The 125,529-nt window shown below is 41.7% G+C and overlaps 1 protein-coding gene across 2 annotated transcripts; it reads right to left on the reverse strand.

Annotated features, from left to right (window-relative positions):
• Positions 1 to 4,513: 4,513 nt before the first annotated feature.
• lingo1a (leucine rich repeat and Ig domain containing 1a) lies at positions 4,514 to 97,222 on the reverse strand. 2 transcript variants are annotated; one of them, XM_040163078.2, is made up of 3 exons: positions 96,848 to 97,222; positions 62,516 to 62,660; positions 4,514 to 8,403 (listed from the first exon to the last, which is right to left on the reverse strand). In XM_040163078.2, the coding sequence occupies exon 3, from the start codon at positions 8,389 to 8,391 to the stop codon at positions 6,544 to 6,546; it is 1,848 nt and encodes a 615-aa protein (XP_040019012.1). In that variant the 5' UTR covers positions 8,392 to 8,403; positions 62,516 to 62,660; positions 96,848 to 97,222; the 3' UTR covers positions 4,514 to 6,543. The 2 variants fall into 2 exon arrangements, with proteins under 2 accessions (XP_040019012.1, XP_040019011.1); XM_040163077.2 differs by lacking the exons at positions 62,516 to 62,660; positions 96,848 to 97,222 and adding an exon at positions 34,385 to 35,667.
• Positions 97,223 to 125,529: the final 28,307 nt, after the last annotated feature.

Here is a 125,529-nt window from a genome sequence, read left to right on the forward strand (position 1 = left end):
AAACCTGGTGGTCAGAGGCTTGCAATTTGTTTGTGCAACATGCAGAACCAACCTGCCAAATCTGCTTGTGTATTTCTTTTGAGAACTCAGCTAAGGTTCTACCGTGTGGTCAGAAAATGTACCTCTTGCTTTGCCATTTTTCTTGTAGATTCAGGTTAGATTATTTCTACATAACATTTTTCACACCTTTTTGGTTGCTCGGCAACAATCAAAATGTTTACGAAGAAATCTTGTCATTTTACTCTACCGTCATCTTTAGTGACATGTTGTTTTTTAACTAGAAAATTACCTGGCAGGGCTGAAAAGGGACCCTGGCACAAAAGAGGGGTTGTCAAGTTTATTGGCTGGAAACAAAGCAAACAGAGTTGACACTTCCTTCTCAAAAACAGTAACATGACGCAATTAAAGTTCATTTAGAGAAGACCTCACAAGTGACACACAAAATGCCAAAGCAGCATATGACCAAAAGTCACCAATATTAGTGGTCCTGCTAATGTGAAGAAATAAACGCACTTGAGGCACTCGTCATCAAAATAAAATTAAAATCTGGCTTCTTAAAGAAGTATCTTTAATTCACACTAAAGGTACACTGTCTGTTAAGTGGAGGAAATCCTGCCAAATAGCTTTACCGTGTACTTGGAAAAAAAGGCTATTGCAGTAAGTCAAATGTGCTTGTTTATTGTGGCATTGGCTTCCAAGGGTGTTTTTTAATGTCTTATTAGTTTTTTACTTTTTTTTACAAACCATTTGAAAAAAATCAGCAGTACATATTCCGTCCTATTAATGGTCACTTTATAGAAGGTATTTGTCCGGTATTGCAGACATCCTGACACTTTTGTAAAGAGTCCAAGTTGCTAATTCGTGAGAGTTATTTCTAACGTAAACTATCAGGTTATGCTGAAACAATCTTGGACGAATACAAATTCTAGATGGATATTTATTCAGCTGCTAAACATGTCAAAGCACTCTAAGCGAGTTATTTAACCGCCTGGAGATTTTAGTTGGGCCACCTTTTATCCCTCCTGCCCTGATATTGTTATACATTTTATAGCTTAGAATACCAAAAGAATTTGTATCTGTGGGTAAGAAATGGGTTTCTTGACTGTATGGTGGCCAACTCATAGTAATGACTACTGCATAGCAGGTCTCCCCTTTTCTTACCGCTTGCTGAGGTAAGAACTTAAAATCATCAGATGGTTCGTTTGTAAAAAGGTTGCTGACGAATAAAAGTTACACGAGCGTTGGTATTGATGTGCTCTTGATAAATTAACAAAGACTCCCAACAGTCTAGATGAGTACACGCCGTGTTTTGGTCATTGTGTTTCGGTTGAAAGTCAGTGGGAACAAAGGTAAAAAAGTATTCCAGAGCACTGTGAATTCTTTTTTCAGACCGCTGATCTCAAGGGCTCTCCTTCTGCCGTGTTATGTGGGAAACAGCATTTTCTTACATTCATCTTTCTCCTTATTACTATAATCAAAATGACTTCTAATTGAAGGCCAATTCTGTCCCATTGAATGACATACAATTATTCTCTGGTCTCTTGTAATACCTCCCAATGGGTTCTCCGTTGGAGTGTTGCTCATCCTCAGTACTTTGCAAAGAGACATTAGTCATTCCTAAGGCACTCAACTGGTTTCTGACATCTGCACTATTCTACTCCAAGAGATTGAGGTTGTCAACTGCAAACCACTTTTGATGTGCTGAAGTTACCCCACGGTGCAGTTATTACCTCTGCAGAGGATTAGCAACTGCCTCAGGAAATTGCTGGATGCCATAAAGCACACTCAACATAACGGCATGTGATAATAATGGTGTTGGCAAATTAACGTGACTTTGAATATGTCTGTACTTTTCGAGAGCGGACTGTAATTAACAATGGCTAAAGAGTAATTCGCAAGAAAAATGTTCGGTTACCGTAAAGACACTGTGAAATACATGTTTTGGTGTGAAAGTCTCACCAGTGTATTGTGTACTTTTATTTAATGTAACTTGACAAAAAAAATGAATTTTTTTCTTATTAGTAGGAAAGCTCCCTCGGCCCGTTTTGATCCAATTGTCCTAGCAAGCAATTGATCTTTAATAACTTAATCAAACAAAACTCAATCAAATTAGTGATTGATTATTGCTCGTCTTGCCCTCCCTGCGAGACAATCTGGAAGGTTACTAAGGGAACATCCAGGTCTGTCACCACCTTAAATTAATCATTGAACTTCTAAAGATACAGAACTATAAGTGTTAACTTTGGTTGCACTATTTTTATTGCATACAATGTACCTTCAACATCACTGAGATAACATGATGGCAGAGATAACATGATGGCAGGCCCTCAAGAAAACTACCCAGACAGACTAAACATAACATTGGAAGGCCGATGGAGAGAAAAATGAAAAGTGAAACAAAAACTCGCAAGCAGATATCAAAGAAACAATGCTGACAAATAGGAGCGGAAGTCTGGCAGATCCCTTCGTTTATCTGACCAGCCTCAGCTGCCCCGTTGAATTTCAGCCGGCAGAAGCCAAATCATTTGCAAAATGGTCACCTACTTCAAGGTGAAACCACAACTGAGCTCTCAATTATTCCACACTGGCATAATACACAGGGGTACTGGAAGTAGAACAGAATTATGGGACGGATGGCCTCCTCACCTCCTGACCCCATCACCTTGATTAAAAACTTCCCAGATCACCTTGCTGAAACATCTGACAACCTGTTGCCCCCTGAAGAGAGCCCAAATTACAGGTTCAGTATTGACTTTTGCCCCCAGTGAGCTGGTCTTAGCGAGCTGCCAAAAAGACGGTTTTAATAACAGACAGTTGCAGTCATTTGGCTGTCACATTTTTTTCGAATTGGAAACTCATGAGTCTTTCATGGGGTTGTTGAATAAATGAGGAGAGTAGATTGAGTTGCCTACCGGGCAGGAATGGGCGGTGAAAGAAAAAGCTAAGCAGTCAAAAGCAAGCAACAAAGGGGAATCAGGTGGCTTTTCTTTTGTAGCAGCAGGACTCTAATAAATACTGTCTACTGTCTAATAAATACTGTATAGTATTTATTCTTTGCTGAAGCGCCTGCTTAACATCAAAGCAAACGCTGAAACCGCTCATGGGAACCACAGCAGACATAAGACCCAGCAGACCCCACCACTAGGAAACCAACCTTAGGAGAAAAGATTCTGCGAGTTGGAAATATTAATTAATATTGTTAATAATTAATATTGTTAATATTATTATTTTCAAGTCAGATTTTGGATAATCTGAAAGGGACCCAAGTATATTTGCCTGTATTTAATAAAAATAATCTATGCTATGATCTTGTAAAGCGTGCAAATTCTTGTCAAAATAAAGCGGCATGTATGATGTGGAATTATCGACCTTGATATAATACACATTAGAAACTGCCTCCCTGTCATGGGTTTATATTCCATATCAAAACACAAATCTCAAACGGCCTTTATTTTATCATCTCATTTTAGGCATTTGATGATTCCACTGTGTGAAAGTCACCACCAAGAGGAAATTGTGCCTGCGTACACCCGGCATTTCCGAAATGTCATTAAGCACAGGGATTTGGATGAGTGCAAGGAAGAACCAGTGGTGTGACTTTGTTTTCACGCTCAGTTTAAGAGACATGATTCGTCTCACAGTGTCACAATCCATCAGCCTGTTTCTGACCTGGAAATTTAAGCACATATCTAATACCTGAGGATTGAGCACAATGGATGTCTCCATTACTCCGAAGGCACTGAAACCTCAAGAATAGCTTTTCTCCTCGTCTTTTCTTCCTGTCTGTTCTTGAGTCAGAAGAAAAATGAGCATGCATTGATACAGCTTGGGGGGAAAAGGGAACATCAAAAGTCCCCATGGTGCCCTAAGCAAGGAAGCAGGGATGGGGAATGAAAAGGAATGGGAGAGAGATCCAAACTTAATGCAGAGCAGCACCACGTTTTATAAAAATGAGGCTGTCCTGCTAGTCTCCCTGGTCATTTCCCATAACCTTCAAAGGGTAACCTAATTTGCTCATGTTTTGCAGAGACACCCCAAAATAAAGTTATGTTGCATGTTACACCATTTTGAGGTTCACTAACTTCTCCTGTATTTTATGACTAATAATATGCAGCATAAATTATTCATATTTGTTATAAATATCTGAATATATGTGATCATTTACAAATGGTTGGTAAATGCTTATAAGCAAAACAAGTGAAAGAGTATACTGTAAATACATAGCAAACAAGTAATTAACACAGATATACATTATATTAAAGTACTTTACGCCCTGCATCATCATAAAAAATGTAAGCTTAACTTCCTGTGATGTTAGAAATATAAGTATTCTATATTTTTCACATACATCACTCTATAGATAATGCACTCATAATTCTACAATACTATGAATGAGTTTTCACAGCCATTTATCCCAGCAACAGAGTAGCAGTTCATGTGACATTGGTACAAACCAATGCTACCCAACACATGCATCTGTACTGCTAATTTAAAAATCAAGAAAAGACCATCATTTGTTTAAAAAGTCCATAGATTGTTTAATACAACATACCATATTTTCAACAATTCAACATCAACAAAATTTTGTTAATTAAAAAAAAAAAATCTGCATATTACGGTTATTGCACAGAACAATTTGAATGTATTTTCCATAGATTTATTTTTTTGTATCTTTTTTATTTTTTATTTTTTTTGTAAAAAGTTGGCTTGGACTAGATTTTTAATTTTAGCCTGGGGTCAAAATAAAAAAAGGAATAATAGGAACCAAAAGAAAACTGAATCCTGTGGTCACTCAGGATCAAAAAAGGCTAGGTACAGTAGCCACACTTTGAACAAAGAGAGCATTCATTATCAGCAGGAGGGAGAACCATGAGCCATGTACAAGGATTTTTTTTTTTCTTCTTCCTTGATGCAAAACGGATTACACCAAAGCTGCTTCGAATTGCTCCACGGGTGAAACCATCTGTGTCACTCCAACCATCTGCATATTCTGTCCAGACTTCCATCCCGTTGCTGCGCCGTCTGTAATGTCATCCATCATAAATAACTTTTCCTCACACGCTTTCTCAAAGCCAAGCTGTCCACAGTGTGAACTTGAAAAGGAAAGGCTGTGACCTCAGGTTCTATATGCAGGAATAACTAGGAGCGTACTATGCACAGTTCTTTTTCCCCTGACAAACATTGCACATATACTGGGAATAGCCAACCTGGAAATGATCCTGTAAAGTAGTATTTCCATGGCTTTAACGAGGGGAGCATCGCCATAAATAAATCTTTGATCTCGAAAAAACAGTCAAGAAACAATAACCAACAAAGAAATTATTCTACAGCTTGAGGAGCACATTATATCCCAAAAGTGTGGGCACCACAACTTTTATTCCTCACAATCATGTTGAGCAAAAAAATAACTCCTTTCATATTATTTTTTGAAAGGTTTTGTTGTACCAATGTATCAATGTCAATCATTTTTTTGGAAGGGTAAAGCCGCAGGATAGATGCTGTATTTATTCTTTTAACAGCAGCATCTCACATTGCCTTCTGCATCATGCCCCCCATCCATGTGAGGGCCCTGTATGGGTTACATATGAAAATTATGGATGAGCGACACTGATACTGTTGTCCTATACTGGGCGCAAAATATACTGGACGCAAAATGTTTCATTAAATAATTTCCCAATTGCTCAAATCGTGTTTGTCTATTCAAACAGTTGTATGAATTTGATTAATAGTAAAAGAGATGTATTTGTATATCACTCCGTGTATGCATTTACAGAGCACTTGCATTTGTTTATTCCACATTTCACGTTACATAATGACCGATGTAAACATTATTCATCATTGTACTTTCTTGTTTTGGATGTATTTGTGATGAATGATTCAAATCCAGTTTTATATAGTACACAGTATTCCTCGAAACATATTTGTGCCACACTATGTTAAGTATTTCTGCAAACTGCTGGGAGATGCCTCTTTTTATAAAATCAGGTATTGTGACACAGACATACTTTACATTTGATGGATTACAGCAACATTATTCATCACTTTAGGAAAGAAAACAGACCATTTGGAGCACATATAATAATGGTGAAGTTGTTTGAATGCATCAACTTTGTATAAATGTGCTCATCAACCCATATAAATCTCACTCTTAACTTGACATCTAACCTTGGCAGTAAAAAATAGAACAAACACTAAATTAAAGATACAGACACAAAACAGCTATGGCCAATCTATGGTCTGCCCCTCGTGTTTTTCTTTTCTGATATATGTTTCCCAGTATAAATCCACAGGAGAATGAACCGTTTATGAGAAATTTGACTTCCAATTAATGCCCTAAAGGCCTTGTAGGAGCCAACGATAGCTCATAGCGGTGGATGTGCTTTTGTTCCCTCTCATTTGTTTAAGTCAAGAACTGCCTTCCTTCCTAGTGCTTCATTCAAAAAAAAATTGTTAACAGACCAGGATCCACTGTTTTGTAATTGGGTAAAGAAAATGTCCTCTTTTCCATTTGTCTTGTTTTTGTTGTGTCCAAAACCAGCTCCGTTAAATCATTTTCATGTTAAACTTGCGAGGCGCATCCACCGTGCTGCTGCTCATGCCAGCGTCTGATTTACGTGGCACATACTCGATCTCAATGTTGTGCTTGGTGTTGCCTTTACCTCTGCTCCAAAGGAAGAGCAGCACCAGGCAAAACAAGACGACACCGAGAAAAGAGATGAAGCCCATTGTGGTGGCAATGATCAACGTCTTTATATCGAAGGGGAAAGGGGCGTTGGCTCTTGTACCGTTAGCACCGGTTTCTGCGGGCTGGTTGGAGATGAAGGCAAAGGTCTTGTTGGGCTGGTGTGGCCAGTCAGGCGAGTAGCTGTGAATGTGCAGGTGAGCAAGAGAGGTGTCGTTTCCTCCAGCGTTGCTAGCTATACACACATATGTACCATTGTCTTGAATCTGGGCATATCTGACCTCTAGGGTGCCATCCGGCAAGACAGAGAGCCTCCCGATGGTCTTGGTGGTGATGAACTTTTTCTGCGGGGACAGCCACATTATCAGTGGGGCGGGATCTCCATCTGCCTGGCAAGCAAAATGAACGATGGCTCCCTCGTCGACAAATTTCTGCTGGGATTTGCGATCTTTAATCCTGGACTTGCGACATGTGAAGTAGTTTGGCTGCAGGACATCCGGAAAGTCTTTGAATTCTTTGCCTTGGACAAACTCAGGGGAGGCGCAGGTAGGCTGCTGCCTGTTGAAGTTCAGTCTCCAGCGTCGCCGAAAAACCCATAACAGTCGGCAGTCGCAGGCCAGAGGGTTGTCATACAGGGCAAGGGTTTCGAGGTTTCCGACTGAATGGAAAGCAGACTCCTCCAAAGTAGTAAGAGAGTTTCCAGATACATTAAGAATCTTCAGGTAGTTCAGACCACGGAAAGAGTAGGGCTCAATCATTGCAAGTCTACCCCCGACCAGGTGAAATTCTTGCAGACGCAAGAGATCATGTAGCTTGTTCCCCTCAATGGTATGGATGGGGTTATATGAAAGATTTAGAAAGCGCAAATAAACCAAGTGCCGCAAGGCCACATAGGGAATTGTGGTCAGGTTGGCATTTGCAATGGTCAGGGAGGTCAGATTTAATCCATACAAGCAATTTGGAGTCATTGTATCTAGGTATGGCCAATTGGCTATTTCCAAGACTTTTAGCCGATAGAGCCTTTTGAAGGAATAATCCCGTATGACATTGATGTTGAGAAGGCGCAGCCTGAGCGTGATCAAACTGTGGAGGTGGGTAAAAGCATCTGTTGGCACAGAGGACAGGTTGCACTTCTCAAGACTCAGGTGCTCGAGGCTACTTAAGCCATGAAAAGCCCGGTGAGAGATGAAAACCAAGTCGTTATCACCCACCTCTAAAGATCGCAGGTTGTACAAATCCTGGAACATGTAGTCCAACAGGATGACGATCTTGTTCTCACTGATGTCCAGCTCTGTGAGATTGCTCAGGCCAGTGAAGACACCAAGTTGGATCAGCTTAAGCTTGTTGCTACGCAGACCCAATGTCCGCAAGCCGTAAAGGTTGTTGAAGGCTCCAGGTTCAATAGTGGAGATTGTATTTTCACTGAGCTCCAGGTGTTCCAGGTTAGGGAAGATGGCAAACTCGTCAGGGTTGATGGTTCTGATGCGGTTCTTGCTGAGGTCCAGCAGTTTTGTTTCTGCAGGAACGCCCTCTGGAACTGTCATGAGCTTCTTGCGGTGGCACATCACAGAGCGCTCTTGAACGTTGCACTCGCAGCGGGATGGACAGCCGGTGGTGGAGCCAGAGAGCACAGTACCCAGCATCAGGATCAGAATGGGCTGCCAACAAGCCACCAGGTAGCTGTGCCCAGTCGCTTCCCTGGCCGCCATCTTATCGGTTACCTACGCAAACACAGAAAAGAGGAAAAATATTTAGTTGTGAAATTACTACATCCACTTTTGCCATTTTTTTTTTAGACAAAAGGAATTTCCTCATACAAATAATGCTCTCATGAATCTAGCAATTTCATGCGTGGTGGAAGTGGAGCCAAGCAGTGTAAACGTACATTAAAACTATTGCCTTTGGCCATTTGGTTCATTTGGTTGGTTCAACAAAAATAAGTGTCAAAAAAGAGCCCCTGCTGGCGTGACACAATTCCGAACAGAACAGTGAATATGAATCCCGCTGTGATATTCATGCTTCACACACGAGATGAATAGAGGTGGCATGTGCTTCCATAAATGAGAGTGCTGACAGGTTTGAATTTTGCATCTAGCACTTTTCTGCACACAAGCTTCAATGGGTATTTCAAATGCAATTAACTGCTGTGAATGCACTGCGTTTTAGCAAACCTATATATGTGATATGAGAGAGGAAGAAATTATCTAAATGATTAGGGATTGGTATCGTTTGGTTTTTTTCCGATACCAGTGCCTAAACCGATACTTTTCTTTAAAAGAACGCAAAAAACACTGATTGAAACAAAAAAGAAAGGTTTTTTTAATGCCAAATTGAACAATATATTATTTACTAACAAAACTGTAAATAGAAATAAATAAACACTTGGCTTCAAACTATGGCTTTTTAACTTCAAACTATCAACAACATATCAATTATTTACAGTATACTTAGATTTCCCCCTCTGCAAGAGATTGTGTACCTATTGTTCACTGGAATTTGGGAAATATTAATAATTCAATTTTAGATGTATGCTCATTGTGCAGGAACTAAAATTGGATTGACGCCCCTTGTTTGTCTCGATTTGTTGACGTCATGATTGCAGCAGGTGCAACACAGACAAGCTGCATGAGGCACGAGAGTATATCGTTTTTCTACCGTCTGTGTAAATAAAGTTTTACATCGGCTCAGGCACCAAAAGCAAGCACCGAAATCTGCGTTACGTTTCAGTACAGTAGGTAGACCTACCAGTCGTATAGGAACCGGTACCCAACCCTATAAATGATACAAAAAAAAATAATCGAATCCCAACTAATGACACTGATGTGCATACATCTTGCACTATACACTCATTGTGCATGCTGTTGAGTGCTCAGCGACCCTCCCCCCGCCCCGGGATGGTGGCAAGCATGATGTATGAGCTGTTGCAAACTCTCGACTCGAGCAATCCTTTACGATAAAATATAGACCATACACCAACAGGGAATTGGATACAGAAAACTAAATACAGGGTTTTAGAGCAGAAAACAAACCTTTAAATTCGAATGCCATCTGTTAGCATGCCTCCACCCCTTCCACTAGCAATGTAATTAATAAATGATTGTGTCTTTTTAAAATGCGTCGTTGTTTTTAAACATCCATTATGGTACAATTTTTATTTTAAATAGAATAGAACGTGGGAGCATAATTGATGCTTTGATTTGATGATAATTATAAAATATTAGGCTTGAGTATAAAGTAGATTAAATTAAGATATATATTTTCATTTTTTATTGAAATCATTTTTATTTACGTAAACCAAACAATTTTTTCTAGTTTCTCTAGCTTACCATCCCTAGTGTTAAAGGAAATGATTTTCAACATTAAAGCATGTACAGTTGGATTCAAATTCTTAATGCATTAAAAGACTTAATGCAAATGTGCAAGAAAAGAAAAGTAGAAACCATGTCATTCACATCCATTTCACACTCACAAAGACATGCCTCTGGGGACACTTGTCTATGAATCAGGAGTCAGGAAACATTTATTGCCATAATATGTCAGACATACAAGGAATTTGACTTGGCGGTTGGTGCGTAACAGCAGACAGTACGACAATGGACGACAAGACAACAGTGCAGGAGGAATCAAATAAAATATAAGGCTATGGGTTAGTTTAAAAATAAAGGAATAAAAGTTTTAAAAGTTTAAACTATTTAAAAATGTAAAATGTTGACAAAATATGTACGGCTTTAAATTTGCTTTTAATATTAGATAGCAATGTGTAGCATTTGTTAAGAAGGATAGTGCACACGTTGGCCCTTCACTTGATTTCATGGACCATATCACACAGGACAGACAGGGACTGTAGAGTAAAGTGGAAAATATCTCTGACATTATGGTTGTATGATTGTTGACAGTTAATTACGGGGGGACATGTTACTCCAATTGTGGTCACAACCAATAACATTTTCCCACTAAACCCGCGGACGAACAGCATCACACTCATCAAAAGATGATTCATGGATTAGAATTACTTGACTCAATTTCTTATTTCCTCTGAGGTCGAAGTTCAGATTGGAGATTTGATGATACGATCTATAATCAAGTGAAACCAAGAGATGATGCAGCTTTCTGCCTTCAGCCATTGTTAACCATTATTCCTTAACCCACATTGATCAGTGCTGAGGGCACTGAGATGGAGTGGTGTGGGGTCTGTGGATAGCATGATAAGACGCACAAGAAGGACCGGCCTTATCGCAAGTTCAATTCCATCCGTCACCATGTATCATGTGCCTATTGCATATTGGATATGTCATTGATATGCTATTATGTCCATCCCTATTACCACTGACACGGAAACCCAATTAAGAAAATGATAAAATCATAATCCCCCGTTGCTCAAAGTCTGCAAACTGCAACTTCAGCCGGTTGTGGACCCCAGTCTGGCCTCTCAATGAGTGCTCAAACAACCCTTCAAAACAAGGTAGCTCTGATGCTTATGGCTTCAGCAGCAAATAAGGGAAACAAGTGAAGACAGCAACACATTAAGATGAAGAATGACATCGAGTGAACATTTGCGGCACTGTTTTGTTAATGATCTGGTGTTATCCTTCCTTACCAGGCATGTAGTCTGAATACAGTTCTTCATACCAATCAGCGTGCGAGTGAGCGCCCGGAGAATTACATTAATCGAGGTGAAGTGAGAGGGGGCGTGCTTCAAGAAAAGGATGCGGTGGAGGAGACGAATGACGTTGGCGCTGAATAAATTAGGACCCACTAGTAGAAAAATGTAACGTTTTGAGTCCAAATCTAATTGCTATTGCCTGTTACAGTTGCAGTTTTACATTAGATCAAGCCACCGTTTATTATTTAGTTATCTACAAGAAGCACAATCAAAACGATGTCAGAACAGGTATTGTAACTACACACGCATCCCCCAAAGCTTTCGTCTGCCTGTCGCAAGACATCACTCCTGAGCCTTGTCAAACACCTTGATTAAATACCTGTAAGCTTCTGGGAAATCCCTAAGATAATGCTGAAGTTAACTCTAGCACAAAGTGTTAAAAGCCTTTAAAGCCCATTCCTGCTTGGTCAGCTGGAGGGCAAATCCCTAATGGACCCAGCTGCGAGAATTGATGCACTTGTTACTGTTTACATGGCCTAGGACAGTTGTGTTGTAAGCATTTGGCACAATTATCAATATCCCCCGTAGTGGGGCAGTGTGCCTATTTTTTGTGTTAATTTCTAATACACTAACATTATTTTCAGTTATTGCTATATACTATATAAGATTCTTAATGGTTGATTCTGTTTAAAAAATAGCGGGTTGACATAGATTGACAACCACACTTTGGCTAAACCCAACCGAACCAGGCGAGTGTGAACTTTCAAAGTGCTGTAATGTCGCCGGGATGAATTTGGAGGGAAAGGTTACCCTCGTGTCATTGAGAATCTGAGCTGCCTGGTGAGATTGGACGCTGTGGTTGTGCCTGTGAAATGGCGGGGCTTAAATGTAAGCCGACGCCCGACAGATGGACGGCAAAGCCCTAATCCGGGCGAAGAAGCCGGCCGCTGCAACAAGGTACAGAATTCCAATCGAGGGGCCAGCTGTTGTGCTGAACTCTGCCATGACACCTGTTGACATGTTCCTCCTGAACTTCAACTCCAAAAGGGGTCAAATGATGTTTGTGTGAAGGTTCTCTGCTCACTGATGTCTAATCCCACCACACAGCCACCAAGTAATTGAATTAGGGAGGTTTATATCTAACAAGGCACTCGTCGATAGTCTTTTATGTGCAGCTCTCGATAATGCAGATATCTGCACAGACTATATAACATCCAACATAATATTCAAAATATTCAGCAACACTTCAATCCTTTTGTATCTCTTGTTGCAAACGCAACAATGAAACTCAACTTCATCAAGATTACTTGCAAATTTTCTTCAAAGGTACCCACATACTTGACATTTAAGGATTTGTTAAAAAAGGTCTGCTTATGTCTGAAACAGAGCATCTAACTTTAGACTTTTAAGGGTTCATAAGCCTAAAACCATGTGGACTGCTGACCACATGGTTTTAGGCTTGTGACCATTTGCTGTGACTATTGAGAGTTCTAGGTTGTGCTCATTTAGAGTTATAACCATAGGTTAACTGGTTTTGGTTGAATTTAGACTATATTTATGTTTGCAAATGACATATATTGGACTTATCTTAAGTGGGATTTCACTTCATCTATATAGGCTTACTGTCAAATTTTCACGTGTTGATGATAGTGGCATTCATTTCGATCTGTAGTCTAATCCAGTGGTCCCCAACCTTTTTTACCTAACGGACCGTTTTTATGTCAGACAATATTTCGCGGACCGGGCAAGAAGGTCTGGCGAAATAACGGGGCGGTAGTAGATGTTGCGGGTGGACCGACAGATGGGGGGTGGGGGGGGGTAGGGGTGTAGTAGTCGCGCACTCATGTTCGCTGGTGGGCGAAACTGCCGTGCACGGTAGGAGAACAATTGTAAACGTGAAGAAAAGCGCTTGGTGATGCTTGGGAAATATGCCAAGAGAGACGACCGCACATAATTAGGAGAGAATCCGGTCAATTTTCAAAATAGAAAAAAAACCAAAATCTTTCTGTGGTGCGGTCTGGACCGGCCGGCCCACCGGGGATCACTGTTCTAATCATTTTGGTAACTCTGAATACATTACAAATGTGTCCTATGCTGCTGATTTGGCTGAGCTCTTTACCGACGTGGCTGTGTTATATTTGAAAGAGGTCCTGTGTTTCCTTATACTTAAATTGAAATAAGATTTTAATTTATAATTTTATTTGCTGTTTTTAATTGTCTTTTAATTCCTGCATTTTACTTCACTTTATTGTATGAAATGTTATAATGTGAAGCACTTTGAGTCTGCCTTGTGTATGAAAAGTGCTATACAAATAAAATTGCCTTGCCTTGCCTTATACGGGGTTCCATCTTCATACAACTCATTGGCCTCGTCTCCCCGGCTCTGTTCAGAGAATCATGTTCATATTTGGTTCTCAAGGAGACATGTTTTTTCACAGAGAAAAAGCCTCCAGAATATCAGACTTTTATAAAGCGGATGCAAGATTTTGGAAGGACTCAGTAATCAGGACAACTTATGAGAACCCACTCTAAGAAAAAGAACTGGAAAAGGGATCATATTACTCCTGTAATAACTTCTCTGCACCGGCTCCCTGTTAAATCAAGAATAGATTTTAAGGTACTTCTCCTCACCTACAAGGCACTTGCTGGTGAGGCAGCGTCTTATCTTAAAGAGCTTGTAACACCTTATTGCCCTACAAGGCAGCTGCGCTCCATAGATGCTGGTTACTTGCTATTTTAAAAAGTAGGATGGGAGCCAGAGCCTTCAGTTATCAAGCTCCTATTTTGTGGAACCAGCTTCGACTTTCAGTTCGGGGGGCAGATTCGGCTCATTTAAGATAAAGGTTAAAACTCCTCTTTGATACTGCTTATAGTTAGGGCTGGCTCAGGTTAGCCCGGACCAGCCCTTAGTTAAGCTGCTACAGGCTTAGACTACCGGGGGACTTCTTAGGACACACCGAGCTCCTCTCTCACGCTCTCGTTCTACAATAATCCATGTTTTATTAATGCACATGACTAATTCAGCGTCTTTCCCGGAGTTGTTTGTGCTTTCTCCTCTAGCAGGTCTTCTTATATCGTAGTCCCTTCTGGACCGTGGTCCTGACACCTGCTGTGGTACACAGTGTGTGTACAGACTGAAAAAGCCCTCTGAGGCAAATTTGCGATTTTGGGCTGTACAAAATAAAATTAATTGATTTGAATTGTCCTTTCACAAGCCCCATCCCCCCAAAACCCAAACTCTTTGTCTGTTTGGGGTATAACACAACAACCTTTTACAATATCTACTGTATAATGTGTGTCAGTTGAATAATGTGGGTTTTAGAATAGCTTGTCTGCTTTACACACCTGATCGAGCTCATCATTTTAGCAGTTAATTATAATGCACCCTGCATGTCCACGGTAGCACAACATTATATCTTGCAAAAAAATAATAAATTAATTTCTCTAGCAATAATCTCTTTTTACCTTTTTTTATTTTAAGAAATTTGTCACATCTGCTGATATGATCCCGATTCAATGATGACAATTTGCTGATTCTAAAGCAAGACAACGATGAAACAAGTTCATTTCTACACTATCCATTCCTTCTGCTGAAACACATGCTGTGGCCGTACCTGACAAGGCTAAACACAGACATTTAGCCGGTTCAACTTGTGTACCTTGTTAACCGCATTGGTTAGGTGTGTAACAACTGCTGGCTGGCTCTATACCCAAAGTACAGCCGAGGTGATGGGAATGTCATTAGTGATGTTTACTGAGGTAATAAATCAAGTCAGAATTACTGTCATTTTCTCACAGACCATTTCACAAATAGACTTTTTGCAACCAGTTGCTGGGTGTTAGAATGCCGGCTTAAAACACTTAAACATTTCTCCACTGATATTGGGTAATAAATGAAAGTGGTGGATGACGATGGAGTCGGATGACAAGAGAGAGAATAACCAAAGTTTCCTATATATGCTTTTACATTGTGTGTGTGTGTGTGTGTGTTGTGGTGGCCCAGTCGGTGAGCAGTGCCCCACATGGCTAGAGACAGCCAGGTGAGGGCCACCAAGAGGCGTGGTAGTGGAGGGGCGGTACTACCCCAGGTGTCGCTGAGTTTCCCTCCCAGGTGTTGGTGATCACACAGGCAATCAGGAGCCTGTTTTAAGCCTCCGCCAAGAAGACACAGGGGGAGGGGGTGTGCGTGCGTGCAATATTAAAAAATGCCTGTACCAAATCCATAAACAAACTACATATAGTTACTTTAATATGTAGCAGGCGTGGTTCCTTTAATACTGTCGTATTAACTATGCAATACTGAGTAGATAACACTCGGCCGTATTTGTACAGAAGCTAAAGTACATTTTGAGTGAAAGCAACTCTGCTAGATCGTGAACAATGATTTCCTATTTCCCCCCCTAGGGCTAAAAGAAAATGCTTCACAGGCAGGAGGGCTGCTTCTTACACACACAGACACACACAGATGCTGTGGAAATATTCTGCCTGTCTGTGTGTTGCTTTGTCCCATATTGCGCCCCCCCCCCACCGACAGGCACTGAGGCCTGATCTTTTGGGTTTGGGACAACTTGCTGACACAGCCTTCAAGGCATTGCGGTGATTATGTCACGACGGTACGCGGTTACACGTGAACTGTTTTCCCGAACGCAGCCGGAGACAAAGGCCTTTGGTGCTCTTGAGGATCACTCGCTGCTACACTGGAAACGCTGACAACACGACAGACCCGGCTTTCGGTGAAGGGGGAGCGATAACCTATGGAGGTCACATAGGGGTGTATATTTCAGAATGGATGTGAACCTGTGAGGACTCCTGTCCAACCCTGGTGTTTCCCCCTCTGTGTCCCCAGTAGTGTCCTCAGAGTCCCGCCCAGTGCCGCGCCTTCCTCCATTGACACAGCTGTGTTATCCCAGCTTTCCTCGGCCCAGCTGTCAGTCAGTCCGTTAAACCACCCCGGTATCTCGGCTCTGTGAGTTCTATTGTTTCAGTCCTGTGTGATTCTGCTTGTTTTTCACTCTTGCCGTCCAGCGTAGAACCTCAGGTATTCACCTGGCTGAAGAGGTCGCCAGCTCGTTCCACGGAGATCAGCTGAGCACCTGCCTGCTCCTGTGTGGAGCCTCGGGTGTCACAGCCGAGCTCCCCTGCCTGCCTGCCTGTCACGCAGCGGCAGAATTACCCTTCGGAGTGATTACGGATCGGAGCACACGGTCGCGGCCCCGTCATCACGTGGCCGTGGCCACTGGTTTCCTTTTTTCAGCCACTCACAATTTACTTGTCTCCTGTTGCGTTTTTTGTCCTGCCGGAGAAAATAAATTCACCTGTTGGATTAAGAGAAACCTTGGTGGTCCTGCGTGTTTCATTTGGGTCCGTTTGCACATCGTAACAGAATCTAGCTGGTTCATTTCGAGATTGAGAGACCCAGTGAGATGCTTAATTAAGATTAAGAACCAATTTGCCAGAAACCTTTTCCAAGTTATTCTAGTTTCTAAATCCGAATCAAATTTGACTGATGACATGATGAAAAAGGCTCTCACATCTGCTGTAATGAGTTTTTCATAAGTTGCCTCATCGAACACAGACAACAGGTTTGATAAATGATCAATTATGTGATTCATTAATAAAAAGTTAGAATCAACATTGAGAAAATAATTTATCATTCAAATTAAATATTTGGTGGGGGTTTTGACTGGTTTTGACTGATTCAATGAAAGCAATCACTATTTGCACAACAAGATTCAGTTATCAACTGGTGAATCTGAACCAAAAGAATTACTTCGTAATTATTGAAATTCTCTTGAATTTGGACAGGTATCAAAGTTCAAATGTATCTCTTGGTATTAACAGACTTTAATATTGCTCAATGTTCCTACATCGGTTAATTTTTAATGAAAATGGCCCCAAACATTTTTCACTCTTCAAAGTTTGGCTTATGCAAAAATAAAAACTGTCCGTTTAACAACTAAAAGTCCAACATAATTCATATTTGTCTTTTATGACAAATGTTATTAAATATCATTGGATCCAAAATGAAAGTCTCAATACTTCTCTTGCCTATTGTACCCACAAGCTTCTCATAAGAGAATAAACACTGAAGACTCGTCATTATTGTAATGAATTCACAGGCTGTTGTTCAGAAAGTGAAGGACCCCCTTGTTTCCCCCCACGCAGCCACAAAAAACATTCCTCATGAGATCATCCATCTCTGTCAAACTAGTAATTGTCATGATTATTGAGTTAAACCGGTTATTTTCATTACCTTCTGTATGGATAGCTATGACAATATATTTTGTCATAGCAGTCGAAGTTCACATCCCCCAAAAGGAAGAACGTGGGGAATTCAGCCTCTGTCAACTCTCTCACGCATCCCTCCAGTATCTAAACTTCTTTAAATAATCCCCATTTTGGCTCCGAATTAATCATTCATGAGTGATGAGTTAATATTATGCAGCTAAATCAAACCTACCTCTTCCCTTGCACATAGACATTCGCTGAGAAATGCTGTCTGATTTCATTTAAGAATGACGCCACTTATGGAAATCAGAGCTGTTGAATTGAGAAATGATCTGTTTTTGAAAGGTGAAAATGTTAAAATTGCATATATAAGCTATTCTGAATATCTCTACTAAATTAATTCAATGGTGCCCGGGAGGTTAAAAGACCATTTTGCAAGAGGGATACTAAACATGTCGCTGTTCTCACTCAATTTGTGAGTGAATATGTTCTTCCTTTAGAGGAAGTGAGTGAATTTGACAGTGAGCTGTGCGCTGGTGGGCAGCGAGCTCTTACAGCGGCTTATGGAACCGCCACTATCTCAACTCGTCCATATATGTGCATAGCGTGAGGCGTGCAATTGTTCCTGAATCCACATGGAAACATGACTTGACTTTTCCTGATGACTCGGTTAAGCAGTATCTTATTGGGTGCGATGGGCACAGCGTGCATATTGTCTTTAATTGTGACTGGCATCCTCCCAGAGCTGCGAAGAAAATGTCCCCTTTGCTCAGCTGGCCCTGTAGCTCCCAGTGTGGCCTTTAAAAGGGAAATGAGCTGTAATTAGTAGATGGAGAGGTGACCCCCGACACAGAAAATGCCACACATGTGCTTTGGGTTCAGACGGGGGAACGATGCTGTCATCTGCTGCTGAGGAGGAAACAGAATAGATCCAAAACAACAGGGATGCTTTTGTGACGTCATCTTATCCCCACTACTCATATTTTGATGGAGCGACCCATATCTCTGTAAAAATGACCCTCTGTGAAATAAGACACGACAACAACGCAACCAAACACGTTTGTGTCAAGGCATCAAAAGCAATTGTACATAACTGAACTAAAAGATTATAGAAATGGTTCATGTCAAGTTGAGTACAATTGAAAGGAAAGTTTTTTTAATGTTTCGTGAACATAATGACTATCGGCTAATGCATATCATTGAGTTTCTAAGTCCTCTCTACATTTATTTTAGTCTAGGAGTCTTTATAACAACATTTTGTTCACGATTAAGTGAGTAAACTTTCATGTGCCTCGCAAGGCCGTCGGATCCTGAATGGCGACAACCTTCCTTTCAAGTGGGCACAATGGCGTTAAACGAACAAAAGCAACAATCAAGCCGCGGTCTCAAAGACCTTCCTCCAGCGCACGATGTACCACTTCGCATGTCTCCACTGCCACGTTTTCACAGACCAAAGAAAAAATAGAAGCCATTTAATCCCGATTGCAACATTGGGCCATTGTCTCATTCTAACCCTAACCCATTGCTAAAGTAGCCACTGAAGGAAGAGCAAATCAAAAAACAGTTTTAGCATTAGGAGAAAATGAATAAACATAAGATAAAAATATAACCGTACGCCTCTTGTAAGAAACTGCGTGAGCTGTGTCCCTCACGGATCACTGACACACGTTAGTGCTTTGTCCAAAATCAGTTGCATTAAACAAACAAAGCTCCGATGCAGATTCTGTTTCAGCACCACAACAAAACAAATGTTTTTTTGGTTTTCCTTTCTAATTTGATGTGAAACTGTCAAGAGGTCTGGTAGATTTGACCTTCCAAACCATTAACGATAGGTCGGCGGTACATCGCGGAGGCCTTTCCGTTCACCTGCTATTTAAATGGCGAGAGTACACGGGCACGTTTTTTAATGTGTTGACCCAGACTTTCATCTGCTGACTTTCGACACTAACTAACCCTATATTGACAATGGACCCAGAACAACGACGCATTTTAAATGCATGCAGTGTTTGTTCTCGCATTGCCAAACAGTGACTCAGGATCCCTACTTCAACAAAAATGAATCACCTTATTGTATATGCAAACAAAATGGCTTCTGTTGAGCCATGCAAACTGATGTAAATGAACCGTCCGAAGGCTACAGTCTGCTGAGTTATCGATTCAATTGCCTTCGTGCCGGTGAAATAGGCCGGGCCATTGACACTCACCAGCATTGAAAATAAATGAAGAAATAATGGGATTTGTTGCACTTTGCATCTGATATATAAGCTTAAGACAGATGTCTTTCCCAATTGAATATACTCACTTTTTTTTTCTTCTCCAAACTACGACAACTAATCAATAAATCCAGTAATTTCCACTTTTATCGTCAGTCATTTCATGACTACTATTACATAAATAAATAAAAAGCTCATGTTGACGCATTTTCTTTCCCTCCACAATTCATGGAGAGCGCAGCGACCCGGCACGAGAGTGCAGAGATAGGGGAGTTTAATCCATGTCCTGAGTGATTGCCCTGAAAGATGAAGTCTTAATTAGCCGGATAAAAGCCCACATCATGGCCCTATTGATACAGGCTGGGAAATGAGGACTAAGCAGAACAAAAAAACAGACTACAGTGTATAAGATGGCTGAGACGGCTTGGGAGACAGTCGCAAAGTAACTGCACTGGATGGGGGGGGGGGGTGGGCAGTTCACTCTGGTTCTTTAGAAAGGGGGGGGCAGGGGCATTGTCTCCTCTCTGAGCAATCCACCTGCTCCAAATTCTCTTATAAGAAGCTTATAGAAGAATGCTGACCTTCATATATAATCAAAGATTATGCAGAAGGAAAACAACAAGAGTTTTTCGGAGTACTTAAGCAATAGCACTCATGGGACATTCGAGCAATTAAAGGCAAAATGACTTGACTAAGCTGTCCTTGCATCCTCCCGTTCTCTATCTTGGGTTCCCTGTAGAATGAGAGGAGGTCATAAAGATAGTGAAAGGAATAGAATCACATCTCACTCGCTCTGCTTATCCAAGGGGTACTAGAGGAAGCGGAACCTCAGCTCTAGAAAGACAATCTAGGTATTCCGCATGCGACGCATGGATCAATGACAAGGTGACCCTGAGTAAAATGATGGCTTTAGGGTTGGCAAAGACACTGCAAATCCCTTGTCAACACTTGTGCACCCCTTGAAGAAGTTAGACAAATAATGCATCTGAATGTTGTCCCTAACTTCCTAACCCTAACCCTTTCAGCCTCGACCCTCAAAGCAATTGTGCAGCTTTAAAATATAACATTGTGGTACAGCTCGTACCAAAGGCCATCCAACCTCCCTCTGCAGAGCCAGGGCGGGAGATCCGTTCTGCCGCTTGTGCCTTAATTAATGAGGATGACCGACTTTTCCCTTTTTGTCCCGGTGGCGCGGTGATTTGGTTGTGGACACACATTCCATCTTTGACGTCTCATCACGTTAAGCTCATTGTGATGTTACTTGACATTTACAGAGGAGAAGTAACAGTGCCAAAACCCCGCTACCTGCGCAGAAAAACCTTTCCAGATTCCTTTATTTGTGCAGCGTGGATGATTCAACACAATGATATTTATGGACTTGACATGGGGCTGAAAGACCGGAAACTGTGGATCATCTTAACAAATTCATACCCGAGATCTAAAAAATAATTAAAGAGAATGGACAAACAATTTCACTGCAGTTTCAAATTCAGATGACATTTAAATGCTGGATTGTAACTGTCCCAATTAATGTTGTATATTAAGTGTTATTTCATTTTCATTTCAAAATAGCAAACATTCTTGCATCCTTCCGCTACTTTCCTTTGACATTCTGACCATAATTAAAAAAATGTTAGATTGTTCATTACTTTTTTTTCGTTACAAAAATGATGGTGGAATGCACATGATAAAAATTGCAAAAGAGCTGAATTATTGGCATTTGCATATATACCTCAGGACCAGGTTCATTGGGTTATGGAGGCAAGATTATTTTTAGGGCATGCCAATTAACTGAATCCATTACGTCCCATCAAAATCTATACCATAGTTCACTGCAAGGAACGCAAAACCATCATTTGCCTCCGTCACGGCAATAACATGCGGATTCACCTTGGAAAAGAGCCCCGTTATTGCAGAGATGCCAGGGTTAAATTGCCAGGACCATCCTCTCGGCCTCACATCAGCGCTCTACGGACCTGATCCCTCGCTCTCTCCTCCCGATTCCCAAAGGTTCTCCAACTACTTTGCACTTCTGTGGCCGCACGTCACTCGCCAGCGTCCAACAAGGTCAAATGCCATTTCGTTTTCTCGCCTTTGATCGCTGCCTGGTCTCTTACATCAGTCCCCACCTGTCACCACCGCCCCCCCCAGACCCACCCAAACACTCTCGCGCACACACACACACATAGACAATGTGACTGGCAGCAGCCAAAGTTAGAAGCTGTCTCTCAAGAGGCAATACACAAGTAGTCAATGAACTTGAACTCTCCCAACGTCAGAGATTTGCTTTTAGAGCAGGAAAAGAAAGTATCCAAGTAGACCAACAAAATGATTCTCATTCATTTACTAATTAAAATAGGATACACCTTGTCTAATATAGTTATGTATTTCATCAACAAATAACTCTTTAAAGAAAATATGTACTATAATACTTATTGATGTTAAAGAAGTAAAGACGTTCTATATATATATATATATATATATATATATATATATATATATATATATACTAGATATGGATATGGACTCTCAGGAGTTGCCAAATTGTCTTGCTGTATTTTGATGACATTTTAAATGAAACACGATTTTTGGATGCTCCTCACACTAAATATGCAAATTTGATACATTAGTTTGACAATGTAAACTAATGAAAGCGATTCGCCAATATATTTGGAAAATGCATTCGCATGAATGAGGATGTTTGGATAATATTCTAATTAATTATTTGTTGTGGCCTTGTTTGATTCAGGATTTCAATGCCTGCTGTTTTTTATGCTTCATGAACATGTTTCAGATTTAACAAGAACGCAGGTGGCCAAGTTGCAAGAACTCGTGCATTTTTCGCAGAATTAATGAAAGAGGACATTGCGTTTTTATGTCATATAATCTGCAAATCCAAACTTACATACTAGAGTGTTTATTTTCCAAGAAATAGGCGTATCCCACAATGCAAACTGAATTTGGCAATGACAATCAGTGACAGAGAACAAGCTCCCGTATTTCTCCAAGAACTCTGATGGCCATGTCTCTCTGCAGGTGAGATTTTTGCTGCTGCTTCGTGTCTAGCTAATAACGTCTCCTCATGCCACCCAGTCGGGTCGATAACCTGAAATCTGACCCCTTGTTTCCTCCGTGCACTTTAGCTCTTCTCCATCGACAGTATTAGCAGTTCTTTGTTACAATGTGCTGTCAATCCCCTCTCTCCCTCTCTTTGCGTTGTGACAGTGAGTGGGTGAAATAAAGCCAGAATGAGGGAGGCAAAAAGACAGACAGACGGACGGACAAGGCTTCTTGGGGAGTTAAACCGGAGAGAGTGAGAACGAGGGAGAGAGAGCAACAAAGAGGTGGAGAGAGTGAGCTTTTTGGGAATTGAAAGCCTTTTATATCTCAAAGCCAAGGCCCCTTGCATCACATGATGAATGGGTGCAGACGCCCAATGGATGAAAAGCACCTACACATATCTGACGAAAGGAGAGCATAATGGGCTTAAAGCACATTCAAATGTTTGAATGATCGGAGAACCCTTTAGTTCATGTATCACAGAGGGTAGCCTCTTTATACCGAGGCCGCATTCGAACGGGGGATCCATGGTCATAATGAATGCTAATGGAATTAGTGACTGTTAATGGCACTTTCTGAGTGCCAAACAAGTTCTTCTGATATTGCAGGAAACCTTCAGCAGATCCGACGTGAATGACAACTTTCCCTTCTAAGTAGATCCTTGGTCAGCCTACTACGCAGAGGGATTGAGAGCTGAGAGTGCTTGTGTGGTACGTAAACACTAGACTCTGTGAACTCTGGATCTCGACGAGGTATTCTAACAGCCATTAAATCAGGCAGGTGGGGCGGCAACACTTGTGGAGAATACCGTTGGCTCCATTGAAGTGTGGCTGTGTAAGTGGATCTTCTGTTGTTCCCCCAAATGGGTTTCCAGTTGCATCTAAGAATATTAATTGGGACAATTTACAATGTAAAAATAGTTGATTTGGACTATCGATTTTAAAAGAAAACTCATATTTGATGCCTCAGCAGTTTCTTCTCTCAAGCTGCCATTCTAAAGGCAGCAAATGCTGTCTTGTATGCCCAATGTACGTGCAAATTGTACAATCATCTGAAAGCTGGGTGTCTTAATTTAAGTCTGCCTGGCAACAAGGGCGGCAGCATAGACACCGGCTCGTCCCTATGCAGTGAATACTAATGTTCTTCTCCAGAGGGTTGGGGGGAGAACTTAGGTAAGCATACCAACACCTCCCCAACCCTTGACCCAAACTGTGTGCATCACCGATGCCTTTTTTTTTTAAACGATGGGTCCTTCAAGGGACTGAAGGTGGTTTATGTCAGGATGTTATTCCAACCGTGGCATTGATACAGAGCCTGCATATTTTGAATGTGCGTGTTTTAGAAGATCATTTTATTGAAAGCTGGAGATAAATTCAAGGATCTTCGAAATGCTGGCCATGATGAAGCAATGTTAGAATGAAATCCATATATATATACTGCATTTAGGTACAGACTGAGGAGGGTCGAGAGGCTCACAGCACAGTACTCTGGGCAAACTTTAGCCAAGAATTCACTTCTGCTCGCTGTTGCCATTTGAAAACATGTGGTAATCCAGCTTTTCTTTGTAGCCACTTTGATTTTTTACACAAGCATAAAAGGTGAAATTGCTCTCTCGAGGCACCCTTTGCAGAAACTCTCCAAAGACATTTTCACAACACTGTCAAGCAGATCAGGATTAGGTGCACATGTATGAGGTTGCATGGATCCTTTAAAAGTGAATGGTACAGGTTAATAGGAATGCATGGCATTCATTTAATAGACCTTTATCAAGGATCTCCTGCGATCTTGATTTGTCCCTTGAGGTGGTTTCAATAAACAGATTACTTTCATCAAACAGCCACTAATAATAAATAATAAAGTCACAGTAAATTGTGGATGTTATCATATAGCATCGACCATTAAGGAGCATTAGGGTTGTCACGATACCAAAATTATGACTTCGATACTATACCTGCCAAAATATTACGGTACCCGATACTTACGATACGATACCACAAATAGGATAATGGAATATATTTATCTATGATAATAAATAAAGTAATAAATAAAACATCTGTAAGGTTCCTTTTTTTTTACCTGGTATCTGTTTGACTGTCTGTGGGATAAAGAATGCTTTATTTACTTGCATAGTTTGATATTCTCACATTCATATTTCCTTAACTAAAAATAAAAAGGATTAGGTGAAGATCCACCCTCACTGGACTGTGTTAGGAAAGTTGTTGTCAAGCTAGCCAACAAAGCTACAGGCTGCCAACTCTCACGGTTTCCCCGTGTGACACGCGTGTTTCCATGTTTTCACACGCACTCACGCCACACATCCAATTTATTACGTTAAAAAAAAAAATCTGCGCTGGTTCATCTAAACGGCGCATTTATTTTTTTTTTTGAACTTTTTATTTATATTTTTTCACATGACAAAAACAAAAACATGGAACATTATCTGAGACTAGGGCTTGGAAAAAAAAAAAAAAAAAAAAAAAAAAAAAAAACATAATTATTATAAAGATATATACTGTGTACATACATGTATATCTTGCTGCATCTAATATGAATCCCTATATCTCAACAGACACAATACCACAATGTACAGCCATATCATTTATAAATTTAAATATTCTTTAACCATGTGCCATCTCCGGATAAAGAGGTCAGTTTTCAGTTGTAATGATGCAGTCATTTTTTCCATCAAATAAATCTGCTTCAGTCTCTGTTTCCATTCAGTAACGGTTGGTGATTTCACAGACCTCCAATTAACAGTAACGTTTTTTTGCGCAATTAACCGTAGTACACGTAAAATGTATCTTTGGTCAGCATTGAAAACATCCACTGATATAACACCCAATAAGAAGAACTGTACATTCGATGGTACTTCTCTTTTTACAATTTTCTCCATCTCCTCTTTGATATTTTTCCAGTACGTAAGGGTTATTGGACAGTCCCAAAATATGTGTGTATGGTCCCCTATTTTACCACATTGTCTCCAACATAAAGCTAGAGATGGGTCTTTTACAAAATTTGAAATAGCCAAAGGAGTATGAAAATAGCGTATTTTAACTTTCCAGTCAAATTCCTTCCATTGTTGGCTATTAATTCCCTTATGACATCTGTAGCAGAGTTTATCCCATAACTCTTCCTCTATTACTGTATTAGCTTCTATTTCCCATTTTTCCTTAATGTTGTACGTGTTTCCAGCTGTTTCTAATATCAGTCTTTTATAAAGATGAGAAACCCGTTTGCCAACAGGGAGGCGTCTTTCAGAAACCGAGATAAAGTATTGTTCAATGCTGTTTGGGATTTTGCAGATTCTTTCCCTCTCCTTATGGTTTGTAATGTAATGTCTAATTTGCAAATATCTATAAAAATCACTTGAGGGAAGATCGAATTGTTCCTGGAGTTGTATGAAAGACTTTAAGTGAGTTTCTTCAAAGAGCTGGTTAAAAACAAAGAGGCCCTTAGCCGCCCATCCCCTAAAACCATGGTCCCACATTGAAGGTGGAAAATCTACATTACCCACTATGGGCATAGCTCGAGAAATTGTTCCAACATCTTTAAGCATTTTCTTTACTTCCACCCATACTTTGATTGTATGTTTTATCCATTCATTTTCAATCTTCATTTTATTGACGTGTTTTAGATCCATAAAGGGTAGGACAGACAGTTGTGCACCCCTAACTTCCCCTTGCTCTATTTGGGTCCACTTTGCTTCTTCATCTCCACTGATCCAAGTCCCAATTGCTGATAATTGAGCTGCCCAATAATACAATTTTATATTTGGCAAGGCCAAGCCTCCTTTATCTTTAGCCAGATGAAGTGTTTTAAGTTTAATTCTCGGTCTTTTGTGTTGCCATATAAATTTAGAAATTAATTTGTTTAACATATTAAACGTGGAAGCTGGAACTCTTATGGGCAACGATTGAAACAGAAATAAAAGACGTGGGGTCAGGTTCATCCTTACAGTCTCAACTCTGCCGAGCAGAGATAGAGGAAGAACCTCCCAACGAACTAGGTCACTCCTTATTTGATTAATTAGCTTATTGTAGTTTGCTTCAAAAAGTCTTGCAGTTTCAGGTGTGATAATAATCCCCAAGTATCTAAATCCATGTTTAGACCAATGAAATGACACCCTCTCGTTTAGTTGTTTAGGCCATATTCCTGATATCATCATTGCCTCTGATTTATTTTGATTAATTTTGTATCCAGAAATGTCTCCATAGTCTTTTAGGCATTGCATTAGTCGAGGTATTGAAGTAAGGGGATGTTTTATAAAGAGAAGGATGTCGTCAGCAAAAAGGGAGACTTTGTGAACTCTCCCCCCACCATCCTCCACCCCCTCAATCTGGACGTCCCGACGAATTGCCTCCGCCAGAGGCTCGATACTGAGAGCAAAAAGAATGGGAGAGAGAGAATCACCCTGTCTTACGCCCCTCCCTATATCAAAGAAGTCAGAGCATTGTCCGTTAACTCTAATTCTTGATTTGGGATTCTTGTACAACAGCCGGAACCAAAAGGTAAATTTTTCACTGAAGCCCATCTCAATTAATGTTTGTTCTAAAAACCGCCAATCTACCCGATCAAATGCTTTCTCGGCATCTAAGCCGAGAAGCATTGACGTTTGATTACCCTTTGCCATGAGCGACTGCACGTTTAAAGCTCTCCTTATATTGTTTGTCCCTTGGCGACCTGAAATGAACCCTGTCTGATCTGATTTTACTATTTTCCTAATGTATTTTTGTACTCTAGTTGCTAAAATAGATGTTAATATTTTATAATCCACACACAGGAGGCTAATAGGTCGATAACTAGAACACTGCAATGGGTCTTTTCCTTCCTTATGCAGGACTGTGATGATAGCCTCAGACCATGACTCTGGAGGGTCTCCTGAATTTAACACATAATTATACAACTTGCATAGTGCTGGAGTGAGGTCATCAGCAAACACTTTATAATATTCTCCTGCGAACCCGTCTATTCCTGGCGTTTTGTTATTTTTTAATTTAATAATCGTTTCTTTCACCTCCTTTTCTCTAATTGGCTCTACTAACGCAGAGGCTTCATCCTCCGTCAGTTTGTCTAATTTCAGGTTTTTAAAGAAATCGTGCATTTTTTCTTCTTTTAATTCTTGATGTTGACCCTTATATAACTGTTCGTAATATTTGGCAAAGGCATTTGCTACTGCTTTTGGGCTAGTTTCGACATCGTTAGAATATGGTTGTTTTATTTTAGGAATTGTTCGACTAGCTTGTGCCTTTCGTAGTTGGAATGATAATAACCTGCTAGCCTTGTTTCCCAATTCATAGTATTTTCTGTCAACAAACCTAAGGGCACCCTCTGCCTTGTATGTCAGAATCTCATCTAACTTGGCTCTATTCTCTTTAAGTTTATTAAATACTTCTTGTTTTCCACTTTGTTTATGTTCGTTTTCTAATTTCTTGATCTCAGTTTCTAAATCTACTTGTTTTTTAAGTCTGTCCTTCTTTAACCTTGATCCTATAGATATTATTTTCCCCCTTATTGTGGCTTTTCCTGCTTCCCATAAAACCGTAGGTGTGACCATTCCATTGTCGTTTAAAGCAAAATATTCCACTATTGCCGACCTTATTTCCTCTCTTGTATTAACATCTGTCAGTAATGAAACGTTTATTCTCCAATACTTCATATTTGGCTCCAACCCCAAATCAAGTGTAATCTGTACAGGGCTATGGTCTGAGATGGTTATCGGCTCAATAACACAGCTTTTAACTCTGTATGTGTCCTTTTTGGACACCAAAAAATGATCCAACCGTGAATAGCTTCCATGCACTTGTGACATAAAGGTGAAGTCTCTCTCTTTTGGATGAAGATGTCGCCAAGCATCTATCAACCCCAATTCCTTTATCATATTCATTAGACTTTTTGACATTCTGCTTTGAGGTTTTGAGGATGATGGTAATTTATCTATTCTATTATTCAGTACGCAATTTAAGTCCCCACCCATTAACAGAAGACCCTCCCCATGATCTGCTACCAAATGTGCAAGCTTTTTGAAAAAATGTGGACAATCTTCATTTGGTGCATAGGCATTCAAAAGAGTTAATTTAAAACCAGCCATCCTCCCTATGACCATAACGTAGCGACCCTCCTTATCCTGGAAAACATTTTCACAATGAAAGTACACAGACTTACCGAATAGTATAGCTACACCTCTCTTTTTACGTTTCCCATAAGAGCTACTGTACACCTGATCCACCCATTCCCTTTTTAATTTTTGATGTTCTGTTTCTGTGAGGTGAGTTTCTTGAAGTAAGGCTATAGAGCACTGCATTTTCTTCAGCTGTCCTAGTATCTTTTTTCTTTTAATTGGGTTGTTTATTCCTTTTATATTGTAGGTAATTAAATTAAGTAATGCCATCCTTGTATTTGTACTGAATCATGTAACACAGCCCAAACCTCTCATGAAGATCTGTTAAATAAAAGCAAATAAAATAATTTAACTGCAAATGTACAAAGTTAAACAAAAAACAAATTGCACCTTGCCTCAGATAGAACACAACACTAACAGCATGAACACAGAACAGAACTTCCAATTTTCCAGTCAGACATAGCGAATAAACTACAACCATGCCTGACCCCCGGTGATAATGGGACAGAGAGTGGTGACCTAATCCCTCTGTGGAGAAATGCACCCAGTGTGCAATAGTGACCCAAATCACACTAACATGTAAGAAAGGTCTTAGTGAGTGTGGACCACTCATGTATACCTCAAGAGTCCGTCAGATCTCTTTCTTATTTTTAAACCTTTGTGACAACTTTGCGTTTTTATTTTGTATTGTGCTATTATTGCTTTCAGTCTATATATTGTTCATACACACTTGACCTTGTGTACCTGAAACTGGTTGTAAGTGTTATATACCACAGACTACTCATCTTTATCTTCTTCCTGAACCATAGCCCTCAGGTCAGCTAACGCCAGCACGTTGGTTCTCCTCCTCTTCGCGCTGATGTTCCATCCTCCAGTTAGTTTCTCCTCGATGCGCTCTCTCTCTCCGCACTGCACCTCTACACCCATCTCTCTCAAAGTATCCGCGGCGTCTGTCAGCGAGGAAAAAGTCTTCTCTCCAGAGTCCATCTTGACCTTCAGTCGAGCTGGATACAGGCACTTTGCCTGAATGCCCCTCTGTTTTAGCTGCTTGACGACTGCGTGAATCTTCGCTCGTTTCTTTTGCAGCTCAGGGGAATAGTCTTGATCGAAGAAAATCCTTCTGTCTTGAAACACCGCATTTCCTTGGCTCCATGCTTGCTGCAGAACAATATCTTTCACCCCCGCGTCGAGGAATCTCACAATGATTGATCTGGGGGGGGCCGCTGGATCTGTCGGTTTGGACTGAAGTGAGCGGTGCGCTCTTTCAATTTGAATGTTCAGGTTAGGTGGTAACGTCAATACTTTGGGAAGCAAGGCTTTCACAAACGCGACCACGTCTCCATGTTCACTCTCCTCTGGTATTTGAAATATTCGAAGGTTATTTCTTCTCAGCCTGTTCTGCATATCGTCACAAACAGCTGAGAGCTGTTTTTCGCGTTGTAGCAGGTACCTTATCACACGGTGCTGCCCTGCCCCCGCATCTTCCACAGCGCTCACCCTCCCCTCCAGCTCACCGATCCTCTGCTGGTGGTCACCGAGTTGCTCCTTAATATCTGTCATAGTTTTTTCCAAACGTTCAAGGGTCTTTGTTGTTTGTTTATGTCCCTGGCTGTTTTCGTCGCGGAATCTTCTCATTTCTTGTATTAAGGACATTTCGCCCTCACGTGTTACCTGCTCTTCGCGGCTACCGCTAGTAGCATCTAAGCTGGCGCTGTTTGTGCTCGGTTGTTTATTGTCAGTTTCTTTCAAATATCCTGACTTTCCTTGTCCTCTCGTTTTGGATGTGGTAGTCATCTTGTTCATGAGTTATTTTCCACCCTGAAGGCTTTATATATCTGCAGTTGTCACTGTTTTCTAACTTTTTCCTGACGGAGCCTCGTCTCTAACCTGCTCTTTCCATCATGACGTCACCGGAAGCCAAACGGCGCATTTATAACCCGATTCGCTGCACGTAGCGTAACTTACACCCCCGTCAGCCGTAGCTTCACCCCCAACGTCTCACTCCAAGGTTTGGTGAAAAGTCCCTATAACATTACAAAGAAGCCGACTCGAGAGCACTTAATACTAGCATCAATATGCTAGCGTTTTATAACAAGCTTGCTAACATTGCTAACGAGATGTCTGCTAGCGGTTAAACTTACTTTGTTTATGACAAACTAGCAAGTCAACAATTTTCCAAACACAGTCAAACATCAAGCAAGTGCAACACAAGACAAAGCGGACGTCCTCTTATACCCGGACATTTCCTCTTTTCCAGACCTAAAAAATGCGTCCGGGTAAAAGAGGACGTGTGGTCACCCGAGCTAGGCTAGGCTAAGGCTAATTGTGTATATGGGTGAGCAGTCTGCTACATGTGTGCAGGCTCCAATTGCACGCTTTCTTTTAAAGTACCGGTACTAAAAATATTCAAAGCCGTATTGTTTTCAACGTATATGGGTACCGCGATACCTTTCTAGTACCGGTACACCGTGCAACACTAAGGAGCATACTATTCTTATCTTTGGAGCATTGCGACCAGTATCATTAATACGATGAATACAGAATCCCTATTTTGTGGAAATTCTTGATTGCAATTCACAATAATTATGTCAATGTGTCCACCACCATGAGATTGAGAGGGCAATGCCACCACAGTTGAACAAATTAGATTCAAGAAATCACGCAATGAAAGCCACTATCACTCCGATGGAGGTAAAATGGAGGGCAAAGCATTGGCTGCATGCCCAAATGTGTGTGTTTAGAACGTGCAGTACTCACTGTAGGAACCAAGCCTATATTAATAGATATTCAACACAGCTTTGTTGAAGCAGCATGATTTGTTTTGAGCCGACAGCGGGAGCCTTCAGATGTTTGGTCACGAGCAACCGTTATAAGGAGAGGAAACACTTCAGAGACACCAAAAAAAGGACAAAGAACAGTCCACATTTTGTTGGAATAAGTGAATTACATATTTTTGATTTGCGCAATATACTTGTACAGCAGAGACTTTCACAGCAGGCACCAAGTGATCACACTTTCTCAGTCCTGATACCTGAGCTTGGGTGTTGGCCGATCACATACCAGTGTTTGATTGACAAGCTTTAGTCCCCGCTGTGTGGAGGTGAGTGCAACCATTATGCTGTGTGTGTGATGTGTAAAACCATATCAGGCTTAATTCAAGCTGCCTCATAGATTTGTAAAACAAATTCAATGAAATTCAATGAATGTGAATATGCTAAATGGTCGATACCGGATCAGCCCATTGTCACTGATACCCGATCGAGTCAGTAATCCGTGTCGGTGTGAGTAGCTTCTCTGTCTCCTCACATATGTCGAAATCCATCCACCAAGACCAACAGCGGCTTGCAAACAAGAACCTCCCCCCCATCAAACAGCTACTATGATCCCACCACAGGCTTTTTGTCAACACACCATCTAGCCATGGCCGTTGTTGTATCAAGGCTGTTGCATCAAGTGGAATGGCAGCCGGATTGCATGAAGACAACAAAATTGCCTCTAAGGGTGAAAGCTCCCAGCGCCGTCAATGTGGAATCATGTGGGCATCATGGCCTCACCACTGGGAGCTAATAAACACCTTGTCGATGCAGTAGGTGTCGGGTTCACACCCAGGGTGAGTGTCTCTAAGAGACGCACGTCACGAGGCGGCATTATCCCCGCCCGCGGACGCCATTGGTCATTTGGTGTGTTGTGAGAAGGCAGGAACGTGATCGGTCATCGTGCTCTAACACGATGGTCCGCGCCCGCCGCCCACGCTGTCTCGAATGCTCCTCTGGCCCCACAAATCCGTAGAAAAGGCATTTCTCTCACGGGTTACTAAAAAGCTTTAATATTGGTTTGCTTCCATTCTTTCTGCATGTGATTGAATTACAAACATGCCCAGATGTAACCATGTTTCCTCAAAATATAATGATCTTATGAGGGGCGTGATTTCACTGTGATATCCGATACCGTGCATCATTTTGGCCACTGTGTCGAGGCGTAGTTTACTGCAAACATCGATGAACGAGTCATTACTCAATACAGAATTTCAACAGCAGCATAATGTGGGAGGAAGTCTGGGAGGGGTCTTTCCTACCGTGTCGTGTAGCCTACTGCGGGCCAGAGGTGAATCCGACTGACTGCACTCGTAGCCAAGGTTAACGGCTGCACATTTGTTTAATGAAGGCAGCCGGTGCGTCTGGACAAAGCCGATCAAACAACTCAGCTGCCAGCGAGTTTTTTGCAAGGCAGCCATGATTGAGTCAGCAGCATCCCGATCATAAGATAGGTAAAGCCTGACAGCAATATGTGGAGTTAAAATAACAACAACGGGAATTTCTCATAGAAGTCACTACGGAGTGCCAGAGAATCACAGCAAGGGGGAAAAATGAATAGAGTGAATACCTCTCTGGGAGGGAAAAGGGGGCTCTGGATGGGCTACAATGCACGTGTGAAGCCTCCTGTGCCACACCCTTTGCCTCTGCATCCGTCCGATACCTCAAAGTGCATCAGCTATCTATCATCTTGGATGTGGAGGCTGATAGAACAGGGAGAGGCTGCAGCTACGGGAGGCTGCTCCTGTTCTATCTGGCTGTTCGCTCCCTCCGGCTATTTATAACAGCGCTTTATGAATGTCCGCGGGCGCAGCATCACACACTCTCCTCATACTCCGCCGCAACTCTTTTGGTGTGTCATAATAATAAGAGGCAGTGGTTGGCAAATAAAAGGGGTAGGGTGGGGGGGGTGTACATTTCAGGGGCAAATCATATTATTCTCTACAAATGCTGCCTTGAATAACAAACAGCAGACGGCGTGTGGCCCCACAAACGCATACACACGGTTTCACCCCATGTCCTGTGCAGTCGCTGCTATATATAGATCCCATCACTTGCTGAACCCCCCCAAAGCAAAATTTCCAAAGTCGTTCTGTGAGGATGAATGAAATGCAGTAGAAGCCCGGCCGTCTCACAGATCTCTCATCACATTGTCTGGGGCATTTTTCGCAGATGAATAAAATGGCACATGGGGGGGATCACGACCCTTCCAACACACACACAAACTCCCCATCTTCTCTTTCACACACACTCACATTTTCTGTACAATTACATTTGATTAATGGCTTAAGCCGTCTTCCTACCAGACACGCGCACACCGAGAAAGGAGCAGACACAGCAGATTAGATTGTGAAAATTGTGCACGGAAAACATCTGAGTCCATCTTGAATGTGCGGGTATTAGATGATGTTTTTGAACCTGCAGAGGACGCGCACTCAAGTCCCCTGGTTGTGCTCCTGTCCTGTCAACCCATTTGTCCCCCTTCAAAGCGGACTTGCAGGGACATTTCAGCTGATTTGACATCGGAACGAGATCCGAGGAGTTTTAAAGCTTCTCGTCCGTGTGAAGGACGTTTTCCTCTCAAGTATCCCAGAGGGACCGCTGCCTCCTGCATTATAAACCCGGAGACACGGGACAATCCCCACTGAGGACATTTCGGATGCTCACCTGCTGTTTCCTTCACTGCTTCCAAGCATCCTCTCGCATTTCTCCCGACGGCGACTCCCACAATCAGACCGAGCGGCGCAGCGCCTTCACGGCGCGTTAAAGGGGGACGGAGGGGGGAGAGAAACCCGGAGCTCCTCCACTACGGCACTGCGGCGGTTCTCGGCAGACAGCTGGAGTTGAGGGGAAAAACCCGCGCAGCCCACACGCACGCACAAGCGCGTTCACTGGGTCCGCACGAGTGTGCAGAAAAAGGGAGCGATGAAAATGGCAGGTGAAGAGACGGAGACAGACAGAGACAGAGAGAGAGAGGGAACAACTCCCACGCACACGGTTCCCGATGCAGGCGCGCAGTCTCGCTCCACGCTGTGCGACTGGCTGTCGTCAGCGGCGCAGGCGATCTGCCCGCTGCGGGGGGGGAGGAGGGGGGAGGGGGGGAGGATCGGCGGACCGCACTCTACCCGGTGTCCTGCTCAAGATGACCGTGCGCGCGCGGTCTATTCCTTTGCTCTGTGTGGACTTTTCCTTAAAGACGCGCGCGCGCGCACAGACGCACACAGGGCTCAATTCAAACGTGAGCAATTACAAAGAAAATAGTGCTCATAGTGCATGTGCATCATGCACGTGTTTCCACGACAAGCTGCAGGCATGTAGATCGGAGTGGGGGGGTTCGAATGCAGAGGTCGTTCTGTGAGAAAGTAGCAGTTCTTCTTCTGAGAGCCTGATGGCACTGTGGGCTTCACATTCAAACACACACGCACACGCACACACACAGGCCTTGGATATCTAATATCTGATATCTTGTCTGTCTCCTGTGATTTTAAATGGGGTGTCATGCACAATCCGTCAGAGATTGTTGGGGGCATTAAAGGCATAAAGAGTAAATATTTCATTTGAGCAAACTATAATCTTGTCCAATCCAACGTTCTCATTTCGCTGTCTTTGATGTGATGCCAAAGTATGAGAGGATCAGATTGATGTCCTTAAAACAAGTGGAATTCAGCATCACTGGAGCCCCTTAAGTAACCGTGTGAAAATGCATCTTAGCGGCTCAGTGTCAGGACTCATTTCTAATCACGGCCAATGGTGTTTGATTAGCTGAATAGTGTGAGAGCACAGAAAATGGGACACAGTTTGTCGGCTACACGTTAGCAGGGTGTGATAATTATTTCTCGTTCTTATAATTTGAGGGTGAGACAGAATCGAATAGGAGACTGGAAATAAAATCCATATATATAATCCACTTTAAAAGTAAACAAATTCCTCTCAGGTATTTGGTGTAATTCCACACAAAAAGAAGAAAACAAGACTCTGCAAAGTAGAACCATGTGAATAAATGTTTTTTTGGCCTGTTCACATAGAGTAACCCTTTTGGGTTCTTGGTTGAATTAATGCAAACGATTGAATAGTTTGAATCCAATTCGATTTTTCTCCACACGACCAAGTAGTGAGGCTTCAAGACGCAAATGATTCAGAGCACAACCTTGTATGAAGGACCCTATTGTACCTTTTCTCTCCACATACAGAGACAGTCTCCACGTACGAAGAGCTCTATGAATAGAGCTGAAATTTATTCACAAAATTCTCAAATATCTGGAGTTAGATATGGTGCACTATATGGTAACTAAGGATTACTTTCAGTCACAGACTAAACAGTGCCTTGTTGGATGAACGCAGCTCTCTTATTTAATGTTTTGTCTTCAGTCACACCGTGCTATTTATGGCTTGTTCAGTTATTCTTGCGTTCATTAAAACCAAGTTTGCATTTTATTTCTCTGATGTCATTTTGGATGGTAAACATGTTATATATCCGAGGTCACTAACTTGCGGACCGCGGTCCGGATCCGGACCCAGAAGCCGTCCCATCCGGAAATTTGAGAAAAAGACGAGACGGAGAAAAGCGAGAGAAAAGGACGGGTGAGAAAAATGAGGAACAAATGGTGCTCTCCAAAAGAGACAAGTGGACAAAGAAAGTAGAGCATTTAATCCATAATGGACGGACTCGTTTCTGTCCATGCTTCCCAATGCAGCACTAAACCAGTGTCTCATGTGCTTAGAACCCATTGAAATGCCATCATGAGGCTCAATGAGCTCGTCCGATATTTATTTTGAAGTCCATATTCATTTAATCAAGAGAATCTGAGTGTTGGCATTTTCATGGCACCTTGTGATTAGCTACCTCTACTTATCCTATGTAATGTAATATATCAGTAACTAAAGCATATCCTTGTTGTTTGCCATGAAAGAAAAGATAAAGTTGTGAAGTGTTTGGCCTTTTAACATTAAGAGTTAAAGAGTAACTCACGCATTGAAATCAAAATGACATAACCAACATCATCAAACGTACTCTTCACTTCAATCACAAGCCACAACAAAGAAAATTCCAAGCAATGTGTGTGTGGTTAAAATGAGTCTCCTGCATCCTCAAGCTTTTCTGCACGCACCCTCAGAGCTTAAACCACTGAGGCGTCACAGCTACATGTGAATGTCATCAGCATCAGTTCACGCATGGCCAAGGCCCCCCTGCTATGAATACAGGCTATTCTCTCTGTGTCCAAGAGATGTTTCCCAGTGAACGGCCGTGAGACCATTCCTTAAGAGGGGGAGGGCTTGGGCTTCTTCTTTTCCAGATCACAACACTATATCCAACTAGATAAGAGATGGCTGCTTCATTCTAAAATCTGCTTGACATTATATCTCCTTAAGGATATGACATTAAAGTTGCTCAAATTCAATTGACAGCATGCACATGGCTTCCTCACATGAATAAAGAAAACTGACACAGCGTGAGAGCAAATGTGTTCTTTGCTTAAGTAAACATTACTCCAACTCTCCATATAAAGTAGTACTTTGCTGCTGTATTTCATACCTCGCACCTTTATGAATACACTTTAAAAAAAATGCTTAGACGGATGATGTTATTCATCTGAGTACATGTGAAAAGAGGTTGAAAAATGTGGACTTGAAGGTGGAGAGAGACTGAGTTTGTGGTCTTTATCTCCGCCTCCATCGTCTTCTTCCTCTACGCCCTGATAAGAGGTGCAAACACGAAAAGATACCTTGTGACGTCACAGGCGTTGAAAGCATCCCATCAATAATAAATTTTTTCTGCTGTGTTCCCCATAATGGCACACATGCTTGTCCTTAATCTTTTGCCATACTAGGTGTGTCTGTCACTCTTGACTCTATGAAAAGTTAATGGTTCTGCGATGAGAAGATGAAATAACCATTTGCTTGTCATGATAGAATCATTTCCTCTGTTGTTCACCAGGTAAGTGGACACACTGGATATATTTTTTAGCACAATAGTTCATGATCTATATCACAAAAAGGCTGAGAAAGGCAAATACACCCTCTAGGTGAGCTGGTATATTTCAACACTAAAGATGGATGTGATGTGTCAACGGAGGCTCAAACGTTTTTTTTTTTTTTTGTGTTTTTTAAAAGTTTTTTCTTTTAGTTGTTTGCAGGCTCCAAAAGTGTCTTTTCGGCAAGGTTTTTGACTCAATTTTTGACTCAATTCAAATGAGATGAATTGCTTTTATTCTCCCCGGAATCAGAAATAAGTATCATCTCTCTTTTCTCTTAATTCTCTCTTAAATTCAAGATATGTTAAGTCACATTTCTACAGCCCAGTATCACACATTTCCTCAAGGGAGGTGAAACATGAGCATGCATACATTCTATATTTTTCAGCTGCGTCATATGATTCCAGGACCATGGAGAGGTTCAGCCACTGGCCTACTTCTTATTCTGTTCAGCACCATGGACAGAACCTCGTATTCTCCTCTCACAGCAGTTAGAAAGGAAGCTCAGGCACACTTTATTCTTTCCCCGTCAACAACAGGGAATGAATCTCATTTCCTGCAAGAAGAAGAGGACGCACACGTTCTGCTACTGGGTGTGAGAGGGTTAATGTCCGTATTGATGTGACGCCTTTCAGAAGTTGCTAATAAAACAAGTCCACGTATCCAAATGTGGGAACAGTATTCAGATTCTTTAGTTAAGTAGTAGAGGCGGAAGGGAACTAGTCAAGTATTAAACTCATGTACATTTTTCTGCTACTCTACACTTTGACTTTGACTACGTTGTGTTGGGGGAGAATTAATGCATAGTGTGAGTCTCAGGAATGGGACCTTTTAAGTGAGCCTGTGACCTAAGGCAGTCCAAGGTGAGATAAGTGTTCAACAGATGGAAACCATACGTGCCCTGACTGATCTGAATGTTATTGATAGACTGTGTCCCATTAAGGGAGGGTCACGGTGTCTCCCCTACGTCGTCTGGTACTTTTCCATACATTCCTCTCACACCCACCCTGAAGTGTAAAAAAAGCTCCCGGTCAGATCTTCCTGCTCCTTTTGGGGGAAGGAACAATCTGCCCCTTTTCAGCTGAATTGTAGTCATTTAAATTCTGTCTGTACTTGATGATTTCTGTATTCGTCTGTATTCTTTTCTATATTCTAGTTAGTAATAAATACTTAATCACAAAGCAAGTTCAAGATACTTTGGATTTCTCACAAGGGCTTAATCCAAAAACTTTCCACCACACTTTGTACTGTTTACACTACTTTATTTGATTTGTAGTCCCTTTACACATTCTGTTAGTGACACAAAATTTAATCAAGAATCAAATCAATATATAATGTTATAGATTAAAGCAACCCAGCAGAATACAAAGTACACATTTATCAATTACAACTCAATTATTCGTTTAATTATTTTGAAATAGGTTGTTCTCACGTATCTTTTGAGTGGAGGATTTGTACTTAAACAATGTGATTCCACACTTTAAAGTTTAAGATCAGTGGTAAGAAGATAAGATAAGAACAAAGTAATTAGTATTAGAGTAGGTACCTAAAACATATGGTGACGTAGGAATTACAGTTTTTCCCCATAAAATATGACTGAGTCAGAGTACAAATGAACTAGAATCATATTCAGACACAAAAATGTTTCCACTGAAACTCTTAAGGTGTACTTTACTTTTTTTTCCAGGGACAATGCACACTAATCAACAGGTGTACTGTAAGTGAGCCAGAGTTAGCCAGAGAGGCTAGATATTTTTAAGGCACCCTAAAATAAAAAAAACCCTTAAAAATCTTGATTAAAAAACTTGACTAAACTTGTTACTTTCCTTCATATCATAACGTCTTCAAGCTCTGATCCCTTTTTCAATCTGTTGTTGGGTTGGATTAACAACTAAATGAATAACGTTCACCAGCAGTTTGTAAAAGCATCCCGAGCGTTGCCACAGCACCACCAATCCTTCCTCCTGTGCTCCACCTGTCATGGCTTTTGTATCAGCGGCTCGGCTAAAAACCTCTGATTTACTGCCATCTCGCAGCACGCGCATCCTTCTGACCTTTAAACCGAATATGCTTTAGTGGCACTGGAACTTATTACAATCCTGAACTACTTTTGCACTTCTTTGCGGTTTCTTGGGAAAACAACAGCCGAACTCTCTGTTTTTTCTACTCTCACTGTGTGAAGATGGGCATGAATCGTGGTTTGCAAAGAGAGTTTTTTTTACCAATATTGCTTTATAAATGCACTATTTTAAACAAGCAATTACATCATCGAGATGTCAGTGCTAATAATCACATTTTTTGTATTTCAATTTGAACATGCATCAAACAGTGATACGAATTGGTAAAAAAATCCCCTACAATGACTATAAGGTATTGTGTTTGTGTTTCTACGTATCAGACCCCTTTACATTTTTCACTTTTTGCTTCATTTCAGCCATTTGCTAAAATCAAAAAAGTTAGTTTTTTTCTGTCAAGATGGGGTGCTGGGTGTACATTAATGAGAAATAAAACTAACTTTTTGGATTTTAGCAAATGGCTGAAATGAAGCAAAAAGTGAAAAATGTAAAGAGGTCTGAATACTTATGTAGCCACTGTATATGTATGCCTTTTATCCTTACACGCTTACTCTGACTTGTATTATTGTGCTACTACTGTATGTGAAGCGCCTGCTGCAGTAAAAATGGAAAGCAGTGTAGCTGGCAAGGTTTGATGGGAAAACTACCCTCAATGGGCTTTGAATTGCCAAGATCCTGAATAAGCATTGTAATATGGGCTTGCAGGCAGCAACCAAATGTGCATCAAAATTGATTTGGCATTACTGACATCCAGTTTTACCTTTGCAAATGCATCGCTCACAATAGATATTCAAAATGCAACATTAACAATATCCTGTCATAGTATATAGGTTATTTTTGAGGCACTGCATGGGTTTTACGGCCGGTCATTGTGGCCATGCACTGTGACATCCTTGTGTGAAAGCTATTTTACTGACAGCAGTTGGAAGCCATAATGTTGGAAAGTTGTCGAAGCAACATGATAGTGAGTCAGTGGCAGTGGACCAGAGGACAGCCTTTGTCATGATTTCAAAGATGGAGGAATGAGCACAGTCAACAGTGTGAACCGCCAATCTTATCAAGTTAAATTGCTCATTTGTTCCGTGGTTCACACACATGAGTGGAAACACATGACGGAGGTAAAACAGCTGCTTTGTAACTCATCACTTATCAACTCATTTGCTGTTATCAGGTCGTTTACTGCACGTTAATTCTACAAGACCTTCTATCAGCGTGACATTAGGAAAAATATCTCCTTCATTTCAGAGAGCCTTCATCACAGGTCAGTGGTAATTTGAACAACACTTAATATTCAGTGGGTTACATTTCCCACAAAACCATTGTGTCTCTCACTGCTGCTCAGACTCTGCAAGAAGCAGCGCAAAGAATAATGAATCACTCCCATTTAACTAATAACAGTTAGCCTCTTATCACACAATGCCTTGGCAAAGTCACTTCCACCCCTTCAACATAACGCAATGTCTTTGAAGGCTGGGGCTTAATCTATCGCTGAGGCCCAAATTACACTGCATAATCCTGTGCAATTTCCTCTTATACTTTACATTATCACATATTTTTACTTATTTTTTTTGTACACAAATTTCTGTTTGGAGGACAATAAGGCCACCCCTCCCCTTGAAGAGCAGGCAGAATGTAATTATTAGTGTACTCAAACAACAAAGCAGTGTATTAAGAATATCATACAGGATTAGTCTTCTTACAGCAACACTCATTCTGTAAAACTCAGTCTGCGCATCAGGTACGAAGGTTGAAGGGGACTACTCTTCATCATTAATATGAATATGTCATGGTGCACACTTCGTCTTACATGAACATGAGAGGCTACATGGTTTTTCTAGAAGTAACATACAGGTCTGTCTAGTTATCAGTGCAAGGTGAGCTTGTTCTGTACAGCAGGGCCGTTCGCTCAACCACGATGTTTTTACACTCTGAAAGAGCCCAAGTATGTACATGTTTCATACCGCTGATATGTACGGAAAATGATCTTCAAAGGATGGTGTTTTTTTCCATACCCATCAGATGTAAATCCTGGGAGAATAAAGTGTGTATATTATATTCCCACAGTCATAGTTGAATATTGTCTCTGATTTCAGAGACAACTGCTTGCGATTGGATTACTTTGAGCCCATGAAAGACTGGTTTTATCTGAGAACTACATACTGCGATAACCTTGATGATTGTTTATCACCGGAATTGGATGAAGACTGTTTTAAAAGGAATCCTTCCACTCTAAAAACTAAGTTACAAAAATATCAAACAGTCCAATTCCTGCAAAAGGCGTCAGCCTGGACGGTACGATTTGGAAGGAATAAGTCTAACTTCATGATCGGTGGCTGAGAGGTCCTTTGATGCCATCTAAATCAGTGTATTGTGCTGTTGGCGTTGAACGCTGAGGGTGTTTAAGATCTTATGGAGAAAAAAAGCATCAGAACTATTAGTCTGGATGACAGGCACTGCTGGAGGCTTGAAGGGTTTGAGGAATAGCATTGTTTTTGTGCAATCACCTTAAGAGTCATTGGAGTATAATTTGTAAGACAGATCTGTGAAAGCATTCTTCACCTGTCAACATATAATGAATAACTCAGCATATTTCCTTTTGACAGCGGCAGAAGGTGAAACTCAAGCTTTAAATAGAATCATAACAGCCAGACTTCATATCATAAAAGGAGGTTTCTGTGTTTAATATTGGCAGATAGTCTTTAAAAAAAGAATTTAAGATTGAGGAAAAGCGATTGTCTTTGAGCATCCCATTCACTCACTGTACGATTCTCAAACCAAACTTAGGCACACTTGATGTTAGTCAACTGCATGTGACTATACAGCTAATGGTCAATATCCTGTGTGGTCTTTTTCATTCATTCTGGTCTTCAGACAAGTGTAACAAATGTGTGCCACTGTACACAAGGTATTATGAGCCTTGCTTTAGCCTCAGACCCCAGTAGATATTCTGCTCATGGCCTCTGAAACAATGGCATTTCTATTTATTTTTTTTTCATCTGCAGGGCAACATCCATTGTGAGGGCTCCTCATCCGTCAACTCGGCGCACAGACAATAGCTTCCCGACACCAGAGCCTCTTGTAAAAGGAGTTGCAACACGTGAAAGCGTGTGCACAGAAACAGACACACATTTGCCACAGGAACACACAAGTACTCACGCACACCCCCACACACAAATTTAATCTGGCCCTGAATCAAATCTCATCCTTTTTGTTTTTCAGACAGTAAAGGAGGGAGAGGGAATTGTATTGGGAGTACTGCTCACTGGTAAAGTAATCACTATTTCAAGCGTTTTGGGGTCAACCCCCCCCCCCCTACGCTTCTCACCAACATCGCACCATTCAGAGAGGAAGAGAGATTTCAATCACTTTATAGCTGCCACCGTGGCTTCACTAAGTTGTTGACAGCCAAATCCATGTCGATCCGTTGAGTGATTACATGCTGCGAAAGGTCTAATCTCATTTCCTCTTCAGCTTCTCACTCCTTGTAGACGAGCACACGTAAAGTTTCGCTATATATATATTTTCCTCGATGCAACACGCGGCTTAAACATGAGTTTAAGTCAACGAGTAGTGTGGAACGTCTCCAATCAACATTAAAGCCTCCAAGGGAGTTTCCTAAACCTGTTTTTATTTTATTTTATGAAGCCTCAAAGTGACCTAAATAAAACTTAAGTAGTTGCCATTTTTATACAACTTTGTTTTAATTCATATTTTGAGCGTTCAAGCTCATAACTGCCACAAACTAAGTAGCGCAGCGTGGGAATAGTTTAGAAGTTGGGGAATGAGCCTCTGATTGGTTGAATTAACCCAGGAAAAAAAAAGAGGCAACCAGAATCTATTCCAGTAACTGTGTTGAAATACATTTACAACTATTCCAAGGGGGTCAAGTCAGTGTCTACTTTGTTATTCATCTCAGTCGATTCATTGTATTTCCATGTATAGTGTACTTGGAACACACATATGCTGATGTGTGAATATGATCATTTTACACATTATAACTGGAATGGAAAAGTCCTGTTAAATTGTCTATTGGTCAAATCCAAGCCCGCTTTGCAACACAATAAACTGGTAAGGAATAAACTTTCCTTACCTCACTTGTGCCTTCCTTACCTCATTTTTATTTTTATTTCATTTACATTTATGTATATATTGTAATTTTATTTTAATTTTAAAATTGGTCGGCTTTCCAGAAAAGGCAAGCAAAAGAATTTCAATACACAGGGCGTGTGTAATTGACAATAAAAAAATCTTTGAATCTTTGATACGTTGGAATTGTCTGTCATCTGCTCTCCATTAGAGCTCCACGTAGGACTCAAAAATCCACTCCTCTTTTAACATTGTTTTCTTAGCGAAACATTTCCATTCTAAGAAAATGGCTAACTTGTATCTGTATGTATCTCGCAGTGAAAATCTGAGTTTGCAGAAAGCTAATGGCTTGCGTCTGACGCCTCATTGGAACACGCCGCCCTGTTGGACTAAAAATATTCCCTCTCCATCATTGTGTCTCTTACGGCTAGCGCCATCAACCCTAATGCACTGATGTAATGTCTATGTTACAGGCTTTCCCCCTTAAAACCCCTTGAAACACGGTGGGCTTGTCATCACAAAGACGTCCATATTTTACATTACATTTTAGCTGGCGCTTTTATCCAAAGCGACTTACAATAAGTGCATTTCAACCATAAGGACACAAACTCAGAAGAACAAGAAACAAGAAAGTGCAATTTGATCAAATAAGCCAGTTTACAACTTGCTGTAGATAAGAACCATTATAAGTCCAATGTAAGTGCTACAGTTAGTGTGTTAGTGGAGGTAGAGTCTGAAGAGGTGTGTCTTTAGTCTGAAGATGTGAAGGCTCTCTGTGGTCCTGATGTCTTCAGAGACCTCCTTCCACCATTTAGGAGCAGGACAGCAAAGAGTGGAGATCTAGTCGAGTGTTTTGCTCTCAGTGAGGAGGAACAAGCCGTTTATCACATGCAGAGCGGAGAGTGCGGGTCGGGATGTCGGGTTGGACCAGGTCCTGGATGGAAGCTGGACCCCATCCATTCACAGCATGGTACGTGAGCACCATGTTTAGAACTGGATGAGCCACCGGTACCAGTGAAGAGAGCGGAGGAGTGGAGGAGTGAGGGAGAAGTTAGGAAGGTTAAAGACCAGTGGAGCTGCTGCATTCTGGATGAGCTGCAGAGGTGGAATGGTGGTAGCAGGAGACCTGCAGGAGAGAGTTACAGTAGTCCAGGAGGGAGACGACAAGAGCCTGAATCAGTACCTGCGCTGCCTTCTTCGCCTACTGCTGCATGTTTGCTGGGGCCGGCACTATATCACCGCAGTGCTGGCGAGGCATGGAGATGAACAGCGGCTCCTTTACTATGGGGGCGTTTTTCCGCAGCCCCTTCACAATGGTGGCTTCGACCACATGTGCACATTCATTGGTTATAAAGAAAAAATTGATCTTTTACTTTGTGCAACAGCACCAGCCGCAGGTAAAAGTTGATGTCATTTTAGAAAATTGCTAAAAAACCCTTATGTTATTTTCTAAAAGAGCAAACATTTTAATAATGTAAGTAAATTCTTGCAACAACAGTAATATAGCATTGATTTCGTCCAGTGTTTTGATCGATACAAATTAATGATTGTAACCCTTACCAGAAAAGGTTTACACAATACAACTATCTACATCTGCAGTAGTACTCAAAACCATTCTCTCTTCCTATACTGTCATCTGAAAGTAATTAAAATGTCTGAATTCACTTCCAGCATTGCCCCATTTCCCATGATTCACATGGGACTCCATTTATGGTACTGTGCTATTCAGGACAGCCTAAATTCTTCTCAGGGTGCTTTTGTAGCCATTCAACTGAAGTGATTTCGGCACTATGCCCATCTTGGATTGTCAACCAAATTAAGAGTTACACATCTGTGTATCTTTATTCTGCTCCCCGAGAAATTTTTTGATCTTGCTAATATCCAGGTAGCCAGCGGACTCGGCCGTATTGCGCCTGAGTGTCGGCTAGGTTGGCTGTGTTCCGGCTTGATGCGTCCCAGATGTGCGCCAGCTTTGGCCCATTTCATTTTTGCCATATCTGGCCCAGATGTAGCTGCTACAGACATGGCTGCTGGGTTTATCGGCAACTGGCATTGAAACGGGTTCTGGCCTGTTGATGGTTGCCGAACATGGGCCAAATCTGGCATTATAGAATTGGGCCTATTCAGAGTGAGACATGTTGAGAGAAAGAAAATTGGTTGTCTGTCGGGTATTGTAAACTGACATCATATCATGTTTTAAAAAGAAGAACCACATGGGTCTTCTATAAATAGGGTCTTGTATAAATAAGAACGGACCTCGTACTTTCTTTTCTTTCTCCACCAACGTCCACCCTTTTTGGTAAGTATTTTGTATTTATTTGTAAATTCTGTCTAAATGAAAACATTCAATCTATGTGATTAGTGTGTGAGATTAATGCAATAAAATATTTTAATCCCTGTTACAAGGGTCATCTTTGTTTACTTATGGCAAACCGGAGGTAAACGATGATGACCCCGGAAATGAAACCGCCGCTAGCTGCAGTCAGTTACCTTTGATCCGAGGCCGAGCTTTTTGCATTGGAAGGAAAACAAACACAGGCGCGACATACAGCGGAGAACTGTGCAGAGGAATTCCTCCATGTGTCAAACGAACCATGTTACGTACTGATAGAGTAAGCTAGCTGCTAGGCTAAACTAGCTGCTAGGCTACCTCTATGTGAACATCTACCCTGCGCTGCACACGGTCTGAAGAGTACCACCATTGTTGCCCTTCAGTGGTTGGCATAAGGAGCGAGAATGGTATGTAATACTATTGATAGATTTACCATTTGTTTTGTAAATTGTGAGATCTCACAACTCTTTTTCTACCAGGCTGCAACCTCTGGATTTTGGCCAAAGTGAAAGGTTGTTTGAGTTTGAATTATTTTAATTAAATGTAATCTGACCCTTTTAACAGTGTGCTTTTTACTGTGGAATGCTCTCCCTGACCACCTGAGGACACCACAGACAGTGGATGCTTTTAAACGTGGCCTAAAAACCCACCTTTTTAGGAGAGCTTTTGAGTGACCTTGTGCCCTTTTTCTTTTCTTTTTTCAAACGCTCCATGTGTTTTTATTGTTAGCACTTACCTGTTTTATCATGTAGCACTTTGGGATTTGCTTAATTATAAGTATTATTAGTAATATTAAATACTATTATATCATACATTCTAACATGTATGATATAATATGATGAGCCTTAAGAGCCAGTCCAGGCTCTTGATTTGTTACAGAACATCCTGTTATGTTACCACAACATCTCATAACGGATGAGACGTGTTTGTATGTGCATGTTAAAGATTTCCAATGGCAGCATTGTAGACATATTGAGCTGGTATCGGTCATGTAACATGTTGAGCTATCAGTCAATGCATCTAAAACACACATCTGACTTTGCCAAAGCTAAAATAATTAGCATAAGAGGGTCTAGACAATGAAGATCCTACACAATCACAGTTTATCAATGCTAGAGTGCTGAGTTAGAAGCAGTAAGATGGAATCTTTCCAGCTTCTTTTAGGCTAAGGACAACTGTGACTCTCAAAGAGATGGGAGTTTCCTCAGCACAAACGGGCAAAAGCAAATTAAGCCATTTAACTTCTTTTCCCTATCTACACCGAGGAGGAAAATGAATAAATGGGCATTTAAACGCAAGTGCTCGCACACATACACCTACACACAGCCAAGCAAGCAAAATGTGGAAGGGTTTGATAGAACATATATTGCATTCACTCTGGTCTCTGCATTGTTTCAGCAGAATCTAATTAACATGCACTTTTTGAGGCAATCATTGGAGGGGATGGGGAGGGGGGGGGCGTTCTTTTTGGGTTGGCTCTATTAGTTCCAGGGTTATGACCGTTTCTCATTGTGTGGCTAAGGGCAAAATGCTGTGTGTTGGGTGTTTTTTGTTTGAGTGTGAGAAACCATTTCAATTATCAAAAGACAAAGCTGAAATGGCTGCTGGGAGTTACTTCGGTGTTTTTTAACCCGGTCCCTATTGCGCCACGTTTTTGTGTCCAAGTATCTGACGGGGACAAGAGTTTTTGGAACGGTTCAGTGTTGAGCAGGAAGGCTGCAGACTGTAGCAGCTAAATGGGTCAAATGGAATCGCTCGGGGCAGCACTGTCAATGTACGTCCAGTTAAAGTACTTTTCTTTTTCTTTCACTGCCAGAGAAGGTAAAGGAAAACGTTTCGGAACGTTTCGGAACATCAGAAATGTTGTTGAAAGATGTTGGATGATCCTCCAACACTGGGAAAAAGCAACAACAACCCGAAACTCTGCTGCTAAACTAAGACTAAGACTCAAAACAGCCTACGTGGCTGTTATGTGTTGTGCGTTCTACCAGTACTCGCTTATTTCAGACGAGACCCTATCTTCTATCACAGGGAGGAAAGAAATATTTACAAATCTCAAAGCCCAAAATGATTCAGACGTACCATAACTTAACCTCATTTGGACTAATTTGTGTAAATACCTAATCAACTATTTTGATGAGTCATCATAACAGGGCAGTTTCCTTGACATGAGAACCACCCCCCCGACACACACACTGATCCTAGCAGAGACAAGACCAATCAAACCCTGAATCACAATGTGAACATGTATCATTCTTCTATGTTTCGTTGAAATCTGACGCGACCAATCAAACAGTGCAGGCCAATCGGTCCGATTCTATATCCTGGGACGAATCCATCATAGCTCTCTGCTCCAATTCTCACTCAGCATTTTAAAGTCAGAGAGGGACCCGACGCAGCCTTGGCAGCAACGGCAGAATTAAAGGTGAGACAGGCCAGCACAAGTATACTGATCCCGAAGCCAATAAACACTCCCAGCTCCCAGCTGGACACCAGCCAGTACCAGAGGGAAGCAGCAGGATTAAAAGGTCTCCTGAACGATTGAGAGGGCAAGGTGGGCTCAGCAAAGTGTGCACAATGACACATGCTGCGCCGCCCCGTTTTAACACTAGTGGGAAATGTTTTGCACCTGAAAGCACTTATTATTGCTGCATGATTGAAATGCTGTTATTCTTCTTAACAATAGATTCTCCAAAAATTGTATTAAATTTCTTTATTCCCAGGTTTCTTGCTTTTTTTGTATTTAATGTCTAGGGGAAAATGTCATTCCACACAGCCAGTTAAGGGGACCCTCCCTTCGATGTATGGATTGTCAGCCTTTTAAATAATAATGCATTGTTAATGAATAGCATTACTTAAAAAAAAAAAAAAAAAGATTGTTGCTTAGTTTTTAAAAAAACAGCCATGTGTATGTTTTTCCTTTGCTGTCAGTATCACAAACCTCCAACATTTTGTTTTCATATGATAAACAGTACTTATTTATTTGAAATGACTAAGGCAGCCGACAAAAGAAGACCTTGTATCTGAATTTGTAAGCATGTGAAGCGCTAATCAGTAATTCCTGGCAGCAGTTATCTTTACATTCCTAAACAACATTGAAATAGAGTGAATTAGAGTGCATGCTATTTAACTGTTAAGTCCAAGGCTCGATTCCGGCCTTTGGACCTTTTTTGCAAATAAACCCACCTCTTTTTTCCATTTTAAACGGATGAAAATACAAATAAAAGGTCAATTTGAAAGAACTGCTCGGGTCCAGCTTACATCCAGGACCTGGTCAAACCCTACATCTGCAAAACTACTCGTTCCTCCCTCACTGAGAGCAAAACACTCGACTAGGTCTGGACGCTTTGCTGTCCTTGCGCCGAAATGGTGGAACGAGCTCTCTGAAGACACCAGGACCACAGAGAGCCTTCACATCTTCCGCCGCAAACTAAAGACAGACTCTACCTCGACTAAAGACTAACAAACTGTAGCACTTAAATTGTACTTGTAACGTCACTCATCTATAGCAAATTGTAAATTGGCTTATTTGAGGAAATTGCACTTTCTTGTTTCTTGTTCTCCTGAGTTTGTACCCTATGGTTGAATGCACTTATTGTACGTCGCTTTGGATAAAAGCGTCCGCTAAATGACATGTAATGTAATGTAATGTAACTTTTCCTTAGATCAGTAAACGAGGTTGAAATTGGTGGGTTTTAAAAAAATAATGCAAATCTCTGGAATTCTCCTCTTCTCAGAAAGAGCCGAACACAATAAATGATTCTCTCACCTTTGTAAAGCGGCCTTTCCTCTCCACCAAGGTCTGAACGTGACTTTGCATGGCCATATTACACAGCCCCTTGAGTCCTAATTAGCCCGTTACTTTTACAGCTATTGACACATGGTTGTGGAATTAAAGGACAAACACACTGCAATTACTTTTACGAGGAGCACTTTTTTGAAGTCTCATGGGTTATAATGCAATTCCCATGATATTCCTATTGTGCAACATTGCTTTCACCTTACAACTTTGACAAGCTGCGAGCTGCAAGTAATCATCAGCTAGAAGCCGCTGCTGTGAGGGTTCACCTTGATGCATCTCTTTTGCAAAATGATTCATTGGCCTACGCTCTTTTTTTTCTTCTATGTTCCTTTACCGGATCATTAAAGCACCTTTTGGCTTGAACCGTGGTGTGGTACACATCATCCACAGCACCCCCCCGCCCACTGACCTGCACCTCCAACTATCGAGAAGCTGTTCCTCACGCGGCGTGAAAAACAACAGCCAACAAATGGCTTTACCATAGGGAGTAAACGACTCTTTCACAATCAATGCTATTACCCTCCGATGCAACACATTAGTTACTGCCACTTGGCACCGAGGCAGGTTGTTTGTCAACCAACTGCGTTTCCAGATTGGGTTTCCTGTGAAAAGCTGCGAAGAGGACGAAGGCTCATTCCGACATTAAATAAGCTGCAAATTACTGACTGGGTCGACCACGTTATTTCTTTGATGCGTGTCTTATATCATCACTTGGGAAACAAAGTGCTCTTCCTCTCGGTTGTCCTCAGCCGACTCGCTAACACACAGCACTGGGACATCTAGTCTTATTAAGCCAATGCTCGCTGTAACTCGCCACGCTAAGTTGGCCGCGGACAAAATAATTGGCCGTATCAATTAGGGTCTGCGCACTGTCTCCCCATCACACTGGCGCACGTCACCCCTCTCCAGGGGGGAAAAGAACAAAGGATGTCCAGCTCTACATTTCTCTAGCATTTTAGTTTGGGTAATTTTGAATTAACACAAAAACATTCTGCTGAGTTATCAGCAACCTCCAAAAAAACAATGATCCAAAGATCTGCTCGAAGGGCTGCCAATCTTTTCTCTCATTCTCTTTTTTTTTAAGGACGCAACAGGAGAGTAACCTTCTATATGAGATTTTTGTTTGCCACTGAGAATGAAACAAATTGAAGGAATTTGTTGACTCCTCTGTTTTTGTCTTACTCTCTTGACCCTGAAGAGGAATACCTCTCTGATCATTGTGTTTTTCATTCCAACCTGCCAGCCCCGGCTTAAGAATTTGGGCCGCTGCTAACCATCTATTTGCTGTTATTTCTTTGACTTTCCGTATCAGTGACTGATACGATACTATAGTCATAAAACTGAAACATTAAACCCCTCTCGAATATGTCTGCATCTCTGCTACGGGGCCTTCAGACATCCAGACGACCTGAAATCCCACTATAGCAAATTGTAAATTGGCTTATTTGATGAAATTGCACTTTCTTGTCTCTTGCTCTTCTGAGTTTGTATCCTTATGGTTGAATGCACCTATTGTAAGTCGCTTTGGATAAAACGCCAGCTAAATGACATGTAATGTAATGTAATTGAAGTTAAGCCACTGTCATCATTGCACTGCACATTCTGTACAAGCATATTTTCTTTAAACCAAGCTAGTCTGCTAAATTTGTTGTTGATTCTGCTGTTTTAAGTTAATTTGATTGCTAGTTTGCTTTAGCTCTTTTTTAGTGACTGGACTGCCAGTTCTCGCTGTAGACTCTGCTATATTAGATTAAATTGACTGCTAGCGTGCCCACCTATCTTTGCTAGGTCTGACCTGATCTAACTCTCTTTTGCTTTCTCTTCTGAAGCAAAGCCGACTTGAATCATTGAAACTCTCAGTTTGTCAAAACAGCAGACTGTGAATGTTCACTGATTAGGGTGGCAAAGTGGTTGTTGTAGAGCGTTTCCGAAGACTCGTTGCACGAAGACAAGAAGGACAAAGACAAGGGAGTGGGAGGGTTCAGGGCCACTGAGTGCGGCACCTCTGACTGCAAATTCTTAATAATGTGTTTGACCCCTGTACCTGTAACTGTTCAAATCTCTTCCTGCAGATACTACAGGCTAGGTCTGCTCTTTATCGTAACCTCTCCTCTCTCACCGATCCCACCTGCTCCACACATGTCCAGCACCTTGTCACAGGAGGCCTTCGGAACTGCCAGTCAGCTACTCGAAAGGCAGACTTCATCTCCGGCTTTTGCGGCAATCGCTTGACTTCCTCGCTCTCACTGAAACCTGGATCACACCTGAGAACACATCCACCCCAGCTGCTCTCTCCTCCGCCTTCTCCTTCAGCCACACACCCAGACCCACTTGTAGGGGTGGTGGCACAGGTTTACTCATTTCACCCAAATGGAGCTTTTCTCTTTACCCTCTTTTACCTTCCACCCCACTGTCCATGCTGCTGTGACAGTTACTCACCTGGTACAATTAAATATTGTTGATGTCTACCGTCCGCCAGGCTCTTTGGGTCATTTCTTGGAAGAATTGGATATCCTCTTGTCCAACTTCCCTGAAAATGGACCTCCGCTCATCCTCCTGGGTGACTTCAACATCCAGACAGAGAAGTCATCTGACCTCTTACACCTACTTTCTTCCTTCGCTGTCACTCAGTCCCTCTTCTCCTACTCACAAAGCCGGCAATCACCTCGACTACATCTTCACCAGGAACTGCTTTACCTCTAACCTCTCTGTAACTCTACTTCACGTCTCTGTCTACTTCTTCATCTGCTACTCTCTTCAGCTCTCTCTAACGACCCCACCAACTGACTCTGTACCTGTTCGTTGCGATATTCGCTTGCTCTCTCCCTCCTCTCTGGCCTCCTCTGTTCTATCATCTCTCCCTTCAACTGACTCTTTCTCACTCTTACATCGCTGCCGCAGAGACTCTCCTCTCCACTTTGTCCTTCTCTCTCGACTCCGTCTGTCCTCTTACGACACGACAGGCCGGCAGATCCCCTTTGGCTTCGTAGCTGTGAACCGGTGTGTGCCGAGAGAGCCACCATGCGAGCGTCAGAAAGGAAATGGCGTAAAAATAAACAACCGATGACCTGCTTGCGTTTCAATCTCTTCTCTCCTCTTTCTCTGCCTCTATCTCTGCTGCCAAAAGCTCTTTCTACCAATTCAGAATTCAGTCTTCATTTTCTAACTTGCCCTCTTGACCCCATTCCATGACATGGTCTACAATCTATCGCTCCTGGCTGTTTCCCCAATTCTCTAAAGGACGCAAGAGTTAACCCTCTCCTGAAGAAACCCACTCTCCTTCTGAAGAAAACAACTACAGACCGGTCTCTCTTCTTCCCTTTTTGTCCAAAACTCTTGAACGTGCGATCTTTATCCAACTCTCCTCCTATCTCCACCATAACAACGTCCTTGACCCCCACCAGTCAGGCTTCAAGGCCGTTCCACAGAGACTGCTCTCCTTGCTGTCTCAGAGCAACTCCACACTGCTAGAGCCGCCTCTCTCTCTCCTCTGTCCTCATCCTTCTGGACCTCTCCGCTGCATTTGACACAGTAAACCACCAGATCCTTATTTCCACCTTCAGGAACTTGGTGTCTCAGGCTCTGCTCTCTCCCTTCTCTCATCCTACCTTGAGGGCCGCACCTACCGGGTGACCTGGAGAGGATCTGTGTCGGAACCTTGTCCTCTTACTACTGGAGATTTTCAGATGGTGAGCAGACATCCACTGAGAGATGTCAGTCAGACAGGCAGAGATCCGTGCCGCCACCTGAGTGTCTGAGTGAGGGAAGGAGAGAATTAGTTGGGTGTCATCGGCATAGCTGTGGTAGGAGAAGCCATGCAAGCGAATGACAACGCCGAGAGACTTGGTGTAGAGCGAGAAGAGGAGGGGACCGAGGATGGAACCTTCCAGTTGTAAGAGGACAAGGTTTCGCCACAGATCCTCTCCAGGTTACCCGGTAGGAGCGGCCATCAAGGTAGGATGAGAGAAGGAAGAGAGCAGCGCCTGAGACACCAAGTTCCCGAAGGGCGGAAATAAGGATCTGATGTTTTACTGTGTCAAATGCAGCAAAAAGGTCCAGAAGGATGAGGACAGAGGCGGCTCTAGCAGTGTGGAGTTGCTCTTAGACAGCAAGGAGAGCAGTCTCTGTGGAATGGCCTTGAAGCCTGACTGGTGGGGGTCAAGGAGGTTGTTATGGTGGAGATAGGAGGAGAGTTGGCTAAAGATCGCACGGGAATAAGAGAGACCGGTCTGTAGTTGTTTTCTTCAGAAGGGTTGAGGGTGGGTTTCTGCTTGACTCTTGCCTCCTGAGGCAGAGAGTTGGGAAAACAGCCCGATAACAGAAGTGTTAATGAGACAGGTGAGGAAAGGAAGATGGTCAGGAGCGTTAGATTGTAGAACATGTGATGGAATGGGGTCAAGAGGGCAGGTGGTCGGATGGGCAGAGCTTAATAGGGTAAGAATTTGGTTAGGAGACAGGGGGGTGAAGGAGGGAAGCGAGGGCGATAGAGGTGAAGTCAGTGGGACACAACTAGTTGGAGGTGGGTTTGAGAAATAGGTGCGTATATCAGGATTTTTTTTGGGTAAAATAGTTGACAAACTCTCCCGAAGGGTTGATTGGGGGAGGAGGACTGGGGGGTTCAAGGAGGTTGGAGATGATAGAAAAGAGTTTTTTGGGGGTTAGAATATGAGGACTCAATTCTGGATTGGTAGAATCATCTCATTCTCTTCACCTTGTCCATATGCCCTTCCCACCTGCAGCCCATTCCCTCATTAGTCCCTCAGTATTTAGGTCCCCACACTTCCCAGATTTTCTTGTGTGTATTACAAGTTTTCCAGCGTCTCTCGATCAGCCTGATATCCTGTTCTGACTTAGCCTGCCTTTTTCACCACAAACTCCCTGCCTGCACCTTTTCCGATTTGTTCACCTGCCTGATTCCATCTTGCTACTGAACCCTGCCTATTCTCGTTTACGGATTCCCTGCCTGCCCCTCTGGATTTGTTTGCCTGTTGGACTGATAACTCGGTTTTGACCCTGACTGAATTAGTAAAGAACTTTGATTGGATTTCTGTCTCCGAGTTGTGCTTTTGGGTTCTAATGCCTGTAACTCTTACAGTAATACTCGCTGCCATCCTTGGTGTGTTTCAGGTTCACAGCAGTGAACCGCAGTCAGAGGAGGGCTGGTCTCTTGGAGTGTCGATTTGAAAGAATGGGAGGCATCTCCCGATACCCACCTGTGTCCAGCTCTGAAGAGAACTGGATGCAAAAGTACCGGCGAGAGTGGGAGGAATCACCAGGGGTTCGCAGAGTCGCCCCCCCCACCCTTCCCGTAACGTCGTTCCCCCAGTCGGTTGCGCCGTCCGCCTTCATTGGATTGAGGCCGTGGCACACAAAGAACGTACTCAACAGATGTGTATGTGTACAGTTGTCACAACTGAATTTTTGGAGTTATTTAGCCTTGCCTATATTCTTTTTCTTGGAGTTTTTGATATTCAACACACTATTATAACTGCATTTCATAAATGTGCATAAGATTCTCCACCCGACTCTCTCCGACTCCGTTTCTTGCTAAACTGCATCCGCTCTAATCCGTTTTTTGTCGGTTAAAGGCATCAATATTTCATGTAAAACCGCCTCTAAACCATTAAAGCCAACCTTGGATGAAGCTCAGCCATGTAATCTTTGGCAGTGTGGTGCACCCCCCAATGTGAGCGGCGATGACCTTTTGTGCACTGATGCTTTGCAATCATTCTAAAAGCAGAATCTTAGCACAACCACATACATAAGACTAAATCTTTTGAAAGAGGAAGTTGCCGCTCACTCTTAAGCATGTGTTCTGTTGGCAAATGGAACTATCCGACAGCTCTGCTCAATTCAACCCAGCCACCGTTTTTGTATTTTGTGACATAACAAGAAGAGAAAAAAAAGCAATCCCATTGCGTGCTGCGACTTTTCATTAATTCAGCAAACACATTGACGTCCTACAGTCAGTTCTTCTGAGCAAGATCCTTGTGGAAATGATTACCAAAGCTATTATATATTTGAGATAAATGACTATTGAATATTCATTTAGAGGACCATTGAAACATACATCAAAGACAAAGTAGATTAATTCACAGCGACACTTTAATGTCAATATACACTTACAAATTGTTGAAAAATGTATTTGCATTTTCGGTCCCGCTGAGGGTCAAATAGTGTGCTGACATTCACACTAATAGACACAAGCTTTGTGTCTATTTTCATTTTCCAATCACAAACATGATAACACGGTGAGTTGCCGCGGTAACAGCCGGCATACTGCTGCCATACAAGAGCATGCATACATTCAAAAGTATTCCCTACCTTTACAGCCTTTGCTTCGCGTGTTATGTTAACATTCTGTCAGTGTTTACTAAAACGCATGGTGGGTGTGCACTCTGGAGGAAAATGGTAGCAGAGCACAAAGCTGCTCCCCGTAAATCCTTTTATATGATAGCAGCGTGCCCCGGGATCCTGAAGGAAGCTGACCTTGAATTCTTGTTTTGTGCTTAGCAAAGATTAGAGGAAATCTTCAACAAACACGTTTCAGAGAGATCGTTTCCCTCCGCTTTATTTTGAAAAACACAAAACATGGCTAGTTTCGAGCTCCAATGTGTGTCTGTGGACAGGAGGGAAAAACACCATTTTTTTTAATCTTATCATTTTCTTTTTGTTCTTTTTTCAGATCAGTCGCAAGCCGATCTCAGTGGGGTATTTAGCGACATGGACCCTCCTCTTCTTCCTCATGCAGATTCCATGTAACGTTAAACGAGTATCTTCATGACCGTGGGTTTGCCGTAAATGTTTTTTTCTATCTATTGAGAATCTGGCACAACACAGCGACTTGCAAGTAGCGCAGCGTCTTAAATAAAAGGATTTGTGTCTTAGTGCGGCTTTAGAAATGAACACAAAGGGATTCTGGATTTGCTCATCAAGCCTGAAAAAACGGGTTGTTTGGCCAATGTTTTGATAACCGACCACTGCCCGTTCAGTGTTTCCCATCATTATATCAGGGGTGCCCCCCTGCCCCGGAAAAAGTCTGAATCCCCCCCCCCCATGAAGTTGTGAACCTAGGGGAGACAGTGCAGTCTACCTAATCAATGGGAACAACGCGTATACGTTCTCCGACTCTTGTCATTTAGCCGTTTTATCTGTTTAAGTTGTGTAGCATGCGGTTCGATACATTTGTCCCTCTGTTGCTCATCTCCATGTTTCCATCATCCGAACAGCAGGTCACATGATCTGAAAGCACCTTACGATCTTATTGTAACGGACTGACATGTTCTGTGAGTGAGGTTACACAAGAGTTGGTCCTTAATGGACATTTTTTTTTCCTTACATTATTTTAACTTTTATACTTTTAAGTAGTTTTGAAACCAGTACTTTTATACTTGTATATAAACCCTAGTATGTATACTTCTACTTGAGTAATGAATGTGAAGACTTTTGACACCTCTGGTCATGGCTGCCTTTTACTGAACTCCACGTGCTGGTACATATCTGGATTGCACAAAGTAAACATCTCTGATTAATTCATCATTCATTTATCATTCAACTTCACGACAACAACTAAAGGTTGGGATTCTTTTGTATGTGGGATATGTACTTGGAGTAAATGGTAGATGGAGATGAAGACATACTGTCACGGTGCGGTGCACTTCCTGTCTTATTTTGTAGTTTTCTGCCACTCGTGTCCCCGGGTAACTTTACTTCCTGCCTGGTCCCGTCATCCCCTGTGATCGTCTAATAGTTTCCACCTGTGTCCAATCACCTGCACCTCCCTTGTGTATTTAAGCCGTGTGTATTGTTAGTCACTGGTGGCGTCATTGTCTGTAGTCACGGATGTCCCTGTCTACCGTCTAGATGTGCGTGCGTGCGTGCGTGCGTGCGTGCGTGCGTGCGTGCGTGCGTGCGTGCGTGCGTGCGTGCGTGCGTGCCTGCCTTTTTGTCTATTAAAGCCTCTTTCGTTAAAGTCTGCGTTTTGAGTCCTGCCTTCCTACCCAACCCTGACACATACGTTCACATCCATCCTCAGTCCAAACGTAGCCTTTCAGTCGAGTGATTCTGGTCACTAATGCACTGCATGGACATGCTGGGAACATCTTCTAATTACTGAAGCCCACTTTACCCCGAGCTTGATATATGGAGCTGCTTTGATTACCTCTACAGTTACTTTAATATAGCACACTTAAAGCTATTTAACATTCTACATGTTGTATTTTCTTGTTTCTGAATTTTAACAACACGATTTATTTTAATGCATTAGAAAAAGCTTGCATGGTGCCAAAGCTCTGCGGCTAGAATGCTGGACCAAAGTAAACACTGGTAGTTGCCCTGGAATATATTATGCCTCAGCCAAGGTCATGAATGAAAGATATGCATTTGTTATTGAGGTGGAAGTCGTCTATGTTTTCTGTTGTGTAAAGCAGAGCAGATACATGCTTGCATTGGTAACATAAGTTGCGTTGACAACCTTTGATATCACCTAAACTCTGGAGAGCAATAATTTTATGACACACTAACATTCCTCCTCCATCTATCAAGTCCAGTGGGCACGGAGCACAATGAGCGAGTGGGAGGTGGGGAGATATATGTGGAAAAAAACACAAAACATGTAGAAGATCTTTCTTGAGACTGGTTACATAACAGAGAAAACATTTGCTGCGTCTAGCCTGCTGGTTTCTTACATGACTGTGAAACTGACCACCACAGGGATTTAGGTTATTACAACGTATGTGTTCCAACACATTGTTTTATGTAAATGTGTTTGTAAATGTGATCCGAGGGATTTACATGTCCACTTGCTCTGAATTAGTAGCCCTAGTGTAAGTTTTCACATTAAAGGGCTTAAGTCAAGGGATGGTGAAAGCTGTCTACTCGCCATCTTAGCAAAGGATGAGATGAATCTCATTTAACCAAAGTCACCGAGAACCACCAGCCTGCAGACAAATGAAGCCATATTCACCTCCCCTGTTATTTGAGTCTAGCAGAACATTCATAATGCTCACACATCGTATTCAACACACCTATAGCTGGTCCGTGTGAGTTCAGTATGTCTGTCTGAGAGCAGATGTTGGCACCTTGATGTTCCAGATCTCAGTGTGAAGGGTTGGAGAAGGGGCTTTACATCCCTGGCCCAAATTGCTTATATAATCCCATCGCATGATGAGCTCTTTGAAATAATGCAAATTGATTGAACATGTCAAGAATACTAGTCCAAAAAAACACCACCAAACCACAAAATAGGCCAATAAGATGGAAGGTAGATTATCCAAAGTGGTTTTGAATGGCGATGAAGGTTTTTCCTTTTAATCTTTAATTATAACCAATGGACATTTCTGTACAAACAATGATGGATAGAAAAGGTCCAACACTTTTATTTCTGCCTTTGTTTCCTAATTGTGAAAATCCTGGTATTGCTGTCAGTTATTTGTCCAAACTGATTTGATTGTTATCCAAGCAGAAGTATTTTGCAAAGTATTTTGTTCTGCTCAGACGCAGCTTGAAAGGATTCTACAATTATACCCAACGGAGATTCTGCTGTAGCTTATTCGATTTTGAACCGTCTGTGTGAAGAGATCCTTTGGTGAAATCAGAACACAATTATCTACTTTTGACAACTTGTATTGGAAGCTGAAGGGTTAGAACCAGAGGGATATGGTTTCTAATTGGACAAAGAATGATTCACTGTCCTAAAGCACAAGAAACCAATTATGTTGGTAGGTGCTGGGTGTAAACAGACGTCTTCAGTCAACCGTTCTCTGAGGAGACGTTTCTGAATTCCTGATCAATCAAATACAGTCAGGGGGTGTAATGATGTGTACAGATAAATATTGTGTTTGCAAACCAACAGGGCAGCGTGTTTGAAATGCAGCCGCTGTGACGGAAACAAGAAGAATCCCAAGCTGACTTTACCAGTGGCGCCAGAGCGTAGATGTTGGTTCTCCTTCAAGAATCTGATTAACAGGTTTCATAAAGTCAAATCAAGTAACTCAAAGCCATGTACTGAATATTCTCCCGAGATGATTTACTTACGAGTCCTCCCTCTGTTTGGTGGAAATGGATGGAGTTACACGCAGTGGAGGATGTTCATGAATCAAAGGTCAAGTCGTAGGGGTTTTGTATGCAAGGTCGAGTGCAAGTCACAGAACAAGAGCACTTCTCATTAGCGCTTTCCTGAAAGGTGTCCCTACATTGTTGTTATGCAAATTACGAATCATTTTCAGATGCTCTACATGGCAGATATCCTGCGCACCAGAATATGTCAGCTCCATTCTTTGGGTACAGTGCATGCTATGTTATATACTAATGGAGAAGCAAAAAAAACTACTGCTTAGTGTTGGACTCTATAAAGTGATGTTGAATATAAGAAGATTGATGTGTGAAGTTTTTAATAATCTTCTGAACATTCATACCGGATACTAGATATTTAAATTGACCGTTTTGTGCACACATTTAGTGTAAATAAATGAAAAACTATTTCAGAGTGATATATAAAGACACAGATGTGTGGATGTGGATCAGTGCATTTTTAATACAATGCACCAATATCACACTACTTCCAGCTTGGTAATAAGGAGTCATATTGTGTAATTAAGTAAGTGATATCCAGGTAATAGAACAGGGTTTAAAATATTATAAGAACAATCATATGGGGGCAACAAGGATCTTTCTTCTAAAGATTAGAAGAAACAAGTATATTATAGTACAGTAATGTGGCAGTATTATGGTCATATGTTAAAAATAAAATCAGTGTTAAATCATGCAATATTTGGGGGAAAAAAATAGTGCTGTGGTTGCATTAACGAGGTAATAACCACGCAGCTTTACCCAGATACATTTTAAATTCACAGGTGTTAAACTGCTACATCAAAAACAGGAGAAAAAGAATACAAGTAAATACACATCATTGAGGCTGCTGTTAAAATAAGCGCAGTTGTTTTCGCTGTACAGTGACTGGAAATTGAATTTGGTTTTAATTTGAGGAAGCCTAACAAAGACACACAAGAGATGTCAGGTAACTTTTAGGTCCAAAATGCTCTATTGAGTCAGAGGCGCATGGGAAGCTTCCCCATTCTCCCTGTCGGCACCTTACGGCAGCACTGAAAATAAAATAAAGAAAAGCCCCATTCGCCTGCCCGTATGTCTCGTACATCTTCATTCATGCGGAAGGCCGTCCGTCAATTTTACTGCACATCGGCTTCCTCTCCGCGCAGCATCGATGATAGATGGACCTAAGTGCAGCTAGATAACTACGGCAGGGGATGATAAAAATGTGAAAACACACACCCTAGACAGGAAATTGGCCATTTTAGAGCAATTGACACAGAGGAGCTTGGAGTGATGGCACTTCCTGTAATGCTCATCCTCTGTAAAGCCTGGATGTCGGGTGGACTGCTGGGAGATGGCTACAGTCCACTGGACAGATTGCCGACCTGCCAACCTAATAGATCTCATTTATTCATTTTTTTTTCTCCATAGCTATTTCTTCCTTTCAAAAGGGTCAAGCCTAAGATGAAAAAGTTTTATCTGATATCCTCGTAATTGTAACAAGTTAGGATATGGTGAGCTAACAATAAGTCATCGAATGAGGTGGAATTAAACAAAGTAGGACAACAATTATTTGTCAGCCAAACAGGTGTGTTGATGGATCCTGGCCGAAACACATATTTATTGACATGACCTGTGTTCACATGGCAAGATGTCATTCTCCCTGTTTTAGAGCAAGCAGTTCGTACACGTGGGTGTGAGTATCACTTCAGTGCTGATTAATAATTAATCTGTGTGTTGTCGGAAAGTGCAACTGGTCCAATACTTCTCAAATTGCATTACCTCTGAGACCAGACGATTGCATTGCAGGAGATGATTCGCTTATGGACCGGCTAAAAACAACATTTTCTGCCTTTTGATTAGGCAAAGCATCTCGAAAGGCAAACGAAGGAGAATTTGTGGTACTACAGGGATCACAGGAAAAACCAGTACATTCAACTCATGTTAAGCACATAATTGAATAAATCCAATGCAGCTAAATAAAAGTGTGCTTCAACACTTCTGAGTTACAACCCAGAACCTCAACTGGATTATTACAGTCACCCATAAACTACATTCATATACAACTGAGTTAAACAAGAACCTTTTTGAACCCTGAAATTGACAATAATTACTGTTGTGACATGCCTCCTGCAACCTGCGTGTGAAGCACCCGAAATTCATGCATTCGGATTATGTTTCGGCGTTCATGTATGGACCAGTGATGTTGATTGGCACTAATTAGGACATGAGAGGACATCATAAAATTCAACATTTTAAGTTAGATGGCTGTGAGATGAGTCGCCTGTTGATCACACCCATACACATTAGCGCCTGAGATGGTGTCGTGTTGTTCTCTCCATGCTTTTCCTAACAGTGTTAAATGTCGGTTGGTTTATAATATGTCAGGCACGGCCTGCGAAACACGTGCATTTCAGTACAGCCTGAATTTAGAGATGATGTCAGATTTGCCATAATTTTTGGTTGTGCAATGATACTCACGGGCAGTAATTGCTGTCCTGCTGATTCCAACGAGCTGCTGGAGCTGCTACTGTGCAGAAAGTTGGAAGCTGGAGGTGTGAGCTGGATAACTTCTCTCCTTAATCCACATACCCTCGCAGCACTCCTTCTTCACTTGATCAGCCACCTGCAGGGACCAAGCAACAGTGGAAACCTTACTCCCAAGCTGGTAACACACATGCGTATATTACTGCGCCCCTGTTGCCAGGGAAACATTTTGACATCGTAAAATGACCCTAAACCACCAATACATTGAATGTGGATGTTTCTGCATTAGGTCAAAGTAAGTGATACAGCACAGGTAGTCACTCAAAGAACAAGTAGCTTAGTTGTTATGTTGTACGAAAGTTATATGTCATGATAACAAGTAAAAAACAGAGTCTTGCATTTCAAAAAGCTGTCTGCGTGTAAAGAGCCTGCAGTTGACACCCATTGGAAATGGAGACAATATGAGGAATGACAAATTATTTTATTTTCTTCATCCATTAACCAAGTAGTTTGCTTCTTTAGTTTAACAATGTTGACAACCAATTATTGTGTGTTTCTGCAAGAACGATGCACGACTTATTCCTAAGACATGGTTTCGGTTCAGATAAGTCAACATTTATTATGTCATGCGAAAAGGACAATAGCAACATTTTCCTTTGCAGACTGGATTTATGAAGCAAGACTAATTTACTCTTTTTATTTATACTCTTAATTATACTCCACAAGGTCAAAAGCAATTTTCTAAGAAGACATGTTTCAGTGCATTTTTTCATCCTGATCTTAAGAGAGCTTCCACTGAAAGGCCTCAAACATCGTAGGTATGTGGTATAAAAACTGGTATGAACAATCAATACGAATAGAAATTCCCCGCTTTAACTGAAAAAGGCATGCTTACACCGCAAGCTGAATTCACAGAAAATGAACACGGCATATTAACATTGGAGTCAACATGAATGTCATGTAAAGTTAAAAAGATGAATACACTGAGCATAATCAGCCTAATATAGTTCTGATGTGATTAGACAACATAAATCCATTATGTGCAGCAATATAATATCCCGAAGAGGCCATTTGCAAGTCAACACAACAGTATGTCTGCTCTTCGATACTTGCTGTCAGTAATAACCATCTGCTCCATTTCCCTTTCTGTGGTTGATCAGACTTTGTATGAGACAACACACAACAACAAAATTATATTTTTGAATAATTGATTTTGTTTAACCGTGTTTTATATGCTACCAGGGTGCCATATTTTGTCCGTGGTACTGACACACTCAACGATGTACTCACACACGTCTAACAGTAGCTGATGCATAGATCAGCAGGGATGAGCTTCCCTTTGATTTCCTAGCTGGTGGAAGTGAGACCATGGATCGAGAGCAACCTGCAGGAGCGTCTGTGCTGCTGTAATTTGTCTGCAGAGTTTTTTGGCAGTAACAAAGACATCTCGTTCTATCTCTGCAAGATGTTCTACATCCGCCTTGTTACTGGCATAACAATTCCATTTCAATGTTTTTTCCAGATTATTTAATAGCATCTGTTTCTAGGTTTACAAATCACATTGTTAGTGACGTGGTTTTTTGTCACAGCTGCAAACTTGCACATTGCCCTTTTTGCATGATATTAGTTTGCTTTGACTGCACTGTTACTGACGTTGTATAAAATGTGAGAGCACATCTGGATGTATAATATTATTCTGTGTGTATACACTGGGTGGCACTGTGCTAATGTCCTCACGGGTTTATTCAAGCGATAATGGCATTACTTGCTGAAACAGCTTGGAGGAAACCTGGACATCAGCTTCCCATCAAAACTGCTTCGGGTGAAGCCAGGCCCAAAAAGAGAATTTGCTCATTGTATCCACACCTGAAAACTGTCATATTGGGCCTGCCAAAGTTATTCCTGCCACTCTGTCATTGTGAAGGTACCTCCAAGAATATCACCCTCACCACCCCCGCTGCCACCAACGGGCCACTCAGAGTGGCAGGCAGCCACGGCATATTTACCTTTGGACCTTTGCTGAAATATAAAGGCATATTGACATATTGTGAGGACAAAGTCAGGGGATACCTGCAGGTTTCATAAAAAATAAACCCATATAGAAAACAAGATACTGGGGAGAGACAATATAAAAAACTGCTGCAGAACTTTTCAAATGAAACAAGGAAACATTGAAAATAAAAGAATGATAGATGATTGTGTGAAATTCCTTTTTTGTTCGCAATGAGAAATGACATGCATGTACAGTATATGTTAATGACTTACAGCAGTAAAGACTTTGGGAAGAAGAAAATTATTTACATTACAGATCATTTAGCTGATGCTTTTATCCAAAGCGACTTTCTGCCAGGGGAGCAGTTAAGGGTTAGGTGTCTTGCTCAGCAAAACTTTGACATGGAGCAGGCGGGGCTCAAACCTCCAACCTTTCGGTTCCTGATGCACCCTCTCTACACCATGCGCCACCGTCGACCCCGTCTATCAAGTGCAAGCGTAATTTTGCAAATCATATCCGTAAACACAAGTCTTTGCTACTGATATTGTGGCTTGGAACCCCCCCACCCCTCCCTGGCTCCGTGACGAGATTAGACTATCTCTAGTTGTGCACATGGATGACTGACTCCTTGGGGCCGGTCGCGTCTCTCACACGCCCTCACTAAATCCCAAGGTGGAAAACAAACTCATTTTCAAAAGGATTAGCTCTGAACACAAGCCACCTGACAGGCAAAAGCATCACCCGCATACACCCCCCCAGGCCATCCAGCAGGACATATCCTGGCCTCAGTGACTAACAGGGATCCCACTGTGCGTTACCTTACAGCAGCACGCACAGTGGGTGATGCCGTTCCAGCTCCTTTGAGACATCTATCGACCGCCCCGTCTCAAACATCAACCATGCTAGGATTTTTAAACGTGCCGTCTAAGCCATAAATGAATACGTGGCTGGAAAACCCAACGTCCCTCAGCACGTACTTATACGTATTTGAATGTTATTAATAGGGTGGGTTGTTTTGATGACAGCCAAAGCATCAGCAAGAAACACGGTCATTGTGTTGTTCACGGCCCCTTGTTTTATAATGGTTTACCTTTTTTTATTTTCCCTCCTGGAAGGGTTTTTTTCATTTTTGGGGGAGTTTTTCCTGTGCCGGTGGTGGGTTTAGGGACAGAGGATGTTGTATGTGTACAAACTGTAAAGCCCTCTGAGGCAAATTTGTAATTTGCGATTATGGGCTCTACAAAATAAAATGAATTGAATTGAATTTATTGATCCCCTTGGGTAAATTATGCTCTCCATTTAACCCATCCCACACAGTGGGAGAACTGTGCTGCCAGTAAAGGCACGGGAGGTTAGGTGACTTGATCAGGGGCACTTTGACTTGAGACATATAGCAGCCAGATTTCAAACCACCAACCCTGCGGTTCCCAGCATACCCTCTCTACTCCATGCGCCACCGTCGCCCTAAAGGTGTGGTGTTCTGCTGCATCGATCGGTTGCTTTGTTTGTATTGTTGCGTTTAATGCCGGCCCTCCGGTCTGCATCAAGTGGAAGTGTGCTGACTGTGTGTTTGTGTGACTGTATGTGTTAAGGATATTCATGTACAACGGCATCATGCAGAAAATTATGCCAGATAACGGGGGGGAGGTTTAGATATGTACTATCATGCAAACCAACTTTAACAGTAAATTATATTTGTTTATTAAATATTATATAATTTAGCGAAAACCTCTTAAACCATAATTTGTTTTTGGTAACCAAGCACAGCGGTATTAAAAAAAGGTAAATGTGGCCAACCACACACTGTAACCTTAACTGTATGTGGACCAAATAGATAAAACATTGTTTTCTATGCTCTACATTGCTGATTTCCTAAGATTAATCGCCATATAGGAAAATAATTACCACTGTAATTAAACTGCATACAATTTGCCCTCCTTCCCACAGGAGTCACCTCCCACACCATAAATAGAGGCCTGGCTGGGGCCAACTTCCTTTTGTATCCTGACAGGAGTGTTTCCATGTGTCTGTTTGACTTATTCCAATGTTAAGTAGAGCTTTATTTTGCTTATTCATATTACAATGTAGTTTAGTTTGTATATGACTTGATTTGTTTGTTAGGACCTAGAGACTGACGACCTAATTATGACACATGTTGTAATCTTCTTTATTTCCTTTTTTTATAGACTGTGGACATATGATGCAAGCAACAGAATAAAATGGCATTGCTGAATAAACCGCAAAGTTGATGAAACCTTGTTTCCTGTTGGTTTGTTGCTCCAGTCGAACATTAAATCCACGTCAACCACAGATCAAATCATATCAAAATTGAATTGGTTATTGGGACGTGATATCAACATTTCATGATGGAGTGAGACTTTTTTCATTGAATATAATGCATACGCTGAACACCATACACTTCACATTCTTTGCTTTGCAAAGGGATCTCCATCTGGGAACTCTTTAACAGGAGACAAATCTGTTTTCATTGGTGTGTATTTCTGTGATATTTGTATGTTATTATACAAACTGGGACCAGATGTCACGTTTGTTATTTTCAGCGTGTCGACTCACGGAAACAGTAGTCAAGCTAAAAAACACCATCCAACCTCCCATGAGGTACAAAGAAAACACTTGCAATGCAAAAGCAATCATCAATCATTTATTGCCAAAATATGTTAGACATACGAGGAATGACATTGCGGTAGGTGATAAGTGCAAGAAAATGGCATGTTCAATTTACAAATTTACCATTTAACCCTTTGGAATAAAATATAAGGCTAAATTAAAAGTAAAAAATAAACTGCACAAGTGATAACCATTCTCTACACAACTCTTAATGTGAGTGTATGTGAAAGTGACAAGTGTATGTGCATGTGGAGTGAAGGGAGTGACCGGTGGGATGTCAGAGTCAGTCTGTGGGGGACTGGGCTCTGTTGATGAGCCCGACTGCCGACGGGTTGGACCTCAGCCTCCTGCCAGCGCTCCCCAAGCCGTTGTTTTCACTGTTCATGATTATTGCACCCCCCCTCTCACTTACACACTTGCTCTCTGCCTTCAAAAAATATTTTACTGTAAAATTCGAACTTTACCTATACCTTCACGTATAGACCCGTTTACAACGTGATTCATAATACCGGTGGTAAACTTAGAAATGTGGACGTAGTTTCTTTTTAAACCTCAAAAATAATGATATAGCACACAAGAGAGGACGAAATATTAACGTATAAAAAATCACGTTGAAACATGGTCTAAACATAGACGTCTTTTCAACGTCTACAAATAGACGTTGAAACAACTTTCACTTTTAAACCATTTTTCAACATCGGGCATAGACGTCTTTTAAACGTCTTTTCAACCAAAAAATGCTCACTGGGTCACTAGTTGTTTTTAACAACTATTCGAATATAGAATATTCGATGACAGCCCTACAGGTGATGTTGGGAAACTAATAATAAATAAGCGTGAACACAATTTGTCCTCACACTGAGTGATGTGCACATTTGAGACACATGAACAATTAACACGTGTCTGCAATTACACAAGTGGATATAAAAGCATGCATAAATCGGTGCAAAGCATACTATTAAAACAATGACTGCTTTAGCACTACTAGAAGACATTGCAAATGGTGCAATAATGAGAGAGCGCATATTTAGAGACTTGCACATGAGGACAACTGGCTCATCAGCTGCTTTAGGTTCCAGAGGACAATCCTCCTCGAACTATGTGCAGAGCTGCGGGATATTTTTTCATTTAAAAATATTTTTAACTTTAACATTCATTCTTCAATTTTTTTTAAACATTTATTGCCATAATATATCAGACATACAAGGAATTTGACTTGGCGGTTGGTGCGTAACAGGACAGTACGACAAGACAACAGTGTACAAGGAATAAAATATAATGCTATGAGTTAGTAGTATAAGACTATAGGTTAATTTAAAAATGAAGGAATAAGTTAAAGTTGAAAAATTAAACATGTTTAAAAATTAAAGAGAAAAAGAATACAATCAAGGCAATTACGGGAAGCTAGCAAAGTTTCAGGTTTAAGTTGTTGTCACCGGGGGGAAGACGCCGCCGTGACATCACGGTTCCAGCTCTCAGAGTGCTGCGGTTTAACCGGGGCAGATGAGAGTGGGGGTGTCAAGGGGGCTCCGCGGGTCCACTCTAATTAATGGATAGGCAATTAATCAATCACTTATTCGAGAGGAGCAATTAAAAAACAATGCCAACATGAGATCTGACTTGCAGCGTTCTGAGTCGTGCTGCAGGTTTCACCCTATTTGTTTTCTGCCTTTTTTAAGTGCACAATGAGAAAACTGAGCGCTGTCATTTTCTCCATTCCTTCCCAATTTCCAAGTAATCCGTCAAACAATTGGCCCCACGCAAGGAAATTAATCTTCGACGTATAATTATAATATCATTAGGAGGCTGTGTATCCCTGAAAATGATGCCTAAATTATTTCATAAATCATTCCGTCCACAGTGTTGAAAATGCTGAAATGCAGATTCCACAGCGTCTCTCACCAAAGAAAGTTCACACACATTTGAACACATTTTTGGGAGTCATGAGCTACAATGCAAAGCTATGATAAGACATTCTTTTGCATATGATACAGCGGAATATACATGTGATCATAATGAACACAATGTGTCTATATTCCTCAGAAAAATGTGGTTTGAAAAAATGAACACAAATTGAGACCTTTATTTAATAAGGGTTTGTATACAAACCCTTTCAAGTACCATATGAATCATGTAATATTTCCTATTTCTTAAATTTTAACAATTTACTACAAAATTATTATTAATGTTTAATTAAGAAACAAAAAATATTTGACCATGGTTGGCCTTCATTCAAAGCCTGAAATAAATGGTCAAGGTCGATGAAACAGCCACATGTACCTTTAGCTGGAATTAATTCGTATTGAATGTACAGTGCAATGATGACAGTGGCTTAACTTCAATTACATTACATGTCATTTAGCTGACGCTTTTATCCAAAGTGACTTACAATAAATGCATTCAACCATAAGGATACAAACTCAGAGGAGCAAGAAACAAGAATGTGCGATTTTCTATTTTCGATTTGTAGCAAATTGCATTGTACTTATAACGCCACTTAAGTGCTACAATTTGTCTTTTTAGTGGAGGTAGAGTGTGAAGAGGTGTGTCTTTAGTCTGAAGATGTGAAGGCTCTCTGTGGTCCTGATGTCTTCAGAGACCTCCTTCCACCATTTAGGAGCAGGACAGCAAAGAGTGGAGATCTAGTCGAGTGTTTTGCTCTCAGTGAGGAGGAACAAGCCGTTTATCACATGCAGAGCAGAGAGGTCAGAGGTCGGGATGTCGGGTTGGACCAGGTCCTGGATGGAAGCTGGACCCCATCCATTCACAGCACGGTACGTGAGCACCATGTTTAGAACTGGATGAGCCACCGGTACCAGTGAAGAGAGCGGAGGAGTGGAGGAGTGAGGGAGAACTTAGGAAGGTTAAAGACCAGTGGAGCTGCTGCATTCTGGATGAGCTGCAGAGGTGGAATGGTGGTAGCAGGAGACCTGCAGGAGAGTTACAGTAGTCCAGGAGGGAGACGACAAGAGCCTGAATCAGTACCTCCTTCTGAGTGAGAAGAGGACGTGTTCTCCTGATGTTGTAGAGCGAGTATCTACAGGATCGTGTTGTCGCAGTGAAGTTGGGAGTCAGGGAGAGTAGGCTGTCGAGTGTCACATCTATTCTAACTTTCGTTAACGAGACTAGACGAACATGTTGGTGGTTGACGAAGTCACGATACTTTTTCCCCCTAAATTTGCACGCAACTGACAGACAACAGACAAAGTACGCCGGATATTAACGCGTCATGATGACGTCATCCACCAACCCAGCGGTGGTTCTTGTGCACCGACTACGGACAGCGACGACTATTTTACGCTGCGGCAACTTTGAACGTGGCTTCGTTAGTTTAGCTCAGCTGTCTCGGTTTAGCTGACTGTTAGCAGGCTGAAGACCCGTTTAAAGACTGTCGGACATTTCTGCTCGGTTCTCTGGCGACGGCAGGCAGCGTTTCCTCGCTGGATGAGACGCTCCGTTACAAACGCGTCTAACGTAATAAACTCATTGCAGGTTCTGAAGCCTCACGCATTTCTAACTGTAGTTCACGCGCCACATCGTGAGAAGACGTTAAACCGTCTCGGCCACCGTACGCTCGTTACTAAGCAACATAGAGGCGCGCACCCGTGACAGGTGGATCCTTTTGATAGAAGTGCGCAGTGCAGGTGAAGGACGTGGCGGCACAGAGCAGGTGGAGGAAAACCCGCAGGACACAAGAGAGGAGAACTGGTCATGAAACCAACAACTAAACAAAGAGAAAGAAAAGACTTGAATGAAAAGTGGGGGTCCAGTTTAGAATGGCTGGTTTATGATGCAGCCAAGAAAATAATGTATTGCAAGGATTGTAGGACGTTAAGGTCTCTTTAGTTGGGACAGTGGAAACAATAAAGGAGCATGAAGTGTCAAAAGCATTGCGAGTAAACAGACAAAAACAACAAAGAGTTGCATTTAGATCCCTGGTCCTCATGAAGTTGTTACACCTTTGCCAATTTGTTGAATTGCCTTGAAAATAAATGCTTTGCTATTTGTTAAAATCCAAATCCTTTCATGTAATGATGTTTCACATGTCATTTATATCAGCTCACACAAACACTTCAACCGCTTGTTCTTGGCCTCCGTCACATTTTACAACCCACTGAGACCCGCGAGTCAAAACGTTTGCCGACCCTATAGACCTGTCCTATAGGAGGGACATCTATAGGCCTGTCCTATAGGAGGGACATCTATAGGCCTGTCCTATAGGAGGGACATCTATAGGCCTGTCTTATGAGGGACATCTATAGGCCTGTCTTATGAGGGACATCTATAGGCCTGTCCTAGGAGGGACATCTAATGGACAACCAAGTACTGCAAGCTAGACTATTATGCATCTGTAGACACAACACAGGGGGTCCCTGGGCCTGAGAAGGGAAGAAAAGGAGTTTAATATGGCTATTAAATGTGATTAAAACTAAATGTGACTAAAACTAATATCCATTTTCGTCTAAAGACTAAGACTATAGCTGCCAAAATTAACACTGAAATGAACACATCAACAAGACATCCAGAATAGCCGCCCACTTCCTAGCTCCTTTCCCAATGAAGATGCACAGCCCACCTCCACAAGTGTGAAGTTTTGATGAACTTTACCCCTACCACAGGGAGATAAAAAAAACAAACGCTGGCAGTTATTATCTATTCTACAGGAGTAAGATGGTGTAATGGCTGATCTTCTTAACAAAAGTATTGCAGAATCTCGGTGTAAGCAAAGGAATGAGTTACATGCATTTTCTAGGCCTGAAAACTGCCTTTGCAGAGGTGCACCATACTTCTCTTATTTTTGGGAGAGTGGCTAAAGAGATCAGTGCTAAAACGGAAACACGAGTAGGTACATTCACACAGTGTGAGGGAAAAATGGTTTTAGTTTTTTTTACGTTGAATCATGTGAACATGCTCTCAATCATTTTTCCTCTTTAAAACTCAAAGCTGATAAAGGTACTGGACACAGCTAAGCGCTAAGGGGACAACCAGCCTTGGTAAACTACAAATAAGATTAACATGACTGCACGTTTAAGGTGCGTGATTGATCCACTGATTAATGGATCTCCACCAGATGCATATTTATGCTCAGAATGTTTTGGTGTGATGACTGTCCGCCTATGCACCTGCAGCCCAGGCATGGATATTACATAAATACCACATCTAGCAAACAGTCTCAATTCACAGCTCTGATCTAAAGATTTACACATTCACACATGGCAGCATTTCACCAGTTTTATGTAGAAGCAGAAAAACGATTAAAATTGCAAACAAAACTGCAATCTACCAACATATGCGCTTCATTGTGAGCATCTTTGGGTCGACTGTTCGATGATTCATTTTGCAGCTTCGTAACAGCTGCTTCTATCTGCATAACATGCTCTGTCCCCCCCATAAATGATGCTACACTGTATCTGATGGCCAGATGCTACTCTGACGTTACACGGTCCCAGAATACACACAGATCTTCACTTTGGACCGTCCGCCAGCAACAAGGTCAACAATACCTCCTGCTTTGGGCGGACCATCACCAATGGAAATGGCCTCTCGTTGAATAAGACAATCCTGCTCTTTGTCTTCGGCACAGTGTTAATTTTGGCAGCTATTTTTGATTTAGTCTTAGTCTTTAGACAAAAAAATGCTTATTAGTTTTAGTCACATTTAGTCATTTTAATCCTTCTTTGTTTTAGTTTAACTCAGAACATTTTAGTGTAGTTTTCAGCGATGAAAACTAGACTAAAATGTAATTAGTTTTGTCTAGTTTTAGTCACATTTAATAGCCATATTAAACTCCTTTTCTTCCCTTCTCAGGCCCAGGGACCCCCTGTGTTGTGTCTACAGATGCATAATAGTCTAGCTTGCAGTACTTGGTTGTCCATTAGATGTCCCCCCTAGGACAGGTCTATAGATGTCCCTCCTAGGACAGGCCTATAGATGTCCCTCCTATAGGACAGGTCTATAGGTGTCGGCAAACGGTTTGACTCGCGGCCACAATGGGTTGTAAAATGTGACGGAGGAGCCGGGCCAACAATAAATGGTTGAAGTGTTTGTGTGAGCTGATATAAATGACATGTGAAACATCATTACATGAAAGGATTTGGATTTGAACAAATAGCAAAGCATTTATTTGCAAGGCAATTTAACAAATTGGCAAAGGTGTAACAACTTCATGAGGACCAGGGATCTAAATGCAACTCTTTGTTGTCTTTGTCTGTTTACTCGCAATGCTTTTGACACTTCATGCTCCTTTATTGTTTCCACTGTCCCAACTAAAGAGACCTTAACGTCCTACAATCCTTGCAATACATTATTTTCTTGGCTTCAGAACCTGCAATAACTTTATTATGTTAGACGTGTTTGGAGAAGCCTGTGACGGAGCGTCTCATCATCCAGCCGAGGAAACGCTGCCTGCCGTCGCCAGAGAACAGAGCAGAAAGCTCCGCTAAACAGGCAGCTAAACCGAGACAGCTGAGCTAAACTAACGAAGCCACATTCAAAGCCCCCGAAGCGTAAAATAGTCGTCTCGGTCCGTAGTCGGTGCACAAGAACCACTGCTGGACCGATGTGATGCGAGCGTTCTGGGTTGGTGGATGACGTCATCATGGCGCGTTAATATCCGCCGTACTTTGTCTGTCTGTCTGTCAGCTGCGTGCAAATTTAGGGGGAAAAAGTATCGTGACTTCGTCAACCACCAACATGTTCGTCTCGTCTCGTTAACGAAAGTTAGAATAGATTTAGTCATAGTTTTTATTTTAAGATCGTTTTCGTCACGTCTTAGTCTCGTCTTAGTCATGGAAAAAAGGTTTGTTAACGAAAAATTTTCATCATAGTTTTCGTCGACGAAATTAACACTGCTTCGGCATAAACAATCACTAATGCTGCGGCACATAAAGCACCGCCTTCCTCTTTAATAATGACTTGGTGGCACGGAGTCCCTGGACGTTTACATTTAGTATTCCCCCACCGATGCTTAAGGAAAGATTTGTAGCCCTGCGACCTGATACTATATTCACCACGTGGCATCAGAGGCAAAGCAGTCTAATTTATACCCGGAGACGTTTAATCCACAAATGGATTGAGGGGTGGTCCAATGAAAAGAACAGAGGGAAGAGGCAAACTCTAGAGCAGCAGATGGTGTGAAATGACTTGGGATGTTGGTGTGAAGTAACTTGAGATTTAGTGCAACAATTAAAATAAATGCTGGCAAAAGCAGTCAAGCTTAAGCATGAATGGGATAAAGTGCAATAGAATGGCATTTTTGGGTCTTGAGATTAATGGAAAATATGAATTTATGATTCTGTAAAACGTCCTGACTGGCTGAGGCTCAGAAGTACAAACTGAAGAATGATGATAGTAACTTAATAACATGCTGACGCTTCTTTCAGTTGGCCTCTATCAGTGGTTGGAAATTACGTTTTCAATTTCATATAAGTGAGGGGAAAAAATAACGACAATTTAAGGGGGTTTAAATGCTAATGAATAGAGTGTGTAGCTCTGGCTGTATATCTCAAAATGTGTAGCTGTTACAATATGCAACAGACTAAGTCAAAATGTTTGGGAACATTTGGTTGTAACTGTGAAATAAAATGATTGGGAGGAAAAGTACTGACATGAAGTTGAGCATGAATTTCAAGGTCTTAAGATTGGAGCACTGCTGACTGCATAGTAAGTTGAGCCCCCACCCCCCCTCCATCTCAATAGCCTTATCTGTGATGTGAACTGATGAACTCCTGAAAAACTCCCTCTGTTGTACCCGTATGGATCGCCTGGCAAGGGGAGGGGCTCTGCCAGTTTCTCTCCTTGTGGGAGATAAGCCTCATCTGTCAGCTTGAGTACCGCATTAAAGAGGTGCAGCCTCAGCCATTGTGGGGCGACTAGCCTACGAGACGGGCTTTCTCAGTCATTCTGACCAGTTTTATAATATACACAAGCCACCCAGACATACATACTGTTTTCAGCCACGAAGAGGTATTATGATGCAGCTGGATGTTCGCTACAAAACCAGCCCGGAATTGAATAGCAGGATTCGGCAGAAGCAGAAGGGGGGTGGGGAGGCTACTGGATTCAAGATCTGGGATAAACACCTGGAATTAAAGATTGGAGTACAGATACACAGTGTATGTGTGTGTTTTGTTTCACCCTCAAAGTGGCATCGAGGAACGCAAAGACTGCAGCCCACCCGGCCGAGCAAATGAGCTGAATTTGAAGCTTTTGAGACGCTTCATCAATCTGGGGCATCGTGTGGGAGAAAATGTTGATCTGCAGAGGCTTATTGACTTCAAAGTGTCAGTGCTGAAAAGACTGTAAATACTGACCGAGAGGCCAACTCACAGGGAGCTCTCCCGTCATACGGGGGGGCAGGCGGTTAGCCAAAACCCCCGTATCCTCATTTACCCACTGCTCAATTGAAGCTTCAATTATTCAGCGAGATGCAAGCAGAGAACTCCAAAGAGGAACCTGTTTTAGCACCAACAGGGGTCTGATGTGCATTTCTCATGGTATTCCACGGACCAAAAAGCATGCATTAAGCATGTTCATATCACACGGCTGCCGAGGACATTTTGCCTGACGGAAGTGTTTCAAACTTGCTTGGACTTCCTGGTCTGCTCCTGTTTGATATAACATTGCATTCCACCAGAACAGACACAACAGAAAGGGAGCGAGGAAAACCAGCCACACATATTGCAACCGTGGGCTCACGCGGGGTGGGGGGGTTATACATCAAAGCCCGGAGGGCAGGCAAAAAATCCCGAGAGACATTTTTGCATTCTCTTCTCCGTCCTTGAAAAAAAAGCTGCACGGCTAACGTCCGACTGGAGAGCCTGAGAAGAGTAATTGGAAATTCACCCCCCCACTCATCAGTGAGTCATAGAGTATTTTTGTTATATTTTTTTTACAAAGTGGTTACAGATGAGTCTTGTGATACAGCCAGGCAAGAAAAAGCGCCAACATGGCACTGGCAATACCAGGACCTGTGGCTAAAACAGCCAGAAGAAATCGCTCATGTCTTTAGCTTGCTAGCTAGCCGTTGTGGCTAGCCTTCACTTGCCTGCGTGGCCGACTCATGCGCAGACATCTGTATAGGTCACAGCCTTATTTCTGCGGAATTTTCTAGTTGGTCAAAGTGTCACTTCCTTCCATATTTAAACTAAAACTCAACAATCAGGAATGTGTCTTTAAAGAGCGGATGTATGTTAACGACAGAGTGTTTGCTTATGGAGGTGCCTGTAGTCCTGTATTAACTAACCCAGAGATGGAGTGACAGTCTGCAAAGGGTTCCACCCTGCGTTCCTCCAAAGCTCACTCATTTTCTGGACAGTATATTATGCATTGTGACGGTTTACTTTTTTGGGCCCATTCAGGCTCCAGTCAAAACGCACGTTATTTATTTCATGCTTGTTTGCTAATGTGACATTTTGAGGTTGCCCTTCTTCTTTAATTAAACCAGATAGTGCACACAGGCAATCTATCAGGGTTAATTGGCTGATTGATTAATTGACAAATAGCTCCAGTTTGAATTGCGGTACCGTGCTTGACGCTTGACGGAGTGAGATAATCCAAGAGAATAAAACCCCAAGTGGAGATGTTTTTTTTTCATCTCTACATGAATGTTACCTTTTACTTTCTTTCAATGATTAATCCTTTTTATATTATTAGTGTCTAAGCCATGTAGCTGGGACAGCGAATATTAGTTTCTTTTATATGCAAAAAGCTGACCCTGATATGACCATTACATGTAATTTAGCTGACGCTTTTAGCCAAAGCGACTTACAATAAGTGCAGTCATAGCGGTACAAACTCAACAAGAACAAGAAAGTTAAATTTCCTCAAATAAGCCAATTTACAATTTGCTATAGATGAGTGACGTTACAAGTCCAATGTAAGTGCTACAGTTAGTGTGTTAGTGGAGGTAGAGTGTGAAGAGGTGTGTCTTTAGTCTGAAGATGTGAAGGCTCTCTGTGGTCCTGATGTCTTCAGAGACCTCCTTCCACCATTTAGGAGCAGGACAGCAAAGAGTGGAGATCTAGTCGAGTGTTTTGCTCTCAGTGAGGAGGAACAAGCAGTTTATCACATGCAGAGCAGAGAGGTCAGAGGTCGGGATGTCGGGTTGGACCAGGTCCTGGATGGAAGCTGGACCCCATCCATTCACAGCATGGTACGTGAGCACCAGTGTTTAGAACTGGATGAGCCACCGGTACCAGTGAAGAGAGCGGAGGAGTGGAGGAGTGAGGGAGAACTTAGGAAGGTTAAAGACCAGTGGAGCTGCTGCATTCTGGATGAGCTGCAGAGGTGGAATGGTGGTAGCAGGAGACCTGCAGGAGAGAGTTACAGTAGTCCAGGAGGAGACGACAAGAGCCTGAATCAGTACCTCCTTCTGAGTGAGAAGAGGACGTGTTCTCCTGATGTTGTAGAGCGAGTATCTACAGGATCGTGTTGTCGCAGTGATGTTGGGAGTCCGGGAATGTGGTGTTTTGACAAACTGAGACGATTCAAGTCTCTTCTGCTTTAGAAGACTAGACCGATCAGGTCAAACCTAGCAAAGTTAGGAGGTCACGCGAGCAGTTAACTTAATAGTAGAGTCTATCACAACAACTGGCAATAAAAAACGGCAAGAGCTAAAGCAAACCAGCAATCAAATTAACTTAAAACACTAGAATCAATAACAAATTTAGCAGACTAGCTTGGTTTAAAGAAAAAATACTCAGTCCGAGATACTTTGTCCGATTTCAGGTCACCTGGATGTCTGATGGCCTTGTAGTAGAGATGCAACAAATCCAACAAGATATGATCTGCAATAATTGTTTGCTAAAGTAATAGCTATTCTATTGCTCTACATTGCAAGACGTACCCTCTTAATGATGCCTGTCATTAATGTACTCAATTAGTGCTTTTTATATTTGACGGTGAAGTAGCCTCTAGGCCTCCAGTAAGTGTGAACAGCTCACCAACGTTCATGTCTAATTAGTTTTGGCTGAAATAACCTTTTACCAGAACAAGTATTTGGCTGATCTAAGTTATTGTGGACCATGTCAAAAAACTGACCAGTTTACTTTGCCAAGACTAAAAAAGAAACCCGTTTTAATTGTTTTTTTTCCTGGTTTGTTTACTGAAGTCCGTCCTTTTCTCCAGTCTGTTTATTGATACAGCATGCCATCTGTGAGCCCTTCCCATCACAATTCACACAACGACCCCCCCCCCCAATGGCGTGCAGGGAGAGGCGCGATCGAATACAACAAGAGAAGGCGTTATTTTTTTTAAATTTATTATCAAGACAGATATCAAGGTGACGGGAGAGGTGTCGGCCTTTTTAAATCAATTCCAATGAAGCCCACTGACACACACGGCAGAGTCCAACCACCTGGATCGATCAAGTTCCAGCAGACTGAGACGGATGTGCTTCAGTGAAAGAATCATGCACCCATAAAGTGGCGTTGGTTATTATATCTAACTGCCAGACATTATGATTAGCTTGGGGGGGTCATGCTTATTATTATTGCCAAAAGCAACTGAACACAAACAATGAGCTAGTTTTTACAAGATGTGACGCTTGTGAACACTCAAACACACAACAGATGGAGAACCGAAACAATTAAAAGGCCAAACAGTACTGAAATCATTGCAGTCACACTTTGCTTTGTTTGAGTTCTCCGTGTGTTCATCTCACAGCTTTAAGCCTTAAATACGCGTTGTCATGTTCATTAAAGAAAAGTACATTTTGTAACTTTTTAACTACGTGATATTGCAATACGTTATTAAATGGTGAACAGAATGTTTATATAGATATTCAGTACTCTTTTGTATCTATGTACTGTAGTTTTATAATTTGGTATCGTAAACAAATGGTTCTATATTATAAAATGTTGCTTAAGGCCGCCGCGTGTTTCTGCGTCTTTACGTGTCGACGCACTGGTTTCACTTCCTGGTTGTAAAGTCCTGCGTGTGTTGCAGAGCGATTCACCTCCAGAACAACAGGTGGAGTAACGTGTTTTGTTGAAGACGACCTGGAGAGTCACGTCTTTGTGTGTGGAAGTCGTTGGTTGCTTTATTTATGTATCATAGACTTTATTGCCCCGTGCATCCACACTGCTGCTTTTCATCAAGGACACATTTGTCCCGTATTTTCCTCCACGACTTTGTCCCCCTCGTTTGTGGAGATCTCCCTCCACGAATCAGAGGCCATCCGGCGTCCTTATAGTCCGCCAATGACGGCTTGTACTAGTGCTCATATTTACACATTTCTTCAGACAAAAGCTCTTCAGTCTGATCCGTTCTCTCAGTTGCGTGAGGCTTGCGTAGCTTTTGACGCTAGGTGGTCGACGCACGCAAGAAGGGGTGAAAAGGCACGCAAGGGGCTATTGCGTGTGCATGTCCTAGAGTCTCTCTGAAAACGCAGAAGCATAAACTAGGCTTTAGTTGTCAATATACAGTATATTTGAGTAACCTGTTGACAAGAATTCAGGCCTTTAAAACTGAGGGTATTGGTCATGCCAAAGTCTAGTGTGTAAACCAATCATCATATAAGAACATACCCAATTTTCTACCCCGTTTTGCAAGTGCAAGAACTCTCTCAATCAACTTAATTTTCACTTAAAATTCAGCTCCACTTTCAAGAACATAAAACATGAGCTGTGCAACCGAACAGAATATGTCACTCAGGTTGCTCAGCCAAAAGACTGCACCAGATGCTTCTGTTAGATTATCATGCATACTAACGGCAGCAGACGCTTCCTGGTACTGCATCAAAATGGTAATTTCCCAAAGATGAAATAATTTAATTAGCATATAGTGTGTCCTTAATTTTGAAAAGTATGTTGAAGCCTATTTGGAGGGGAGCTCGCACAAGTCTAAATCTATGTTTGCGTGAAACAGACATGGTTAAAACTCTTTTTCTAATAGTTTCCGCTGGAAAATGCCACACCAGCAGCATGAAATGAAGCCAGTCTGAGGAGCAGGGAGGAAATAATAACATTTTTATTTCCAATCCTCTGTTAAGAGGATTCTAGATTATTTAAATCTGCACAGTATAAAAAGTACTAAATTGAAAGAGCTATGCAAATCAGAATATACCTAAAAAAATGAATGTACTTGGAATTGAGGGCTAGTTATTTCATTCAAATGTTGTGAATAATAACACTCATCCTTAATGTTTTAGGCTTTCATTGTCTTAAATGGTTCTCGCCCGAAGTTGGCTGGGATAGACTCCAGCCCCCCCGCGACCCAGTGTGCACGATAAGCAGTGTGAAGATGGATGGATGTCTTAAATGGTGATGGGTGAGAGATGTAAAAGCAACTAAAATTGCAGTGAATACAAGATTTCTCCAGACGTAAACCCAAAATAGCATTTCTGATTTGTACACAAGTGTTCAGGCCTTAAATCACACCAATTGAACTTAAACTTCAAGTGCAAACTTCTTCTTCCCTCTGTTCTAAATAGTCTTCTGCTTCCCAAACTTAGTTTAACAAAATTCTAAAAACAAAAAATCTGGTCGCTTTAACAAATGATTGTTGGTGAAACACAGCGTTGAGTTATGTTCAATCCCACAATATTCCCTATAAAAAAAAGAAATGTAATCTAACGTATCCCATTTTGCAACTCCAATAAAGGAAAATAAAAACACACCCTTGTTAGACAGTAGGCAGCAGAGTGATTATGTAAATCCCATCGTATGAAAACCCTCTCTCTTTAAACACCAAGTCACTAACAGCAGGATGCTGATCTGTCATTCCTGTGAGCGAGCGCAAACAAAGACAAATATTATCTACATTGATAAAAAGAGTATCTGCGTTTTTGTTTAAAGAGAGCAACTGGATGTGAAAGAATGCTTCACAGCCTTACTTCCCTACTCTTTCCTTCTATCTTGTTCCCAAAGCTCCAGGGAGCTCTTAGAGGGAGTGAAGAGGGGTATTTTTAGCACAAACCACGATCCCTCATGTAAATAATTACCTTTGTTGCCGTCGAAGCTGCCAGCTCATTGGACCGGATCAGCGAATAGCGTCAAGATGGAGATGAAGTTGACGAGGACGGAGACACCACATCTAAACGGGCCTTTTAGTGACGAGAGACCAAGGATGTTATAGGAACACTGGAGCGGAGCGGGTTTTGATTCTCCGGGTAAGAAAAAAGTGACCTGCTAACAAGAAGTAAAAGTCTAAGAGTGAACATAAAGGACAAGATGACAAATAAGAACATAACATTCCAGCACTGCTGAAATTGTGGTGCTCTCACTCTGGTCCATTGCTGTAAACAACAAAACGCTCATAGAAGAGTTTGTGGTCCGTGGTCATATAAGGATGAAAGCGAGGAAACTTCAACAAGAAGTTTGTTTCAGGTTTGTTGTTCTCATTGTGGTAGTAACATTGTAACTGATGAGGCAGGGTCAATTTAAGAATTATGTTCCTGTGAAAATACTAAATGGATGGTTTCCTCATGTTAATACGCAACCACTATGCAAGCTGCCAATTTGTTCCAGCTTTTGGGAAGTACACAAATATTAACACCACTCTCACAACTGCACATTGAATATTCCCATTATAACTGCCTGTATTGTCTCATTATTTTAATCTTCTGTTTTAGAGAGGAGGTGGGATTACATTTTCCCCAAGTCGCCAGCATTATCATCGTCGAGTTTGATCGTTTTTACGCGAGACCCATTGAGATCCCGCTGCCATAAAAGGTTAATCAGTTCACCTCTGTGTGTTTAACCACAAAGTATTGAAAAAGAATAATCGAGAATCAACAATTTGTCAAAAGCTAGTGGTAGCAAATTAGTTTAGCTTTGCAAAAAGACAAGATACTCGAAGCATTGTTTTGCATCTGAATTGGCTGTTGGCGGTTTTACTCATCCGATTTGTGTATTTTGACGCGAGCTAGCTTCTCTTCCCAATTTGCAGTCTTGTGCTGAATTGAATCAAGGCGAGCATGAGAGGATGATCTTATTATCCATCTCTGTGTGAGAGACACCATCAGACAATTCACTTTTCATCAAAGGAGACTGAATTGTTTTTGTTTCTGAATCTGAAAGTTAAATAAAGATTCTTCTGAGCGGGCATTGTACCTTCCCGATGCTCCTCAGAGTTTTTCAGGGCAGAAAGTGTCGGACTGTGATTACAAATCCCAAAACAAACAGATTCTCAGAGGAAAACTCTTCTGAGAAGAATAGACATTTAGCTCTCCATTTTTTTGGTGCATCAAATTAGGCTTGTTTGAAGAAGCTGACGCAATTCTTCTGCTGTGATGTCACCGGTGTCAACGATCTGGCTTTCATCTTTCTTACGGCCTCATTGTCTTAGCAGCAGGCTGCATAGTTGCTCCTTTTATTTCCATCTAAAGCCTGCCTCATTTCTGTGCGTGTGAAAGCTAATTCGGCCAAACAATACCGAATCCTCGAGTGACATTTATCAACCATTAACCTGCTGGAACTGATCAATTAACATGAGTCATCGACATTCAATACCTGCTGCCAAATATGTGTCCAAGAGAATGTTCTCAGCTGTCCTTCCCAAATCCAAGCCCTGCTCTGTAAGTCATGACACGATACATCTTTCCTACGCACAAAAAAAAAGTTTTGTTTTATTCCTTGGTGGCAAAAACATTGGATCTCATTCAAGGACGTTATTTTGTTCCTATCTTAAATTTCTTTTATGTACCCTGAGCTCGTAAAACAAGTAGCGCATTGTGCCCAGTAAACACTTCTTACGTGTGATGGCAGAGTTAACGTGATGAATGCCAGACGTTTGATTTTAGTTCAAAAGACGTTCCAATGACGGTGGTGTAGAATGAAAGATTCAATCAAATATTCAATTCATTTCATTAAAATATAAAGGTCTTATTCATGTTTGGTTAAAAAAAAAAATCCATTTCAGACATTACCAAGAGATCTAGGCAGTGTGCGTAGTATAGAAGGTCTTTATTGTCACCATAACCCCAACAAAATAATGTTCTATTACAACTAAGCTGCACTCTCAATTAAGTTCTGATGGCCTGGTATTTTCTGCTCTATCAGTCAGAAATATGTTAATGTGGTATATTAAATAACAAAATAAACCACACAATGCTAACATTCCTTTCTTAGGTTTAGGCAATGTACCTGCTTGGATAGCTATTGTAAAAAACATATCTATTAGGCTTAAAATGACTACTGAATGAAAAAACTAAAACTAAACAACTATTACGTTGTGTTCAGGCCCCACATTCATGAACTCTGGACACCGGTACAAAGCTGGTTTGTTCATTATATTCATATTAAAAAGCTGTAATTGAATGACTCTTTTGAGCTCTTGATAAGATGTACTTCTTAAGGACTTCAGAGATGCATCAGAACAAGGAGCCCGTTATCTCTCACATAGCATTAACAATTCCGTTGTGGTTCCTCTCTTTTCAGATGTGCATTATCCGTCATTTTATGTTGCCAAAGCAACATTTCCATCATCTGGGATTCCTTTAGTAGACTGACATTAAAGTCGTTTTAACGAAGATCAAACTGTGCAAACAAAATGACTGTTGTGAAAAAAGGTTCACATACGCTTGAATGTGAACGCAGCACAATTGTTGTACTACCAAACATTTCCCAAACAGCAGTAGCTCTAAATGTGTTTTTGCTGAATGAAAACATTAGTTTTTTCATATTTGACAGGAAAAGGAAATCAGTAAAAAAAAAAATTCTCAATTTCTCAGCAAAGGGAAATAGATTTACAAAACCTCCCAAAACAGTGAAACAAAGCCCTGACGTCCCGTTCAACCCAAAACAGAAACTCCAAGTGCCATTTGCCTGTCGATCATACCGCTCTGTTTTACAGCCACACTCTGCTATAAATCCTTCACATAATATGAATTCACTTCGCTTCAGAAACCTTGGAAAACTTCAAATTAATTAACACAGTGAATGTCCAAAGCAAAAAAAAGATACTCACTTTTCTCTTGATTCAAAGGCCTTAAAGATTTGATTTGTGTTTTGTTCATCTGTGTCGGTACACAGCAATTGTTAACTGCTGCTCTGTGAAGGAGCCACAACAAGCTTGGATAGATTTTTGGTGAAGAACTACTGCAATACTGCAATGGTTTGGTTTACTTTGTGTGGCTTTTTACACATAAAGGCTTCTTTTAAAGATCTTCAGAAAGAAACAATCTGCTCGCAAGCTATTAGTGAAACCTTTTAGAAAAAAACACGGTAGGTATAATTCTGCCGACAACAGAGCACCAATGACACAGATCCTGCCTTTACACTTCAGACTGGGTGATTAAGGTTCTTAAAAGAAAGACATAAAAAAAGACCAAGAGACAGCCTCCAGAAAAATGAGAAATGTGTAATTCTTCAAGCTGAAGAAATAAAGGAAGATGTTGGAATGTTGGGCATCAGTCTAGTGTGGAGATGCAAGTCAGGAACGGGATGAAAGACCTTGCGAGCGACATGAAAGTGCATGTAAAATAAAAAAAATTAAAAAGGGAGGTAGATGGAAATGGACGGATGATAAAAAAAAAATAAAAAAAAGATTGCAGAACTTCTAAGAAAAGAAGCAATTCTCCCTGTCCCTCCTCCCCTCCCACCCACTCTCATTACCGCTGCGTTCTATCCGGCTTCTCTCAAAGTGTCAAGCTCAAGAAAGGATGTCGCTGTTGTTGTTGCTGCGATTACTAGTGCATGCGAGGCGCAGTTAGAGGAATGTGTCTTCACTCCTGGTGCAGGCTGGTTGAAAATAAACAACTGTCAATCACTGCAGGGCAAACGTGGTAAATAGTACTTGGAGCACAAAGCTAGCGAGGACTCGGTGGATTATTCAATGTGTAAAGACAAGCAGAGAGAAACTAGAAACCCACCTTCCATTCTAAAAAGCATATTTTGGCGGTCATATGCTTGGAGTTCCGTATAGAGATATTTTGTAGTAGTCAATCACTTAATTCAATTCAGTGAATCCCCCCCCACGGTTTTTAGAGTCTTTCCCCACTGTGCCAGTTTAGCCATTTTTAGCCCAATTGTTTGTTTTATCTCAGTTTTGCTCAAGAAAACAAAGATACACTGCTTTGTTATTCCCTATTTCTGAACGTTAGGTATCCTGACTTGGATTACTAATAGTAAATCTGAAAATGATTACATTTTTTTGTCACTGAAATATTTCCCTTAAGCACTAATCAAGTCAATCCAGTGTTGCTTAATCCATATTTTTAATTAAGTCAATGAAGAGGGAAAATAAAGCAGTCATTAAAAAGCCATTGAAAGTCAGTCCTCGATTCCTCAATCATATCTCACCTTTTTCACTGATTGAAGAACACAATGTGAAAGACAATGAAGGTGTTTTGAAAGCGTGAAACATTCTGCACCCAAACAGATGGTTGATGGGACGCATTTTAAAACATTGAGTGAATGACTCATTTCCACAAGCAACAAACAAGCTTTGTGTGTGTGGTGTCCCCACTTGACTCTCTAACCGAGCCCATACGAGCACCAACAATGATCATCTCCCAACAGATCAAAATGCATTAAAAAATTGAATGTCCCTCCAATTTATTTATTTACCCTATTCAAATAGCTGAATATGTTTATTAACTTGAGTGTGACGAGGGATTTCTCCTCCCCCTTGTCTCCAACATCTTTTAGAAGAAGTGCATAATATTAATAAACTTCAACTTCAGCAGGTTTTTGTGGTTTAAGTCATTGGAACAGATTCAGCTGCACGCATCTTTGCTTCTAGCTGAAAACTTGTGCTAAAATCATCTCCGGTGCCAAATTGTCGTCTTCAAAGCATAGAATTGCTGCGCTAAATCTAGCACGGCCTTTAGCTTTGGGTGCTGCTGTGTGATGTATGATGATGGCACCCAACCTGCTCTTCAGAAGGCCACGGATTTTATGCCATGTTGGTGCGTGATTGTGATTGAAGGGGAGCAACAGGTGATGCATCAACATTTTCCCTCCACTCTGACCCGTTACGACTAGACAGGTTTGGAGCATTAACTGAAGTTTACAGTTATCTCGGATTAACAGCAGAGATTGAGGAATGGAGATACACAGAAGTTATACGATGGGGTTATTTACATGAAGGACATCGATTTTAGTTGTCAATCTATAGCCTGCAATTAGCAATGTTGGTTACTTGAAAAAGAAACCGCCAGGAAAAATAACCTTGTTACAACCTGTCACATTCATTCCAGAAGCCTATTTTTCTGTTATAAAACAGAACTGTGGTGCAGCCAGAACAACCTGGAGCTCAACACTCTAAAGACAGTGGAGATGATTGTGGATTTCTGGAGGAGTCCCACCCTCCCTCATTACCCTCTGTGACTCCCCCGTCACTATTGTGGATTCCTTCCGTTTCCTGGGCTCCATCATCACCAAGGACCTCAAGCGGGAGCTGAACATCAGCTCCATCACCAAGAAGGCTCAGCAGAGGTTGTTCTTCCTGAGGCAGCTGAAGAAATTCAACCTGCCAAAGACGATGATGGTGCACTTGTACACGGCCATCATGGAGTCCATCCTCTGCTCCTCCATCACCATCTGGTACGCTGCAGCCACAGCCAAGGACAAGGGCAGGCTGCAGCGTGTCCTCCGCTCTGCAGAGAGGCTGATCGGCTGCAATCTGCCGTCCCTGCAGGACTTGTTCGCTTCCAGGTCTCTGAAGCAGCTAAAAAGATGGTAGCCGACCCCTCCCACCCCGGACAAAACCTGTTTGTGCCCCTTCCATCTGGGAGGAGGCTGAGGTCCATCAGGACTAAGACCTCCCGCCACACCAACAGTTTCTTCCCGTCGGCATTCGGGTTCATCAACAGAGCCGGTCCCCCACTGACTGACTATAACATTCCACCGGTCACTTTCTTTCACACTGCACACGTCACTTTCTGTTCGCTGGTATACTTTATTTTTAAATATCTTTTACTTTTTCCTTTATTTTTAAACTAACCCATAGCCTTCTACTACTAACCCATAGCATTATATTTTATCCCTCTTGCGATGTTGTCTTGTCGTCAGTTGTCGTACTGTCTGCTGTTATGCACCAAATCAAATTCCTTGTATGTCTATAAATGTTTCCTAATTCCTGATTTGCATAACTATCCCTACCTCCATCAAATTATTCCAATAACCTTGAGTCGGCCAGTTGAATGGGGTGTGACTCATTAATTGTGCAGTTTGCGCTCAACCCTTTTAGACTGCACCGATGGAATACCGGAGGCACAGGAATACATTCACAGATTTTTAGAGCCATGAAAGCCTTCATTGGCTACTTGAAGGTGTAATATACAAAGATGCAATTAGACTGCGGAGTGATAGCCGTGGTGACTTTAGCCATCTCTCCCTGAGTAGGGAGATTGAAATGATGCATAAGGTCATACGCTCTCGTCCATTTTGTCAAAAAGAACAAGTTAAACATGGGGAAACCGAGAATTACATTATATTTCATTCTAATAGTGTCACAGAAAACCAGAGAGGAAGACGGAAATCTTTTTGACTTCTGTCAGACAAGGACCAAGGCCTTGAAGGAAGACACTGAATGCTAATTTGTTCTTTTATAATCTCTCTTTTTCTATACTAATGTTGTATGGTGAATCATGTGTTTTATTTTGCCATCCAACAGTATGATAGCATCAGATATTATGAGGGAGGCGATGAAAACGTTGGACCCTGATTTGCAGGCAGCAGCTCCTGATTGAAATGAAGGAAACCCGCTGAGTGTAAACATTCTGGAGAGAAAAATCAAAGCAATGACTGCGTATCGAGCAGCTTGGTATCCTAAACAGCCAGTGTAACTCCTCCAATCAACAGCAAGCCAAAAAGAAAATCACTACACATGGGGTAACTCTTCAAAACTAACAAACAAGAAGAATACAAATAGTAGTAACTGTACAGTATTTAATATTTCCTGTCATTCTTTTTTACAGGTATTTCTGGCTGCATTGAGTCTTTTCATATTTAATCAAACAATAACTGGGAAGACCTCCTAAAATCTGGGCTTGGATTGATTAATAACCATTCATTCAGCATCGTTTTTGTTCAGGGTCAAGGGCTTTTTGTCAAGGTATCAATCAAATAGTATCTGATATCTGCAGTCTGTGTGATCACTCCGCCATTAGCAAAGTAGCTGCAGCCTGAGCCGAACCCGCAGCTCGACCATGAATTCCAATGGAACCTTCTCAACAACATCATCTCCTATCTAATACGAACATAGCATGCAGCCACTAACTTTCCCCTGCCTACATAAAGATAGGGAATACCAGGAAGGTGTGGCCACGCCATCAATTGATCAATAACCAGATAAGAGAGTCACAGGTGAGCATTTGCTGCATTAAAAAAAGTCGTAAAGTTAGCCTGGGTAGCAGGCGTTCTGCACTTAAATGGCCTCCTGCATGGTGGGACATGAGCAAAGTAAGGATGCATGAATAAATGAGGATCAGGCTCCATGAAACCCCCCCCACTGGTGCAGCCTGAGTAAAACCAAGGCGAGCAGGCTGTGTGTCGGTCATCCTGGTGGTCTGCATCAAACACTCATTTCGCCTCATTACAAACTTCATTAATGAAGCAAACGTGAAGAAACGCACAAAACAGCCATTTTAAGTGAAACACTTCTATTAATTGCAGTAAAGCCCACTTTCACCTTCAATGTTTTTTGCTTGAGATTATCATTATGAATGCCAGCGGAGGGCAATGTTTTGCCGCTCACATCGTAGGACGGTGGCGATAATCAAAGAGGCATGGCAACGCTAAAACAATAAAGGGACATGTGTATCGACCGCGCACGCTAAATAACCCATTTCTAGTGGTCGAGTGGACGGTTTGGCCGGGGTGCGGAGGGGGGTGCGGGCCGGGGGGGGGGGCTGCTGTCAGTCCGCTGGCTGCGGTCGGTTATCAAAACGTTGCCCAAATGACCCTTTTCAGACTTGAACAAATACAGAATCCCTTTGTGTTCATTTCTAAAGCATCGCATTAAGACACACATCACTTTATTATTTAAGATGCAGGTCGCTGTGTTGTGCCCGATTCTCAATAAAGTTAGAAAAATGATTTACGGCAAGCGCGTGGTCGTGAAGATACTCATTAATATACTCATTTGCATAAGGAGGAGGGGGCGGGTCATGTCTCTACTGAAAAAGGATCCTTCCACCGACCACCGGAAGCTGCCGTCCGGACAAAGGAACCTTCCACCGACCACTTTTCCCACCCGGCGTCACTCCCAAAAAGACTTGCTTCCGTTTTTTCAAATCATGTGACACCGACGGAGAGTGTTGTCTGCCACACAACAGCAGAGCTTTATAATTATACCTAATTACACATGTGAAGAACACAATCGGCTCCCAGAAACAGCCTAAGCTCATCTCAAGTTCAGTTGGCGCTCACAGCTATTTCAGTCTTGTTGTGTATTTCTAGGTCGCACAGATTGTTTGGTGCTACTTCAAGGAAGTAATACAACGACTTCCATTCCATCGACAAGTGCAAATTAACAAAAAAAAATTACATCCAGAGGAAAATAGCTGTCTAATATGGGGTTGACTTACACTGGACTCTGTGACGGTGACTCCAGCAAATGCAATAGCGGCGACAAAGTATCTACAAATATGTACCACAGTCACATATTTCATTAATCAAACCTAATATCACAAATATGACGTTGGCCAAAGTATTTCAATTGAGAAAAGATATTATCAATTGTCTAGGTTTTATATATTATGTATTTATTTCTCCTACCATGCAGGTGTGACATACAGGGCTACATCCCCACAAACAACAAGGCTATATTTAACAGCTACTTAAAACAGATATCCTACTGTTGACAACCACAGACATAGCGACTCGCCGTGGCACCTACGTGGACATCTAGGAAGGCGACACTCCCAGTGCTTTGAGCACACTTTATTCCACTAATAGCAAAACTTGCTAAACTAAATGAAAATTCAAGTTTTATCGCACATGTGCATTATGAACACAATCTGTTATATGTCACACCTTCGCAATGTTTGGTCCATTGTTTTTGCATCCATCCATCCATCGTCAAACCGCTTATCCTGCACACAGGGTCACTGGAGTCCATCCCAGCCAACTTCAGGCAATAGACAGGGTTCATCCTGGACTGGTCACCAGCCAATCGCAGGGCTACACAGAGACAAACAACCATTCACACTCCTACGGGCAAGTTAGAGTCCCCAATCAACCTGATCCCCAGAGCATGTCTTTGGACTGTGGGAGGAAGCCGGAGAACCCAGAGAGAACCACACAGAGAACATGCAGGCTCCACACAGAAAGGCCACTGACCGGAGGGAGGCGAAGGTGCTGACCACCACACCACCGTGCTGCCCTGTTGTTTTTGCATTTCTGCAATAAATCGCTTTCTTTCAGCTGTAATGATTTTTTGTGGTATGTTTACTTCATTTGAATTAAGTTATTTTACGTTTTTTGTTTGGAAGCCGCTGCTTTTTTACAGTGCATCTCATATTTAGGATCCGGATTATATCCTAAAGTCACGTTGTACAAAGTCAATAAGCAGGTGAGTCAATGTGCATAGCAAGGGTGTAACCATGGTTTAGACATTGGGGGGGTCCAAATGAATACCCTTCCCCATAATTTAAACATGATATATAATGGATATCTCAGCTCTCTCTGAGACACAATAGCCGTGCTCAGAGCTGCCAACTTTTCAAAAAAGTGCAATTTTGTCGGGGGTGGGGCGGACGCTACGGTCGACGGGGGAGAAAACTTTCATGAGCGAAGCGAGCGGGCACTCAGAAAGGATGCTGAGGCCCGTCGGTCCGGATGCGTAATTCCTAACAAACGGAAAATAAATAAAGATTAATTATCCACACTGATTTTCATCATATAAACGTGGGGGCCTCACTGCTTTTAAATTGACAAAAAGCGAGGGACAAAATATGTCTCTTTCCTTTTGTCCTCCTCGTCTACACGATGAGGTGTTTTTTGTCCAAAGTCTTCTGGTGTCTTCTCCAGTAACACCGCTACGTCCACGCTACAGCATTCGCTTTGAACTAGTACGAGCTACAAAAGCAAAACTCTCCCCAAAAGGGGCTTCAAGTTGTCTTTAAAGGCTTGGATTCCCTTTGTTACATCATTTCAAGCATTCACCTTCATTACTGTCGGACACTTTGGATGAAAGAAAAGTGTTATGTATATTTAATTGCGTTTGAAATTATAAAAAGGTTATGCTTGCATTCACACTCTCCAACGTGCACACGCACATCCACGGCTGTGTCCTCCCATGCAGTGAGAGCCAGATTAAGAGCAAAGAGGGGCCACCTCGATTACAGCAATAAAATGACCCGCTTCGCACACAGTTCACCTCATTTTGGTTGCAAATTAAATGTCGGCTTTGGTTTAGCGAGCTGAGCAGCGAGCCTCGCAGAATATGAAAATGCTGTGGCCATTCCTCCACATCATCCTTTATAACCCGATGGGGTTTTAAAATGAAATCAATCAACAGACTTTTTGCTTTCAATATATATTAATTTCATTTAAATGTGCTCTTAACGATAAAATAAGAAGCCTTTTGTCGCAGTGGGAATACACAAATTCATCTCATCAGCTTCAATTAGACTGCAGCCTCGGTCGTATCAACAATTCATCATCATCATTAGTTGCTTGACCTGAAGCGTAATCACAGTGAGCTGCATGTCATTCCAGCTACGAGGTGCAGGCTGCTCATAAGCACATGATCCAGTGGTTGGAAACGTAGTTAATCTCCTATGTTGTCCCCGGGGGAGGTAGAAATCACCTTCTTGTTAATAAGAAAAAATAAAACATCTTCCTTATTTGTTGTGTCTGAATATACCAAAGAGTAAACCTTCCTTCCTAAGCCTTACCGACTGTGTATTAAAAAAACAACAAAATGATGAGATCCATAATTCTTTCCTGAAGCTCGGCTTGGAATAATACTTTCCTCAACCCGACGGATCACTAGCTCACCAGTGCCACTTGGCCTTCTGCGCCAATGGCGGAAGTGTTGAAGTCTCACCTCAGACTTCAGTTACAGGTCGCCTTCTCCCCTCTGAACCTCTTCCATCTTAATCCTGTCACTCGACAGAGGATGGTGTTTACTCCCTGCTGCAGCAGGTGTCGAGAAGCAACGCAGCGTTAATGTAATGCTATGTAATCACTTGGAATGATAACACGGGCTGCAAGCGTGCCGTTTTGCAGCGGCTTTCACTTTATGCACAAGCAGGCCTAAAAGTAACAACGTTTTCTTTAACTCAGGGGTCTTCAACGTTTTCCAGGCCAAGGACCCCCAAACTGATGGCGAGATGGAGCAGGGACCCCCTATTCTACGCCTGTACATAGTCTTTATAAATTGAACTGTGTGTTTGTCATACTGTATTGTGCGTGGACTGTGCTACTGCCTCTTGGCCAGGTCATCCTTGTAAATGAGAATTGGTTGTCAATGGATTTTACCTGGTTAAATAAACGTCAAGTAAAATAAAAAATAAATCTACTTTTGAGCTTTGCGCTCTTTTGGCGTGAGCATGAACGCGATCTGATTGGCTGGTGCCTGTGATGTCGTATCAGCATGAGAGGAGCTGTGCTTCAGAGAGCTGCTGTGGGAAGCTGAACGAAAGGTGACGTCTTCTCCATCAATTTATCCATTCAGTACAATATGTTGGATTCATGTTAATGTGTTTTTAAAGACAAATACAATTCTAATTCTGAAGACATCTAGGAGTTGTGGAAAAAAATAGTTAATTTAAAAAATCAAAAACCCTGCAGCACCTGAAGACCTCTGCTTTAACTGTTTTTATACTAGGAATGTCAATCGATTTTTCAAAATTGACAAATTAATCCCGATTAATTGGGATGTGGGTTGGACTTAAATTGTACTTATGTCTTATCTATAACAAGTTGTAAATTGGCCTATATAATGAAATTGCACTTTCTTTTCAGTTTGTAATTTTGACAGCCGTAATATTTACATATATAAAAGAAAAGAATATGCGATGATTGGTTGGAGTACTCAAGTTTCTCTCAATCAGGATATCTTGTATGAGAAACATCAGGTCAATTTTATCTCTGACGCATGACTATGAAAGAGTCATGGCTGCTGAAAAAGATGGAGAAAGATGAGCAGAACCCCTGTGAGGTGATGACAGACCCCCCCCCCGAAAAAGAACACTTTATCTGGACACAGGTGTTTTCATCCCACCACCGGTTATAAAGCTCAGCTCAGGTGGAAGCTGAGCTCTGCTGCGATGTTAAATAACGTCCAGAAGGTCCATGTACTGATCAAATTGATACGGTGTGAGCTGTTAAGGAGATGTTAAACCACATCGTCCTCAAAACATCTAATCAGGCCGAGTGAGTGAAAATACCTGCGTGGGAGGATCGTCGACCTTTTTATAACTATGTTGGTGTCCTGCTCATGATTAAAATACATGAAAAGACCACATAGAACAAAAACATGTCAGTTTAGTGTATTGATTTAATCAATAGTCGGCTTCATGCTTCACAAAACATAGACAAACACAAAGGAAACCAAATCAGGAAATGATGCTTAGGTTTCCTTTTATTTCTTTCATTATCTGTTTATTAGAGAACATATTACATATTGTGGTTTGGCTCGGCTGCAGAGGGGGGAGAGGCTCAGGGAACATTGCCAGGTGGAGGCCTCAGCTGCAGGGAATGACCATTGTGTGTCTCCCTGTATTTAACGCAGAAGGTGCGATCCGGCGGGAAGGAAGAAAGCCAGCAGGCGAGAGAGCTGGACGCTACGAACGAACCTGCCGTGTTTATCTTCATTCCGGACCTCCAAGGATCCACCAAAAGGTACAAAACGAACGGCTTACACAATGTGTTCTGATTGCGTTTGTCTTGTTTCTGTGCTTGTGTAAAGAATCCTTAAAAAAAATCCTCTCGCCTGCGGCAGTATTGGTAAAAATGATCCATTGAGCGGATGAATCTGTCCAGGTTTAAACAAATTAAACTTGGACAGATTCATCTGTCATATTTGAGTGGAAGCGACTGCCATGTACAAAAAGGCTAAACTAATTTCAGAATGGACAACCGAGATGAGTGAAAACCACCAGAATATGACCATAAAACCGAAGACTTGATAAGGGTAGAGGCTCTCTTTTTTATCAAACACCGAGTGCTTGAAATTACCATACACAGTGACAGTTACTCATGGCAGTCATGCACCCATTTACATTTTCATTTATTATTTTACTGCAAAGTAAAGCAACGTTCAAACCATCAGGATAAACCATGCGTGGGTTCATCCGGTGTTTATGGTATCAGGAAAGATATATTTTGGTGATATTATAGAGACACTTTTGGATTTTTTTCTCAGAGACTATTTAGACCAAGATCAAATGTTAACATTATCTTGTTTTGTATACTAAACCTACATTTGTCTGCTAATAACACATTATGAGGCTGAATAAACAGGACACGCATTTCACAATACATTTTGAAAGAGGAAGTTGGATGCTGCCACCAACCAAATACAATCATGAAGCAAATATTTATTTATGTATCCAGGCTCATTATCTGCAATTTGGGTAAAAAAGGCAGATTAATCTGACTTTTTGATTGATTAGTGGCAATGACCTATCTTTGAATCCTTTCATGTTGTGGATGGACACTATCCAGGGGCGCATTAGAGCTTGTTACATGGAATTCACTTTTAACCATCATAGTGAGAGTCACTGACTTTTACATTTCTGTACTTTTGGCCTTGGGGATAATTGCCTTGGAGGTTGAGGAAAAGTGAGTGCACAGCCTCTCGTTTGGCGATGGGCAGGATGAAGAGTTCTGGGGTGTGGGTGGAGCAGCAGTCCTGGGCTTTTACCTCACTCCTCCTCGTCCTACTAGGACACACCTCTGTGTAAGTGTGTTTGCATGAGGGGAAACAGAGACATTACTTCATAATTACCAAATAAACCAACCAATGAGCAGAAGCCCACTGGTTCATAATACAGGCAATCAGCTCTGAATTTAGAAGGGTTTCCCCGGGCAATCTTCTTGGTTCCATCTTTCGTCCGCTCTAAAACCCTCACGAAAGCCTCGCTAAAGCTTAATTAGATCCAGACTGTTGGAGTACATATTTCACAATTAACACTGCCAATGGGCACCGTAACGCAAGCGTGAACTACTGTGGCTGCACCTGGATCTCAATATGCAACAGAGCATCACAAGTGCTGGCAAGGAATTATAAATTAAAAAGAAAGAAGGTCTGCCAAAGGAGGGCTAGTTTGATTTATCTTTTATTATTGTCCCAGTCTCCATTGTTTTCGTCACTTCTTCACTGAAACTGGAAATGTGCTGAAACTGGAAATGTTCTTTGCAGGAAAAAAACAGCCAGGCATGTGTGCGACGCAGGCCGTGACTTATCTGATCTATCCGGTTTCCCTTTAGAGAGGATGGGTGTGTATTTAAGTGTAAGCTATTGTTGCACAGGTGTTCCGGTGTGGGGGGCTTTTGTTATGAAGGGGGAGATGGAAGGAGAGGAAGTTCAGGTGGTCAACTGGGGGTGTTGTGAGAAAGATACAAATAAAGTTGCGCCCGGTTTGGCGCAGAACTGGAGCTCCGGGTTGTTCTTTTGTTGACACGAAGTTTAGACGCACTAGCACTCGGCTACATAAGCTAACCCCACACCAGACGAGACTTGCATGCTTTAAAAGCTCCATCTGAGGCTTACTTAGTGAGCACATGCTTTCTTCTCTTTTGTCCAGCTTTCTGTCAATATTTCATTGCTCTATACCTACCTCACCTTCCCCGTACACCTCACTCTTATTCTCTTCCGCTTACCACATTCCCTAAATTTCTCTTATTCCAAAATGTCTTACCTGCTCCTTTCAAACTATCTGTCTTTATTCTCCTGCCCAAAGAGCTCATGGAGACGAGAGAGATGAACATAGAATCAATAACAAGACAGCAGCAAAGATAAAAGGAACAAAGCTCATCCGCTATGCAGAGAGGACCAAAATAGCAACATCAACTTAACCCTGTGCTTCCCACTGACAACATGGAAAAAAAGGGAAATTCACACACCTTCATATTCATGTCAATCACAATGTATAGAGTTCATAACAAACACAGTAAAACTAAATGTAAAAAGAATCCATTGAAATAATTCCATCTCTGTAAGTCAGCTTCTTCTTTGAGTCGGAGTGTGTTGTGGAAAAGGCCCAATCAGGTAATCAGACAAAGCAACAGGGCGGTAAGCTGCAATTTCTCGCTCTCTACTTCAACCGAGAAGGTCCGCAGTCTGCGTTAATCCCACATTGTCGCATCAGAACACACACGTCTCATGTTCTTCTTCTCTCATGCAGTAAACAGAAGGCAGAACGCAAATTTATGTTGTTAAATTTAGCCCTTCCTTGCCAGCTAAATTTACCGCCTAATATGACAAAGTGCCTCCCTGCCAGCATTGACTAATAGTGATATTAGTGCATATGACTGTCAGGTAGACCATGCAAAGTTGTCTCTTGAGATTGGGAGCTGAAAGTAACAGGGGATCAACAGCAGGCACCGGGCTGAGCATTTCCCCCCCAGCATCTGACAGCAAGAGCAACACTGCTGGAGTCTGCACACATTTCTGCCTCTGCACTCTCCAGCCCACCATCCTTTTCTCCCTCTCAGTGTCCAAAATAGCTCGCTCTGCTTCATTTAAATGCTTCTCTGTCCCATGATGTGCACGGCTTGCACATGTCAATACGTTATGAGAAGCAAATCAGATGAGGAAAAATGAGATGGATGTACGAAAATAAAGTGAGGGAGAGATATTCTCACCAGAGCTGTAATGCAGGGAATCCTGAAAACACTTGCTTCATTCCACGGTGGCTGCTCATTAAATCCAAGATCCTCTGGGAGGGATTGAAGATTCCATGGAGATGCTGCCTCGAGAGGTGGAAACTAAGAATCTTTAACGTTAGGAGGATTTCAGAGTGTTGTGGTAAATATGCATGAGGAGAAGGATCTGATATCCGAGTCCAGAGCACTTCGTGGGTCCTTCCCGTAAGCTGCGAAGCCACACGTGAAGACACATGCGGTTCACACGGCGAGCCACGCACACGCGCACACACACAAGAAGCGAGGGTGTATCCTCTGCCACTCTCAGCAAGGATAAAAGATTGAGAGAGAACAACGTCGGGATGGAGACAGAGACACAGCGGAACGGAGGGAGGAGCCGCGGCGTGTGATGAGAGAGGGGAGGGCGGAGGCAGTCTCTCCATCCCTTCTTACTCCTCCCCCAACGGGACTGCAGTGTGAGACACAAAAAAAAGACATGGGAGTTAGTGAAATTATTTTTACAATTCCTAAGCAGAGTGGGAAGCGATGTTTTATCTGAACACAGAGACAGAAGGTGGACGATGGATGAGAACGGGAGGAGATGCAGCACGGGGCTGAATGTCAAGATCCATAAAAATAGACTTAAACAGACTTAATATCAAAGTCTACGAAAGTCAAAGGCAACTATGTGAAGAAACTGGCAAAACCAGAAGGGTCAGCTCAGTTCAATCTCCTCGAGTGTCCCTAAAAAAAGAGCATTTCCTTCAGTGTTGTCTAACCAACCGTGCACATCGCAAAGTGTTTCCACCAACACACCCTTTGAACAGCACAGTCACAGTCTTTGAGAAAAGGAAGAGCCTTTTCCCCAAATTGACTGACAAGTGGGCTAGTGCATTCCTTGTTTGGGACAGGGCACAGAATATATATGTAACCGCCTAAAAGGTGCACATTAATGTCAGCACTTGATTATATAATTGTACACATCCACATGACAACAGTGTTGACGTTATTTAAGAATGTATGTGAATTATTAGCATAACTGTTTAGGATACAGCAGGTTCAATTAGACCTGACAGAACCCCCCAGCCAGTTGGTTTCTCCCAATTAGCCCAATTGACGGGAAGGCTGTATAAAAGCGAGGGGAAAGGGAAACGCCAGGAGAGTCTGGAGTGAAGTCACCTCCACAGAGGTTGTTGTTATTTGGTTCCTTTTGGCCAGTACAAGTGTTTGTTTTTTCTGTTTTGTTGGAGACCTATGAAAGGTAATAAAACAGAATAGTTAATCGCATCCCAGAGCGAGGCTTCTTTGTTGCCTGCACCTCATCCCAGTCCTTGACGCCACCAACCTGTGTAGGCGTTGGCCTCAAAGGCGCTATGTCACAGTCATCAAAGACATCCCTTGACTGACATGACTCGCTCTACATCATCCTACACCGATGATTCATGCGCCATAACAGCATACACTTCGAAGCGGGGGTTAGGAGTATGGGTGGCATAAGCGGTCAGGACACCCCACTCAGCTTACAGACAGGATTAAGAATCAGTGGTGCATGCATGGAAGGGTGGGGAGAATATCTCTTTCTGCAGTGGAAGCATGGTTGTCAGCGGATGCCCTTCAGTGGTTGAGGCTCTTGGTTGGCCCGAGAGGATAAGCATGACTGTCCTTTACACAGCTGGCATGAATGTTATCAATTCCCATGGGCAAGCGGACAGGAATTGATTACACGGCACACACAGATTTCTGTAGGATATTTTCATTTGTGACATGAGATGCAACGCTTTGAAATAGACTAGTGGGCTCTCATTGACGAATAAAGTCAGGCATTCAGTTGTAAACCAGGGCAGATTAAAATGTTGACATAGTAATAAAGTTAAAAGGATCACATTTTTAGAACTGGGCTCCTAATGGTGTGTTCCTTAACTTTAGAAAGGGGATACATAGGTTTTATCGATGAGACTGCCACTGAATGCATGTTTACCTGTAGGAGCCATATTGAGCTGTATCGTATGTTTCTTTCTTGTGAATAGTAGTGTGTGTGTGTGAGTGTGAGTGTGTGTGGCTTTAAAAGACAGGAAGACACAGCAGTGGCCTGAGAGGGAAACAGCCTTTTGACCGTGTGGTGGAGTGACGTGAGGGGCATGACGTGACCGGCCGTCTCCCACCATATAAGAGACTCCTTTTAGTTGTTATTTTTACCTCATGTTTTTGGTTTGGAAATTCTTTATATATTAAGAGCAATAAATGGTCATTGCACCGAACCGGATCAACTTCTACTCCTCATCTTTACAAACGGCACGCGTGAAGAGGTATCCAGCTTAGCCACCGGTAGTACCTGACCAGGGAGTAAAGGGACGAAAGGAAAAGGCTTCTACATTACCTTTATAGACAAACTGAAGTTTTGCTTTGTTGCTTCGTATGATTATATTTTTATTGTATTTGTGGCCACCAAACAGCAGCAGGAACAACATGTGCTTCTCCAGAGTGAGAGAGGTGCTGTGCGCAGCTGGCAAAACGGCATAACTTCATTAATTATTCAATATCCCTGAGACACAGATGGGATCGGTCGCAATCTAACAACTTCTGTACTATTGCACATCTGTGGCATGTAAGCTTTTAATCAGATATTCCAAGTGTACAGGCTACAGTCAAATTATCTATAGCACCTATAGCATCTATCTGTATATCAAAACATCTGCAATCTGTAGCATATAAAGAAATAATTAGCATGTTGTTTGCATTCTGGGCCTAGCGCTAATTTAAAATTCAGATTTTACATTGGGAACAACGCAATGGCAGTTAAAAGGTTTACAACCAGTCATTTTCAGCTAATTTTATTATATCTGATCAGAAGAAGAAATCATTTAATGTGTATATATATGTATGTATATACATATATAGGGTTAGGGTACATATATATGTATATATATATCATTGGCTCCATTTCTCCTTTTGAATCCCTAACTCAATTTAAATACAGTTCTCAATGGATTTCCTGATAGAATGTGTCTTTTGAATAAATTATAGAGGTAAAAATCATGATGATATTTATAGATTTAGACATGTGCGAGTTAACAGTTTTGAAAACAATCCGTGTTCCAAACACCTGGCTTGGCTAAAACCTGTGCGTCCAACCCCTAGACTCCCTCTCATTACCTTGACCTTTACTCTGCAGTCTTAATAACCCACAATATAACTACCCCTAGTGACACATGCATATTTATGAAAGCCTTATTATGCCATCACTCAAAGTAATCATCATCCTGGGGCCCATTATAGCAGATTTTTGGCACGGTCCTCCTCCGGCCTGTTTTCCAATAGACAGCGCACAAACGAGTGTGCTTGGCCGACTTTCACACCTGGGGGTATTTCACAGATCACAGGTGCTATTGAAGAGTGACCCTGAAATCCACCACTACATAAACAAGCAATATGTTATGTTAAAATCATGAGGCCAAAAAGAGCACAGGGATGTGATCCCACGGAGGAATCGAATGACTGACGACAGCAAGGAGACACTTGGCTCTAAACCGCAGATGCCTTCAAGGACTCCGGGATATCCGGGAGGCTTCCACATACTTTCCAGCTCAATAAATACAAAAACAATCCTCTCTCCCAGTGCTGCTTTTACGTTAGTTTAATTTGCTTTTAGCTGTGTATTGATTGCTGCTGTTGTCAGTAAGTCAAAGATATGACGCGTTGTTGAAGAAGTAGAAGAAAGAAACCCAGGATAACTGAATAAGCACAGCTTGACTTAGTGTGATCTTAATCGGTTGCACGTTTGTCGAGTCGGGCTGAGAAGGGGGAGCTTAGTCAATCCAGGGCCCGGTTTTTCAAAAGGTTTAATAAAATTGATCCGGATTTAGTAATCCTTTTTTTTGCGATCCGTGATCACGTAATCCACCTTACTTTAGAGACAGTTTTTCAAAGCAACATCGGATTGGATCAATCTGATCCGGATAGGAACTTTTCAGGATCACCAAATCTGGATAACCAGTGCTCAAACAGGATAGGAAATCACAATGTAGAACTATAGATGTGTAAAGAGCAACAAGTAGAATAGCCAGTGTGGGCTCAATATAAGTTTATTTGAAATGAAAACAAACATTTAAAAAAAAAACTAAAAACAAGAAAAAACCCACTCCATCCTCTTCCAGCAGTCCGCTCATCTGAGACCTACAACACAAACACTGTACATTGAGGATATTTATAACAAGTTTCAAATATAGATGTATTGAAATAAAAAAAGGACTTAATGTCAAATACTCCACAATAATTTCAGACTCCTCGTCTGATGTGGAGAGACCAGCTTGTCTGAGCGTAGCCTTTAGAAGTCTGGCCTTGGTTTGCTGCAGTTTGGTGAGAGTCAGTTGTTCCTCTGCCAGAACGAGCAAACCGGACGTGCAACAAGGGACGCAATAGTTAGACACTATTTCTGATTTGGATTTGTTTTGGATTTCAAAAATCAGTGATTGCCATTCTTTGCATTTTTTTTGGTTATTCTGTAATCATTGCATGCATCACTAATAAATATTCTAAAAACAAAAATATTTGATTGTGATGAATATATATATCAATTAGTGACAATAAAATGTATTGTTTTGGTCAATTTTGACAGCTGTTTGGGGGATTATTTTATGAGGCCAAACTCTTTCTACTTTGCTGTAGAACTGAAAGGCTGAATACGTTAAAGCCTACCTAATCACTGTAGCCTGACGGATGAACAAATAAAAATTAAAACCTTATGAATAAATACGATATCTTGTAAGATACTGCATGATCCAACTATAGTATTATTTGATACATTTTTTAAGTTTTCGTGAAATTTTGGGCATGAAATCCACGCTGAATCCACTCTTCTGATGGGATCAGTTTAATCCAGATTTTTTGGATCCAAATCCTACAAAAAAGTTCTGAAAAACCGAAACTAAAAGTTTGATCCGGATCAAAACCAAGATTGGATTACGTGATCTAATCAGATTATGTAATCCGTTTTTTCTTTTGAAAAATCGATTTTCAAGATTTGATCCAATCCCTTATCCAAAATCCGAGTGGATTACTTTTAAAAACCGGGCCCATGTGTACACAGCTGGGATCAGTGCACGTCCACGGCTTTCTTAAGTGGACCACGGTATGGTAAATGGTAAATGGCCTGTACTTGTATAGCGCTTTTCTAGTCTAGACCACTCAAAGCGCTTTAACACTACATGACATCATTCACCCATTCACACCCATTCATACACTGATGACAGGAGAACCATACACAGTGACACCTGCCCATCAGTAACTAACATTCACACACACTGTAGTCGCAGCTACAGGAGCCATGTTGGGTTAAGTGTCTTGCCCAAGGACACAACGACATGCAGGTTAGCAGAGCCTGGGATCGAACCGACAACCCTCTGATTGGAGGACGACCGTGATCCCCACTCACCCACAGTCGCCCACCATCACAGATTTACTGATGCAGAAATGGAGAAGACGCTGAGCAGCAACTGATCGAGGAAATATATGAGGAGGTGAAGCGTATAATATGCAAAAAAAGGGGAATACGACAGCTGTAATTAAACGAGAAAAAGGCCTGGCAGACAATCGCGGACCGACTCAATGTGGAAGAATTTAAAAGTATCTACTTGGAAAGTTGTAGACTGTTTTAATTTCTTTTAATATGATTGTTTCATTTCTGTATCTGTGTTTATGTGCTGGTTTTAAGTGTATTTGAGTAGCCTACCATGTACTGCCCTATATAAAGAAAATGTATTATTATTTAGCCTACTTTGCCGTAAAAGTGAGCAGAGGGAATTAATGTTCCTCTGGAAATTTACCCTAAAGACTGCCTATTTTCAAACCCTTATTCACAGTTTGAGAAAATGTTTTACAACCATAAGCACAAATCTCTATGAGGTGTGTCTAATTCTAAATAATTTTCTCAAATTACTGTTCAGACAGAACAAACAAGACTGGAAAAGATCCTGGCAACAGGTCAAGATAAAAGTTATTTCAAAAAAACTTTTTGAAATAACTTACAAGATGCCTGCTCATATATTTTATCGAAACTGATTTTAGCAGTTAAGAAGGCTCATTTGTCTGGCACTGGGGGGGCACCAGCACCAGGGTTCACCCCAGCTGAGGAATTGGCCCATGTTTTAAACCAAGGCAGCCTGTGATGGAAGGGATTCAGGGTGGGACAGATACTGTGTTCCACCTGCAGAAACTGCTCTCTTCATACATGCTACATTCTCCAGTGCATCAAACACAATCACCATTTATACGGAATATGTGGAAACATCTTTGATGTAACATTCTTCTGTGCAGGGAAGGTAATAAGGACCAAGGACTTCAGTTCCAAACACACACTCAGACACAGTGAGTTATTTACAGTTTTGGCATATAAAAATGCCGCTTGCAGCAAAGCTCATTGCCATACAGGCCATCTGTGGGATGGTGAAATGCTTCACGCTGGTCTGATCTGCCCCCAAACATCCTCTCACGTCTGAAAGCACGTCTCAATATCAGTGCTTCTTCATCCAAAACGTGGTTCAGTAATGGGCATCGTGGTGCAGGAAGGAACAGGTGAATTATACAGTAGGTCGCCCTCATCAAGTTTACAATTGTTGACTCCTCACTGCAGTTTCGGCCACCAACGGACAGACTACTACCCCCCCGTTATTTCGACGTGTTTATTATCTGCCGGACCTTCTTGACCAGTCCGCGAAATATTGTCTGACATGAAAACGGTCTGTCATGACCCGACTCAACGGAGATGACAAAAACAGGAGAGACAGTGCAAAGCAGATATGAAAGTATATTTATTTAAGTAAAGAGGCAAAACCAAAAGTAAAGCAAATATGAGGTGTGTACGTCAGTAGTTTCAGTCATGTCAGTGTGGGTGCTTGATCATGCATGGTAGCGTGTTGTGAACATAAATGGAACGCAGAGAGACCCAAACAAAGATGCTGGCCAGGGAAACCAGCGACTCCAGCAGGCAGCAACCCTGCGCTTTTATACCGCCGAAACACCCAGCTGCTCTCAATCAGGTTGATGGAATCACCTCGGAGAAACACAATGACATCACAGACATGAACCAATAGGCAGGGCCGTCACAGGTCTGTGAGGCAAAAATGGTTATGGACCACTGATCTAAACAACTGCAATATTTGGGTTTAAAATCAAACTGGTGACAGCAATAGTGACAATTAATGCATGTTAAATCAAAATTAATCTGAACACATTGAGAACACAACAGAACAACTGTTAAACATGTTTGTTTCGGATTAGAGCGTCAGCTCATTCAACACATGAGACTCTGGGATTAATCTTAGTTTTGCTGTTAGCCTGGTCTGGGGCAGGCTAGCTGCAAAGAATAAATCACCATGGTTACTTGGCTGGGCTTAATCAACCTGTTTTCGTGCAACCAAGTCAAAGCTGAATTCATCCAGGATAACCTGAATATCCCGGCTTAATCCCTTATCCTGGTTCCATGCAATAGCCCTCTGATCTCTCCCAGTGTGTGTGTGTGTTTGATTGTTGTTGTTGTTGTGTTATTGATCATTTAGATGTGTTCCACTGTCGGCCTGTTGCTGTTTCTGCCGTCGCTGGTCTTTTTCTTTGTTGCTTTTGTACTTGTTTAATTAGCTCTGTCTGTGCTTTCAAACTATTATAAATAATAGAAGTGCAAATAGCTATGAAAGAGGTGATTTGGCATGCAGATGAAAGCACACTCCCAATTTTTTCCAATCTTGCTTATCGCTAGTGCCTCAGCTAAGGTGTCCTACCACTTGTTAAAAACAATTTTAAATTGAGATTTCTACCTTTGCTGGCAAATTGTCACTTTTTTTCTCAAATGTGAGATGTAGTTGACTTTAATTTGAAAATCTCCTTTTACACACAGCTGGATTTGTCCACAAATATCTAAAGAAATGACAACTCTGCTCTTGCCAGCTGGAATGCTCTGGGAAGGTGCGAAACAAGTGCCTTCCAAGAAGGGATTCATTTCTTTTTACTAATTTCTGCTGCAGATGAAGGGCACGTCAGGAAAGCTCTTAAGGGTCTGACCTGCTTCACAATAGAGTAGCTGATTAGATGAATGGTGGCCGTGTCACACACATTGGTACATTATGCATTCAGTGACGCAGTGTTTGAGATATAACCCTTTGGTGTGTAGAACCAATGTTGTGCGGCACATCTATAACTGATTAGGTTCAGACCTTTGAATCTGTGCACTGCAAGTTGTAGTTGACATTTATGTGGCATCACGACAAGAAATTGCTCCTTATCGATTAAAAAGTAATTATTTGTGAGCAATGTGGGGTGGACTGACAATTTGGCGCCCTGGGCCAGGGTTGGGGGTAAAGCCGTTTTCCAGCTGACACATAAGTGTTGTCAAGCTGTGCGCCGCACATATCACCCAACATCAGTGTGGATTATGCAAGTAGATTCAAAAGGATACGTTGGTGTCTAGTAAATGGTTCAGAAAGTCTGCATAACTTTGGACCCCCGCATTGAGGGTCAGAGCTTCACACACGAAATCCACATGCAAGTGGGTCAGCCAGTAGAGTAGAATTTGACATCACATATTTTGGTGAAAATTTTGAATCATTCAGGTAAGAATGTGTTCTTTTTGTTTTAGCTTCTATTTTTAGGCTCATAATCTTGGAGTACTTTACTGGAGTAGCTGGGTTATTCTGAGGCTTTTTGAAGAGGACTGGTTAATGTGGCGCCAGTGTTCATTCTGCCACACCAGAGCCAGAGGATGTCTGCCACTGGGGACTCAGTGCCGGTGTGTGTTTGTGTGTGTCTCAAAGGGATGCACTGAGCTGCAACCGGGAGCTATTCCAGATTAGTAAATGGATGAATGCTTTCAACGCATCGTCTTCGTGGTTCATAAGCTCTGTTAATAAATGTGATCGGGTATCCTTCATGTTGATTAAAACACACCTTTGCAATACATAGGTCGAGGTAAAATGATTTGGGGCTGAGTTGCTATAATTGAACATATTTGAAAATGCAGTTGATTGCATAGCCGCAAAAGAGAATTAAAACTGAGAGAGAGACATACTTTTTCAAGTGTATTTTATTAGCATTGACTTACCATTAAGTTTGCACGAATAGACCCTTTCACAAGTAACCTTCGAAGCAGGTGAATCCCCCTGGTTATCTGAATGTTACTTTATTCCATATCACTTAATCTGGTCAAAGAGACCCGTCAGAATGGGGATGAAGTCATCTTTTTCTTAAAGGCACCCTTTCCTTTAATGCTTGCATTGATAAGTGAAGGTTACTCGCAATGGAGCTGCCATGATAATTGACATTTAGTGATGAAATGCCTCGCACAATGAATGCTGAAGGGGGAACTAATTACTGCCTATCAAAGTGTCAATAGCGTATTCTGCTCCCTTCTAAATGTCAGTTTTACATTGAAATGCTGGAGGCACGGCTGCCAAGCACTCACGGCTCGTCATTGACAGCAGTTGCTTCGAACGCACTCTCAGGTAGGATGTGACGCACATTCTGATGGCTGCCATCTCCCTGCCAATGCTCGTCCTGGAAGCTCCAGTGATTGAAATTTAAGCATTTTGAAAATGCAAAGAGAAGAGAATGTGTCTAGTGCACTAGCGCCGTTTATTGGCGGCCACTCTTTCTGCCCTTTGCCAATACTACTAGCTAAGAACTAGGGGTGTAACAATTCATTCACTGAATCGATTAATCGATTTATATTCCTGCGATCCAACTGAATCAATCTGTGCTCCGCAAATCGGCATTCCGGACGACATATATCGATTACAAATCGATTGAAATGGTGCATAATCGATTGTATCGATACTTGGAAACTGCACATTGGGTTTAAGTACAAAAACGGTATGGATGTGTGTTTGTTTGTTTTTTAGCATTTTAGACACGTTAAACGTTACTGGATTCAGTCTGCCTGTCTGTGACGTCATTAGTACGCAGCGGCAGCCGCGCGAAACTCGGAACAGCAACGACACACAGCGTGGAGGAGACGACTGCGAGCGAGACATTTACAAACCAACGTATCGATCCAGCGTGTGGAAACATTTTGGCTTTTGCAAACACGGAGGTGTTCTAAATAAGTCGGTCGCTGTTTGTAGAATATGTAGAAGCAGGTAACAGCAGGTAACTCCAGCTCTGCAGAAACCTCAGGCGTCGCCAGCACCAAACTCAACATCACAGTAACAAGTTCATCTGTAAAGACGTGCGACCCTACGATGTGGTTGAACATCCGGGGTTCTGTAAATTGATCCAAACATTGTGTAATTATTGTGGTAATGTTTACATTGAAAATGGCACTTGATTCAAATAAAAGGTTAATACATTTGCCATTAACTGTTGTTTGCTTGTTTATAATATCCATAATTAATTTAAACCTTTTTTCCTTACAAGAAACAACAGGGATCTCAGAAACTTTGCCTGCACTGTCCAGTAAAGTTACTGAATCGATTTCAAGTCACTGAATCGAATCGTTCTAAATTAACCCAGATCATCCATGAATCGAATCGGCAACCATGAATCGCGATTCGAATCGAATGGTTGTTAAAATGAATCGTTACACCCCTACTAAGAACCAAGCCCTGTTGAAGCCCCTTCCCAGGCATCAAATATCAATGTTCAATGTTCATGTTCCCAAAGTTCATCATTTCCTTGGGTGTCTGATACATACAAACCATTTATACCGCAGTTTCAAGTGACTGCAAACCTTTCCACCATGAACTATATTCACAATCTAAAATATTGTTTGTAATGTTTTACCTGCTCCAACAAGGGGTCACAACCACTATGGTGCTGGCGATGGAAGGTCACAGCTAATTACAGTGACATAGCAATCATGTCAGCCGGGAGACTGTTGTCGGGCCTGATTGTGCTGGAAATGACATAGGGACAGGTTAGCGACAGCATCCTAACTTTCAAAACATTTGCCTCTCCTGGTTCTAAAGGGAGGGGCACTCAAACTATGAAGTTTGTTTCCACGGTAAGAGTTTGGAACGTCTGTGCCCAAAGAGTAAAATCAGAAAAGGGATGATATGACCCCACATTGGAAAAATGTACTTTTATTTTGATGATTTTTTTGCACTTTGTGTCAAAATTGTTTTTATTAGATGCCTTTATAAGCAGTTGTATCAGCATAAATATATGTAAATATAAGATAATTCAATTTATTCTGTATAGCCCCAAATCGTAAACTACAAATTAGCCCCATAGGGCTTTACAGTCTGTACACATACGACATCCTCAGTCCCAAAACCCTCACATCAGCACAAGAAAAACTCCCCCAAAAATGAAAAACCCTTCCATGGGAAAAAAAGGGAAGAAACCTTAGGGAGAACGTCAGAGGAGGGATCCCACTCCCGGGATGGACAGACTACAATGGATGCCATGTGTACAGAAGGAACAATGTATAATACATTCAATTCCTATGACAGAAATGATTCAAGTAATTGTGAGTAGTAAGCCAGGCGCACAGCAGGACCACTGCAGGGACAACCACCATTAGATAGAACCACCATCCACAGAAGCCTGTGGGGAGGGAGAGCACAGAGACTTTAGGAACCAACTAATTCTCTCCTTCCCTCACTCGGACACTCAGGTGGCGGTACGGATCTCTGCCTGTCTGACTGACAGCTCTCAGTGGATGTCCGCTCACCATCTGAAAACCAACCAACTACTTCTCTTTCTGGGAAAAGATTCTCCAACCCAGGACTTGACAGTCAACTTCCCTAAACTCCGTGTTAACGCCGACTGTGACACTTGACAGTCGACAATCCTGTAAATACTCGCTCTACAACATCAGGAGAACACGTCCTCTTCTCACTCAGAAGGAGGTACTGATTCAGGCTCTTGTCGTCTCCCTCCTGGACTACTGTAACTCTCTCCTGCAGGTCTCCTGCTACCACCATTCCACCTCTGCAGCTCATCCAGAATGCAGCAGCTCCACTGGTCTTTAACCTTCCTAAGTTCTCCCTCACTCCTCCACTCCTCCGCTCTCTTCACTGGTACCGGTGGCTCATCCAGTTCTACTGCACTTATTGTAAGACGCTTTGGATAAAAGCGTTAGCTAAATGACATGTAATGAAGCAGAACTTCTTTAAATGAGGTTACAGCAATATCCGATGTGTCCACTGTAGAAACCCTTGGCAGGAGGAGACTCCGGTAGTAGAAATTTAAAGGTTATCAGACGATGGAGCGTCAAGAGAAGAGAGTGGATTGTTTAATGTTCTCTCCCAATACCATACACAAGAACCAAGTCGAGAGTGTGGTAAAACAGTGAGTTGGTTTATTTACACTTATAGAAACCAATTGAAACCAATTGAATCTAACAATGAAATAAATTCAGTACCAAGGCTGTCGTTATTGACATCCACATGAATGTTAAAATCACCCTGTCAGTTTTAAGGACCAAACTTGTCAAGAACTGTAAAAATTGCCTCGAGGAATATGACTATTCACATGACTTGGAGGAGTCGCTTCGTTTATCTAAAATATTCCCCAGCCACGTTTCAGTAAGACAAAATATATCTGGGTGATCTGATATTAGTTAATTTACTAAAAAAGCTTTAGATAACAGATCTAATATTCAAAAGTCCCCCTTTAATTCTCCTATTTTGCACTGTTGCATTATTAGTTTTAACTTTGATTAAATGATTTACTATAACTCCTCAGTTGTTTACCTTTGATTTACATAACTGTGTCCGTGGGGCAGACAAGGTCCCCATAGGGTTAATTATGGTTTGGGTGAGTGCAGAGCGCAGAGAAATGTGTAAGACTGCGACTTTTTGACTTTAATCAGAACTGGACCTCTGCTGATCTGACCCCAGTCTCAATAATTGCAAATGCAAACCGGACGATTCACGAATGTATAAGCGACGATATATATTTGCGGTCCGCACTGCATTTATTTGCTGATCGCTTCACATTTGTGTGTGTGTTTTTTGAGACTCGTCTTACGTCGCAGATCCACAAATGTGTTTTCTTCTGTAGCCAATCAGATGCCGCTCTCATTTTCAACCAATCACATGAGCGCAGCTTCCGCCTCACTTCCCCACGAGCCTTCCAGCGATACAGCAACGCAACGGGTCCGAAGCCAGCAAACAATGGTGTTTGGTAGTGACGACGCGTCGCAAGTGAAACATGTTCAAAGTTCCATGACATCCATGATTAACGTTTGAGTTGTAAAATTATTGTTGTAAATTATTGCTAGTGTTAGGGTTCGGAAAGCCCTCGTGGAAGGCCTCACTCCTTTGTTCTCGTCCCGGCCGGAAACGAAGAATCAAAAGAGTCAACTTGCTTAAATTCAAAAACAAAAAGTATTTAATAACTAAACTACGTTATAAGGAATACAATTACAAAGTGAAATACAAAGCGAACAGTAAAATATTTCGTGAAATAGAGAATTCTCTGAGCAAGTCTAAAGCGACTTATCAAAGCGGCTGTGGGAAAATTCTAACAGTCCTTTCCCCGCTTTGGTCCTTTGAAAACTCTCGAGGTGTGTCTTCTTTGGTGCATTTGAATGTCATTGGCTTCTCCTTCAAAGTGTCCCCTCCTGGACTGTCCCCTTCACGTCGAGGTGTGAAGCTGCAGCTGTAACCTGAAACCTCACTGTACTATCTGTTCCTCACATTCCAATGCATTCAATGTAGATACATTTGGCTTTATGCCTCAATGAGTGAATATAACAAAGCATACATAGTTTAAGTCTTCATCTTATAACTAGTACACCTTAATTACAACACATCATTAATGATCACCGTTCATCACACTTCATCATAAGATCTAAGACAGTTCATGTGGTCCAATTCTCAAGACATTTGCCTCAGTTGCTGCCTTACATTAAGTTGTTCAATTACTACCTGACAGGAGAAAAAACTCCCCAAAAAACCTATTTGGGGATAAGGGTTAGTTGATTGGGAGAAATCCATAAAGGACAGCAATTAGCATCCGTCCCCAGGTTTTAACATCACATGTGTCACAGAATGTTAATGTGTATGGTGTTTATATGTTTTAAATGACTATACATTGTGTTTGATTCAAATGGCATTCACTTCATCTAACATGTATCAACATCACAAACTACAATTCTAACACTAAACATTATTACACGTACTATAAATTCCACCACTAGGGGTGAACTTCTGGCTTAAATCCCTAACACTAGTCAAATATGTTGCATCATGGATGTATTTTGCGGCATTTAATTTGAGAGTCACCTGGGCGCATCTGCAATTATTGAGACTGATCTGACCCCATATAATTCTATGTTAGGAAAACAACGAAGGATTGTTATCATGGCAACGTGTGTTGCTTGTATCCCCTTAAAGCTATTTTCTCTCGATCTTGAATAATTTATAAATTTTCAGTAGCAGTCCATTAGAGAGGGTCACTATCTAACACTCGGAATTGGTTCTGCAATGTGAGATACTCCATGCTCCCAAAGGCTACAGCTTCTTAGAACATGTTGACAGGTGTTGACAAGTCAGTAGTTACTATCTCCAGCAATTGGCTGGTTTTTAACTGCCATCATATTGCTTTTGACCCTGGCATACGGGTGTTATTGGTGGTGTAGATAGACTGAAAAGCATGGCAGACAAGCAAACAGACTGCCAATTTTCACAGTTGTGATGGCAGATGCCTCCCACAGGGTATCTTCCAGGTGCTGGAAAGAGGAAAAAAAATGACAATGCCACCTGATAGTCCAATCGTTCATGTCCCAATCAATTAGTAATGGCTCTGCCATAATACGCTGAATTATGAGTGACCGGTGGAGTGTTCAGTGGTGGTTTTCCCTGTTATATTTTAGTAGCAATGGAGGGCTTATTTTAATACATTAAATAAAATAATGGGTAACTGGGAGCACAAACTAAAATGAGATGTGGTTTGGCAAGCCTAGTATCGATATTGGAAATAAATGGACTGCTGTCAGTGCTTCATTGGGAAAATGTCTATTTAAATATACTGGCCCCAAGGTGTGTGCAAAGTGCGTTGGCCACCTGGAAAATCCTCCTGTATTCCCTTATTCCCTGAAAAGCACTGCCTCTTGCCACCTGTCCACAGACCCCATTGGTCCTGGGCCTTTGATGAGCTGCGCTACGTCTCCCTACTGCACAGTTAGTGCAGTAGCGCTTACTAATGTAACGTAACTTCTGCCTCCCCTTCCCCAGATGGTCAAAAGCATAGCATGTCCAGTAAAAAATGATATGGTAACAACAAGAAGCCGCCAGTGTGCTTGCTACTTCTCTATTGGTGTTTTGATAGGTAGACCGAGATTAGTTTATCTGTTACTTATCAAATGTGATGTCAGGTTGTTACAAAAACGTGTTCATGTAGGATATATTTTGCAGGCAGACATACATTTCATTCTCATTCTTCACAATAAATGGCTCCAGATGTTTTGGGCATGAATACAGAACAGATTCAATATGACACGTGATGCCGTCAGTGACCTTGGGGAAACTCATCAATGCATGGACTGATTTTATAGCTGCAGGACTGCAGACATTTATACAGACCCATATACCCGTGATATTTAAGCATGACATTCTCCAAACACGGTAAAACAAATAGCTTGGAAGGGACATGTAGTCCCACTGAGTCCTTGTAGCGGTACAATAACCTGGAGCACAGGGGAAAGATGAAATAAACCATTTCACACAAACAATGGATTTTGATAACAAGCTTGATCATTGAGTACAACGAGCCACATTTCAAGCCAAAAAAGTACAGTTTAGCTTTTTTTTAAGGATTCAACATACTATATTTGTTTCTGTGGATATTTCCTTGATTTCAATGCATTCACGTCAGCATGTTAAGAACATTAAAAAAATCATACTGTGAACAATGTTTATGCCACTAACCATTAGTTGAAGAGCTTGTTTACTGTTGAAATTAACATTTTTCTGAGGAGGCAGGACATTTTCAACTAAAAGAAGATTTTGTCGGTCTTTAATCCGGCTTTGATCGCGCACCCAATCGGGATGGACCATCAATTAAGCCTTCTGCTGGGCTGTCTGCAAAACACGGAAAGACACAAGTATACACAGGCCACCAACAATGGTCAGGGACCTAACAGTCCAAACTACATGAAACCTTGAAGCTGATGTTGCTGCAGTCGTTTCCCTTGATTGGTCCGTCTGTTCTCTGCTGGTAAAGCGCTGAATACTTGAGGGAACTGAAATACAAGTAAATCAGCTCCTGTAGTATTGGTTGCCATGGTCACATCATGAACTGTGACTGCACTGGCTACCCTCCCACTGATTCTCCTTCGGCGGCTTCTTCTGTTCCTGCTTTGATGAGATAAATGTGTTTCACATCCTTGTGTCTCATTAGAAAGACAACGAAATCGTGGATTGTGTTTAGTTTAATGTAATTTGCAATCATAACATTGCTTTTAATTTGTGCTGAAAGGGTTGGCAGTGGAAGGCTGATTGAAACGTAGTGAACATATTGTGTGACTTCATTTCCATTCCATTATCCATTCTGTTCATACAGCTGATTATTTAAAAGATAATGATGCGGAACAATGGCATACCATCATGTTTTCTACACACTATTAACTTGTTACTGGCATTTCTATTAATTATTTTTCTGACCAAGTGGAGGAGCAAAAAAGAAAAGAAAAGGAAAAGCAAACTAAATCGGAATGAAAGAACTCATTCTATGCTTAACATTTGCATAACAATCCCTGGCCTTTCTCTGACATTTAATATAGCCTATGAATTCTAATCAGCTTCAATAATGAGATGAGAAATACCAAGTGTGTCAGTAACAGGTTTGCTTCAAATGAATCGCGAGCCTACCCTCACCACTCCCAGACAAGCATGTCTTACGTATCCCGCTAAAGGAGGCTATTTGTTTGAATAGAACTGGTCCACCATGAGATGCAGACTTAAACCTAAAAACACAGTCCATGATTTCCTAAATATAAAGTATTTTCCACCCACTGTTATCCCCCTGGGATTTGGTGGTTTATCAAGAATTGATTCTGTGGAAATGGATCGAAGTCTAATAACATTTATTAGAGCATGAAAACTTTCATAATAATAATAGAATAACAATAATGGAATGAACTAATAAGCCCTGCCAAACCATTCTCACTCCCATGGTGTCAAACTGAGACCATGTACTATTCTTTCCGGTGCAATGCCTAACATCTCTGAGGCCTTTGTCCCTCTCGTCACATGTAAGTACCAAGAAAATATCACAACTAAAAAACTGCATTCGGCAGATTGCACATCTCCGCCTGGTGTGTCTGCAACCACCACTGCTGTGCCTATTTGATTAAATGGATGCTCAATGTGCTTTATTCCTCGAAAAGATCATGCAAAAGATGTTTGAACAAAGGCTCGGTGCAGCTAAAAACCCTTCCAAGAGGGAAAAAGGGAAGAAACCTTAGGGAGAACGTCAGAGGAGGGATCCCACTCCCGGGATGGACAGACTACAATGGATGCCATGTGTACAGAATGAACAATGTATAATACATGCAATTCCTATGACAGAAATGATTCAAGTAATTGTGAGTAGTAAGCCAGGCGCACAGCAGGACCACTGCAGGGACAACCACCATTAGATAGAACCACCATCCACAGAAGCCTGTGGGGAGGGAGAGCACAGAGACTTTAGGAGAGGGTAATGTTGGTACAGTAATATGATTAATATCTAAAATAATAATGATGATGGCAGCAGCAGGCGTCAGCAGGGCCACGGCAGGTGTCAGGACCAGGGTCCAGAAGGAACCACGATCTACGGAGACCTGCTAGGGGAGAAAGCACACAAAAAAACTCCCGGAAAGAAGCTGAATTAGTCATGTGCATTAATAAAACGTGAATTATGGTAGAACGAGAGCGTGAGAGAGGAGCTCGGTGTGTTCTAAGAATTCCCCCGGCATTCTAAGCCTGTAGCAGCTTAACTAAGGGCTGGTCCGGGCTAACCTGAGCCAGCCCTAACTATAGGCACAATCAAAGAGGAACGTTTTAAGTTTTACTTTAAAAGAGCTGACCGAATCTGCCCCCCGGACTGAAAGTGGAACCTGGTTCCGCAAAAGAGGAGCTTGATAACTGAAGGCTCTGGCCCCCAGCCTACTTTTTAAAACCATAGGAACAACAAGTAACCAGCATCTATTGAGCGCAGCTGCCTTGTAGGGCAATAAGGTGTTACAAGCTCTTTAAGATACAACGGTGCCTCACCAGCAAGTGCCTTGTAGGTGAGGAGAAGTACCTTAAAATCTATTCTTGATTTAACCGGTTAGGGTTAGTGCAGTGCAGAGAAGTTAATACAGGAGTGATATGATCCCTTTTCTTAGTTCTTGTTAATACACCTGCTGTAGCATTCTGAATCAACTGGAGAGGCTTAAGAGATTTACAAGAGCAGCCCGATAACAAAGAATTACAGTAGTCCAGTCTGGAAGTGACAAACGCATGAAACAGGGGTTAGAGAAGGTGTGCTGGGAAGCACAAGGTTGGTGGTTCGATTCCAGGCTGCCCCATGTTCCATGTTGAAGTGTCCTTGAGCAAGACATCTAACCCCTAATTGCTCCCCGGGCAAAAATGTGAAAAACGCCATGGGTTTATGTAATGTATAATGTAAGTCGCTTTGGATAAAAAGCAATATAATGTAATGTAATGAACTAATTTTTCTGCATCACTTTGAGACAGGAAGTTCCTGATTTTTGATATGTTACGTAGATGAAAATAGGCAGTCCTTTAGGTCTTCTTTATATGAGAGTTGAAGGTCATATCCTGGTCGAAGAGAACTCCCAGATTCCTGACGGTCAGACATGGTCTCTATAGGGTTCATTATGCTGAGTGACTGCTCAGATTGAAGCGCAGAGAAGTGTGTAAGACTGCAACTCTGCTCCCTGGTCTGAACTCTGGGTCATGGATTAAGTCCACTAAGAAACTGGGTCAGGTTCTTAAAAAGAAGTTCAGCTCCATCCAAAGTGGGATGGATGCCGTCCCACCTAATCAGACCAGGCTCTCCCCAAAACGTCTTCCAGTGATCAACGAAGACCACATTATTTACTGGGCACCACCTCGATAACCAGCGGCGGAATGATGACATGCGGCTGTACATGTCGTCACTGGTCCAGTTTGGGAGGGCCAGAGAAAACTACAGTGTCCGACATTGCTTAGCTGCTAAGCTAATGCTAACGCTAATAGAAGTAACGTTGACGCTAAACAACGTCTAAGCAACTATTCGATGGAGCGAAAAATGGCTAGACGGTGAGGTGTTTAACAGCGCCTCACATAGATAAGAATTCACTGTTTGTGATGAAAAATATCACGCTACAGTCAACTCAGTATAGCTAGAGCTGTGAAAAGTTCGATGACATCAAACACGCTTACCGTCAGCTGGATCTTACCTTCGACCCCCCTCCCGTTGTTGACTCTTGAACCGCTAACTAGCTCTCCAACTACCAATCTGAAGATAAGTTCTGTTGTAGTCAGCACTCGGTCTAGTTTTTCATTTGTTAAGAGATAGTTACAGAAACATACATACATTTAAAGCAACATAACTCAACATGAATTGAGAATAATTCCGTGTCCCCTGTGGAACCAAGAGTCCAAACTGAAGCAGTAGTCGATCACATCAACCAGCTAGAAGTAGCGAAGCCTCAGCAGTGAATGATGATATAAAACACTCAATAATCTACAAGATCAAGTATGAATCACCGTAACCCAGAGCGGCCCTCGAGCATTCAGTCTTTAATGAGCACAAAACATATCAGGCTTTTGGTTGCTGCATCACTATGCAAGAGTGGCAATGCATACAAACACACACACACACACACACGTAGAATCTCCTCACGGAGATGATAAACTTTAATATTTACATTAAAGTGTCATTTTGAAAATTTGTGTTACACAAAGAAGGCTTTTTGTTTACACGCCGTCTGTTGAAGTTCATGTCATACATCAGACCAAAGAACCGCATTCCAAGGGACTGTTGACCCGAATGACACAGGAGAATCTACAGCATTCCCGTTTGGGTCTTCCTCATAGTTTGTGTTGTTGCCGGAGGCTCAGTAATCCATCTCTGCTGGTTGTTGCACATGTAAACTTAATCGAATCACAAAACAAAGGAGGGAAAGCTCTCCAAGACCTTGTGTCTAATTGCATTACATTCCATTGCAGAGGGTGATACTTTTATTCAGCATTGTGTCGCATCAGACCTTATGTCTTTCATCTTGGTGAACTGCTTGCATTGAATGCAGATGCAACAAGGGTCACATGTAGACATGTAGCGTGTCTTCAAAGAAAGAAAGAAAAACGGCCTCATGAAATGGGATCATTCCGGATAATGCTTTAAATTACATCTGGTTTTTGACAAGCATAAACACCAAAAAAATACAATTAGATTACAAATGAAAAGGATTTTTATAAACTTAAAAACTTTGATACGGTTATGTTTTTATCTTTCTTTGTACATGCTCACAAAAATATACAATTGCTAAAGTCAAAACAAATCCAAATCACAAAAAAGAATGTTTGGGTTTTATCAGAATATATCACTTTTTAGTGATATGGATGAACCGACTAAAATGACACTTTTTTTCCAGTATGTAAGAAAACCCAATTAAATTATTATTTCATAATCTTTTAAAAGTCCATCAAGTTAAAAAAATAAAAATCATAAAATGAACACTGAAGGTCAAAGTGAATAATAATCAGTGTAATCAAGCACTAACCCTAACCCTCCCCAAGATACATGTTTAAGTGTGTGCTAATGTATTGCAAACCAGGGTTGAAATAAAACCGAATAAATCAAAAAACACCTTTTCGCTCTCAGTAGGCAACTTCAGCCAGAGGAACAGATTGCACACTTATATTTGTCTATTATCATCATTCCCGGCTGCTGAAAGAATTGGCTGGTCTTAGCACTGATGGCAGCCAAAATCCAGATCATTTATCAAACTTTCCGAAGAAATAAAGAAAATTGTTAATCAGAGCTTGACTGCTAGGTATAACGACTCGATCTATCTATATAAACTTTGGAGGACAAATATCATAGAGAGACTAGATGCAGGTTCTGGTAAACACTTAAGGGGTTTATTTTGTGCAGGTGCATTAGCTTATATAGACAGTGAAATGACTCACCTGAAATGCATCAGCAATAATTGGGAGCACCATCAAGTTTGTCAATTATTCAACTAACAAAAATATTTCATATAGCCCTTCTGTGCCCTGGATCTGTATTTGCATGTGGGACATAGCGAAGTGGAAATCAATTGTCTAGCATTATGATTACCACAGCAGCAGGCCTGTGAAACTCAGCACATGCTTTAACAGCAGTTCTCCATTTTTTTCTGCAGCACAACATTGTGTAGTGTTTAAGGACATGTAAAAAGCTTTAATGGCACAGCAGCCATTTGCTGTCCTTTTCACAAACTCGCTGAAAATCTGGGGCCACTTTTACGTGTGCGCTTTTTGTTCTTGAATTAGCCTTTGAGTTCCCTTGGTTTCGAGACCAGATACTGGATCATTTGTCTGCTATGATACTTCGTTATTTTAGTGTGCATAAAGAGTGCATTCTGTAGAAGAGGAAATACAGTACAGTAAAAAACACTGCTTCTCAAATCCTTCACTTGATTTCCTCCTTCAAGCACTGATAGTGAGATTTAGTGTGATGTATTAACAATCTTAAATACAGTTTTATTAGACCCAGCCTTGGGCACCATTTCATTTAAGCAAGCAGCAAATGTCTTGTTGCCATAGTTACTAAAACACTGAATGTGAAGAACACCTATTGCTTGAGCACATAAATATGCACACTGTTTACATTGTATAGGAGTCGGGTATCCTCCTCTGTCTGCGTTATAGTAATGCAAAGAGCTAGTGATGCAGGTTTAACAGGAGGGCTGCTGGCCCTTGGTAGTCTGACCACGTGTGCACCGCTTAAAAGATGCCAATTAGTGAATGGACATTGAAACATAATACAAGGGAATCTCAGTACTGCAGCTCCACTGAGTAACCCAATAGGTGCATGCAGTGCCTGAGTACAATTAATTACCAAGGGAGAAAACATTTAGCAAAGTCTAACTACCTACTCACCATTAAAAGGTTGATTAACATCGTACTGCTTGTGCTCTGATACATAAGTATGTGGTCGTGTAATTGGTATTGTGAAGAATTAAGTGTCAAAAGAAAATCTATAAATAGTACGCCGGCTGCTCGCTATCAGACGGACTGTAACCTGAAGTTATGTTCCCTTTGTTTTATACAAGCAGGGACATGTGGGCTTGAATTTGAATGTTAACTGACTACACTGTCACATCTGCAGGCAGCTCCACTGTCAACCCTGAGATGAACAAAGATACCTGTCGTATCGCCATGTTCTTGTTACCCTACTATCCGCAATAGGAGCTGAAATCCTGTCCATTTGTTGCACTTTGCTGATGATGCATGTCCTTTAGAACAGTTGTGTGCAATACCTGTTATACTGCCATTATGCTCGGTAAGCCTTCATATTTGTTCGTTTTACTCAAGGTCTAAGAGGGGAGGGGGAGGGGGCATGAAAACAACAAAGCTTTCAAATTAATCAAAATAGGAGACCGGAGGAGTCAATGGGTGCCTAAGCAAACCTCAGATCAATATTTACCTCAGGACTGCTCTGGAAAGAAGTGAGAAATAAGTGCAAAAAAGGCATTGTCCTTTTTCCTTCTAAATTTACCAAATAGCATTGGAATGCTGGAGAGTTTTTCCTGTGCCGCTGTGAGGGTTTGTAATTTGCGATTTTGGGCTATACAAAATAAAATTTATTGAATTGAATTGAATTTTACTGTTCTTGACATAACTGAAAAAGAGGTTTAATCAAAACCAACGTGCAAAATAATATATATCTGGTATTTGAAAAAAGAATGCCATACTCGAAAATTATCCTGGGTTGGAAGCTATTACATGACAATATCTCCCCTTTTGCTTGATTCTTTCACCCAAAAAACCTACACAACGGTAAGGAGTGAAAATATATCGAGGGTTGTTGTCCCCAGTGTGAATCAACCAGCCGTAGCAGCCAAATCAAGATGAACAACAATCTGCAGTGCAGCATGTTAAAATCAAACAGCTCTGTAGCACTTCAGCCACAGCTGCTCTCTACAAGCAAGACTGATTCTTACTCTTCGTGTTAGACCTTCAAGTATATTTCTCTTCGCACACATGTGCACGCACAAACACAAACCGCTCAACACAAGAGAACAATCTCCCGCAATTGATGACTAACGGTGTTGCCGTAGCAGTTAGCCTCTCTAACAGTTGAGCCAGTTTTTCTCCCACAAAGCCCGGAGCTGATTTCTAAGGGAGAAAGGAGGCGGGCCTACATCAGCCCTGGGCTCTGGATTAATACTGGATTAATTGTTCTATGACACTACCACTAGAACAGATTAAATTTACCTTTTCTTTAGAAGCCTCAATCACTGAAGGCTTATTCTTCCTCATAGTTGATATTAAAATGATAAATGATTGCACGATATGCTGTTACCTCGCCCTTCCCAACCTTTCAGACCTCCTCCCCCTTCGTGCCCCAGCCCGTTGCCTCCGGTCTGCCGATGCAAACTCCCTTAGCACAATCAGGACCAAGCGCCGGACCAGGGGTGACGGGGCCTTCTCGGGTGCTGAACCCCCTCTGGAACGCGCTCTCCATTGACATGAGTCAGGCTCCCAAAGTATCATTCAAACAAGCCCTCAAGACTCACCTCTTCAAACTCTCTTCCTCCTACTAACCCCTGCACCCCACCCTCCACTACTGGAATCACTCAGCACAGGTGTCTTTTATATAAAATATTATTACAAAAGGAAGCATATTGTTGAAATAGGTCGGGATCTGACAGATATCAAGACGATGGAGTATTGATCATGTGATGTTTATTCTCGTCTGACCCCTCAGTGGTTCCTGGTGGCCTTCAAGGCTCATTAATTCACATTTTCTTTGATTGTATCATACGTGTTACACTTGACACAAATAAAGTCAGACAATTTCATACTCTGATTTCTCCATAATTCCCATCAAATCAACCAGCATCAGTATTGTAGTTAGAAAGACTATACCGATACGAAAGTGCTTTCCTGTCGGTCTAATTGATTATATTCCAGTGATGCACTACCTCTACACTGTCTGTCCCACTGTGCATCCCCCTGGCCACATCCTACCACTCATATCTGCAGATGAGTGTGGGAGGAAGTGAAGTGCTCTCTCCTTTGTCTGCCTATAGGGCCATCCACAGGCCGCCGATGCCAGAGAGCCTCGGATGAGGAGTTTCAAGTGTGCATATCGAAAGGCCAATGGAGACGGATGGAAGACAGGGGCGTTTAGACAAGCTCCTCTCATATCGCCTTTGAGCACATGTGGGGTATTTTTCTGCCTGTCATCGCCTGCGGTATAAATCACTTCTTACGCTGTGCGTGGCATCTCTTTTGGGTAAGAGAGATAAATGGTTTGAAGGCCGCTGGCATGGAACGTGGCTCCCTGTGCACGTCACCGATATTAGAGGAACATAACTAGCAATGGCTCCCCCTCAGAACTGTGTCGAAAAGACAAATGTCTACCCAGCGCTTGTGTTGCTGTGATACGTTCCTTGTGGATTTTCAACTCATCAGTTCTTCTGGGTTTTAGATGATTCCTATATCAAGCCATAATTCATGGGGAATTGAGCCTAAATAGCTTTCTGGCGCAAACAAGGCTTTTCAAGTGATGCGTCTTGCCGCTGCCTCTTGCCGAGGGGGACGAGCCTGATTAGCATTACGGTGATGGCTCAGAGCGGGCATGCAGTCATCGTTTACAGGATCGTTGATTCTAGTACAGTAGATCCAGAGTGCTCTGCGCGTAATGTGTTTGACAGCATTTGACCTTGGAGTCGTTTCTCAGAGAAAATAACCTGACAACCTCTGCTGATTTTATCGATAGTCAATTTGGGAGTGTAACCGGGGAGACAGTGCAGCTCCAGGTTTTTAATCTCCTTTACTGGAGGGATTAGATAGGATGGGGTGTTGGTGCTGGCACAATGCACTTTTTGCATTCAGCCAAGGAATTATTTACGTCCAAACCTCACTTCCCCTGTTCAGTCATGAAGCAAAGATCCATCAACAACATCAGGAAGGGATTATTTCTCATAACACAACCCTAATATAAGAGCAATCTATCAGTGGCATGGTCTTTGAGATGCAAAGAGGAAATAGCTAATTAATCAAGTTAAGAAGCACATCCTTGTGCCACAAGTTTATGTGGTTTGCAATTGATGAGAGCCTGATGGAAAACAAGGTGAGAATGTAACAACACCACAGTTGCATTACACAAAACCATTTTTATGTGTTAGTGATTGAGATTGATTCAGGAAGGACATCTGTTTGTGTTTAGAAATTAGTCCATCTTCCCCTTCATGTAGCTACGCCTCAGCCAGTTGACTGCAGGTTTGCTAACATTAGCTCAATTAAAACTGACTGCTGACTTTTGGTGATTTTGACACCAAAGTAATCTGACTTGCATCGTTTAACCCTTCATTTTCCAGACATCTAGAACGAGGGTTGTATTGAGGTTCTAGTTTGATCATCCATAGTTCTCTAGTAACTGTGTTTGAAGACTGTTCGACAAATATAGACAGGCCCCTGTCTATATTTACTGGTCATCAGTCTGCATTGAGAAGAGGTCGGCTGTTTCTTTTTCTGATGTGAAATGTCAACTTAATTCAATTCTGTTAAGCAGAACAAACATTACCAAGTGCATGGGTCAATGTGAGGCACTGAGACTAGAAATAAAAAGAGGGAATTCCACTATAACCCACATGATTGATATGGGTATCAATCATGTGGGTATATAACCCACATGATTGATACCCATATTATTGCAAGTGTAGAGAAAATTCAATTAAATTCAATTCAATTTTATTTTGTATAGCACAAAATGGCAAGTTCCAAATTAGCCTCATAAGGCTTTACAGTCTGTACACATGCGACATCCTCAGTCCCAAAACCCTCACATCAGCACAAGAAAAACTCTAGTGAGAAAACCTTAGTGAGAACTAAGAGGAGGATTCGTCTCCTGATGGACAGACTACGATGGATGCCATGTGTACAGAATGAACAATGTAAAAGATGTATAATACATTCAATTCCTATAACAGAAATGATTAAAATAATTGCGACTAGTAAGCTAGTAAGTAGTGGTACGGCAGAACCACTGCAGGGACAACCACCATCAGATAGAACCACCACCCACTAAAGCCTGTGGGGAGGGAGAGCACAAAGACTTTAGAAAAGGGTAATGTTGGTTTATGATGATAGTAATAATAATATGATTTATATTTAAAATAATTATAATAACAAGAGTGTGGCCTAGCCTGCCCGCAGGAGCCTGTGCATGAAACGGCCAAGCAGGCAAGTGAAGGCTAGCTAGCAAACAAAAGACATGACCCATTTTCTCTGGCTGTTTTAGCCGCTTGTCAGCAGTTAGGTCCTGTTATTACTAGTGCAACGCTAGCTAGCACCTGTTATTATCATGCTAGTTCCCCCCAACCCGGCCGTGACGTCCCACCCTCCCCTGGCCGGCTAAACTTGCATTACAAAAGAAAAAAAAAGAAAATCAGATCGACTAGAATTGTATATATATCATGGAGCACCCGAGTAAATATATTATATATCAGACATAAAATAACTAGGCAAAATATCTCGATGGATCAAATCAGTGTTATTATACAGTCAAGTTTGCCGTGCTGCTGAACTTTACTGCATTACACTGACAGGTGTATATCTAATTTGTATTCATATTGGAGAGGTTGGATACAGTAACAATTAAACTGTCAATATTTTATTGCATAGGACTACATTCCAAATACACACAAACCGTTTGTCTTCCTGTTACTCAAACATCAAGAGGCTGATAATCACTGTGGTGGTCCTCGTCCAGGTTAAATGCACAAACATGACTATGAATTCAATTGAAAATGTACCTGAACCTCTTTTGTGTCTCTCCATTAATAGTGATTAACCTCATAGTATTTCATGTATATAATAGTGATCAATGAGGCTACATACCTTAGGATAGAGGTAGGGGTGTAACGATTAAGCCAGTGAATCGATTAATCGATTTATATTCCTGCGATCCAACTGAATCGATCTGTGCTCCGCAAATCGGCATTCCGGACGACATATATCGATTTGAAATGGTACATAATCGATTGTATCGATACTTGGAAACTGCACATTGGATTTAAGTACAAAAACGGTGTGGATGTGTGTTTGTTTGTTAGTTTTTTAGCACTTTAGACACGTTAAACGTTACTGGATTCAGTCTGCCTGTCTGTGACGTCATCAGTACGCAGCGGCCGCCGCGCGAAACTCTGAACAACAACAAAACACAGCGTGGAGGAGACGACTGCGAGCGAGACATTTACAAACCAACGTATCGATCCAGCGTGTGGAAACATTTTGGCTTTTGCAAACACGGAGGTGTTCTAAATAAGTCGGTCGCTGTTTGTAGAATATGTAGAAGCAGGTAACAGCAGGTAACTCCAGCTCTGCAGAAACCTCAGGCGTCGCCAGCACCAAACTCAACATCACAGTAACAAGTTCATCTGTAAAGACGTGCGACCCTACGATGTGGTTGAAAATCCGGGGTTCTGTAAATTGATCCAAACATTGTGTAATTATTGTGGTAATGTTTACATTGAAAATGGCACTTGATTCAAATAAAAGGTTAATACATTTGCCATTAACTGTTGTTTGCTTGTTTATAATATCCATAATTAATTTAAACCTTTTTTCCTTACAAGAAACAACAGGGATCTCAGAAACTTTGCCTGCACTGTCCAGTAAAGTTACTGAATCGATTTCAAGTCACTGAATCGTTACACCCCTAGATAGAGGAGATCATTAGTGCTTAACATAGCATTTAATATCTATGAAACAGTGATCATGGAGGCTAAAAGGACAAACACATTCATTTATTATTCTGTATGTATTATAAATTGAACACAACGCTATACTGTACATATAACACTTTTTCTAATAAAAAACAAGAGTGTGTATTTCAGGGAAATAAACTATGGAATTAAAAGTGCAGAAACAACATGGACAAGTGTAGAATTCTGTGTTTGTAGCCCATTCTTCTGAATCATTGGAAGGTCATTTTCAGATTCTGTAACAACATCTGGCTCCAAGCCACTTGAATTGGGATAGTATACCTGAAGTCAGCTGCATCTCCCTCATCCTGACTTGATGATTCTTTGTGTGAAGGGAGTCAGAGTGCACAGCCTCTCGTACCTTATTGCTTTAATAAACAAGATAACAATTAATCTGCAATTTACGGCGTTTCTGGAGTAACATTTCCAGGTATATTACACAGTATTATACTTTACAATATTGCTTTAAGCACGCAGTAAGTTACGATTGTTGGATTGCCTTGAAAATGAATGTACTTTTGATTTGAACAGATTTCTGTGTACTTGGCTGCATCTCAGTTATTGAGCTTTTTTTCAACAACGACAAAATGCCCTGTCCTGAATGATTACATTTACATTGCTAACATGGGCCACAAGGAACGGGCAACGCACACAACACAAAGTGCCTAAAAATGCTGTAAATGGCCAAAGCACTTCTAAACAAAACCGTCAGAGCTTTAAATAAACAGCATTCAAACTCTGGAATTTTTGTAAATATATGTGTAAATAGAAACCAACCAAAGTCGATGCAAGT

Source organism: Gasterosteus aculeatus, chromosome X (genome assembly GCF_964276395.1).
Source record: "Gasterosteus aculeatus chromosome X, fGasAcu3.hap1.1, whole genome shotgun sequence".
Taxonomy (NCBI): domain Eukaryota; kingdom Metazoa; phylum Chordata; class Actinopteri; order Perciformes; family Gasterosteidae; genus Gasterosteus; species Gasterosteus aculeatus.

Coding starts and splice junctions, on each gene's coding strand:
- lingo1a (XM_040163078.2), bottom strand. CDS start 8,391: ATGGCGGCCAGGGAAGCGACTGGGCACAGCTACCTGGTGGCTTGTTGG.